Source organism: Anoplopoma fimbria, chromosome 2 (assembly GCF_027596085.1).
Source record: "Anoplopoma fimbria isolate UVic2021 breed Golden Eagle Sablefish chromosome 2, Afim_UVic_2022, whole genome shotgun sequence".
Classification (NCBI taxonomy): domain Eukaryota; kingdom Metazoa; phylum Chordata; class Actinopteri; order Perciformes; family Anoplopomatidae; genus Anoplopoma; species Anoplopoma fimbria.
In genome coordinates this window covers 31,616,900-31,761,078 of record NC_072450.1, presented here as the reverse complement: position 1 = coordinate 31,761,078, position 144,179 = coordinate 31,616,900, and the positions used below count along the sequence as shown (strand labels likewise).

Genomic DNA, 144,179 nt, shown 5'->3' with positions numbered 1-144,179 from the left:
GGTGGAGGAAGGATTTGGTTCATTTTGACCTGAAAAGATGCTCAACTTTTATACTCGTGCACCTGCAGAGCTGTAGATGGGCTTTTTGGAGAAGTTGCAATGGCTTTTGTGCCAGAGGCCTCATATGGGACTACCCGGCGATAGAATAGACTTCAGCTCAACAGGGATCTGTGGCTGCAAAATCATTACAGCTACAATCCAGTTGCGACTATGCAATCCAGCTCTTACACCTTAGAAATCCTGTTTTGGTTTTTTTTCTCATTTTTGTTTGCCCATTATCAATACATGCAAAGTAGTTGCAAAGAAACAAGGTCTGAAAAACCATCTGCTCAAAGGGCCGAATAGATCTGAAGGCATTTGAAAATCCAAAACCCAAACTTTATTCAAATGATTTTACATTCTATTCTTCTCTGACTATGTGATTAAAATGGTCTTTAATGCTAAAATCACCATGATTTGCTTTTCTGAAGAAAGAAAGAATAACTTCCAGGCATGTTATTCAGTTTTGTTGTTTTTATAATGAACTAGTATTCAAGGTTTTATGATCCTGTTTTAAATCAATACAGGGCTTGGCCCTAGTTTATCTGTTGCAAAGCTTTTCACTCCCTGTACACCAACCCGACCACAGACGCATTCTTTGATGTACAACTAGAAGTCTTTTCTCTGTTCCAGTTCACATCTCTTGAGTCTTAAGTCAAAATCTACAATAGTTTTATCTCCTTAAAGATGTGACTAAAGGCCAATTTTTATACACTTCCATAAGGAAGTGATATTTTTCCAGTGTGTGTTTAAAAACCCGGATTGGTAAACAGTTCTGATTTACTTTAATGAGCCATTAAGAGTAAATGGATCAACTTAACTGACTGGCACTTAAGTGCGGCTGATTGTTGGAAATTTAGTGTCGGTCATTTACTTTTACACCCCTTTAATTTTCCGTATAATACAGTCTACGGTCATATGATTTCATATTAGAATAAAATATTGCAGCCATTTACGACAATAAGATCTAATTATATGCAATATGCATTTTCAAGCCTATAAGAACTCTGTTGTAGCATTATTATTCACTGATTCGTATGGATCAGTGGAACTTCTTCCTCAGTAACATTCCAAACACATCAATGTATCACTGTCAAATTAGGCTGCTTGTTATACCTTGGCATAATAGCTGTAAACAAATGAGTCTACGGTTGACTGGAGGCTTCGATCTCACACTGGTAGTTTTCCAAAATGATTCCCATTAACACTTGTTTTTGTGTTTCATATGCTATGTGATTTAAATCTTTTTGTTATATTTCTAAAATATATTAAAATGAATTATGTCTCCTAGGAATGACTTCACTCAAACATTTACAGTAAATATGTGTCATAGGACTCCACATTCTGCCCAGATTTAACTTAGTATGAGATTGGTGATGAAACAGTCCTAATTTAATACTCATGCCTCTATATGACCAACAAAAGTAAACGAGACCATTTGCTATGATTGGCAATTTTATTCTTAATGCTTGTCATCGGTACCAACGGGTTAAATCCTGCACAAAATCATGCAGGTTCTTCAGAAACTACTCCATTTCAGACTCCAGCTGGGCTTCCAGCAGCCGACAAAACCCACATCCAGCTGCTCCTTAGACCAGGACCAGAGGTTCCCCTCGCTGGGAGCTAACAACAACACCTGCTGGAGAACCAGGCAGTATTGCTGGGCCCATTGGAGAGAATGGAGGTACGGTAGAACCAGAACCAGGACTGAGCAGGGTCAGTTTATTAGCCATTAAAACACATACTTAAGTGTGGTTCACTTCGAACATGTAATCATGTCCCAGTCTAATTACACTGTTATCTAGAATGTAAAAGGACTATTGAAGCAATTGTTTGGAACATCCAGAACCCCGTGGCTGTGCAGCTTCTTCAGCCGTCCGCTCATTATGTTCATTTAAACCAAATGTGGGGCTATTTTTCTTTTACCTGATTGCCTTTTAATAGCTATAAAAGCAGATATGTCAGCCAAGGTTGTTTTTGCCAAGCTCACATCTCACTTGCCACTGCTCAGGATTACTACCCCTCCAAAGACTATGACATTGATAAACTTAAAAGCTGAAAAAATATAACATATACTTGTAATAGTTACACCAGTCATTACAATTGTCTTTTAGTTCTTCAATAAATGAGAATGAATTATACATTTACATATGGAATCTTTCCTCAGGCTCAGTAGGCAGATCTTGAGTTTATTTGACAATTTTGATCGAAGCCTGGGGCAAATAATTTTTCCCAGGCAGGTATAATACATGCAGATATGCAGACATTACTGAAGACCTTCACATCAACTATCAAAGGCTTTGCAATCCCTTGTCTATATTAATGTTTAAGATGCTGTAGATACAGTGTTAGTTTGTGTAGGTCAGGCAGCTACATACAGATAAGAACGTTACATTTACATCAGAGCAAAACCATTCATACGTGCTTATATAGATCAAAATATATTTACCCATAGGTGGGAGATCGGCACTGAGCAGATTCAACATGACTGTAATAAAATGGAGCTTGGGAGTATTGGTGCAGTACAATTTTACTCCATACAGCTGCACAAATAAGCACAAGCCCAACCTGAAAATACCCCTTGAGAGTCGTTGATGAATTGTTTCTTGGTGTTTATGCTGTGCCTATTCACACACCGCTCCCTGATAGCATGAACCGTATTTTTAGGTCACATGTGGTGGTTAACTGGCACAGTTAAGATACTGTATAGCTCAACACATTTTGGCCAGATTTTCCACTGACTACTGTGTGTTTCAACACCTAGTGCTCACAACTGGAGGCAGTTTTTTTTCTCCTGGTGCAAGACTGATACTGGAGTCAATGGCTCAGAAAAAACAACAAGCCGAGGAGCAGATTTTCTTTGACATTTTGGATAATATTTGGTTGACGCTTGGGGAACCACATTAGATTCATCAAACTAGAGTATGGCAAGTATTTTGTCAGTGCATGCCTCAACCTACTCAATAATAATCCTTTTTTCTTCTTGGACCTCCTTGATTTTTTGTTTATTTGTCTGTTTCTATGTATTAGTGAGCGCAAGAAACCGGAGAAAAATTTCATGTATGCGTATGTATGTATGGCCAATAAAGACACCATTAGTTGTTTTGTTTGACATTATTCTACCAGTTTCCATCATGTTTCCATTTCCAGTAGCTTTGCTGATAGACTTTACCAATAGTTCTTATTCACAAATTATGTCCATCTGGTTCGATGCATTCTCATACAACAGTTTGTATATCTTACGAAAAGTTTTTCCTCCTTTCTTATGCATCTATGTCCACCAACATGAGCAATCAGTGCGCCTGCGTAAGCCCCGGCAGGGCGGAACCTTTTAAGGCAACAAAACTACTCGGTTGGCTTTAGGAAAAGATCATGGTTTAGGTTAAAATAAGTAGGTTTGTTACATAACTTACCTTGGTGACGTTACTTAAGCATGGAAGTTACGTAGCAAAAGATTGTACACGAACAGCAGTCTCCTTGGTGAAAGTCCACCTGACCTTCTCCCGATGTGGACTTTGTCGCCCTCTATACCGCTTCACCTGAGTTCCTTGGCAGCTTACAATTAGGTGGGTTGCATAAGAATGAATAATTTGTAGGTATTAGTAAGAACAATAAATGAGAACAGCCTTTGTAGTTATTGTGTATGTGTCTAAATAGGCAAAAAAATGGATTTGCTTAATTGTATAATTGAAAGAAATGAAAGTCCTAGGGTTTTAATTTGTATCTTGATCTTGGGCGGATCTCAGTTATCTTCTAATTGTGTTTTTGTTTATAGTCCATTGCTTGTTTAATTTATGGTATAAAACATGTATCCTTTCTGGATACTGACTAAAACTTACATTTTACATGGTAAAACGGAGACATGACTGGCACACTTTAAACTTGAAATCTGCCAAACCGTAGTAATTGAATACATAGTTCTTCATCCTGAGGCAAAGACACAACACTTGAGACAATGACAATGCTATTTAACATTAATACAGTATCTCAAAAATGCTATTATAAAAAAATAAAACAGAAGTAAAAGGGATGAATACATTCGAATTGACCTCTCTGTACTCAGGAGCAAAGCATATGCATTTCTTCCACTTTGACCTGGGAATGCACACTATGAGACCCTGTTAGAATATGACTAAGGGACAGCAAGGCCTTATCATGGAGATCATTACAGTCATCATGCGTATGCTAATGCCCTTGTATTTGCTGTGTTAGGCCATGGTCTGCTACACACCCTGGGTAGGACAAGAGCCATTCATAATTGATGCCCAACGTTTACTGCAAGCCCAGGTGTGTTGCAGGAAATAACCACTGACCCAATTACAGTTTGCATCCAGCATGCTTTGGTTAATTTGTGTAAAAGCCATAATTGCTCTTGGTTTTATAATTCATGAACAAGGGCGAGCGGCACTGGCAGAGCACCAGCAGCATCTATTACTCAACCACCCATGAGTGCATCCTCACACTTTCTGTACACAGACAAATAGTAAACATGTGTGTGTAAGTGCATTTGTTTGTGTGTGTGTGTGTGTGTGTGGTTGTATGCGTGCGTGCGCGCTCTCACGCAAATGCACGCGGGCTAAATGGCTGCAGATGTTAATATTATGAGTGACAAAGATTATGAACTTGACCTCTGGTGAGTTGCCACTGGGAGATACTAATGTGTTTTGACTGTGTTTTTTTTCCTACAGGTGCCGCTGCCATCCGAAAAAGATTTGCAGCTGGTGGGGGTCAACATGCCCATTGTTAACAGTGCAGCCCATAAAGAAGAGCTGCACTACACGCTGGAGGCTGTTTGTGTTCCTTCTCCTGCTGAGCCACATTCCTCTTCTTCTTGATTTACTAATGCACTTAATATTTAGGAGCTCATTTGTGTGGTTCGATGGTATTTGAGTCTTGTCATCACATAGACATTGTTATGTCACATTTCAGCTATTTTTAACTACAACAGTGGTGTCCAACAGTTTGGAAGCACTGCTCTGTAATATCAACTGTGAAAGGTCAGCTTTCAGTGTCAAGACGCCACATCCAGGCTGCATTTCACCAGCCATCACTGTTGGACAGTCAATACAAGGAAAGACACAAGAGATGCTAATTTCTACAGTAGCCACAAGAGACGATAAAGCATTTTGGTAATTTGAACTGGGCACAAAGCCATGGCCTTGTTTTCTGTCCATGCTCATATTTTCTTAATGAGCTGTGATTATAACATCGTCTAGCTCAACCCACAGTTGAAAACGAGATGTTAAACCGTTAAGCGTTAAGGAGGTTATGAGGGTGTAGGTCCTCCAATAGAAACTATAATTGTGCTGTATTGAGGTCAGAAAGGTACCCAACAGACCTGTGTCTGAGCCTTTACAATTCTAAAGATGTTGTATTAACACTAACATCTTAACAACTGAGCCACCTGCAGGCGGAACATTTTGGCTTTGTTATTCGTACGGTTTTCTTTGCTTGTTTCAGAGATTTAAGGCCTCCGCTCACCAAGTACGTATTGTTTGCATGTGTTTTTTCAATTCATCATCTTATAAAAATACTTGCACACAGAATCCTTGCACACTGAGTCTGATTAGTTTTATTACTTCACTTGTTGCCAAAATTTGCTATGCCTGAATGCATTATGTGGTTACAATGGATAGCTTAGCACTGGTCCCAAACTGGGCTAATGAGTGATTGGCGTTAGCAAGAAGCTAGCCTTAGCTGCCGAAACCACAATTCTTTTTATACGTACTTTGTTTTGTGATCGTCCCTGATTCCAAGTAGTTAGGCAATCATCGGTGACAATGAATCTTTAGATTCCTCATCTCTGTTTTTCTTTACTTTTTTTGACATTAAGTACTTTGTGCTGGGAGACAAAGCCAATGTTTATCAGAGACCATTTTGGATGATCACTTTTTGCAGAGATAGTGGCTCTGAGAGGTCAAATAACCCTCTATTGGCTTCTGAAGGATGGACAAAAAACTGTTGAAAGTCAAACCTGCTCTGATTCTTGTTGGTCTTCCCTAAGATTTCAGTCCTGGTTGATTTAGAATTTCTATTGGAAGGAAAACAATGGATTAGTGCTTAGAGTTCAGCAGTCTGTAATCCTGTTGTTGATACATGAGCTTCAAGTTTCAGAATTGTATGCATAGTTACATTTTATTTGTGTTTACAATGAAGTATAATACCGCAAACATATAAATATTGTAATGCTGAGCCATGGGCTCAATTTCCATTGTGTTATCTCCTTCAGCGAAAGTGATTTAACAAAGATTTTAAGATTAAGATTACCAGTTTAAATTCAGATAGAACAGAATTTCAGAAAGCAATCTACATAACTCGCTTTCTTGTATTGTTTTGTCCCTTTTGGTCTCTGAGAAAGAGATTGAAAGATAGTTTTTATGAAACAAAATAACCAGAAGGGCAATCTGAAAGGATAGATGACACAGAGTACTACAAGCAGAGAATTGTCTTTTTTGAAGGTTTAACATTTAACATATAAAACCATAAACATAAGCAGATGCTATAAAATATATTAATTGCCTGTCCATGCTGCACACCAGCAGGTCTACATCTGTAGTTCAAACCTGCAGCTGCTGCTACTTTTGTTTCTAGTAGGTGGCACAGTTTGAAAAGAAGGACAGTAACAACTGTAGACCGTCCTCACAAGAAAGCATAGGTCGTTTCAACCATAACTGCTCAATAAAGTCATTGGTACGCTCCTTTGTGTCTTGTCAAACCAGAGACACAAGCACTTGTCGACATTGTACTGGCGTAAATGTCAACTTTAACAACCCACCTTGGCGGTGTACAAAATACTGGACTTACATCGTAGGGCTTATATTTGAATGCAATGTTTTTAGTTCTTTCTTTTTCTGTACACAAACACAATGACCATAAAGTGCATGCCAAAATCATATTGTGACTGTGTCACTGACTATTTGGGTTCGTCAGTGCTATTGTTCTTTCTTTCCTCTTCTGGTTGCTCTGCAAGTTTGCAGTTTTCTGTAATCTGCAGGTTTATAATGGTCCATGTCAGACTGGATCTGTAGCCCTTGCAGACTGTGACTTTGCCGGGATATTTTGGACAGAATGGGCAATCACTACTCGCATGGTTTTAGCTCAGCCGGGGGATGATTACATACAGTATATCACAATAAAAGAGCACGCACGAGAAAATGATGAGGACAATAGTGAGGGAAAGGGGTTGGGGTGTCTGGGTGGGGAGGAGTGGAGGGTGGGGTGGATGGATGGAGAAATGTAGAGGAAAACGTATAAAGGATTTTAAAGACTCATTTGTCTGGCTCCTTAATGAGAGGAAGCGGAACAAAGACCCTGGCTAATATTCCGAGGGGTCTAATTAAAATTAGGTGTGATCCGATGGAGGAAGGAGCCACAGAGGTGATTTTAGTCACAGCCCAAAAGAGACCAGCTAATTAGGGAGAGTGATGGCCTTTACTGAGAATCCACTGGAGAGTCGCAGGGCACACACATTGTCCACGTCCCTCTGGTCGGGCGCAGAGATTGCTGCCATACTCTCTGCTACAACCGGGCCAGAGGAAGAAGACACTACAGGGGAATGACACGGGAACACCGGGCGACAACAGGGTCGGTGCAGAAGGAGGGAAGGCTGTGGACTTTGATAGGACAACAAGAGAGAAGACGGATTCAAACCCAGACATTTCTCATTATCACTCTCAACCGGCTGCTCTTTTTCTGTTTGCCTTGTCAATGTTTTTCCATTTTTTTTTTTAAACCGTTGGATGGAGAGAAATTATGAAGAAGTCCAAGATTTCATACTCACACCCATTGCGTCCAGAAAATAACCCTGACGCCTGAATTAAATTAATTTGATTCATCCTTGACAAATTTCAGAATAATTTCATTTCAGTGCTCAATCGGGATCCCCTCCAAGCCGTTTGAGCCGTGTCACTCTCATTGATGAAGAAACATCAATAGCTATTTGTCAATGTGAACATTATGTATATGAGCTATCAGGTTTTCTTTGATTTTTCCCAACGGCTTGTGCGTGTTCATCTTACCTTTGACATTGAGGGAATGCCGACTTGTTGTTCTTTATGGGACTGTGATAGCACATGCCCTAATCTTAATTGATGGCGCTGTGGCTCATCTGCTAAAAGCAGCCTATATTTATCTGCTGGGACTATATATGTGCACTAATAGCAATTGCTTTTTCTGCTGCCCGTCCTTGGGAAGCTGCCAGGAAGACTGCGAGAGGGCAAGAAGTATCATCCTGACGTCTGAGCGTCGTGGCGCACTAAATCATTCTGGTCATAATAAAGGCACATACCAAGACTGTGCTGTTGTGAGAATAACAGCCAGTCTGGTCATTTTGGCAGTAGGTTTTATTCAAAAGAGAAGAGCTTTAAATATCTATTCCTCCGGTAATGAATCAGAGACTGAGATGATGCGAATGAGAGAAAAAGGCCTTCTCTAAGATATGACCAATTACTTTTCACACCACAGGCATGGACTTGTCAAATGAAGCGGCTGAAATGCTCGTTTGTCTGAAAATAGACTCCCTGGCTCGGTCCAAGCTATTTGCAGGAGGATGAGTTGGAGAGCTCAATCTTAACGGGACGAAGCACAGCCTGGTTTGTGTTCATTTTGCGTCCATCAACATTTTCAGAACAGAGTTTGACATTTAAAATGTCATAATTAGATGCCATTATGAAGTAAGGTAGTGGTAGAAGACAAGGGAGTCACAACAGTTTCTCCTGTTCATTCATTTCTGGGAAAGGATTGACTGTTTGGTTTTGTGGAGACTGTCCTCCCAAGAAGAATGACAGCATCAGTCATTTCAACAAGTGCCACAAAGTCCTGTAAATTTCCCCATTGCGGGACTAATAAAGGATTATCTTATTTTATCTTATCTTATCTTAAAGAAATATGTTAACAATCAAGCAACAAAGTCCTAGTGGGCCGAGTAATTATGATGGGAGTAAAGTTAATGTAAAGGATGGACATTTATTTTGAAAAGCCACTGCTAAGCGTTCATATTTGACGAGTTAGGAGTCGGAATGTGCTGCTACAAGGCCCGGGGAAACAGTATGCACTTTGTAGTTTAATTTGGTGAATTTGTGACATCAGCTTCATTGAAAATCACAGCAGCCAGCAGCCTGTTACAGCATGTGTTGCTTTTTGCAAGACCTGTGACCGGCTATGAGGGCCCACCGTGTTGATTTTAGAATGCGCAGCAACTTTATTGGTTTCAAAGGGATTTGAATGCAAATCGTCTACCACGGACCAAAAAGTAATCCTCTGCAAAATATGCAGAGTGGTGGTTGATTCAATGGAAGGTAACACTAGAAGTGTATTTCATCACTAAAGACAGAAGTACCTGTCTAAGCTCGAGGAGCATCTCTGAAGTATGTCAGCAGTCTAAGAGTCCAGCTTCGTCCAGGGCTTTGCATAAACCTGCGAGTGAGTAACAACACCAAAGACAGGCGAAATCCAATAGCTAACAAAACCATCATCTATAATCCTAATCTTAATTTTGATGTGCAACTAATGTAAAAAGAATATTTAAATAAAAAATAATTAGTTTTGGAGGTAAACAAAAAAAAACAGAAAGAAGTTATTAAGTGTAATTTTTAGTTTTACAGCATTGACCAATGTTTTCGTTTATTCTCCTAACCTCAATATTACATAATTAAATATGAAAAAAAACACGTTGGTTGTTAAAAAGTACCCCTGACTTTTTGCAGAATTGTCCAATATCAATTGGACAATTGGATTCTGGTGATATAGGCTTGTAATTCAGAGTAGTCAGGATAAATTAATCACATAAATAATCTTATTACTGTCTGATCTGTAACACTTCAGTATTGTGTTTTTGCCAGGCAGTAGTTGATACTGAAAAATGTCACTATATTCCTTAATGATGTTTTTTGAACTTTTAATGCAAAAGTGTTTCTGATGTAATAATTGTGCTTTATGCGTTGCATAATTTCCATTACAGACATGCCACTTACAGAAACTGGACAGATCCAGTCTTTTATATAACTCCTGACATAATTGTATTCAATTTCCATTTAGTTTAGCAGTTTCACCTCACATCCTCTGTAAACTATACTGCCAGTGGCAAAAGCAATAATTTTAATGTATATGTATATATTAAATATCTGTCTGGAGAAATTGGCTGAACAATTCATATTTAGCTTGATTGTTCCCTTTATGTTAAAATATATATATTGCAACAGTGCAGACTTTTCGACAGACGATCACCATGACGTACAATATTGCATGTCATTTGTTAATTGTCAATCAAACCTGCAGGAGTGTGGTCTTTGTTTTAAAGGCTCACTGTACTGCGTCACGCTCTGAAGCCACTCACGGGGGACGCCATGTGCCCGGTGGCTGGATCTGACAGGCCACGGGTGCCACGGCAGGTTTACAGAGACCTCCAATGAGAAATTGATCTGACAACCATTCAAGGGTAAATCATTTCCACAAGTTAATTACTTTGGAAGAAGAAGAAGAAGAAGAAGAAGAAGAAGAAGAAAAAAAAAAAAAAAAAGAAAAAAGGGAACAGGGCTGAAACTCTGAGGCATCTGTGCGGAGCACGAGAGCCAGGTCTGTACCCAGGGAACACTTACCGACTGATGGATCACACAAACCGCTCAGCGTTCGCTGCTGTTCATGGATTAGTCGAAAAACTCCAACACCACTGCGATCAGAGAAATGTTTTATTCTTATAATGAATTATTAAAACTCAAAAATCCAATTGTGTTATTTGATTCCCCCCTGCGTTTTATTCATGAATGCCTCTGATTGACAGCCACAATGAAACAAAATAAATATATATTTCTTTTTTCATCCCGTTTTACACCATGTAACATCTCTGCCTTTTAGCCAGGCAATTTACACATCGTCTCTGATTAGATTTGTGCATTTTAATAAAACCGTGGGTGAACTCCAATCTCCTCTAAGTGACTTTAATCTGCTCAGATTAGTCGATTTGTGCCACGCTTGAGTATAATTCAGTGAGAAGGGATGCATTTTTATGGATAAGTAGTCAATAACATCAGCATGTTACTGCCATAGTGCTCCTTGGCTGGGATCCAACCTGTTAATACCATTACAACAATACTGGTAAAAGGCCCGTTGGCTTTGCAAATTGAGCCACTGTAGGCTTGCCGGGATCTGATTGGATTTCCTTCCACTCCTGCGGCTGGCAACATGTGTTCCTGCGATCCCCAGTGCGGCTGTCAGGTTTTTTTATTTATTCATTTTTTTTACGTCTGCGTTTCTCTACACCGGGTTGGAAGGACAGAGCGGAGAGAGACGGGGTGGAGACAGGCGAGAGACGGAGACGGAGAGAAGCACCCGTGGCTATTTACAAAACATTCATTGTTTTATCCGCACATGCAGTCAGAGGCCTCCCCAGTCCTCTCTACCTCTCATTAATCAGTGACAAATCCTTATTTAAGTGCTTGTTGTCCTGACCTATTCATGACTGACGTTGGCATTTAAGAAATACCAGCGAAGAGCGCTGCGCTATCGGCATGGTAGGGGTGGGTGGGGGTGGGTGGGGGGGGGGGGTGATGGGGGCCCCGCGCGTAGCATTTTAGTTTCGGAAGCGGAGCCATTAATACGTTTCTCCTCCTCAGAAGGAGCTGTCAGCCCCGGCGACAGCCCCCTTTCTTCGGACTCATCAGTCAGCGGGTGAGGAGGAGTTCACTCCGGGTTGATGAGCTCAATGGGTTGATCACCTTTTCGTAATGAGAAACGGGCCGAGAGGCGGCAAAGGAGAGCGTTGCAGAGATGGGGAGAGACGGGGTGATTCACCTGTTTTCTGATAGATAAAAAAGAAGGAATAGAGGGGGTGGGGGGGCTTTAAAAGGAGAGTGGAGGAGAATGAGTCATCTGTTTCAGAGGAGCAAGCAGGAAGGGGAAGAAGAGAAAGCTGAGAAGAACGAAGAATCAGAGGCCATCACTACTGTAGGCGGGACGGTGTTAGGTTGATATTCAAGAAGGCCAACATGTGGAGGCCCGCAATGCATTTGGCTGACAAAGGTCAACCTCCCCCGACTTCCCCATCATGACTGAGGCACATCAGTCAACGTGGCTTCATCATTAACACGTTCTCCGTCAAGGCTTTATCACGGGTCAAGTTCAATGGTGCTCCGAGGAAAAATAAAAGCACTTCATAACTCAGCCCGCTTTATAAGCAGGACCGGGTGATTGACAGAGACATAAGTGATGAAGCCATGGCAGAGATGAATGGATGGGAAGAGTAGAGATGAGTGGGGGAGGGAGGCAAATAGGCAGATAGACCACACTGATATTTATCTTTTGAAATTACAACAATTTGAAATGGCACGTTACAGTGGTGCTTTTCTGTCTCCTTTTTCTCTTGACTGCGGGGACCATTCTGCGCTGCTGTTGTCACTCTCTCCACCTACAGCAAGCCCTTTGCTGAGAGCTTGTCAAGAACACATTTCTGGGGAAAGTACATTTTCACTAACTGAAGTAGAGGATGAGGGGGAAGTACAACAAATGCCCTTTGTATCAATACTTAGTCCAGAGTAATTGTTTCCAGGGTAGAGCGGATTTAAAATGTTTTTACTCCTCGTTGACGTATTGCATATTTGCATTAAACTAACTCAATTTGATAATAAGTTGCTCTCTCTTTTTCTTTTTTTTATCAAAAAGTGCAAAAAGAATTGAAATAAATGAGATATAAAATCTGAGAAAGGAGCGACCACATTTAAAAAAAAGAAGATTCCAGTGACAGAATATTATATGTAGAAGTGTGCTACCCTTTAACTTATTTATTCTTCATTATCTTGTTCAATTAATCAAATTGGCTACAATGTAAACAGACCCAATGTAGTAGAATCCTCAGTAGAATGGAAAGGTCTTCACTCCACAGTCATTAAATATTTTTTCATTTTCAGTTTCATTGCATCTGACATGCTAGATTCTAAGCATGTTTCACTACTGTTCGGGGAGTACCTAACACTTTGTGAACTTCCGGTAGCTCAGTGTTGGAGGAGAGAAAAAGTTAGGACAAGAACATTTTCATGCACAGAGTTAGAACGTTAGAATAAACTTTATGGACACATTTCAAAGCTTACGTTTTGAATAGTAATGTTAAAACATGAAATGGATTGTTAAATTATATTTAAAGCCCCTATAATCAATATCTATATGTAAATAATGGATCACATGTTTAATGTCATCATGGACCCGGTGGTCAACATATTTTTTTGCTAAGGAGTTGGTGGAGATGAAATTACATCACATCGTACATCAAGTGCAAATCAGAGCACTTACATTAACAGATATTGGTTTTTGATGAACAATACTTTTGATTGATATCTTATAGGTTTAGATGAATTCCATAACCTTCACTTGATATAAAATATTATGTTTCAAGTGGCTAGTGGAGAAAAAAAATTCCCAATGCTGTAAAACTGTTCGGGAATACACTAATTATGATTATGTTAACTACTCGCAGAGCTGTCTTTTGAAATCTGAAGTGGTCTTGACTGAATCACAGATGGGACTTCAAGTGGAATGATGATTTCCTGTTTTGGGCTCCCATTCATCCAAATGAACAGAGTCCTCCATCATTTTAGACTCTCACAGCAATTCAAACATCAGAGGTCTCGCACAATGTCGAACAGCCTTCTAGTGGAAAACAGTTGATGGTCACCACGTGAAAAGCAAGCCAATGAATGGAACCCCGCTCTAATAGATACAGAGCTCCTTTCAAAAATCCAGTCCAAATTACTATTGGCCTCTCCATTGAAATTCTAGAATTCTAAATTTGTTTCGCTATTTGTAGGTAAGGTTGTCTAAATCTGCTGTTGATGTTAATGATAAGAAACAAGCGGTCTACTTACAGTACAACCACAGCAGCCTCATCTGAAACACCAGCGCCGTAATGCACCTTAGCTGCCGCCCCCCCCCCCTTTTCGACCAACCCCACCGCATCCCACCCCCTCCTAAACCCCCACTGTTTCCCTCCTAAACCAATAATCCAGCCCCCCCCCGCTCCCTGTTGGGTCCACACTCCCTCCTTTTTTTTTTTTTTTTTTTCCCACGGATTGCTACATCCCACATGTTGGTGTTTGGAAACCCATGCTTGTCATCTAAGACCTATCAGAGCAAGGCCAGTCTTCCTGCCAGAAGTGATTATGAAAGGGGGGAGATGGGGAGGAGTGAGGGAAGTGGGGTGGGGTGGGGGGGTGGGGGGCCGAAGGGCGCAATGAGAAAGACATGGGTTGGTGTGAGAGAGAGAGAGAGAGAGAGAGAGGGGGAGAGAGGCCCGCTAGTGTCAAGCAGGGCCGAGTCTCCCGATTCAAAGAGGGATTTTCACATTATGATTCTGCAACAGTGTATTGCATACTTCAAAGACCTTATTACAACGGCCTATTAGCATTCATGCTGCCATTCACACCGCGGGTCCAACACCTGCATGGGAAACAGGGGCAGGATTTGCAGTGAGGAGAACTAGCCGAGGATCACAACGCTGGGGCAGATAACTTGGTGAGGGGGGGAACTTTTCAGAGTGAGGAGTCACAGGACCTGAATCTTAATTAACACCACTGTCTAAATGCTGCAATGGCGACGGAGGAGAAGGCAGCAAATTCATAAGAACCTCGGTGCCTCTTTGTTTCTCTGCTCTCCTGAAGTTCCGTAAATTGAACGCTTCTTAATGTCTGCTGTTGTTCTTTATTTTTCTTTATAAATAATCCAAAAGCCAACCAACAGTCTGCTTAAAAGTACACAGCAAATTCCCTCCTGTCTGGGGCACTCAACCATAAGCCCACTCTTCCTACTGAGGATACGAGGCTTTAAAAATGGGTCATAAATATATATTTTTTCAAATTTGAAAAAAACGGCTTTGTCATTTTCAAAAACAGATGGGGACTGTAATTTTGAGCAAACAATACTCAAACAGGAGTAAATAGAGCATTTGCCGAGGACTATTTTCTCAAGATGATTGATTCAGATTTGGTGCTTATTTCCGGCAGCAGGGCGGTGGATGTGAAGCCGACTCCACAATAAACAACAATACACTGCAGCGCCAGTCCAACAGCATGGCCCTTATTTATGTTTTTATCAGAGACGCCTGATACTGACCAATACCCAGACATGATCAAACAACATTAAACGAGGAAGAGTTTCTGTTCTGCATACGTTCCTTTGCTGCTGTGAGCTACTTCTAGAGTATTTTCTCCTAATATTCCTGCTTGTGCTTCACTATAAAAGTCATTTTGATGTGAAGGCAGTAGGCCTTTAGTGCACAACAAGAAGTATTGACAACATTTCACGCGGTTTGTTAGCTAAATTCACCAGACCATTTTTCTAAATGTACATTTTGGGTCCTGTTTCTCAGGAACTAAGTTTCAAACATTACACAGATGACATATTGTGAGATTTCATCACATGGTTAACAAAGCTTGAGAAAAGAGAATGGCTCAGAAAAACAAGGACTGGCACATTTTTATTAACAACTGACAAAAAAAACAAACACTACGGAGGTTTTTAGTTTGTGAGAAAAAAACAAGAAAAAGACAGGTGACTTGAAACATGTAATGAAGCTGAAGAACACCTCATTAGCTATCCTGTAGACCCACAGAGGACAGCGAATGCAGCAACAGCTCTAATCACCATCAACTAACAGCATCTCAGCGCTGTTAGCGGTTACCAGGGAACGTATGATTTGAACCTCATGTTATCTTGCACATAAATGAACTCAATGATTTCAGTATGGATTTTAAATATGAAAAAGAAAACATCACAGGTATTGGTGGAAGATATTACTAAATGCTACTTGTTATTTGCATACTTTTACTGTTGATTTCTTTCTTTTCATGCAATTTCATTGATTGGCAGGGTGGATGGGGTCTTAGGTTGTTTTTTTTTGACTCGAAGAAAATATTTATACTACGATTGAAGCAATGTTATTTATTAGATTTGTCCAACGTTTTATATTATCAACTGAAGTCGTATTACTTACTCTGAAAAAGCAATGAACAGCAAAGTCGCCGTGCGAGTCATTTCGAGTGGAATCTTCCTTATGTGTGACGTCTATTGTTCAGCACTGTCTTCCACTTCTCCCACTTTGGGTTGTATACATGTCAATGGATTATGTCTATTTCTCCAGCAGCCTCAGGATAGAGTTTATTCACTTAAGCATGCTCAAGCTGCCGATGAAGGGCTTTTGATGCAACCGCTCTCCTTCTCTCTCTCTCGCTACACCCCACAAGCTGTTTGCTACGGTTCATTAGCTTTCTGTTGAGTTGACTGCTAACACTTGATATTGTTGCAGGCTGTTCATTCCACACATTTTTTTTCCCAAGTGCTGCCCACTAGCAGAGCACTATTGGAGGTAGAGAGTGCCTGCCGTTATAATGGGACAAATGTTGTGTTCGCAGAGTGCCAATGGAGACAACCTCTCATCATGTGCACTGTGATAAAGGTGGTGTGTTTTTGTTTTTGTTTGGTTGAGACATTTTTGAAAAACAACTATGTTCTTTTCAAGCTGCATGAAAAGAAAAAGCATTACCAAATATGTGTGACAGTAATAAAGTGGCAGAATAATAAAACATTTAAAGCAAACTGTGTAAAGTTGACAGAAGAGCAGCGGCTGTGGTCGTACATTGTAATTTATTTACAGTTTTATGGCAGAATCTCCAGATTCTCTTGAGTCTCTAATATTAATGACATCATCTTAGCTGGCTATATATGCTGTATTAAATAGACCACATTTAGGAGAGGGCTGGGTGGGAAAAACGTGTCAACAAACTGGCGGCAAAATGGTTGCAAAACCAGCATAGCTGCCATTACAAGGTTAGCAAAGGGGTAAACCATCTTTAAATGGATTTTCAGCAGCTGATGATACAACAGCTTTGTTTAAAACAATGTGAGCAAATGAGAAATGTTGAGCTTTCCTCCACATTGTCAGCATCCAAAGTCCCCGTTTCATTAACCAGCAAACGTTTGTTTAAACTACAGATTTTACCTCAGCATTTTAAACTACAGATTGTACTTCCTCACTGCTCAAAACCCAAACAACTACTGGAATGGCCTGGCAGGAGGCAACGTTCCTGTAGATATGGAAGAAAGCGATTTAATATCGTAGTGCTGGAAACTCATTCACGGCCACTTACGCCATATAGGCCACAATACAGTGCGGAGAAATAATCGCGTATGCAGGAGGAAGAGGCTGCCACCGCTGAGAGTCACGCTTCACCAGCCGTTGAATGTGCACCAATGGAAACAGAAGTGGAGTCGCTGTGCTGCCGTACATTTCCCAGTTAAAGCCAGTTTCTTAACAGACAATTTAACTTTACAGAGAAAGGGGCACAAGCATGTGTAACGTTAGTCCCAAGCTGTGTACCACGTGTGGACATTGGAGCAGTGGAGACGTAATTCAGGATCCAGAAAATAAACTTTAAAAAAAGTCAACGAAGAAAGAGGGGCAATTTCGGCAGTCGGAAGGCAGAGTAAGTGCAATAACAGCAGTGTGTGTTCCTTTTCTGAAAGGTCACTGTGAAACTGTCGGTGTTTTATCACTAAAAATAGTATTGGAACTTGTCTACTCAGTGGTGACAACAAGCAAAGTGCATTCTGGTTATTGTATGATTTCTACCACAGCCTCTTTTCTCTATTTTCTCCCGGGTCATCTAGCATCAATTAGTGGCTTTTTGTACTGCAGAGACAGCCTCATTTTATTAAATGAACCTCTTTCAAGCGGTGAAATACTTTTACCATCCTGTTAACATTGTGTCACACACCGGGTCAGGCAGTGGCAAAATAAAGGGAGTCCACACATGAAATAAAGAGAAACTAATTTATTAGTAACTCGTTTTTACTGGTTAAAGTAAACATAAGTAATTATACTTAAACAAAAGAGATTATACTTAAGACCACATGGCGGGTGGAAGACGGAGCCCAAAGCTCAGCCTAGAAGCAGCCAAGAGAGCTTGAACACATGGCTACCCAGCCCTTAAATCTCTGGATCCCTATACCCCCACAGGTGTGGCCAATTGGCCTGACGCCCTTTCCCAATCTCCACCCACAACCAATAGGCAGAGAGAGGGGCAGGGCGTCACAATTGCTTGAATGCAGCATGAGATTTGTAACCATGAAAGAAGGAATGAACAAACTGTGGCCTCGATAGTGAAGTATGGTGTGTTTACTTCTTTACTTGTTCTGAACACTTAGCAGATTGCTAGCTCACATCATTTAAAAAATTAGCATTAACATTAGTTCATGTAAGCCAAAATAATTAAAAGCTGTATTTTAAAGCTTCAGCAACACATCTTTGCAAAAACAATACCCTGATTTCAAAGAATAATCCATACAACTTGTTGGGACTATACAGACTCTTTATTTGGTAAAAAGGTATTTTCAGTGAAATCTGTCAGCAGGGAGGTATGCTGACATTATTTCTGGAAAGACACACTGCTGTTGATTTTTTTCAAATGTCAACTTTCAAAGATTTGAGCACTGCAAAAAAAATTGCTTTCACCTTCATTTTATTAGGGTAACAGCAGACATTTTGCAGGTGGATGCATATCTCAAAACTGTGCGACATAAAAGCAAAACTGCATCACTAGATACCATAAAGGGCGGTTAGAGACGTTGATAGAGTCTGGCGAAGCCACCCTTTATGGCCCGAACTAGGACAACATTACCTTGTGAACAGTGATCAGCAGGCACCAGGAGCAGATACCCGACCTGGCACCAGACGTAAACTCACACACACAGAGGGAGGACAGTTGGGCCGATCAATACGGCTGCTCGGAATAAGAAGGACTGGGCTTTTAATACAGATTGCTCTCGAAAATGGATGCGAATGTCTGCAGACAAACATCCCTTAGCTTAGTTGGAATCAGAGTCAACAATTTTCCCGTCTTCATCTTTCACTCATATTAACCGTGATGTCCCTCGGGTGCATTAATATTTGGGCTGCGACAGACAAAATTAGCTCTGTTTACTAACGTTATGCCAAATTAATTGAATAAACTCAGCCAAAAGGCAAAACTGGGAATGCGTGCTAAATGATTGAAACATATTAAAACACAGATAATCCACTTACGTTTCTGCCTACACGTTTAACTCAGCTGGAGCTCGGCTGTTGATGATGGGAGCGAGGGGAGGATCATACTATCGCTATAGATCTCTGTGATCAGCCTCTCCGTAATCGAGCACTCGACTCAACGAGAGAAAAGGCGGCTGTGGCGTAGTGGAGAGCAAGGTAGTTCTCCAATCAGAGGGTCGGTGGTTCGATACCCAGCCTCGGCAGTCGATGTGTCCTTGGGCAAGACGCTTAACCCCAAGTTGCTCCCGAAGGCTTGCCATCGGTTGCATGAATGTTAGTTAGAGTCTGATGGTGGCACCTTGCATGGTAGCCTGTCATCAGTGTGTGAATGGGTGAATGATATGTAATATACTACTGACTGTAAGTCGCTTTGGATAAAAGCGTCTGCTAAATGACTGTAATGTAATGTAATGTAATATAAAAGACAAACAACGATCAAAGTAGAGTGAAAAGTGAGAGAGGGAGAGGAAAAAAAAAACAACAACCTGAAAGTTAACACAGGATGTATTGCAAACGTTTTAATGAGTCCACTCTTAATTAGTGCCACAGGAAATCGATGGCTACCCCCAAATGCTTGTCATTAACAAACGAGCAGACAGCCAACCCGTGGGACCTGTGCTGAATAACTGCTTTTTCCGTCACGTGCCGCAGCAGAGGACCAGGAGGAATGGGAAATTGTGCGGTATCGTTGCGTGCCCACGTTTGTGTGTTTGGGCGGGCCGGCTGAGCAAAGCGGAGCACTGACATTTGTCTTGGCTGGAGGTAAGAAGAGAATAGTTAATGTATCTGAGGCGTAGGAGGGCAAAGATCTATAACACCATGTATTTTACCTTGACTCATCATTTCTGTTGCAAACACACATTTATTTGTGTCTCTGAATAAAAAAACAACAACAACAGAACAACAATTTATCTCGCAAGAAAGACAGATGAATCCTTTACTTTTTTTTCCTGCATGCTATTTCAAATGAAACCTCCTCTTAAAGTCCAGTGAAGTTTATTTATCTGCTTGTTCAAGGAAGAGAACAACATTCCAAGGCATTCTGTATATTCAAGGAGACTTACTCCAAAATAAAGGACAGACGTTTAGTAGTTTAGTACCACTCGGGCTGGTTCAAAGTTAAGCAGAGTTCATTCTGGGCCATTGAGGAAATACTTATTTAAGATTCATCAAGTATCAGGTTGTGATTTGTTCCTCTCTCATTCGTTTAATAATGCTCATGATTAAAACTACCATATTGTAAAGTGTCACCAATGAAATCATTTGGGGGTAGGCAAACAAAGAAAATAAACATTAAATCTGTAAACGCCTTTTGTATCGTCTTTATGAAGTGTAATTGGCAGTCAAATCAAAGTCGCAGTTTGATTGGTGTCTGAAATAAGGAAATTAACAAAATTTACATAAGACGTTTTTTTTTTCACTGATTTTGAAAGTTAAGAAAATTGTATGTATATATATTTAACCCACAGTTTTGGGATGCTCTGACTACCAACTATTATGTTTAACAATCAGACTCCGTGACAAAGAAAGACATTTGTATGTCCTCCATCCAAACTCTTGAGGGTGTAAAAAGCATCTTAACATTATTTATTTTTATTTTGGGGATATTAAACCAGCAAAGAAAACTGCATTAACTTATAGGAGAGCTTTGAAGATTAACGTTTACTGTCGTCTCATTCCACATTACAGTAGGTACTTTCATGCTCGGAGACGGCATAATTCATTTCCAACGGGATCCGTCAGCAGCGGGTACAGGCGGAGTGTGGCCCCTGTTTGCGATGGCTTTGACTCGCCGAGAGCTTGATTGGAACACACACGTTTTAAAAAGGGGGACAAGCCCTCTGACTTTGATGGATTTCCGGGCAATATTAGTCAGCGAGCATGTATCCCCCTAAGCTGTGGTGGAACTGATCGAGGCTGACCAAATAATCTGCCAATTCCCTCCCAAGAAATGCAGAGACGACAAAAAAACGTCTAAGTCTCTCAAGCCCTCATCCCCGAGAGCTGGATCAGCAGTTGTGTCAAAAAAAAAAAAAAAAAAACTCCCGTTAAGAGCACAAGATTTCAACTTTAGAGAAGGTGGTGGGAGGACTCGCAATTTCATGGCTTCACTTTTTATTCATGGTAAATCACACAATCGTTTATGGGATCACAGAGCGAGTGTGACAATGTCATTGAAAGAAACGCGGACAAACGTCACAGCGTTGGTATTGTTATGCAGCCCGAAATTAAAACCCTTCACTTATTACTAATGAGTCAATACGCGAGGACACATCAATGTTTGTCTGATTGTCAGTCGTGTCAAGGGCCGGCCTTGAAACTCCCAGCGCTCTCTCATTCATCTCACTTCATAAAGCCTCAGGCTTCCGAGCCCCATAAGTGCTGGAATAGATTGTGTCAGTGTTATTTTTTTTTTTCGTTTTTTTTTTTTTTTTTTTCAGGCAATATAGTCAATATGGTTTATGAAGTTGAGGTCTCCCCAGGTCACATGAGAGCAGGACATGAAAGCTGAGCACTCGGCCTCCACTTCACAAACAAGCTGTCCCTACTTCAAACGGGTGGCAAAGCTGCCCCACATTTTCTTCTCTTTTCACTTCCAATAGCCAACATCGCTAATGGCCGCCGGCTCTCTCCATCTCCCCTCTCCACCTGGCGTCAGGAGTGCGCTGGCAGCCGCGGCCAAAGGTAGCCCGAACTGTAACTGTACACGGCACAGCACCGAGCTTTTGAACATGCCATCATCCATTTAGAAACCAATCATTCTGATTCTGTTGCAATATCCACTGAAATATAATTAATCTTTTGACAGAATCAGTTTTTAGAGTTAAATTACAGCATTTTCACTGCAAAATGCTATGTTTTAAATGTGACTTTCCTGACAGTTTTCTGTACTCAAATGAACTGTTGCATACAGATTTAATTAATGAGTCATACGTGTTATAAAAGCATAAAAAAAATATCGCATTTGTGGAAAAATTCAAGGACAAAAAAGCAACATATGCAAACAGTTTCAAAACATTGTTATAAAACTATGCAGAACGGTGTTGTGGGTAACTGTAGGTTGCGAAGCCTTGCAGGATAGTTGACTTGCACACTTCCTGAATCTGTGAAGTGGACCTGACCGTACAGCTTCAGTTGTTCTAGCATCATATTCGTGCATTTTCTGTATTCTCTCAGTTTGGGCAAACATTTTAACTTCGTTCTGCCATGAGTGATTGTCTAGCAAAGCATAAGAAACTAAATTCCCCTCCATTTACGGTGATAAAAGAAAAGATGAAAAGCGTTTCGTGGATGTAGAGGTTTGTTTACCATGTCACTGCTGATGAAGTCTTTTCCTGATGTCTTCTTGATGATTCTGAAATAAATACACAGATAGGTACGCTTTTTTCATTCCCACAGAAGCAAAAACTACAATACAGAATATTTGTTTGGCTACTCTCCTAAGTCTTTAGTCCTTCATTGTACCCTATTCTATTTCACACAGGTTGAATAGTGTGGGGTTGGTGGATTATGGTGGGTAAACCCATATTTATTCTTTCTTGGCTGAAGTATAGAATCCTAGAAGGACCAACAATGTGGCTCTGGACTGTGAGAACCACAGAACTGTCTCTAGAAGCTGATGTTGGACCCTTCTTCCCTGTGTTTTTGTATAGGAAAGTTATGTTTAGGATAACATATGCCACTGTCCAACATGTGACCCTCTCTTGTTCAGCATGTTTACACCCAAAAATGTTTCATCATACCAACTTCAGCTCGTCATTTGATTAATCAGAATCATCTCATCAGACCATTCAACATGTGAAAAGGTTTAATATGCAAAACTGGATGTTGTGAAGGTCAAAAATAATGTGCCAGACCTGGAAATTAATGTATATTTTCTTTCATATCCTTGACTATTTTCAGGTCTATAGCTTCCTTCCTCACCCTCTGATATTGGACTGTGCTGGTGCCCACGTGTGTGTGTGTGTGTGTGTGTGTGTGTGTGTGTGTGTGTGTGTGTGTGTGTGTGTGTGTGTGTGTGTGTGTGTGTGTGTGTGTGTGTGTGTGTGTGTGTGTACGCATGTATGTATGCAAATAGATTTTTCATTCCTTTCTGCTCATTTGCCAGAGGAGCACACGGGCTGTCAGCCACTGGCCTCCTCCACCCAAGTTCCCCACTTCAGACCAGCGTGTCATGCCCCCCCCCCCTCCCTCCCCTCACCGTGCCGCCAATTTGACTGGAACAGCGAGTGCAGGCCGGGCAGCCTTCCAGGAGCCTTTCTAAAGCAGCTGAATATTCATCTTCATTAGGGGTATCACCACCCCCGCTCCGTCCAGGGCCGGGTCCTTTTAACAAGGAGCAAGTGATCCAAATGGGAAGGGGGGGTCAGACTCCAAGGGGTTTGTGGGAGGTGAAGCGTTTTGTTTCCTTCGTATTCTTCTTCGTTCTTTTTTTTTTGGTCCAGAGGCTGTGTAGGCAGTCTGCCCTTGTCAACATATTTTTAGTATTTTCCTGGTCTTGTTGTTTTGACACAGTAGGAAGAAGACCTGGGCAAAGATGGCTGCAAATAGTTCCGGAGGCGATGCCATTGATTTGCCTGTTGAACACTAACAACATGAGCAGAACACTAAAATGTCATGAGCTGACAAACCCTGTTCCACATATTTCACTTGACTGGCAATTAAATGTTACCTGTCACTGTTGCTGAATTCCAATTCCAGACAATTAAAGCTTGCTTTGCGTAAAAAGTAGAATGTTTATCATTTAGTTTGGAACGTAGCACACGTTTGTCAGTGTGGGTGGTTTGAGCTTCATAGCTTGGAGGGGCTCCTGACTACAGATGGACATGAACATGTAGGTCAAAAGGTCAACGCACATTTGAATAGTTGTACTACTCCACTCTGTAATATCTGATGCATAAGATGCACTGACTACCTGAACTAAGAAAAGGTCAATATTTTTCCCTTACTGCAATGACATAATGCAGCTATAAACTTAACCCATTATTTACCAATTTTATCATCTTTCCAAAACCAAAAAATGCACAAACAGAAGTGTAAGGAATGGCTTGAACAGAGTGTTCATCTTCTCTAAAATGAGCTGCTAATGTTAGCATGCTTACTTGCTCACTACCCACAGTGAGTAACAGGCATTAGTTCCAAAGTCAAGGACCACATCATTTGTAGGGTTAGAGGTTATGATAGAAAAAAAAAAGCCGATCCAGGCGGCTACCTCTGAGTCTAAAAAATGAAGCCAACGCACAAGTGTCTTAAACTGGCATTCTTTCTACTGGCCATCAGTGGGCGATTCTTCTTCTCAGTCGATTTATTACCTCAGTAAACATTATGAACATACGTTTATGGTCTCAATCGCTAGTTAGTAAATTATGGTCCATTTAGAGTCAAATAGACCATAAATCAGAGCATGCTTTAGGGCGGGGCTACCTTGTGATTGACAGGTCACTACCACCGCGTTGTCCACTCTGGGAGTTGTCAATGTTTTTTCGTCTAGAACTTTAATCCTTTCACAGTGTGTGTTCAGTTCTTGAAAGTTATTTTTAACATCATCTTAATCAGGGTTTGATAGTACTTAGCTCCACCCTCTTGTGTCACTTGTGGTTGCAAAAAAAGCAAGATGATGACATCCAAAAATCAAGATGATGATGGCCAAAATGCGGAACTCGAGGCTTTAAAATTGGATGTCCAAAAACCAATGGGTGAGGTCACGGTGACTATGTCTACTTTTATAAACAGTCTGTGGGGGAGACACATCCACTGTGTTGTCTCTGGTCCTGGATGACACCATATTACATAGTTGAAGGCAATATATTCAGCTCTGCCTTTCTCTTTTTTGGATTTGGGTAGTTTACACGGCTGCTAAACTCCTTATGGAGGTAACATTATATTTACACAAATTCACTGGTTACTCCTCATATTCAAAGTTAATATTGTTTGAAAATATTAACAATGAAGAATAAATCAAACCACTTTTTTGTCCACGTATGTTTTTTTTTTCTGTAGTACGCAACAGAACAATGCTATTTAATAATTTCATTTAACATTTAATTGTGATACTGGGCCGTTATGCTGGGACAGAGTGGCTACCCTATATATATATATTTATATATATATATATATTATGCTGCTCTGTCTTTTACAAAATTACAGTAAACTGCATATGTGGTGACTGTATTAGCTCGAAAGAAAAAAATCAAGCTTGAGCCCAAAAGTAAGACTCACAAGCAGACAGTTTGAGATAAAAGTTATTGTTAACTTGAAAAGAAAGACAGGCATGACAGTAGAGCAGGAGGATATGGCAGCCAGGTGACCAGGATGAGGAGAGTCAGAGGGCTTCTGCTGGACAGGTGGAGGATGTCAGTGAAGGTTAATAGAGTTGCAGGCACTTGGAGAAGTGGGAATGTGGCTACTCTTCTGTTTGTGAAGCATCAAACTTTTTCCAGCGTTTCTCCTGCTTACAATCAGAAGAAAACATCTCCCTCTGTTTTCTCACGACGTGACAAGAAGAAAAAATAATGACAGTATGGGGTGCTCCTCCAGTGGGAGCGCATCCAGAGTCGGATCAGCTTTGAGAATACCAGGCGCTTCCTCAAAACTGCCAGAAGCAGGTAAAGGCGAGTTGTCTGTAGCGCAGAACCGGCACGCTAAGCTTCTAACTCATTAAATCCAATTACAAGAAAAATGCAGCTTAAAACGTCTCTGGTGTGATCACGTCAGACCCTGTCAAATAATGCCACGTATAGCATATACAATACGTTCTGAGCTGCCAAAGCAGAGAAGAAAATGTGTGTTTTGCTACTGAGCTGGCAGGCAAAAAGAGTTGGAAAGCATGGGAGCAGAGTAGGTGTCTTGTGTATGCTAGATCTCCAGGCGTCTCGTGGTCCTGAGGGCAGAGAGCTTCACGAACAGAGCAGAGCTCCACGCAACGTTCCCAGAGTCGGAGCTATTTCGTAATTATTGCAGTATGTGTGTAAATCATACTGCCTCTGTCAGAACAAATGGAGAACTTCTGCAAAACACAATGCTCCAGACACGAGACATTTTTCTGCCAATTACATCAGTTTTTTGTTTTTTTTCCAGTTCTGAGTCTAAAAGGGATTTTGGGTTGATATTCCCTGATGCCTGTCAGATAGCGCATGGAGTCTCTGAATAAACTTTCGCAACAGAGCTCTGAAATATCCATTACAGCCGTGTTTGGCATTTGTTTTACCTCCCTGGCAATCAAGCACATGATGCGTCTAGCCACAACGTTTTATTGATACGACTGCCAGGCTTGATTCCACTCTGAATATGTATCACAAACAAAAAAATGATCTAGACTGACGTGCAGTTGATGATATATGCCATAGGTTACTTTATATAATCCAGGACACTGTCCTTGTAGGAGGAATCACCCACAAAGGCATAAATCTAGAGCTGTAAAGGAATATAAACTAGGTTAGAGTGGCTGCGGGTCATCGTGCTGCTCTCTTACCACAACACTTGCAATCATTCGCTTGGAGTCAAAGTGGTTACCTGAAAGCTTCAGAGACTTTTGGCAACATTGGAATACTGATGCCTTTTTACAATTACTTGCCAAAATATATCACCATTTGGTGTGCTCAATTCACTTCCAACTAAGACTTTGCCTCCTCAAAGGGAATTTTCTACTCCTCGGTGAACAGCCCTTTTTCTATAAAAGTATGATTGAAATTGTCTGTGACAACCGCCACTCAAACTGAGCGGCCCATAACGACAAGAGAGCCAAGAACAGGCTTAATACTATTTATAAATCTCTGAAATGGCAGGGTTTGCAGGAAAGTGTGAAGGAATAAGGGATGGAGGGTAGGAGGTGGTATGTGTTTTTTTTTTCTCACCCCAAAGCTTCTTATGACCTTAGTGTTCCTCCGTTCTAAACATAGCACCACTGCAAATAAAAATGGGCCCTTCCAAACCAGCCCATCCCACCAAACAAGCGTGTATTTTAATCGCTGTCACGAGGCAACGCTGCCGTTTGTGATAAATTGGAACTTTGATAAAAGCAACAATTTAATCAGTCATAGAGTTGATATTGTGCTCATCATCTGCAAGCATAAAAGTTTTCTCCACTTCTGTCGAGCATGTTCATTAATTTTCCAAATGAAATGATCCTAATCCCAAAAATAGTTTTATCCCTCACACCATGGTTTCAACTCTTGACTTTAAGGCTCCCTACTTTTCCAAGAGCACAGCAAGTGTTCAGTTCTACGACACCCAGTTCTAAGAAGTCCCAAAGGATTAGCCAGATTATTGAATCACGGCTTTAGATAATACCATCAGTTACAGTTTACTTCTGAGAACAGATGCAAAAAAAGGGGGCAATATGGCAATGTTGTGAATGTGCTAATGATAGCGGCAGACTTTTCCTCCAAATAAGCAGATGCGGTGAAGTTTGAACAGCTGTCAAACGTGATGAGCGTGACACAAGCGCCTGCAGTGGAAACTGTGGGACTTTTCTTATGATATAGCGGCCCACGCAGCGACACAACGCACCAGATGACGGATCGCACTATCTGTGAAACACCTGGCGCTTCTCTTTGAGAGACCATTCAGGGTGCAGAGGAATTATGCTTAAATCGCATGCAGCATATGCAGGTAAAGTACTATAAGTGAAACAACTCAAAGATTAATAAAAGATGATGATAACAAAGCAATCACACATGCAGCTTTATGCCAGTTTATACAGTAGACTATATGCTGTAATATCTCAGAATGATGATCATACAGCTCCTGTATATGAGGCAGTGATGGCACCATCAAATGTTACTAACTCAATTCTTATTATTGCTTTTAAGATGTTAATTTAAAAGGTGCAGATGTGGCATGACAGCGCTGTCTCTTTAAAGGGTCACTTCACCCAAGCAGATTTTATCACTTACCTTCAGCGGCACATGTAGCCAGCCATGCAGATAATTTGGGGTTCGTGCGCTGAGATTTTGTTTCTGAGATTTATTCCTCCAACCCAAAGCGATGGAGCTGAGTGGGGTTTTGTTTGTGGTGCTCAACGCATCGGAAAATTACAGATGAAAGACTCAACAACAGTATAACCTTCTTGAAACAATGTTCCAGTTACTCTGGGTGATCCACAGAGGACGCGGTGGACAGTTTTAGTTGGTGCTTCTTTTCCCTTGAGTCTTTTAAACTATGTTTGTCTCCAACAATTTTGCATTAGTGAATTATCTTCATTGGTTACATGAAGCACATACTATACATACAGCACATTGTACATACTATAAGAGTATCAACTGCTTACTAATCATTATAGTATTCTACTTTTACAATGGGTTTACATAAAATCAACGTACTTTTACCTGACAGCAAAGACACGGGCTAGATGTCAAACTGTAAATTTAGAATGACGCTGCCAATTCAATTTAAAAAAAAAAAAAAAAAAAACTTTTAACTGGTTATGAAACAGTCTATAATAGTATATGAACTACATTAGTAAATGAGAACCATCAACGAGTAGCTATTTCTGTAAAGTGTAACTGGGTCCGATTCTTTGTTGCCACCTTGGACCTGCAGGCGTAGTTCTGTTGGGAGGTGGAGAGCTCGGCAGCGGCGGCTCATCCTCCAGCCAAGAAGGGCGGTTTGACTTGCTGCTCCACCGGTCTCCACTGGGAGCCAATACCAACACAACGCTGCTGGAGGGCCAGGACCTATTTTGGGGCATGCTGGAGGAAAGGAGGCACAAGGGAACCAGAACTACGTGTGTCAAACTGCCGGACCCCTTCTGCAGTTAAGTCAGAGGTTTTCTAAAAGGAATCTGGTGCTCAGAAAAACTACTGATTTTAGTCCACAAGGACCGTCAACTAAATGAAAACAAAATGAAAGTAGCTCGTAGTAGCTTTAAAATTCACACAGAGTGTATAAGTCTATCAAAATGTTATTCTTTCTTTGGTTTGTTTTCCAAAATCTGTCTTTATCTGTCTTTATTTTAAATCAATTCAGCTGTGAGAAGCTTGTGCCTTGCTCTTTGAGACAAACCAGCACATTTAAGAATCAAATGTTTTAGTATGAATTACTTTTTTGGGGGGGGCAACCTGATGACAAGTAGCTTTATATAAACTAAATAGGGGAGTTAAACCAAAGCATAACTATTATATAAAAATCTAAATAAATGGAAAATATTTGTTGGCTCCATCGTGTGTGGATACACGGTAGTATCACTAGTTTATAACTCTACAGTTAGAATAACTGGCTGATAATGGCATTATTAATTAATTTTATTACAATAAAAAAAGAAAATCAACTGAATAATTGAAAATGAAAAAAATATTATTAGTGGTAAGCAGCCCATCGATGCATTAAAAGAATAACGTGTATAAACCTGAGCTCCTGTCATGTCATATGTTGTCCACATATTTAATGTCATATTCAGCTCCATAAAACTTAAAAAAAAAACAGGACTGATGACAAAAACGTCTCTAAAAAGATCAGCAGCTTTGGCAGTCAGTCTGTATGATGACTGGATCTCCTTCACCTCACATCACCACTTGACAAGCTGCCACCGCTGCCTCCTCTGTGTTCTGTTACAATTACAAGATTAATGGACAAGGTGGATTTTGGTTCACAGGAATTAATTGTGGCTCATTTTACTCCCGTGCCCCGACAGATGAAACAATCAGGCCAGTAAATCTGGTGGTGATTCTTGTCAACACGAGTGCACATGCAAATTAATAGATGCTCAACAGGCCATAACTTCCCAGAGCAGTCTGGGCCGGTTCAGGATATATGGTGGATACTCACAAAGCCCTGTTAGCGAAGCCGCACTAAAACTGTTTTTGTGTTGGTTTTCTCTTTCGCTTGCCCTCGCAGTTAGAGTCAAAGTGTTGTGTACAGCAAAGGCATCAGCTAAATGTCCCTACATATACTGTAGGGACATATACTGTCCCTACATGTACTGTAACAACTCACTTTGAGACACTTCATTGACAACAGTGAATACCATCGCAAAAACAAAGCCATTTCTCGCCAACCATATCGTACGTTAGCCTTGCAGATACAGTCCCCTTCCCAAAACAGGCACAGCAGTGTTGGTTAAGCTAGCTAAACACACCACATGCTGAGTGCTGAATTCAAGTGTCAGCACAGAAATACAGCTCTGCAGTCCCAATGAGCTTGATGGTGAGGGCTGCATAATTGAGTTAACGAGACATTGGTGGTGTGGCGCTACTTTGGCTATTTATGGCCAGGAAGAGGACCCTATTTAAAGCCATGAAGGGGATCAGAGACAGAGGGCAGGGGTACTTGAAGCTGCTATAATCAATATTTTTTTATATTAATAACGGGTCAAATAACCAGAGGGGACAAACCGACGGATAATTATCAGAAGACTCTGCGGTTCCTTTTAGCTATAGATGGGTTTAGTTTGAGCTAATTGTGGTTCCCAACTTTACTGTTTTGTTTCACTCTCACCAACCTTGGCATCTTTATTTTAGTGGTAAAGGTCCCAAACTTTACACACTGTACTCTACCTGCACAGCACCAAATGGCAGCCTGAAAGTGTTTGTTTGTGAACATGGTGGAGCATTTAGCAGCTAAACTGACAGATATTTTGCTCTGTAGTTGGTGCTGGTCTCTACCAATTACAGAGATATCTGTCAGTTTAGCTGCTAAAATAACTCTGTGTGGGCACGTTTTCGGTGCGATGCTGGCGCACATTGAAGTGAATATATAATAAATATAAGAAAAACAATTAAACAAGTAAATATGCTTTCCTCAATGCCACAAGACTCCAGTCAGGCAACAGTAAATTTAACTTGCTGATCATCAAAAACAAACTTCATTAAAACTCCACAGAACCTAAATAGAAAACATCAAAATCATCTTTGTTCGTCTTTCAACTGTTCCAACATCACCACCTCTGATTTGAGATTTTGAAAAAAGGGACTGAATAAGTAACCGATTTAATAAAATAAGTTAACATTTGATAACACCTGATTCTGGTGCCGGCCCAAGCATCTGTGACGCAATACTTGACTCAGCAGAAAAGGATAGTGCAACAGTGCCGCATACTCACAATGGGGAAGGCGGCTGCTGGGGAGGTTTCTTGGTTAAACAAACACAGGACTTTCAACCAGGAGATCATTTTGCTTGTCCTTCCTCTGTGTTCACAATGTTAAGCTTACTTTCACTTTACAAACATAGAATTTTTATTCCAAAGCCACAATTTTATTTTCCTGTACCTAACTAAGTAGTTTTGTTGCCTAAACCTAATCAAGTATTTTCCTCCTGAACTACCAATGTCACCGACGTGTTTACTGCAATCATAGTTTGACGGACTGGAAAACCGAGTACTTTAGAAAATGACGCCAAGAGGTCGAACCGAGTGTCGGAATGTGACTAGTTGGCATCAGAACGGGTTGATAAAAAACACACAGTACTAGTGTACCACCAGCAACACATAAGATATGCTGTTGCTTTTTTTTGATTGCAAAAGGCAGATTGATTTGCATCATTGAAAATGTAAACTGATAAAAGTAATGATAACAAAGATATGAGATTCTTGCTGCAAACATTTCACAATGTGGGGTTTCTAATGGATTGTTCTGAGACTGTTTTTTTTTTTTTTTAACAATAAGGGTACTTAAAATAATTATGGTGATGATAATTAACATTGCAGCTCATACAACTTTTGATCATAATAAAAGTTCTGAATTTACTACAATGTATCCCAACAGGAATAAATGAGTTTATTTATATCACAATAATTGTCTGTGTAATAATATATATATATATATATATACACACACACACACACATAGTGATTAAATATTATCACCCAGCCCTAGTGGATGGATAAAAAAGAAGATGTAGCCTGTATTGATATCTAATGGACACTAGCCTTGTTTTTGTGGAGTCTGAACCAATCCCTCTACACACAGAGAATCTCCTAACCTGCACTGCCTCTGCAGTGTTGGGGAATGTCAAGGATCCTTTGAGCCATTTTGAGTTTCCAGTGATGGATATTGGCAAACAGCTTGCCTCTGTGAGTAAGGATAACCTTCCATTTGATCAATCTTGCACCCGTCTCCAAGACTATACCCTCCAATAAATCAATAGCCTAGATGTGTTTGTCCTGGTGCTTTCCATTCTCCTCGAGCCCTTTCCATACTCTCCGTCCTGAAGTACCTTTCTTTCCTTTTGCTGCCCTCGACACGTCAGCTTTGATATCTGTATCCCTTTGTTCTTCTTTAACGTCTTATTTTTAGGCCTATTTGTCAGGCATGATCTTAAAGCTGTTGCAGATCGCATCGTCTCCTAATTTGTCATGATACCGTATTTCCCGGTGTTTGTCATCAAACAGCAGTTCACACTTGGCTGTCTGGTGTTTGGTCAATTTTCTAGAGAACAAAGGAAACTTTCTGTATGCAGCGCCAAGGGAGAAGCCTTTTTGGACCGTGAAAGCTGCAAGATATGGAAAACTGAACACAGAGAGAATTTGATTGAGAGTCAGGACAAGTGGCAATTCATCATCAAACAATGAGGTAAAGCACTGAGAACAACAGGACTTAGGATGTAAGCATTTTCCATTAAGATTATTCCAGCCTAGAGAAAAAACAAAACATTTTTGCTTTTAATTTCATGTTAGAACAGAGTCATTATTTTGTAATACTCATAGGAACAAGTTTGTGGATGCCGCAATTAAATTTCATGTACAAAACACTTTTGGTGAGGCGGTACAATCCCTGCAGGACTGCTAGTCGCCTTCTTTCTCTCCTAAGATTCAGTGGAAGGGGGTGTTTTCTAATGACTTCAAATAATCTCACAGAGCGTCAGCCACATACACCAATTATTAATTAGAAACTGGAATTCCCTCTGAGATGTCGTCTTGGTGCAAGAGAAAAAAAAGGAATTAGGTAGTCCCATTAGTTGCGAAGCTCTGAGCTATTTCAAGTTCATCTTCAAATGTAGGGTGTACTGCCAAGTATCCAAGAGATGTATGGATAGATCATCAAAACATGGAATTATATAGTGAATATATACACACTGACACAGTTACATGAGCTGTTTGTTCTGGCTTTGTAGTTACACATTAGCCCACTGTTCAACTGCTTGATACTGCAACAACTGAGATATTTAAAATTCTCAAAAAAAGGAGGAAACTGAAATTATTTCTCTCTATTATTTTATTTTTTGGACACTTTGGGGCAGCAAAAAAACAAGATGTGAAAACAACACTGACATATCATCACCTTTAATGTTGCTATGGAGAACTTGAGAGCAAACAGATTATTTGCACATGCGGCACTCTTTTGGAATCATGCTTCCTTCCTCATCTGCCTCCAGTATTCACCCTGTAGCTCTTTTTTAGGTCTTCACCAACTGGTCTAGCTTCAACTATGACGCTCTTTGTACACCTCTGGCGCCAGTTTGGGTGGTGTCAGCAACTTTTTATCCGTTTCCACTTGTTATATGCAAACAGTGTCTTTTCAAAATAAACTTCAAATCTAGGTTCATTTAGTTTAAAGCTTTACTTTGCTAGGTCAAGGCAACAAAGATCATAGTTTGGGTTAAAATAGTTTTGTATGTTTGTTACGTTAAATAAATACCCTTGTTACGTAACTTGTACACAGTGTTTGGTACGTAAGTTACGTGGGTTAGGTAAAACAAGTCAACGTTGACTTGGTTTCACATGGGACATCAACAGCGATCTCCTGCGAGAAACTTTCTCAATCTATTTACTGTTTCATTTGCTCTGACTGTCTATCACTGGGTTTACATTAGAGTTGGTTGAAAGTGAGCCTTGATGCGTCTGTAACAGAGGCTGAGGGCCACTGACCATGTGTCTGTATTTGAAGAGTCCGGAGTGAGAACAGGTTGTAAATGGTAAAAGGTATTTACTATATAGCTCTTTCTTAGTCTTCCGACCACTCAAGGCGCTGCACACTACGTGTCAGCATTCACCCGTTTGACACAAACATGCATACACTGATGGCAGAGGCTAGCATGCAAGGTGCCAATTGCTCATCAGGATTGAACAAATTTCACATTCACACCCATTATTCTGAAAGGGGAGTTGATTGGAGATGAAGACAAAATTGCACAGGTCCAGGTGTGAAGTGAGACAAACACTGGAAAAACCTTTCAACCACATTCAGACCATGTGTGATGGCAGAGGCTATGCAAGGTGCCATGCCCAGGATTGAACAAAATTCACATTCACACCCATTGTTGTTTCAACCACAAGACCAGTGTTCGACATCAGTTGTTTTTTTCTTAAACCTTACTAAGTGGTTTTAATGCCTAAACCTAAAGATGGTTGTGTTACCTAAACCTACAGTAACTTTGGTTTTGTAGCATAATGTCGTTCCGAAAAAGACAATTCTGCACAATTCTTGTCCCTTGCCACGCAACCGATGGATTGCATTTACTGACTATTTCACCAACTGCCTTGAGACTGTGTTAGATCATCACACACCACATGAAACTTCAGTGTCTGCATTTTCCGATACAGCACTGGAATCTGACAACCATCTGACACCTTCATTGTTTCTTTTGAGTAACATGGCACATTAACTCAAAAATGATTTGTAATAATACAGCATAAAATCACAAGAATCCTGTGGTCCATCACGGCTTCAGGATCATTTAAATTTAAGTGAACTCAGAACTGCATAATTTTGTTCTGTCATATCGAAAGTTTTCAGTTTTGCTGCTAACATGCGCCTGTAAACATTGTACGGGAGCATCATTCTTAATCAGGGAAGCATGTTCATGCTGTATGACTCTTTGTGTATTTGTATGTGAACACAGCTGATATGGAATGTCAGGAACAGAGGTTATTGCAGGTCAGGAAGGAGTGGCAGGCTCTGAAACGACAGGAGAGTTAGTATGCTAGTTAAACAACAGGCTGCAAGAGGAATACGGCAAGAATTAGGCTGATATAGGGACAATTTGTGTTTTGTGCAAAAGCAACTCAGCCTTAATGTGCCTTTATTGCATACAACCAAGACTTTAAAGGGTACCATCAACTTTCAAATGTGACCTTATTAAAATGTTGAGTTGTGCAAAGGACAACCTCGCTGATAGTCGTAGAGATGAAAAAGTGAAACCATTGTGCCGCAGCCTCTTTTAGAGCTGGCATAGAGTTTAGTTGGTTAGTTTCTCATGCTGGACAGGTTGTCCCATACCCCACCGTAAATGAAACAATTTGTTCTGGGTTGGGAAGCACTTTTGCTTATTATTTATGGTTTGGAGTTACAAATGGTGGTTATTTATTTGTATTGGCTGCCAGCTCACACTTACTCAACACTGCCAAACTACTGCACAAGCACTTACGTACACTCTCACATTCCCATACATCTAATACTATTGACCTATAGAGTATTCAAATTTATCTAAACCACTGTCTACACGATATATATCTGACCTATAGTGTATACACCACAGTCACATCATACTTCCAGCTGTTTATTATGTCTATAAAGTCTTGCTATTATCATTTATTGTTCTCACACCAGTACTATATATATATATCTTTTTTAATTATACTTAAACCTGCAATGGCTACTTTGACTCCTGTGCATGTTTAGACTGTACATACTCTATCTATTGCATTGCCACATGTTCTCATTTAGGCAGAGCTTTGTTTTACAAATGCCCCCCTCCCCCTTCAAACTTTCAGTGTGTGCCTCAGTCTGAACCCCCCGTTAAACATTTACTGGACCTGCTCCTGGTTTGCACTTGTCTGGGTCCTTCCAGGGTTCTATAATTCATAAGACCCTTCCTCTGTCCGTGTCCTGACGACAGCTCATCTCTCATCCTCGTCAACCAAGTGGCTAGTCTTCTTAATGAGCACTATTAAAGGTAAAGTGTCATCATCTCAGCACGCTCTCTATTCATTACAGCCATCAAGGTCTATTGATGTCTGTCTTCATGTCATCATAGAACTCTTGCACCAGCACTTGTCTTCATCTATAACCTCCCACTCACATTACGACCGATTAAGGTCTAATTACTTCCTTTTTGCCACATTCAGTTTTGCTATTGTATCCCAATGCTCACACAGCATGACGACCGTCAGAGAGGCTGACATAGATGGAGAGATGTTAAAGAATAGAGCTGGGTCACGTAAAGACATAATGTAACTTTCTCCTTGAGTGTGATTTTCCATAAGGAACTACCTTAAAAAGCTCAATGCAGTTTAGTGAAACAAACGCACCTTTGATCAAATACAAATGGCTAAGTCAATTTAAACCTACAGGTGCTGCGAGATATATTCTAAAAATCTTGCGTTGGCTACTTGAGGCATGTAATTCTAAAGTTGACTGAACATATAATAAAACCAAACATTCACCATCATAGGCGTCATGGCAACTGTGAGCCTCGATGGTGGCAATCATACTTTGGGATGACCATATCAGAGAAAAGGCTAATGTCCAATGAAGATAAATAGAGGATTGGAGACTTTAACTTTGAGCCAAACTGTGTCCATTACTGTGTTTGGAAAAACAGAAAGGTATGAGAACACCCTTATAGATCTCTTGCCATTCCAGCGGCTCTAGGGATGGCAATGTTGATAGTTGGTCTAAACTGAAATATCCCAACTACCAACAGATGGGGAGCTTAGAATTTTTCCAATGACAAATCTCATCTGTACCTTGTGTATATGCTATTTTCTTTTGCCAACATAATGTTATGTCGCATCAAAATGTGTTGCAACAGGTTCTCTTTTCCAACTCTTCAAATAATGGACTCTACTTGTATAGCGCTTCACTAGTGTTCCGACCACTCAAAGTGCTTTAACACTACATGTCATCATTCACCCATTCACACCCATTCATACACTGATGGCAGGGGCTACCATGCAAGGTGCCACCTGTCCATCAGGACTATCTAACCATTCATACACATTCATACACCGCTGGCACCGGCTGCACATACGTAGCTATTTGGGTTTAAGTGTCTATTTGTATGATGACGTATCCCTCTAGCGTTGGTCTTGGATGTGTCAGGGACATCGAGTTTAAGCTTGTTACATGCATAATGCGTTTCAAAATAAATAGATTTTTAGGTGTACTTTGTCAGGTGATGAGGCAATAAGGCAAAAAAAAAGTTAGTTGTTAAGGTTTAGGAAGCCAAAATACTTGGTTGGGTTTTGGAAAAAGTTGTGATTTGGGTCAAAATAAGTACGCTTGAAATGTAACTTACCTACACAGGTAAGTACGTAAGTTGCATGAGGAAAGAAAGGTTCAATAAGTCAACGTTTAAACAGGACATGGACAGCTGTCTCGTGGGTGAAAGTGTGTGTTTGTTTGACCCAACCGTCCACCCAGGACTCCTCCCTGAGCCGACTTTCTCACCCGTTCTTCTGACGGCCTTATACCGACGGGATTGGTTGTGGTTGAAGTTATATGAAAGCCTGTTGCGTCTCATGCAGACCCTAGAGGGGGCCTCAGTGTGTCTGTACCAGACACCAAAGAGGCACTGAGCAAGCGTTGGTATTTGAGTAGGGAATAAGAACTTGTCATATCTTCATGTGAAGTGGGTCCTTTTCACGGGGTCCAACGTGTTGCACCTTCATTTTTCTACAGCAGAGACTTGTGTGCTTTATAAGTTACCTAAAGGCCACTGCAGTGAGTTGCAGAGTGCAAAACCATTGTACTGCTAGCCGCTGTCAACTTCATAAGTTTTGTTATTGTCGTAAGGATGGCCTCTGAGCAAGAGGAAGGCGTTACCACAGTTCCATGGTCCTCAGTCTTGGAAAGGGAGCAGTATTCAATTGGTTTCAATCTTCAACCACACGGCTAGATGCCACCAAGTCCTACACACTGTCCCTTTAAATAAGTTCACAACGTGGATTCATTACCCACATTTTTACAAAGGTTGAATCATTTAGGATGTTACGAAGGCACGGTGCTGTTATAAAGAAAGCTTAGGTGAATTGTCTGATCAAAATATATCTTACAGCAATGCTCAAAGTAAAATTCCAATGTGTATTAAGGAAGTCTAATGCTCATTTCTGATGCTCTGGATTCTTGTTGCAGCAGCTCTCCAACCTTGGATACTCATTTGTCCCTCCATCCCCTGAGCGTCCTATTACATGCATCCCCTAATGAAGCAGGAATGGAATCACTGTTTGTTATATCAGCAGGGGTCTGAGGACTGTCCTGCATAATTGGGAAGTAAGTGGAATAGATATGTGAAAGTGAATAAATAAGCCCAATGTAATTAATGAGGACCAATGATTCGACCGATGATAATTAAATCTGCCGTGTTTTTTAATTTGCATGATTAAGATGTTAGTTAACGTTATGTTGTACCCATGCGTTACAGGTTGTTCATTCTTAAAATGTCAACATATCAGAATTCTCAACACTGCACTTAATTATCTTCAGGAGCTTTAAAACTATCAGCTAAATCAATTAACTTTAATCTGCAACCAATTAAAGTGTGACTTTTAGGAATGCTAATGTGCCACATGCTGTACTTATATCTCGGCCCTGCTCAAACACAGACGTGAACCAAAAATCTCCCAGCGGCTCCAAGCGTGGGGGAATCGGTTGTGCACTTTGCATCTTGTATGAGCAGGAATCCTCCATGTTTAACCCGTTATCCTACCAGCATATTCAACATGCAAGTCTGCTGACTCTTTTGTTCTCCAAACATTATTAGTTATAGAATTAGTGTGATTAATGCCTTGATAATGTGTGATACTTTTAATTAGGACTAATTTTATCCATCTTTTTCTATCTATAAAAACAGCATAGGCTGCAATTGAACTTCACTAAGCTCCGCCTCCAGCTGCAGCTCTGTCAAGCTGTTAAAGCTACCATGGAGCTCACATTGTCACTAACTGCACTCCCTGAATAGATACATTTTAAATGATATAAAGATTCTCTGAAAAACCAAAAAATGGATTTCAGATAGAAGTAGACAGTGGGCTCTAAAATATGCATTAGAAGGGTTTGTCCAGAACTTCTGATTCAGCAGCAAAAACCGGTTGAAAATATGTGAAAGTGTCAAAAATGTAGGACTGTAACAATCAACAAAAAGCAAAAACTGTTTGTTTTATAACAGTGTTTATAATCACCGTACCTTTAGTAGCTAGCGTAGCGTAGAAGTGCCAAAACGTGTTGTTTATGTGCTAACGTACTCTGCTAATGCTAGCTCCATTTTTTTTTTATTGTATATTTCCTTCCAACCTCTCCGGTCAACGAGTATCACTATTACACTGTTTATCCCAACGTTTTACCACGAATAGCTCCAATCCACAAAACCACCATGTAAATGACAAAAATGTGAAACCATTGCATGAGAGTTTACTGAGCAGAGACATAGAGTTGTTAGTCCCTGGTGCGATCTGGCTGATGCTAAGCTAGGATTGGCCAGTCTGCGTTGAAATAGTGGGACTTAACGAAAGATCAATTGGGTTTCCTTTGACTTTTGACCCCAATACATTGGTATTTAAATGTATGAATTAAAAAGCACTAATGAAACAGAAAGAGACAACAATGATATTAAGTCATTAGGAACAAACAGTTTGACTAAAGTCATGGATAGTTGGTAACTAAGCACCTGGACATACAGCAAAAAAGTAAACCTCTGGGGTTCCCAGTTGGTGGGATTAGGTTTAAGCAGTTGGGATATTTTATTTCATATTCTCCTTTTACTCAACTGGAATAAAAGTTTGATTTAATTCAGCATTGTATGATTCAAAAAGAGGTCAGGGCTAATTTGCATATTTTGACATTTTAAACAATTCACAGCTCCAAAAATATTATTTTAAAAAGCTGCCTGAAATCAACCATGGCGGTTTTGAAGGAGCCAAATGGAAGGAACCAGTCTGGGCCTCTCAATTGTGCTGTTCATATTATACTGTCAAATGGAGAGGGCCGCACTTGACAATGAAGAACAATGAGCATTTCCAAGCCTTTCATGTCCACCAGCAACATGCCTATTGAGTTGAGCACTTTTACTGATATTGTATTGTAATGTTTTAATGACCAAAGAAGCAGGGACAAGGTGAAGAGGAGAAAGAAGAAGAATACGACAATTTCATCAGTGTAGACACGGAGTCATTCCCCCCTAACACGTGAACTGCATAGTAACTCACTGACATCATCACTGTAACCTTGCTTTTGCCCCAATGATTGTGGCAGAACCCCAAACATTAATGAGACAAGTTGGCGATCATGAGTAGTTTCAAGCTCATGATCACCTGTGAATTCATGGGAGGAGGAAGTGAATGAGCATCGGTCCCAATGGTACCACTTCTTTTAAAGCTGCAATGTGACATTTTTTTAAACAATAAAGTGGTACCAGACGAGTGAGATGTGATATGACACAGCTCCGGTGTCAATGTGTCCATGTGTGCTTATGCCTCAATAACTGGAGAAAAAAGTGCAACAAAATGGGTCTTTAGCCTTCCAAACCATGGTTGTCAAAAACAAGTTTCATAATAGTGTTTTCTGGCTTAAGGTTGTTAAGTTTAGGCATCAAAAATGAATTGAGGTCAGAGAAGATTGTGGCCATGGTTAGGCTGCACAGAATTATTGATTTTTTATTTTTTTTAGTCAATTGACCACAGTGATGCAGGAATACTGTGGAGCTGTAGCTGAACTACTTGTGGACGTGCTACGCCTTCTTGCCTTAAATAAGAGCACACCGCATTACAATAGTCCAGATGTGAGGAGGAGATGGATCATTTGAGCTGGATGACAAGGGGTGTAGATTTGGAGAACACATTCTCACTTCTAATACTGACGCTTGTTCAATTGCCCTAAGCTTTAAACCATGACGCTCTCGGTACCCCTCTCGTGTCAGTTTATGACATGTCACGGAAGGCGTGTCAGTTTTACTCTCGCTACATGCATAGTATAATTTAATAATTCACTTCTGACACAGGTTTACGAGATCTTCGTGGTTATGGTTTAAATAACTATGTTTTTTACGTAATTGGCAATCGTTAAGTACTTCATTTATGAAACAAATCTACGATAACATAAATTAACATCACAAAAATAGAATGGTATGGAATGAACATAGTTACCGTGGTGTTAACAGCTGGTTTTTGACAACAGTTTTGAAGCCTTGAGTTTCTTGTCGGCAACCACAATGTTACAATTACCTTACATGAACTGCAAACACATTATGAAAGGGTTAAAGTGTTAAAACAATACATCTCATCAACTCCCAGATGGGACAACGCTCAGGGATCAACCTGTCAATCACAAAGTAGCCTCTCCCTAAAGCATACCCTGCTTTATGGTCTGTTTGACTCTAAATGGGACCATAACATATGTATGTTGTGTTTCATACAGATGTTAAAGGGTGTCTCTGTTTGTCAGTATCCCATCCCAAGTGGCACTGAACAAGAATTGGTATTAACCAATGGGGAGTAAGAAATATTTGCTTTGGAATATTCTTAAATTGAAAAAAGCAGGGCTGAATAACTGAAAGACAATTTTTTTTTTTTTAACTGGGAACCAAAAATGTCCTCCGGGTATTTGAGAACAGTCATTATTGGCATGACCACAAGGGGTCACTGGTCAGAAAAATACGTAAACATTGAGTTTTTTTTTCTTATTATGACAAGAAAAACAACTCCAAAGAGGAAAATACTGTGCAGCGGTTGCCATGGATGAGCCCTGCCAGTCGTAGCTGTGGAGATGAGGGTTGTGGTGACACCCCGGGGGGTGGGGGGTGTCCTTTAACGAGGAGCCTTGAGGGGAAAGTAAAGCAAAGTTAAGAAGGAACATAAAGCTAAAAGCATAGTTTGCCATTGCTGGTTATCTCAACCTTCGGCTGGACGCTGTTTCAGTGAAGACTCATCAAATTGAGTGATGGGTGTTGAGTCAGAAACTTGGCCGGCCTTGGTGACGAAAATGTGTCTTTGAGGACATTTACACCTCTATTTTAACAGGCTCGTATACTTACAACTGAGAATACCTTGGTGTGACCAAGCATACGAGTGGGCAAGCTCGTGCTCTAAGTGATTGGTCACTGAATAAATAACATAAAAGACAATCTGAATCAAAACAACAACGTCACATTATGGTAACGACGACCATTCTGGTGGTGACTCGCTGTGCGGAGCTTCAGATTGTGGAAGTCAGCCGGGCACACACTGCAACGGCTCTGTGATTAATACCGCTGACAAAGCAGTGACTAATGATCGATTGAGGATGCTTGGATTCTAAAAGACCATTTCCCCTCCACTTACTTTGCCTTTTTTCACAGCCATCTGATATTTTGATCACTGGCAGGGGCCATGCAAGTGGAATTAATCACTAATTTCAAGCTGGAACCGTCTCATTTGCAGGACTTTGAATGATAGTTTCAGATTCACCTGATGTCAAAGGAGGCCTCTACCTGATCTTAATTGAAGTCCTGGGAGGAGGAAGTGAGTGAGCATTGGTCCCAGCGGGTCCTACTTCTTTTAAAGCTGCATTGTGAGATTTTCTTTAACAAAAAAAAAAATGGTACCAGACGAGTTGGATATATGAAACAGCTTCAGTACTGTGGATCAGGCCCAGGCTGTCATGATTGTTCGAAGCTATATCTATGGAAAAGTAATGCTCTGTCATTCGTATAAATCCTGTGGTATCAATACATTTGTAATTCATGTTAGATAAAGAGAGGAAAAGCAAATGGGTTGGTCAACAGCAGCAGACCTCACCCAGGAGACCGGTGTTAGTGTCCCTAGTGAAATTAGAGTAACAGTAACTTATTTCTCACGTCATTTAATTGCCAAAGTAACCACTTCCAAAATCTTTTTCCTAAATTTACCAAGTATTTTGCTTAATGCAACCAAAACAAATTAGGGACAGCAAGTAACAAGTAAAAAGGTTTTCAACCTACGTGTTCAAGAGCATGCCATCAGTGACATTAATTCTTATTGTTGTATTAAGCATAAATTAGGGCTGGTGCTTTTACTGTGTTGTGTTAGGCACTGCATATGTGTGTGACACAGAAAGAGAGAGGGCGTGATTAGACTGCATCATAAAAGTAATAACATCAACACAACAGGTTAAGCTACTCCCATGGCTGTTTATTAACTCAAACATGAACACTGATTTTAGACCAGCAGCCCCCTGCAGCAGTCCTTTTTATAAATACATTTGACTCTATCTACACACGCGCACACACACACACACACACACACACACACACACACACACACACACACACACACACGCGATACGTGTCCGTCAATGAAATCTTCACTCATATCGAGCAAGAGAAACATGGCTCAACATTTACAGCCTAATGCATTATGCAGCAGAAGCTTTTAAAAAGAGATGATTGGAGAATTCCCATCTGAAACGCAGCTGCAACATCAAAGTGTGAGTAGGAAGGAAATTAAACGGTACAGAAATAAATAATGGTAGACTTGATGTCTTTGCTAATTGGGTTCTCTGGCACTTGGGTCAAAAAAGGGCCTCCGCCAGGCGAGGCCAAAGAGGAGCTGCTCCGTTTGTGTTAAAGGTGCTTTACGGCACCTCATACCAAAATAACGACTTTTTTTTTACTCTTTTGACTCACTGAATATGCATGCATGCATGAGCTGAAGCACTAAGGTGTGTGTGTGTGTGTGTGTGTGTGTGTGTGTGTGTGTGTGTGTGTGTGTGTGTGTGTGTGTGTGTGACAGTACCGTCCTGTACTAATCAAGGCTGCTCCCCCCCCCCCCCCTCCCCAAGGCCTGCTGCCAAGTAGTCGGACAAACACTAGAGGGCTCTCTCTGGTGGACCGAAGCGTGCACACACACACACACACACACACACACACACACACACACCCCCCCCCCCCCCGCCCCCTCTTTGCTGTCACTCAAACAAACACTCACATCCAGCAATGCAATGACAAGCATGACCTTTTCACTAACTTGTCTTAATAAGAACCCCGTGTAACACTCTCTGCCTGCTCCTTGTCTTTTTCTTTTTTTTTTTTTAATGTAGGATTTAGTTTTTTTCATGCACAGACACGTTCATGTCTACAGAATACAAATAAAACTACAAGTACACAGAAGTGTCACTTTAAAGACTTAGTAGTTTCACTTTCTGTTGCGCCAACAGGGGCCACAATGCGCGCCTTTCCACTCTGTCCAATGCGTAACCCTATGGAGTGAGCAGCTCGGTTTTACTCATCGACTGGCCCTATTTTACTCCGCTAATAACCGAGAGAAGAGAGGGCAACTCGTTGTGTTGTGTGTGGAGTGAAGAGAATACAGAAGGGAAGAGGACTTTTACCTGCACACACACACACACACACACACACACGCACCTATGTGATGTCTACGGCAACGTGAGACGATAACCTTTTTTTTTTGCGCGTCGGCGGCGGCAGAGCGGCAGAGCGGCAGAGCGGCAGAGCGGCAGAGCGGCAGGCGTTCATTGCGCGCCTGTTGACCCGGCTCCTCATCAGCCCAATGAGCGCCGCGGAGGAGGGAGGCTCTCTTCGTCTCTCCTCCATCTCCTTCCTCACTTTTCCAGTCGGCCGGCGAGCCTGTCGGAGCTCCCAACTTACACACACACACACACACACACACACACACACACACACACACACACCCACACAGCCAACACTGTCACTCCGCGGGACGGATTTCTAGCCTTTTTTTTGTATTCGTTTCTCCCTCCGCCTCGAGTGAGACGCATTGGACTTTCTTTTCTTTTTTTTGCCGTATATTTCTGAAGGAACGGTGAAGCGATGCAGATGCAGCAGCAGCAGCAGCAGCAGCAGCAGCACCGGGGAAGGATGCAAGTCTCACCGGTGAGTACACCCGGCACCGTGATGGGGCTGTGTTCACCTAACAGGTATTACCGAGAGAGCAAGTCCACAGGAAGGTCTGCAACTTGGGTTAAAAAGTAGTGCTCCTCTGTGGATGGAGCACCTTGGACAGCTCCTCCGCCGCCGCCGCTCTGTTCGCTGCCGCTCTGTTCGCGGCTGTCTGACGCGGCGGCTCTCCGGCGGGGAGCTGTCCTCACCCCCGTGGTGCTGAAACACCGCTCTGCTCAGTCACCCGACAATAGTGGCTTAAAATGCAGGAGGAGGAGAAAAAAAAATCAGCTATTTTCATGGTTAAATTGAATATGGTTTATTATTTAGTATTCTCAAATGGTTTTATTATCTTTTATATTTATCCACCTTATTTTTTCTAAAAAAATTAAAAAAAAAAAAAAAGAATCAAAATCATCTTTCGGTCTCCGGGTGAGTTGGAGGACGTCACGGTAACTCGGATCACTCCACACTTCGTGATATTGCAGTTCAGGCTTCAGAACGGAATACGTTACAGCTTATTGTCCTTGAAAATGCATCCGTGGAGCCACGCAGCATTATGATTACACTGCGCGTACTAAAAAGTTACCAGAACTAACCAAGACACAGCTGACATAGCCATAGCATGTCCACCTGGACAACTCAAAGCCAACCCTGTGTGGTTTATTATGGGTTTTTTTTTTTTGTATTTCTCCTCCTCTGGTTTTGCATTCTGGTGAACAATGCGCATCAGTGTGCTGTAAACTGAAGCGACTGAGCTGTTTGAATGGACGTTGAAGATAAAACAGTTTTTGATTAAAGGTCAAAATTTACATTACATCCTTTTTTTCCTCATTGCACGGTTTGTATTCAATTTGACTGTTTTGCATTTTATTTCAGTCTTGCTGTGTTAAAAAAAAAAAAAAAAGTAAATGCAATGTTGATTAGAAAAATGCAGTTCCACTGTCATATCACATATTTGATTCAATGATTAAACACTTCCTCTAAATACCCTCACGATGATCTCATCTGGATTACTATGATATCAGTAAACTGCAGCGCTGTTGACATTGTATCGCCTCACCTGCAGACACCCACTGTATGTGGAGCTCACACTATTGCCTGCATGCAGCGGCGTTTAAAGGAATCTGATTGCAGCCCATGACACGTTTCAAGCAAAATGTGTTGTGAAAGCATTAATCATAAGAAACATGTAATTGCTCAAAATCTTTTCAAGGATAATCCCCAGAACAACAGATTAAAAGCAAGGCAATCTGATGTTGTGGGCTGGATAGCCTCAGAGTACAGACATACCCATTTGTTGTTCGCTTGTAGCGGCATAATATGACAACAAGATTGGAATAAAGGGTCAGGTCTGCTACAGAAAGATCATTTGTAATAATGAAGTGACATTTTGACTTCTTCTACAAAAATGAGATTTTTCTTTCTGCTTTTTAAATCCTTATACTTGCATTCCCAAGCATATTTTCTTCTCTCTTTCTCATCTGATTTCTTCAAATATCTCTACTTCTTATGCATATCTCCCCCTTTCTTCTCCACGTCCTCCAAACAACACCTCACAAGACTAAAAAAACAGGCTAACAATTGACTGTGATTGCTCCCTCATAGGTCTCCCTCTCGGAATAAAGCCAAATGGATGCTGCGCTGCGCTCCTCAACCCCTCACCAACTGCTATGGAGGCATGCCAAGCCATGCGAGTGACCTTTATCACACCATGAATGCAAGCTCCGCCGTTCAAAGAGGACACAAGTAACCTTTCCCTTGTTATCCAAGAAGGAGCTGTTGATCTGAAGAGAGGGGCTGGAAACCAGAGGCCGAGAGAGAGAGAGAGAGAGAGAGAGAGAGAGAGAGAGAGGAGTCTCGTCAAACGAACAAACAAACAAACAAACAAACAAACAAACAAAACACACAACGACAGGATGCCAAAGCGGTCCGAGGAGATGCTGGTGGATCTGTGGATGTCCTTGCTGCTGGTGTGGATTACTTGTGTTCCTTGTGTGTCCATGACTCCCATCATAGGCCAGTCCAAAAGTACACAAACCGGCGGGTCTGCAGCGGAGCCGAGCGGTCCTGGCGAAGGACAAAGATTACTGAGCCGCGCCAAGAGAGGATGGGTTTGGAATCAAATGTTTGTGCTGGAGGAATTCTCTGGACCCGATCCAATTCTGGTTGGCAGGGTGAGTGCTGTGATTGTCAGCGTTATATTAAGCTCGCTTATCGTGTGGAAACATTAATTCGGCCAGTTGAATGCTCCCTCGTTTTTTTTTTTTACTTCCCATGGGCAGTGTGAGGTTTATGGTTGTCGAGGGGGAAGCAGAGATATGGGGACAAGAGAGAGGGACGTCTGAGGGGAGGGGAGAGCTCTAAAAATGCTTTTGGAAATAATTAAACTCTCATCAAATAATCAAACAAAATGTTCTGCTGTGTTGGATTGTCCTTGAAATGCAAGAAACTATGTAGCAGTCACACAGAATGTTACTTTTCTTTACCTCAATGTCCATCTTCTACACAAAATATGCATGAATGAAAAAAGTCTCTTTTTCTTTTATTTCAATCCATCATTTTCTGCCAGGTCATTTCTTTCTATGTAAGGGCATGGTTTTATTTGAAATGTGCATATAATAAGAGAGGTTTACTTTAGCTATAGATGTGAGGTTTGTTCTAGCTATGGTGGCTTTTTTGTTTTTACCATTGCAGCTCTATGACCAGCAGAACTGCGGGCTAATCCCGCGGCTAAGGGCCACCTGCTCCCTGGCCTGTGTGGAAGTGTCAGGCAGGTGGAGGGGAAGGCTGCTGGCCAGCGCGGCCAAAGCAGCTTGTTCACAGCTCATTGCTGGGACTCACCTGGGGAGAGTCAGCCTGGCTGCCACGCTCGCTTCCCTCCCCCAGAATATATATATCGACCGTGCGTCTCTGGCATGGGTGGGAATGCGGGGCCATCGAGCATATTTGATCTCGTTCAGTAATAGCTTTTGCAAACAGTGTCGTGGTGCCTAATTGGTGGGCCTTTCTTGTTTATGACACATTGCCATTGTAGTGCATTGTACAATATTTTTTTTTGCAACCCCCTCAGATATGGCAGCTGAAAGCAATGTAACAAAAAGCTTCAGTTGTACGAGAAAAATAAGTCACTCGGTCCACGTAAATACTTTAAATTTCACTTCCTTTTTTCACTTTGTTTTTTCTTCTTCTATCCCCAGCATTGTCATATGGCTTCATCAATTAAACATTTGTCACCATGTGGGATTTGCACCTGTGTTCTCTAAATACCATATGAACACAAAAATGCTGTTAAGTGATGCATTAATTTTTCAGTCGAGTCAATTAGGGAGCCTCTGCTGGATTCGACGAGGGCTGCTCATCAGAACGCTGGAACAAACAAGCACTCACCGGTGACCAAACGTACGAGAGCTCGGAATTTAAAGGTCGGGTCTAAGCTGGGAGATATCAACTTGGTTATATAATGATGGATATTTTACCTGAAAACGTTTCTTGAAAAAGAAAAAAAGAAAGCCACAAAAGAATTAGATGGATAAAGGAGTTGTGATTCATGAGCTCACACACTTTGAATATTACGCTGCGTGCGCCTGTGGCCCGAGTGTGAAATGCTCCTCGGGTTGTCAGCAGAGGATTGGTGGCACAGAATCGAGTGTGCATGAAGGATGCTTCCTCTCAAGGCCTCGTCTAATGCCACGCAACAAACTTGACTGTAGGACGGGTTAGTCACAGGTATGAGCATCCCTCCTGTCGAAGGACATCCGTGGATCGGGCGCAGGCAGGGCAGGGTAGGGGAGCGGGGCTCAGGATGAAGAAGATATCGACATTGCCTTTTTGCGAGGTGATGATGATGATGATGATGATGGGTTGCGTTCACTGCAAGGTTAAGTGCTCATGACTATGCCTGGCAGAGCTGAGATAAGTCCTACGTTGAACCAAGATGGCACGGTATTGGTTTAAGACTATAAATCTCTCTCTCGCTCTCAGTCCCTTTTCTTCCCCTTTTCTCACGCTTAATTAAAAAATGAATGAAATGGTTGGGAAGGTGTGATTCAAATTGCTCATACAGCTCTCTGTGTATTTTGCAGAGGTTTCCTCGCCGCATGTGTGATTGTGGGCCTATTATCGAGGAAGTCCAGGCCACGATTGGTCTCTTTCCACCCCGTAGGTTTTTTTTATGGCAGCTGCACTCTGAGGTTTAATTATACAGGCACGTGTCTCCCCCCCGATCTTCTTCCTGCGACCACGGCTCCCCTCAGCCACACCAACGGCGGGGAAGCGGAGTGAGAGATAGTGTTTGCGTGAGGGACAGAGAGAGAGATTGTGCGATCAATTTTTTTTTTTAACGCCGTGTCATTCTCGGTGTTCTCTCTCAGCGGAGACTATTAGCATAAATGCAGGAAAGCAGTGGGGGTGGGGGTGGGAGTGTTTAGAGGAGGAGGAGGAGGAGGCTGTGGAGGAACGAGGAAGGACGGCCACAAGGCGTGACAGCACCCCCCTTCCCATTTCGCTGTTCCCGGCGTGTCGTTTTTTTTTTTTCTCTTGACATTGTGATTCACTGAGCGGCGTGCTCCGTCAGTCCTGATGGCGTCGGTGTGTGTGTGTGTGTGTGTGTGTGTGTGTGTGTGTGTGTGTGTGTGGGGGGGGGGGCAGACATACAGTACCTGTTAAAGTGAAGCAGGGGAGACAGCTGTGAAAAGCTTGTTGCTCAGGCTGTAGCTTAAAACGAACACGGCATTGGAAGGGATTTTAAGGATTACTCACCGTGAGCTGGGGGACGGGTTCAGAAATAACCCGTCATTAAAGGTAGAAATAGGCAAATGGAGTGTTGAAGGTAGATAGGCTCCAACGTAACGGCGGGCCCTGACTGAGCGGGGGGGGTGCGTTGGCCCACTGTTGACGACGAGTGGGAGATGCCACTTGAGCGAGTAAAGACTCTCATGTAGGCCATTGGAAGGCAAGCAGCTCTTGATTTAACATTGCGAAACCATGATGGTAAAGTTTAGCTTGGGTTTTAAAATTTAAATCAGCGTCGTTAGTTTATGAGGTAGTTGTCGACTTTTTGAAGAGCTTTCTTTGTTTTTGGGCATGAGGCCTATCCACACCCGACACAATTAACGTCAGCCATGTTTTCCCCGCCATTTTTTTCCTCTTTGATCACACGCCGTTTCAATTATTCAAACCCACAAAGAAGAAGCTCATTTACAACGGGCCCATTAAAGGCACGACATTGCTCGAAACTAAAAGACAAACAAGTGAACAAATTGCTGTGTTTGCACCAAAGCGAAATCAGAATTCTTTGCTTTGTAGTGCGAGGCAGATTGATGGCAGTTAGCGCCGCCATATCTAACAGCCTCAGACGCAACTTTTAAGACGCATTTACTTGCCGGCGATCAATTAGCATATCTTGTGTGAGGATTGATAATGATGGATTCCAGCCGGCCCAATTGTAGTGCAGATGTGGTAAACTGACTGATCCCTCATCCCATTGTCCAACACTGTTATCCACCACGGCATAGTATGTGTTTTTCCACACAAAGAGAATTCATAATCAACCATTAATATTCATCAACTCAACTGAACTGCAGGACTGACAGTGATACAGAAAGGGAAGAAAAAGACTTTGATTATTGATTCAGCAAAGAAAAATGGATATGTTCGGAAGAAAGGAAATGGCTTTGTCTTTGTGTGTGCTGGGGGAGAGAAACACAGGCTTCATTCTTCCAAACAAGCAGTTTGACAGGATTCCCAACAAGAAGGGCCACAGTAGTATCAGACTGGTGGTGTAATGGAAGTCTGCCGGGCCTTCTCCTGGAGGCCGAGGGGATATTATATAATGTGAGTGATGTTTGCTGTGCTCCCCCCTCAAAATTGAAGAGCCCTTCCCAGTAGTGATTAGTCTGAAATGGTTTCCTTCTTGATCTAACTCACACAGGCTGAACCCTCTAATGGACTCTATGGGTAATCCTCTCCTCCAATCACAAGAACGCATTCGCCCTGTTAGAACATACGTAAGCGTATCATAAGAAGTGGGCCGGCTGTGGCGTTCAAGATCAGTGTGGCTGGGTCGATGTCATGTAGCGGCATGGTGTGTTTTCGTTAGGCTCCGCCCAATAGAGGTCAGTAGAGGGCAGAGCCAGTTTGAGTCAGAACAGGTTACTATATTTTAACCCTAGTTCTATAATCACAGGTGGAGCCCTCTACCAAGGGGGCTGTGCAGCTCCTAGGCTGCTACCTGCAGAGGGTGTGGGATTAGAGGCAGCGGGTGGTGCTGCCCTATGTACTGTGACGTCGACATATATTTGTGTAGGTACGTCCTGATTTGCCAGCTACGCTTATGCAAATTTTCGGTGGGCGAATGCGTGCTTGTGATAGAGGAGAGTATTATTCCCAGTATACTAGTGCGTATAGAACTAGGGTCACAATATTGTAACCTTGGCTTCTACCCCTTTACAGGTACATTCAGGTGATAAGAGACTACAGCTTGGATCCATTTGCTCAGAGTTTTCCTCGTAAAAAGCAAGTGTCCTTAATATGTATTTATTCATTTACTGAACGGTGCGATAATGTGGAATTTCCACGGCTCACAGATATTCTATGTTTACCACCTCGACTAGGACCAAATTCAATCCATAACTTTGTGTTCCTTTTGTTGCTTTGTGCACTTTGGACTGCCAGTACAAGATGTGGGACATGAGTCTATAAATACTGACGTGAGCTACTTCTGCTCGGCTGGATTCCTCTCTCGGTCTCGGTCTCTGTCCCCCACCTCCACCTCTTTCCCCCTCTCTGTGACGGGGTGATTATGGAGAGAGTGACTCTTGAGCCCGAGTAAGCTTGCCTCCAGGGCCGATGGGGTGCAGTACAATGATATTGTTCAAATTTTCTCTAAGTGTCTGGCTTCGGCAACGCGAAGGGCAGCGAGTCACAGCTAAGGAGGGATTGAGTCCTGAATGCAGCCCTGAGACTCCCCGGTGCTGCCGGAGGCCCCTGCTGATGCTGGTTTACAACGGACTGAAGGTTGATACCCCTTTTCTCAACTGCCCATCTGTCATTACCCCCTTACCACCACCACCACCACCCCCCGATTAGCGAAGGTCCCCAACCTTTATCTCCATTCCCTCTGGCTCAAACGGTTGAGCGTGAATTTGGCTCTGCCTTTGATTGATGGATGGAGGAGTGGGAGTTAACAAGAATATTATCCGAATTATTGCGAGTGATTGATAGCCATTATGACACATAAATTATAAGCGTTGGCTCGGATATAATACATTCTGAAATATAGCCCAAATTAGACACAGGTTCCGGTGCCATAGCGGGAGAGGGTTGAATCGGGGGGGAAAAAAAAGAAAGCTGTCATTAAATCCAGGATTGGAAAGCCTCGTCAATGTTTGTTGGACTTCGTTTCATGCCATTCGGTTTCTCACACCCACAACAGCTCCTGGAATACAGCTCTGTAATCTCTCTTCAGGCAGCACCACAAAGATCCGTATTGAGCTGCAGTGTACCAGCAGCTCCTCTGTCTCTCAGCTCTTAGATCTCCATCCCCTCCTCTTGTGTAATTTAGGAAAGAAAGAGAGAAAAAAAAGAAACATGCTTACAATCCCTCTACCTCCTTTCCCTCTCTGTTAACCGTGCTTCCCCTCTCTCCCCCAGGCTCACCTGTACAGTATATCACTAATGCCGGCAGGGCCATTATATCAATGGCTCCATGGTCACAGTCTCCCTCTACCTTTCCAATCTCTCCCTCTGTCTGTCCCTCCCGGTCTGTAATAAAACACTGGGCCCAGCGGTGGCTCTGATAGAGCTGTGGGATCACATTAGTGCTGCCCTCCAAGAGCTTGACAGGTTGTCTATGGCTCTGTGTTGTCGTCCTGGTCCCCATTAACAAGCTGCGTACGTGCATGTACGTGTGTGTGTGTGTGTGTGTGTGTGTGTGTGTGTGTGTGTCTCTTACAGTACTTTGTTCAGTTATTGGTGTTATGGACAAAAATGAGATAGGCTTGGATGGAGTATATTTAGACACGAGGGTTATGTGTGCACCAGTAAATACAGCGTGTCCATGAAGCTTTGTAGCCGGTGTGTCTTTGCAAACATTTGCTGGAGTGTCAGTGGAGTCATCGCCATGAAAGATTCCTCTCTATACTGCTCTCTATTTGTTTGGAGCAGAAATGGCAGTGTGAATTCTGTGGTATTTTCCACTTTGCCGGTGACCTCATCCTCACTGGCATTATTGCTTTTCGTGTCGCCGTTGCTTGTATCTTAAATGTTATTGCCAAGTCATATTACCAGCCTGTCAGTGATCATTTAATAGAAGCACTGTGGAGTACGCTCAGATCTGGCAGTCAATTTTCATTTTTTTTAAATATCACTCATTCTCTTTATGTCTTTCTGAACACACCCACGCGCACAAATACGCGCCCCCCCCCCCTAATGTCCCGCATTTCCTCTCACATGCACCCAGCGACCGCCGTGCATTAAATCACATACTGTTACTGCATTTTTTTTCCTTTCCCTGCCTATTTTCATAGGGGAGCTGAAAAATCATGTTTCAGCTGAGTGTATCGTAAGGAGGCACATGACGCGTCCCGTCCACGATCCCCGGAAGCTCTCCTGTGTACATGCATCAGCTGCAATTATAATTTAACAGGAAAGCACATCCATCGCGCGGCTTCAGAGTCCCTGAGCTAAACAACAAGCTCGCCGCTATCACTCACATCTGTGGCTCCGCGTGATTAAATCCATGTTGTACGGTGAGGAGTTCACGTGTGCGTGTGTGTGTGTGTGTGTGTGTGTGTGTGTGGGGGGGGGGGGGGGGTGCTAATTCATAGCAAACAGGCCCTTTATGGTCTCACCTTGGACCGCGCCGCCGCGATTAGCCCTCTAACGCGTCAGTGTTTTTTCAGTTAGTCAAACTCTTCCTGTGGAAATCATGAAAAAGCCCCCCCCCTCCTCTCATTAAGTCCAACACTCCCCCGCAACACCCCAGCCCCCTTTAACTGCTTTCCCTCCCCCTCTCCTCTCATCTCCTCCCTCACACTCTCAGGCTCACCGGGCCTGGCCTGTGCGGAGGTGGAGCGCTTAGCAGGCTAAATGCTCTGGCTTTCTGCCTTGAACTTTGCTCTAACTAATTTATAGGAATTAAAGCACTTCACCTCGAAAGCTTGGCTCGTGTGCCTCTTCGGCTAAGTTAGTCTGGTTCCCTTTTCGAAACCGTTGCCTTGTTTGGATTACATCTTCCTCAGAGCATCAAGAGACGCATTTGCAATCTGACGGGTTTAAGCCACTCCGGCCTTTGTCTCGTGCTGACATTTAAACAGTTGTTGATTACAAAAACACGGCGCTGTGTGTAATCATATTTTCATAACAGGCAGCAGACTAAAATAAGGCAGCGTTAAAGAGCCTGATGTTGGGACATTCTGCTTACTTATGAAGCCGAGCTGTGTTTCCCAGTCAAAACACCGGCCAGGCGTCGGTAGCAGTAAATGAGGTTACAATTATTCAAATCTGATTATTCAAATCAAAAGATTATCATTATCTAAAACCTGCTAATTGGCCCTTGCCTCTGACATCGTAGTTGTGGGCACAGCGGCGGCGGCGGCAGCTAAAGACCCCGCTCCCTGAGCCAGTGTGCTCTTATGGGCTCATTGTTTGGCTCCGCTCCCCAGGCGGCTCCTCTCCTATGGATGGAGCCCAGCGTATGTGAAATGCCGCAGGCGGCTTATCCCTGTGCCTCTGCTCCCATGCACGTCCCATCAGCCAAACTGGGACTGCGGGAGTAATCTTGTTAAGAACGGATGTTGTTATTGTGCGACTGGATGTGCGTTTTGGCTTCACGGTTAGCTGTGAGCACGTGGGCTGGAGGCCTGGGAGACAATGAGGGGGGGAGTGAGAGCCTATTTCTGGCACTTAAAAGATGACAGTCCTCAAACCGCTTCCTCCGCCTCCTTACTTCCCCCCCTACTCACTACTTCCCTAGTTCCTTCCCCAGCTCGCTCACCCGCCTCGTACAACATAATAATAATAACAACAAAGCGTCCTCGGTAAACAGTGGATGTGACATTTCCTTGAAGATCGGTGTCTTCACCTATAACAGGTATTAAAGATGATGATTATCATCACCGCTGAGTGTATGGCAGAAGGTTGCTCACCTCAATCATGGATTTGACAATAAAAAAAACACACACACACACGAGAATCAATGCTCCTCCTTTACTTTTTTTCTCTCCCTCAATGCAACCACTCCTGATTCTGGTATCTGGGTGCCGACAGACTGTGGCTTTGACCTTTCTCACAAATGAATTATTTCGGTTTAATGATCCCTTCTGCAGAAAGAACAAAAGATGAGCTGAAATAATAGCCACGGGAGGGGAGGCGTAACGTAAAAGGGCAGCGCCCACACACACACACACACACACACACCCCCCATTCTATATTCTCCAACCCGACTCCGACACTCTACCTGTGAAGACACCTGTATCCCTCCATTAATGCCTCTTCCTCGTGTTTGTGTCTCCAAGGTGCATGTGATACATCTAGCCTGAGCCTTATAAATAAACTGACTTCAAGAAAAAAAAATACCCTGGATGTAACAAGCAGGTGGTGATGATGGAAACACACACTTCTTTGCGTGTTTTTGTGAAAGTGACACTTTTCCTCCAATGTTTGATTAATTCTCCTTTTTTTTTTCCAGATCAGAAAAGAGGGGGGTGGTGGGAAGTGGATGAGGAGAGGGGTGCAGATGCATGAAAAATTCAGAACGTTATAATATAAAATCCAGATGAATCATGAATGCTTAATGGGAATCATGGCCGTGCGTGTTAGGATGTTAGGATTGTTCTCCAGGAATCCTGGTGTGTGTGCTTTTGTCCGCCGGCGGACGCCGTGCACAACGAGGGACACGGCGCGTTACGTCGGCCCCTCTCAGCTGCCACCGACTCTCTCGATGGCAACCAAATGAGGTGTTGAGGGACAGTGAATAGAGGATGCCAGAAATATGTGAAAAGCTTTTAGGGGGTAGAGGCCGTCTGTTATGGAAGTCTGGCTAATTGCCTTTATCCTGGCTGCAACTGCCCGTTGTTGTGCTTGTGGATCGGACATGCAGCGATCGTCTATCTGATGAAATATTAACTAAATCTTTGCCAGCGTCCGGTCGTCTTCTATTGTGTTTTAATGAAAGGCAGAGTTCCAAGAAAAACTTCTGCTATTATGAATAATAGAACATCCAATTAGTGTAACATCATCGCAGATGAATTTGATGAAAGACCAGACTGGTGTAATGTTGGAGCAGTGCGAGCATTTAGTTAAGTTATCACAGTGTTTGAATGTGATGGGGCTGTGTAGGTTGACTGCCTACGACTGGGTGACAGCCAGATCACACCAGATTAAACCATGTCGAGTGTTTTTTTTATTGAGAAATTACCAACAAGGAAGTTATTCTCAACAAAACTTAAAGTTGAACTGAAGTTTGAATTTCACTTTTTGTGGTATTAGCTATGATTATACTGCGGCTATTTTGCATATTTTTGTTGTGTTTTTCAAAAGAGGATGAATTTATTTTTGTACATATTTGTGGAAACAGCGCCTCAGCCTCATGCTCCCATGGCAGCAGACAAGATGTTAACTGACTGGAGAACAGCTCACTCTGCTTAAATGTTGATCCCTGTTTTCAACAAACAGTTCGTACGGTATCTAAGAAAACTGTATGTATGTATGTATGTATGTTCATTTTGAGAGGTTGATTTGATTTGATTTGTCTAACTATTCACAACCACTAGCTGTTTATCCGTGTAGCCATTTGAATAAAAGTAAAATAACAAATACGTGTTACTGCTGGCTCACACAGAAATCGCACCAATCAACTTCCAGTACTGACATTGTCAGTCGAAAGAAAAGTTTCATGCAGACTCTATGAATACATACATAATTGTACTGCCTGCTGTCACAGCAGAAGAACAGACCAAAATGTCCTCATTTTGACCAATAAATTATTGACTAGTGTACTCACTTCTTAGCAAAAATGAACTTTCATTTCAGTTACATTTTAAATAAAATAAACATAGATTGTATATATGAATTGGACGCACTCACCAGGATGTCCCCCAAGGGTCTTTGGACTTTGGTTTAGAAGCCTCAAGTTCAGTTATTTGGCTGTGGCCATCTTGGTTGTATCAGCGCTCACCATCTTGTTTTTTTTAGAACCAGAACTGACACGCAAGAGCGGAGCTAAGTATAACCGAATGCTGAATGCGAATTTGTGGCAGGAAGAAGTGTTTCAATTAACAGAAAACACACTGTAAAAGGTTTAAAGTTTAAGAAGAAAACACGGACAACTACCAATACCACTATCTTCTGTAGCGGCCTGTCAATCACAAGGTAGCCCCGCCCTAAAGCATTCCCTGCTTCATGCTCTATTTGACTCTAAATTGACCATAATTTACTAAATGAACATCATGCTGTATTGAAGAAGACTTGAAACTAGAGATTGAGACCATAAACTCATGTTTACAATGTTTACTGAGGGAATAAATCAAGAGAGAAGTAGAGTCATTTTCTCATAGACTTCTATACAACCAGAGGAGTCGCCCCCTGATGGTCATAATAAGTAATTCAAGTTTATGGCACTTCCTCATTGGCTTCACTTTTCAGAACCGGATGCTGTTTTGTTATTATAACAGAGCTATCCATCTCCTAAGCGTATCCTGCTCAGGGACACAGAGGGCTGGCAGCAGTCCCAGCATGCACTGGGCATGAGGCAGGGGTACACCCTCAAATGCTGCCAATCTATCACAGGGCTCAACAGACTTTGACACATTCACACCCACATTCACACATACAGGCAATTTAGAATGTCCAGTTCACCAGTTAACCTGCATGCAGCACCACTGTGCTGCCATTAATAATTAATGGTGTTTTTTGGTTGTTGTTTTTTTGCCAATGTACTACAAAAATAGTGCTGAAACAAAATAAAAGCTCCATTTGTTATTCACTTGTACGATTAAGAATGCCATTTGAGTCAGGCATTGAAATGAGTATCTAAAAATACAACATTGTCAACAATATTATCCTTTTGAGGAAATTCTCTTTAAGTAGTGAGCGGAGAACACAAGAAGCATACAGTTACTTTGAAATTTCACAAAAACGAGGAGCTGTGTCTTGGAGGGAACACCCTCCGAGTCTCATGAGATGACTCCTCGCCTCTAAGAGGAGGAACACTCTGCAAAATGGCACGGTGCCTTTTCATGTAGCTTTCTGTGTTTCGTCGTCGTCACGTTGCTGCCATAGATGCCGATGAAGGCTGGAAGCTGCTGCGGTGAGGCGGCGATATTTTTTCAATGGCTCCACAGATCTTTGAATGGTTTGTCATCGAAGGGGGAGAACGACCTGGGCCAACCCCAAAACCATTGTAGCCTTCCATCTGGATGGGAACAGTCACACAGCCTCCCCACCCACCCCATCTCAATCTGTGCAGCAAACAGTGTTTACAGAAGCCGGCGCCTGCTTGAATCACCACTTGCCAAGATGTGTGGCATGTTTATCAGCGTCCCTCCATGCACGCAGTAGCGCGCGGGCACATAAACACAGATGCAACTTGCAAACACACATTGTCTATGCGTCTCACTGAGTGGCCAGATAAGAAAACATGACATTATCCTTTTAGTGTGCCTGTTCTACCTGTGTGTCTATGTGTGTGTGTGTGTGTGTGTGTGTGTGTGTGTGTGTGTGTGCACCGCATGTCCGTGCCATGAGTGTGCAGTCAAAATGCTAATGTCATATCTGCCTTGATGACCTTTCCTGCTTTGTAGATGCCCGGTGTTTTTTTTATAAATACCGTGCTGATATCCTGGGATGTGTAATTACCACAGCGCAGCAACCTCTTTATTAGTTTTCTGACAACGGCCTTCCTAGTCACCGCTGAGTGCTGTTTCTGTGTGTGTGTGTGTGTGTGTGTGTGTGTGTGTTTTAATGCGTGAGAGGCTCTCCTGTTGTCCTGTTTGCACAGCTGAATCCTACAGTACACTTGTCCTCATAGTAAAGCACATGCTGCTGCTCGCGCACACCCCGCTAAAGACAATAGATCATGTGTGTGATGTCGCCGCCGTCTATACGTCAGTTTAGCTCAACAATAGTCATAATAATCCATTTATTATCCTGTTATTCAGCTGCGGAGGCTTTTGAGGAATGATCTCTGGGGATTTGTGAACAGAGCATATGCAGGTAACACGCAGATGGAAATACGGTGGAGGGGTTTAACTGAGCAGCGTGCTGTGTAACTCCAGCAAATACCAGCGCCAGATCAAGCAGATATTCAGATCAGGAATACGTGTGCGTGAACGTTTACGACGCAAAAGTAGGGGCGGGATTCCTGACTTCGTTTCATCACGGGCGTGGAGAGAAAATGCATGTGAGGAAGGTCTCTGTGCATACATAATGGGTTCCTACTCTGCGCCTGCTCAGCGTTTGTCGATAAGGATCACACTCCCCAGGTTTCGACTCCGGGGGGATTAGGGCAGAGGCCGTTTGATCTCGGGCGGTTTTTGCATGAAAATTACAAGACTCCTGAAATCCTGCGAGCAAAAAGAAAAAAAAAAGGAGCTGAGTTGGCTAATTGGGAGGTGCATGCTGGGATGGACACACTGTGGCCCTGTGTTGTGTCCTCAAGATGCCTTTGACAACGTCGCAATCACAGTGGAGTCGGAGTGCTGTGTTAATGACGCTTTCAGAGTGGAGGAGAGTAGAGGCCTGCTTTTTGAGTCAATTTAGAACATGAGCAAACACACACACACACACACACACACACGCCACACACACACACACACACCTGCATAGCGCGTAGGCTAATATCAAACTCTTTCCAATCGGAGTAGGCGACCAGACAGCTGCGGTCAGCCTCAGCCATACGAATAGAGTGTCCTGAAACCCCCCCCCGTGCTGCCTTCAGGGTCCCAACGCATTCCGCATCGGATCCCCATGCGCCTAAGCAGCCATCGCAGCATAAGCAGAGAGGGGCGGGTGGGGGTGGGGGTGGGGGGGGGGTGCCAGTTACGGAACATAATTGCTACTAATGACCATTAGGAGTTTGGTTTTCATCCTCCAGGGGCCGTAGAAAAAGGCCCTTTCGTCTTATCAGTTGATTAGAAGCAAATAGACGGGGCCGGATCCTGCATATTAAGTAAACAGGGGGCTAAAATGGTGTTGCTCTATCGGGGGGGAAGGCCTAATGGAGTGGCGGGGAGCTCATCCTCTGCTAATGCCTCAGTTCTAACAAATGGACAACTGCTCGCACACCCCTGCTGCACTTGTCAAATATTGGATGTTTTTTTTTTTGTTTTTTTCAGTTATAATTGTGTCTTTTAGAACAAACAAAAACAACAACCAAATGGTTCCATCAGCTTGGGGCTTGGACTCAGTTTACTTTGCTGCTCCATAACTGCACAATGCTGCAGACCTTTGTGCTGCTCTGGAGTAAAGGCACTTATGCCCTTCCACCATCAATGCTGGCATCCAACTGTCAGCCGTGGCAGCAAAGTTGTTGTTTTTTTGTTTTTTTCCCCCTCCTCTCCTCTCTGTGGATTCATTTGCATTATGCAAATGAACAATTGATATGGATCTTCTCCCCTCCGATGAACATTTTGCACAGCAATTTGCCAAGCAAGTAATTACTTATTGATAGAATGATATTACACAGGAAATTGTTGTGTAAAAATGGCAAACCCATCTCATTGAAATGGTGGCAAAAAATAATAAGAAGAGCAGCAATAATAAAATTAGAAATCATCAGTTAAATGGACAATGGAGTTCTGGAGGCTCGCACTCATCACAGTTGCTCTCACTGCGCTCCTCTTCGCCGCCACCTGTGGTTGCTCTCCGGGCGCGTGGCTTTGCATTTTAATTAATTCCAAACATTATTAAGGATACAAATTCACTGTCTCACTCGACTGCACCATGCAATGTAGTTGAGCTGCAGGAATATCAGCAATTATCCATACTGTGATGGAATATTTATGCTGTGTTTGTGTAACCTGCGTGTCACACTGTGTTGTGAAGAGATAAAGCTTTTTGTTTTTTCCTGGTCTCGACATGGTGAAAGTGAAGAGTTGGAGAATGAAACAAATTAATTTCTGAAATAGTTTAGTTTAATTTACAGCGGTTCATAAATCGTACCAAAGCAATATATTGCAAACAAGAAAAAGGGACTTTTCAACATCATTGTATTTAGATGGACATCAAGTTTTTAGTTCTACCCGTGTTAGGTTTTTAACAACACACCATTCACTGTGTTGAATTATAAATCAAAGGCTGGATTCAAAACCTGTGTAAATGCATTATATATATATAAATAATTTTTAAAGACAGTTTTCAACACGGTTGTAAAGCAACATCAAAGCAACCAAAAACAGGCAGTGCTTCAACACTGTGACCTCTAGTAACCTTGAGTAAAAAAAAGAAACATGAGTCACCCAAGTCAATAAAGCATTATTAATATCACTCCAGCAGGATTGGTCAATGGTCGGTCCCAGAAACATGAGACTCATTTTTAATTATCTCACTCATAATGACCCCCATCATACTATTAACACGTTCTATTTCCCTTTGTCTGTTTGCAGAAAGACATTATTTCCCAAAGCTTTGTGTTTGCTACCGCGCCATTCCAGCTCTAATATTGAGCATCTCCAGAGATTGGCACCTGGAGGAAAACAGAAAAGGGAAAAGAAGAAGAAAAAAGAGAGTGTGCAGCTGCATTTTCTTCCTCAGTAATCGAATCCCTCAAAAGGGGGTCCATTTTTCTTCATCTCCCCAGGTCCACAGGACCTTTAAACAGAGCATGGCACCCGAAAGAAGGCGCCATAGAACACAATTATAATTCCAATATAGTCTTGTAAAGAAAATGTAAACAGATAGCCGGGCTGCAAAGCTGCCCCCATTTTCCCAGAAGACTGGTAATAAAGTAGAAAAGATGTAATACTGGAAGAGGCTTTTTACCCCCTGTCCCTTTCTCACTCCAGAAATTGAAAAGTGTGGCTCTCTGCGATGACACTGGTGGAAGAAGGGAGGCTCGGAGATTTATGAGAGATTTAGAGGGGAGACAGAGGAGGGGGGGGGTTTCCAGAGACCTTAATGCGGTTTTGCAAATGAACTCTAATGCATGACTATTGATAAGAATTAATGGCAGTCCGCAGTGCTGGTAGAGCCCCTTCTTTCCAGTAAACAGTAGCGGGAGCGTGTTTTGTCGAAAAGGCTTTATTTCAGGGGACACAAACGAGCTGCCGACCCCTCCAGAAATAAGAACGGGAGCAAATTGGCTGCAAATTTTGATTTGTAAGAGCATGCTGATTTCACATTGGCAAACCTTGAATTCTCCGGGCGAGACATTTTTGTTTTTCCATCCCTCTCCATAGTTTTTCTCCCCCATCTTCAATATTCTGTTTGTTGTGTGCTGTCTTGGGGGTTAGCATTTGTTTCATGCCCAATTCAGTTTTCTTTTTTTCTCCGAGTTTATTCTCCTGTCATTGGAAGGCAGACGAAAACAGCAGTAGGCTGCTTATGATAATTTCCTGGCAGCGGTTGCAACTGTCCTAATAATGATTACTGGTGGTGGAGGAAGCTGCTTGGGCACACAGCTTAGGGGTGTGTGTGTGTGTGTGTGTGTGTGTGTGTGTGTGTGTGTGTGTGTGCATGTGTGTGTGTGTGTGTGCTGGCCGGAATGTTGCACTCAGTCACAGCAGTCATCGCTCTTCAAAATAATCTATCATTCATACTACAGAGAGAGTTGTAACAGTTATATAAGGTCAAGAGTGTCGTTTGTAAAACAGCGCTGATGGATTTCATGCTGTTCCATGTTACACTCTGTTATTGTTTAGCAATCAGCCGGTGACGAGCGACATGTGCTGCGGTTTCTTTGAGCTGTGAGGGCCTGCGTGGATGAAATCTTACGGCGTGACCTTTAGCGATGCAGCGCGAATGCAATCTGGTCCTCGCTTAGCCTTAGAGAGAGGAGGAGGTTAGCGGGATGTATGTGACATGGATCCCACCGGGTGTAAATCACAGCAAGAAAGAGTGAGGCGTGGACTTGTGGGTGAATATGTGTGTCATCCTCGTTGCCTGTGTCTGTGTCTGTGTCTGTGTGAGTGTGAGAGAATCACAGTCCGGGCCAAGAAGCAGTAAGGCCCAGCAGGCCGGGAAAGTGTGGGGGGGGGGGTTTGGGTGGTGACAGTTCAGTGTGAGAAGGGGAAATGGCATGGTGCTGGTGAAGCCAGTCATCCGTCTGCTGTGACACCCAGCGTGCATGGAAGATGTCCCCGGGACTCGGCAAAGGCGGAGAGGGAAGTGTGGCCGTGCGGAGGAGTGGGCGGCAGAGTGGAAGTGTCATCATACTCTGTAAGTGTCACTCCGTCTCTGGTTCGCTGTCTGTCTCTGCCGCACACGGACGCCGCGTCGTCGCTTTAACGCTCGCTGGGGTTTTTTTTTTCAAATGTTTTCGACCTCGCAATTTTGTTTTTTTTTAACCCATCGCACGACAAGGATGCTTTGAGAATCCTTTTTCTACAGGTTTTTTGACAATTTTTAACCGTCCGTCCAATAACTATTCGTGGCTTGACCACACACTCTACACACCCATTATACTATTCTCATAGCAACTAGTATATAGAAATATTTGGATTTCTCTTGAATCCAGCCTTGGCAACTTTTGCAAGGTTGTAGGCCTACTGTGAATAAAAGCTTGTGGGTGGCTGAACATTTTACAAGTTGTTTTTCTCCATCCTTAAAAAAGGAGGGGCATATTTATGTGATTCTATTCATCACCAGAGTTTCAGAGGACAGCTTTCTACCCCAGCATTCAAGTTTGTGATGGAGGTTTCACAGAATTTATGACTCAATGTCATAAATGGGTTTTTTCTGATTATATCAAGTTTAGATTTGTGTTTTTCTAAATAAAGTATTTCAGATTTGGGATTTTATTTCTTTCATTTCTCAGACACATTTTCAACATTCTCGTAGCACTTATTGTATTCGTATTAGTTGTTGCACGAATTGTATTCGTATTCGTTTACTGCACTTATCCTATTCGTATTAGTTTGTAGCACTTATTGTATTCGTATTAGTCTGTTGCAATTATTGTTTTCGTAGTAATTTGCTTCTGCACTATACTTTTGCTCTGGTTTATGCTTTTAGATGCTTGTTTAAGAAAGGAGATGCACTTATGACTTCTGGTGACTAGTAGTTCTCTTGAATACCTATGTTGAATACACTTCCTGTAAGTCGCTTTGGATAAAAGCGTCTGCTAAATGACTGTAATGTAATGTAATGTAAATGTAATGTAATGTAACATACAGGAATAAACCACAACAATAATCAGATATCATCAAACCACACAACAATTTGTCAAAAACACAAATTTCATTGTCACCCTCACATCATTGTCGGTATGCTCTATATTGTCACTTGTTACATCTTTGACACCAGAATGAGAGAACTTAAAAACGAGCTAAATGAGAAGAATTAACATGTTTTCCACTCGTGATGGTAGAAGTACAAATGAAACTTGACGTCTAAGTCTACTGAAGAAAAAGAGTCTCAGCCTGAACGTAGTAAGTTATTATGTCTTGTATGGATGCACATCTGCAGGTAAAAATACACCGCAGCCACTGTGGTATCCCTGCCGTGAAAACATGATCAATTCAGGGGATGAAAATCACGAACACTTGATAGAAACCGCTGATTGTGACTCATTTGCAACCGCTACCCGTCACGTCTCACGGTCCGATTCCACAAAGATAGTGCGCTAATGAAATCACAGCGCAAACTCACCAAAAGGTTTTGCCTCTGATTGGTCCGTGTAGACCAGGCTCTGGTAAGACTGGGGCTCACTCCACTTCTCTCTTTTCATCGTGCTCATACGCGTATCTGAGCCTCAGAACACACTTGAGGGTGGGTGAAAAATACATTATTTATGAGGAAAATATTAATTAAAAAGTTTCTTTTTTTCTTGAGACATTTGAGACATTTTTTTTTCAGTTTATTAAATACCTGCAGTGATCCCAGCACAGCAGGAACCGTGAGTGCATCTCTTCATCAAGAGATTTGCATTGCGGATTTACGCACGTGACACAGCAGACGTACTTCATTGATTATTTAAATCTCTCTTTTTTTCCTCTCATGTATTTTCAAAATCGACATGAAGGGGAGATTCATTTATTAACTTTTATGGCACAACGTTTTCTGCATCCCAAAATAAATTAGTGTGAGCGGGACAGCCACTTATAAATACACTTGAGCTACTACCAACTCTCTGAAGACGCTAATAAAATCACTGCATGTCACTGCATGTGACGCTTTTTGTTTGGCAGCGCAGTTCGGGGTTCATTTTACATTTTCATTTTCTGTAGCTTTGAGACTCAAACGGTGTCTTTTTTTTTTTTTTTTTTTGCACGGGTTCAGCTGCGGCAAAAGCCACATAATCATTTTGTTAATTAGCCCCTAAGTGTGCAAACCACATGAACCTTTTTTTTATTTATCCAAAGCTGTTATTCGGATTTCTGCCATTCAAAGACTTACAACACTATTTTGCTTAACATTACATTACAAAAATGTAAAAGGTTTCGAGCCCAAATTAGCTTCCTCTCTAGTACAATAAGTTGTCTGATTGTTTCGCATTCACATTTCACAAAAGCAACAGTACCTTTAATGTAATGGAGTAGAGGAGGAGTAATGTGAATAGTCGTGAGTCCCAGGGAGACAAAAAGCAATCCAACAAAACAATTCCATGAAGGCCATCCCATCTATCGGATGGATAAGATGAAGGGCGACTCTTCTAAAAACACTTTTGTAAATTAGTTTTTTAGTGTATTCATTCATTGGCAGGAGACAATGACAGAGAAAGAGTGGGATGATGTACAACAAAAGGTCAAAACATCCAACAAAGGGATAAAACTCAGGACATTGTGTTTTTGTGGCATTTAATAGACTAGTGGGAAGTTACAAGCGCAGGATGCTTTTTATGGACAAAACTATTTGGAATTGCTTTTTTGCTTGTTTTTTGTCACCAGGTTTTAAGCACACACAAATATGTTATTTTATCTTTTCTTATTTTCATTTGAGAACATGTAGGGTTTGCAAGCAGGTTTCCCATCACGCCGCGTCTGCAAACCCCACCCGAGCAACCAACATGTAGCTATTGCTGCCGTAGCAACTTGCAAATATACTTATTAACTTATGTTTTTGAGGAAGTACCCACATCCTGAAACTTAATAACAGCAGTACAAAATACAAAAAAAAACTAAAATTCACAATTATACATACTTAGAAGTAAATGTACAGAAGTACTGGCAGCAAGATGTATTTAAAGTATCAGTCGGTGCAGAGCGGCCCCTTTCAAAGTGTTATTTTGTTACATATATTATGTTATTGGAATGCACTACAGCTTAGGTGTTTATTCTTTTTTACTAGCAAGAGTATGCTAGAAAAAAACAAAAAAGCTCTAACCTAAATACCCAGCCCAATGTTGCCGAGTCTTTTACAATGAAAGAAGCTAGAAGCTCCAAAAGTCACTAAATCTAATGAGAAAGTCACAACAATGACATCCCGTCCCTACAGGCCTTCACCACAACAATCAACCCTAAGCAACCAAACAATATTCCCATGTAAATTGTTGTGAAGTACAATTGTAAATACTCAATTGAAGTGCACATATCTTAAACATATACTTTAGTGTAGTACTTGAGCAAATGTACTGAGTTAGTAGTAGTTTCAATCCAAGCAGTCAGTGTAATTCCAATAGTATTTGTGCCTCAGTCCTGCTTAACAAGCACTAGTTATTAATGCTGTTACCTTTTGGTATCAAGTCTCTCCCACCGGGTGACCCAGTTGGGAGAGGGATAAAGACAAAGAGAAACAGACAGACTGGTGGGTTGGGGGGGAGACAGAGTTGCTGGGATTTTAATGGATCCAGCTTGCCAAGTGCGGTCATGAGCCTCCGATGCACCGACGAGGCCTTAATCAAAAGCCCCACACCGTGTGAGTGACAGCATCAAAGTGCGTCTGCATACTGCGGGGAATTCTCCCAACTTCCTCCTTTCTTCACAATTACAGTGGGTATGGAATGAATGGAAACGCTCGCTGCGATGATTTCCTCCTCCTCTTATTTTTGTTCTGTCTCTCTCTCTCTCTCTCTCTGTCTCTCTCTCTCTCTCCTCTTCCCTCCCGTAAACAACATGAGCGCTTATCCCGTTCGCCTGTTATGTTTGTGTACATTATTCCCCCAAACCCTCAGGAGGCCACAGAGAGGAGGAGAGAAAGAGCAGAGGAGTGGAAATGTAGGAAAAACGACAGCAAGAGAAACACTGCAGAGAGAGAGAGTGAGTGAGAGAGAGAGAGAGAGAGAGAGAGTGAGAGGGCTGTATTTTCACACCATTACTGTTTGTTAGAGCATTTTAGCACCCTTAGTGACTACACCATGTCCCCCAAAAATAAATGAAATAATAGTGTTGTGCTGCTGCATGAAAACATCTTCCTAGAATACAGCGGAGGGACCCACGGCAGTAGTGGATGACCGACAAGCTCACAACACAACCAGAAGGATTTTGCATGCTTAAGACATCACAGTGGCTCGCGTCCGCTCAGAGGCAATTCGCTTCTCTGTATTTCCACTTTTACACATTTTGCCATAAATATTTCAAAAAAACGAAAGACTCTCTCTTTTTTCGGAGGGGTAAGAAGCAAGGGTAAGGTTTACCATCACTGTATCCATGTCCCAACCCTCCCATTAGTGGATTAGCTACTTGAGTGCTGCTTCCTATTAAGGAGAACTGTAAAAACTCTGCAATGATGAAAAGCCAGAATGATGAAAATGAATTCTCTGGCTTCTGTGGAGGCCAGGAGTGTATTTCAAATGTAACTGAGTTTGGTTGCGTTGACAAAAGGTAAACTTTTAGCGCGGCTGCATTCACATCCTTCCAAAATTCCTCCCTGGAACTGTTTGTTAATGTGATGTGATGGTTTTGTTTTGTGCCTGTGTCCTCCAGACCTTCGTCTCAATGTGACTCCCAAGCTCCTTTGTTTGGCTACGTTGTTATTAAATTAAAATACCTGGAGTAGACTGGCACATGCTTACGGCATCACACTTGGGAACACACCAAATTCAATTTCTTTTACTGCCTAATGACAGTGACGACCCTCACGGAGGGAGACGCCAAGTTAAACTTTTGTTTTTCCCAACAGCTCTTAAGAGATTATTCCCCATCCCCGCAACGTCCTTATATTTTTTTTCATCCACCCGTCCCGACGGTGCGGGTCAATAGGTTTGGCCACCCCGTTTCTGTGTGTGTAAGCATTTTTGCCAGCATCTGGACAGACTAAATGGATATTGGAAGCTGTTGCTGGAGCCGAAAGAATGTTGGACAATGTTGGAGATTGATGAGTGTTTGGGTGCTTTCCCTGTGACCCCACCGCATCTGGCAGGAACAAAGTCAGGCAGGTGTGACAGCCAGCATCCATCTACCAGTCAGCTGGAATAGGGAGGGGGCATTTGTACAGGGACACACACACACACACACACACACACACACACACACACACACACACACACACACACACACACACACATCCGCATGCTAAATGCTTGTGTTTTCAACACATTTTTGCAAGCAAGGATGTACACAAATATCTGTCACACACAAACACACACAGGCATGTAAGTGAAGTATGGATGTTCACACGCATACACACTGACTCAGGAGAAAAAAAAAAAAAAAGTCTTCCTGGCAAACTGCACTGTGTGTCTTTCCAGGAAAGGAGACGTTTCGGGATGCTGACTTCATTCAAATGTCTGCCAGCTCTCACGTCTCGTTATGGAAGACAAAAGACATGTCGCCGCGTCCCGCCGCTAGTTAGCTCCGGACATGACAACCGCAAGGAACGTGTTTCAGTTAACCGTGTCTTTATCTGCTGGCTGAACATGTGACATGTACCCACGCGTGTTGGTGGTGATTGATCAGGGTGATTTGGGGTTTGGCGTAAGTGGGAACAATCACATTCAAGAAATCATGTATCGTGTTTTTGTAGAAAACGAAAATGGATTTGGACATGCAACGAAAAGGAGAAACATAAACTTTATCATAAGGATTATCATTAAGGGTCGTCTACAGACAATGAATGGGGAAAAAAACACCTCTGGTACACAAAAACACTAACCTTCCTCTATTTTCCTGGAGGGTGAAGAACACAGACCAACCAAATTTGATGTCTTTCAAAACCTTTCTGCCCTGCCACCTGCTCTCTTTGGCCAAGCAGGGAGATCTTTGGAATAAGTGCCACTTTAACCCAGGGGGCATCAATCTCCCATCATATGGAGCCAACTGAAAAGGTATTAATCGAATGTAAAAGGTATTGTTAGCGAAGTAGAGAAACAAGTAGATATCCCCTTCTTTGGAACTTTGGAAGGAAAACTTCCGCACAGAGACATCTTAAAGGGGAAGTACACTCCTTCTTCTTAAAGGGTCGGACAGGTCAGGGAATTAAAGTGCCTGCCAAAGAAAACCTGTGAGAGCAGAAAGACTGAACTCAGGGGAAAAAGCATTTCTCGAACATTCACGGCTCATATGAATAGGGAGTGGAAAAAAAAAAGTCTCCATGTGAAATCTGGACACCCTCCTTTAAAATGATCGTTCACCCAGATAACCAAACGAACAAATGATCAAACAAAATAGCACACATCGTCGATCACTACTAATGGTATTGTGCAAATTTTAATTTATGGATTATTTCAGTGTAATGAAGATGTATTGACTTTCGTTTGTGTGTTTCACGGCATTGAGAAATTACATTAAACAAGAGCAACGTCTCCATACAAACACAGTGACCCTGTTTCTCTGCATAATCATAATGCAAAGAGCACCCTCTCAGTATTGTGGATTATTCAAGAAGAGTTTTTAAAAATGTAATTGCTTATGATGCAGCCTGTGTAATATTGTTAAAGAGCAACTTAACTTAACTTAACCCCTTCCAAATTCCTATTTGTATGTTAATTTTTTGGGGTCAAGCGGACAAGATTGCTTGATTTTGTCTGAAACAAGAAAGATTACTTCAGTTGAAATGAACACCAGGATTAATAGATGCAACAAAATACTGTTCATTGTATCTACATACTCAGAAAACGTGGAATTTTAGTGCTTACTTAAGTGAACGTGTTCCCATTTATATTATCTATCTTTATATGTATGTATATAAAAATATATATAAACCCTCTGAAAAACCATAGAGACCAACATGTAACATCAAAAATCAAGAGGGATAAGAGGGGTAACACTTTATGATCTATCTATCTATCTATCTATCTATCTATCTATCTATCTATCTATCTATATATATATATATATATATATATATATATATATATATATATATTGTTGAATGAACCAAACTGTCCCTTTTGATGTAAGATCTCGGTCTCGATGGTGTTTCAGAGTTTTTTTTTACCCTACCAATATATGAACAAAGTCTAAAATAATAGCAATTTTATGCCTTCAAAAACATCCAAAAATGCATCTATATAAATATACAGTATATTACACATACAGGCAAACATACACGCTTACAAGCACAAACTGCCTGCGCTGCTGTTCCAAAAAACACGCCGCAAAAAAAAGAGGATGGTGACATTTAAGGAGCAGTGCCTGAATGCAGTCATGCAGGTTTCTCTTTGCAGTAAAAGCATCTCTCAGCCGGGTGGTCTTTGCCACCATTGTTAGAGTGCCTTACTGCGTCAAGCCCCAGGGTACCACCTCCACCCACCCCACACAACACCATCGCCCTCCCTGCGCTGGCATGGAAAATCCCCCATGAGCCTCTTCTCTGATGTAAATCACAGGTAGGGGAAATGTGAGCCCGGCTGATGCACCGGCACTGTGCCGTGAAATCTCTGTTGACATTACCGACGGGCGATTCCAGAAAAAGACACAGAGCGAGAACGGGAGAGGGGGGAGAGTGATAAAGAGGGAAAGGGAGTGAAAGAGAGACAGATGTGAGGAGACGTGAGCGTTTCAGGGAGTCACTTTTCACTCTTATTTTGTACTTTTTTTTTTTTTTTTTTTACCCGCTGTCTCGTCTTCGTCTCCAGGACAGCGGACTGAGCTCAGTGGGACGCTTTCATCCCCGGTCTTTCATTTAGATTTGGCATGTTTCCTTTTTTTTCCTCTCTCTTTTATTGGCTGACAGAGAAACTACCTGTTTTGACTGGTCTTAAAAAAAGCACTTTTAATTTCAGCCGCTGGATCTTACAGCTTTAATACCCTCTAGGCCTAACCTGTTTTCTGACTTTTTCCTTTATGTAATCTTTTAACAGACAAAGATTGATTTTTTATTTTTTTTTTCCCTGATCTGGTAGCTTTGTTATGCAATAGCAAGAAGTGCAAAGATGAAGATAACTTGGAAATGAACTGAAGGTAACAAGGGAATGAGGGAAATGAGTTGTGAGGCAATTTCCATGCCCGCTCCCCCCCCCTTTTTTCCCCAAGCAGCGAAAGGAGGACTAAATTACTTTTACTTTTGGTGTATGAAAATATTTAGTTGCACTCCATCTCAAATGTGGCTTTCCACGAGGGGCTTTGCTATGATTCCGCTTGCTGCATCTTTTGCGCTTTTGGAGCGGTGCAGCGGGGTGTTAAAGCTGACCGTTTAGCCAGAGGATGTGATTATGTAAGCGAGAGAAGGCCTTGGAAGGCGGTCAAATGTGGCGGAGGAAGGGCCTGGTGGATTTTTTGTCACTGGTCGCCCGGTCGCTCCGCGTTGGGAGGGGGGGAGTGGACAGAAAAGGAACATGTCCATAGCTTGAAAACAACAGCGATGACTCTCCCTTCTCTTGTCCACCGTTTCCCCTCTCCTTTGTTCTCCCTGCCTCCCCTCCCCACCCCTCCGCGTTCCAGACAGAGTGTGAGCGGCGTATAGTGGCATCGTGACACGCAGAGGGGGGGGGGAGTGCTTGAGCTTGTAGCTGCCGTCCACTCCGAGGTGATCTGACATCTTAAAGCGACGCTCTGCGCAATTGCACATTCGCTCAGACAAGCGTGTTGACGTCGCTGCCTAGCCAAAGGGACCCCCCCCCCCCCCCCCCCCCCACCTTACCAGTCTGAAGCCGGCTGCCAAGTGCTTCCGCGAAGAGGACGGCTTAATTGTCTCTGCCACAGCCATGCCTCTTCTCCATTTTTCTCTCTTTCCTTCCTAATCCCAGGGACGGAGGGAAAAATGGAGCTGTTATTTGCATGTCTAATGATACTCGATATCACAGGGCCTCTCAAAGGAGAAAGGCACAGATGATTATTAATATAGCCAATGAAGCTCTCATTTACTCTGCCTTTTGTTCTCATAGGCCCGAGCAAACACTGCTTTCCAATACCTGCCTATATCAAAAGCAGTATCCCTTAGAGGGATCTGTTTTTTTGGACGTGGGAAAAACCAAAAAAAACGCAGCAGATAAATGCAACGTCCTCCGAGCGTTTGGACGCTGGAGTGAGCTACCGATGTGCAAAAAAAAAGATCCGTCAAAATAATGCAGCCGGCGTATTGATCCTACTGGAGATGAGATCAGAACTCTTTGATGTTTTACACAAACAGGTCGTGATCCCTTTATTTTGGCAGCGAATGGTCTCGCCCCATAATTTGCTCGTGGATCTGATAGCTGTCCTTACATGACGGAGCAGCTTTTGGCATTTAATGTTACGAATATTTGAGTGATCACCAGCAGTTTAGTGCCCATTAACAATTGATGTAATACAGCTCTAGCCTGCAGTGCTGTTCTGAGAGAGGGCCCACAGTGGAGGCTTGCCATAAGACAAACAAAAGTGCTTAGCAAAAGCTGTCAGAGCCCATTATTCAAGTCCCCCATACAGGAAACTTACTGGAAATGTTTTCAACGCCAGCAATGCATGCCTTTTTCCAGCAGTGGCAGTTGGAATTGAAACTGGCTATAATTTGCAAGGCTTCTCAGGTTGAGAACAATGACTTTGACAGCTCGAACAGGCACTGTGGAGCACATCTGCATTTTTCCACAGGAATAAGCCCCAAAGAAGGGCTCCGGCACTCCATGTCTTCCAATTATGGAAATATGTGCATGTCTATATATACTATATACGAAACACCTCTTGAAATACGGTAATTGCAATGCAAAAGAGAATCAAAAAGTATGACTCTGGCTCCCTGCAGGAGTCTTCACTAATTGTATTTATATATTATAATTTCTTGTCATTATGAAATATTTTAAATTCATTTAGATTCATGCAATCGTACGTTCTGTACAGTATATAGTTTAACATGCTCTCACAGTTTGGTAAGGCCAGTCTATAAAGTGTAAAGTAACTCAGTATATTGTACTTTTTTACTCCCTTTTATTAAAAGCAGTGGATAATACAAATCAACTTTCTATAAAAGAAACCAAAAAGTAGTTAAAATGACAAACATACTTATGTCTTATGTACTTATTTTGAAAAAGGGCCACCCTGCCTGATGAGTACATTTACTATCTATACTTAAAAAACATATTGTTGATGATACCGCCCTGCTTTTATTTAAACACAATTTGAAGTGCAGGACTTTTACTTGTAACGGAGCATTGTTAAACCTTATTATCTTAATGGAGATATTAATAAAACATCTGATACAACATCTGATGTCATTTATGAACCACTGCACAGCATACATGTACATACTCCAAAAGCCTGAGTACAATTCTTAGACTTCCCTACCTTTAGTCAAATAAAAAATACAATTTCTCCACCTGTTCTGACCTCCTCACCCACCTAACACCCTCCCTGATATCCTCCCTGATATGTTCTACTTGCTAAAACTCCTTTTCCGCTTTACTTTCCGAAACATGAACACCTTCCACCATGAAACTCACCATTCTGCGTGTGCTGTTTGTGACATTTAACAAGATCACAGGATCGCATGTTTGACAGATGAGCTTGTGATACTTTCTACATCTACATCCACCCTCGTTTACTCCGTGGTTAAGTTATGAACAGCGAGAGGGAGAAAAAAAGCCTGTGAAAGAAGGGAGTTGAGGGGAGACGGGTGGGGGGGGAGGTGAGTAAAACGTTGAAATATGAATTACAAACCCGAGCAGCACCATCTGGACCGAGAAAACACACATCATAGTGGAGAGCCGGCACATTGAATTAGACTTGCTACGGGATCCATCTGCACCTCGTGAAATCAATCTCATTCCCTGATTTGATTAGGTCAGCCACGCTGAAGAAAGAGAAAACTGTTGTGCTCCTTGATTAAGCTTGTTTTGCTTTGCACCCCTCCACACCCACCCGCCTCCAGCATGCTGTGTATACCGATGAGTTTCGGGCCCACAGGTAGGGTAATGACAGTAGTCGAGGTTAATGCTAAAAAATCTCCCTCTATTTAACGCTCAGCGTGTGCGCAGCAGCCTCCGCAGTCGAGCTCATTTACACTTTTTCACGCTTCTGTCTTTTTATTGTTTGGAATATTTCTTTCTCTTTTCAAATGTATTTATTGTTTTTCGCCCAAATAAAGGGCTTCATTCTGTCTGCAGAGCTCTCTTTGCAGGAACCATGCCGAGCTGCCGAGAACAGGGCAAATGCTTTACCAGAAGTTTTGTTTTCTGGCAGCGAGGGTCGGATCGGGCACACACCAATGAACAGACTGATTGTCTAATACTCTCTTGTTGTAACAACAGGCTGTAATGAGCAGGCGGTAAAAATCTATACCGAAGATTGCTTGCATATGCGATAGGTCATTCTGGAAGTGAGAGCTGCTGTAGCCGAGAGCTCGGCTGCATTATGCAGAGTTGTTTTTTTTTGTTTTTTTTTCTCTTTCCCATTCTATCTCTCTGTGGTGACAATGTACCCTGCTATGATTAAAATGCATCCTCCCATGCATCCATACTCACAAACAAAAGGCTTTTCATGGGTGGCTAAATCTAATTGTGTTGCCCCCTTGTACTCAAGGTAGCTGCTTTGACTTTGACTTATTCTCCAGAAGCAATAATGCCCCGCCGGCAGTGAATGCAACACGTGTGCCATTGCTCAAAGTGCACGGATGGACACGGAACACATTAGCCCTGATTGACCTTGGTACAGATTGCACACAAATCGGGAACACGAATTGTCGCGTGTTTTTGTCAGTCTCATTAATTTACGATTGTCCGAGAGGAAAATAAAACAGAATGAAAGTGGAAGGCGAAAACTTGCTGTTGATTCAGTCCTCTGTTCAATAAATAATAATAAAGGGCTGTGGAGGAGGTATAGCACTGGGAGTCTCTCTACTGATTGTAATTACTGTATCTTTTGTGAGTCGAGCTGGCTTCAATTACAAACTGTCACCTTTGCTGTGGGTCATGACACCATCTCATTCCCATTGTCTCAGTAAAGAAATAGTGTCTTCAGTGATTATAGATGAACAGGAAAACATGCAACGTACTCCTTACTCTTTTTGGCCTCCATGAATACCGTATTTGACCTCTCAGAAGAGCAATATTGATTATTGTAACAGATGCTCCATGACAATGGAACAACAATAGATAACCAGCCTTTCCAGAGTTACTCTCACAAAGAAAAATCTTTATTTGTTCAACAGAAGCAAAAATGTATGAATCCTATAGATATTTCAGCCTTTATGTCATACGGCCTCCTTTGTTGTGAAAAATTGAGGAGCCTACAATTACAGTAATTCTCAATGAAACTTTGGATTCGCAATGTTTCAGCACCGCGTACGTTCACTGTATGGTCTCCCTCCAGTGAAGTCTGCCGTGGTTCACACCAGAAGGGAACTTTGATAAAACGCTACGTGCCACAAGACAGACTGGAGGGAAAATGTTCCCAAGAATAGCTAAGTGTGTCATATATCATGCATTGCGCCATCTGTTCGTTACATTCAAAATGTTATTGCAATATTTAGAATTACAGATTATTCATGTAGGTGTAATTAACACGAGTCAAAAATCCGACAAATGGGAGGAAGCCACAATTCATTTCCAGACATGTTTGAGTAGAATCTATCTGGAGTAACTATTAGGCTCCAGTTGCCTTAGGGCGTACAGATGGGAGAAAAAAAGGTAGCTCTAATTTTACCATTTTGGCAATGAATTACCCCCTGTTGATCCCTCATTGCAATACGAGGCCCTGTTGAATGAATTCTTTGGATTTGTTCCGTGAGGCTGGGTCACATCGACCAGATGAGGAGAACTGGGTCATAATAAGAGACTGAACTGAATAGAAAAAAAGGTCAACATCTGGCTGTTACAAAAGGTGCTATGTAAACTAGTCCACGCAGCCTTGGGGTTCCCATACATTTTACACAACAACATGCATCTACTACATATTTAATGGGTAACATGACATTTTCCAGGGCAATCACCGGGTCTGGACATATAACCTCGGTTACACAAGTATGTCGTCTTCACGGCATCGGGGTTTCCCCAAACATGACATTCAGAGTCAACACAGTGATGCATTATACAGCACATTTTCATTCTGCTCCACGCCTTTGTCAGTTTGCATCTTTTGCTACAATAAATCACATCACGTGCTACTAAATAGTGGTGGAAAGTAACCGAAGTACTGCACTGAACTACAAATTTGTGCAATACTTGAGTATTTTCATATTATGTTATTTTACACAACTACTCCACTACAATTCTGAGGGCAACAGTGTACATTTTACTTCACCACATTTATCTGACTAGTTCAAGCTGTTCTCATTCACTGTTTGTAGCTCTACCTACAAAGCGTAATGCACTGTAACTCATATAACCTCTTGAAATCAGTTTGTATGTTATCAACATGACGTTAAACCAGAAGTATAAGAGTGACAAACTCTGTGAAATGGAGGAGGTCGATGGATTTGCGGGCCCAAAAACACCAGCCTTTCACCCAGGGGACCGCTGTTTGTGTCCCGTTTGATTATCCTTGTCACGTATATTCTGTACTTAAGTAAAGTCACTTTCGTTGTTATTTTAATCTGAATGTTGCCTTATTTGTCAAGTAACTTCTGTACAATAAAAAGCCACTTATGTATTTGCTTAAACCTAACCAAGTTCTTTACTGTTAAGAAGGACGTTTTTCATGTAACGGCCGTAAGTTGAAACATGTTCCTGGACATTGGTAGAAGAGCGCACAACAAATGAGGAATAATTTACAAAAGGTTGAATTTAATGTTTTCTTAATGACCCAAGTCTCTATCCTTTTGGACATGAGAAGGCTTACACAGAGCAGTGTGTAGGTGGGGACCCTTGTCACATGTTTCAGATGTGTATTAGTTCTTATCAGTTCCACTGAAGACATTTCCCCTCCAAACTTCTCAGATAAGGGTTTGAAGCTCAAACTACCTTAATATTTTTTTACTATATTTCACAACAAAAGCAAAGATTTTTTTTTTTCTTTTTCTTTCCAACCCCAAACATGACCTCTGATTCTTTAGATTTGAATCATGACTCTTTGTATGACCCCTTGGTCGGGACCCGCTGGACTGAACTCCCCAACTGTATCCATTAAATATTCACAACCACAAAGCTACAACTAAACCAGCTAGCAGTACAATATCACATTGTTGCATCTGATTTCCACAGTCTATTAATGCCATATATAACAACACATTAGTCGCAGGGGCATTTTTTCTTGTACTAGTAAAAATACTTTTTTCTTGTACTTTTTACTTTTGACGTGTTAAGTACATTCTGCTGATAATACTTCTGTTCCTCTGGACCATTTATTTTTTACATTGTTACTCATGTAAAGGACCTGAGTTCTATTACTGATAAATAGTATATTTTATGTGTGTAACTGTTTTATTCTCAGATTCAATTTAGCAAAAGAACCAGAAGAAGAATTTGGATAAGGCAGTCCTACGTAGGGAGTGCAGTCTGTTCCAGCAGACAGAAGCTGACAAGCAGCATCACAGTGACAGCCTCTCCTCCCCCTCACTCCCCGCTGTAGTCTCCCTCGCCTCCTGCAGTCCCACTGCTACAAACATAGGAGGAACACTTGTCCTATCTACGATTTGCCCTGACAGGGAGCAAAATCATTAGTTCCCTCTGAAGGGCTACACTAAAGTATGTGAAACCCAGGCCTGAGGCGGGGGTGGGGGGGTTAAGGCTCTTCCTCATTAGGACACAGTGATTGTTCAAGTGATTGCCTTAAAAAGCTCATCTTCATCGGGGACTGGCATATTTCCTCCTCCGCTGACAGGATAAGCAGTCCCTTGCAGCCCCTGATTGGGAGCTGTGGTTTGGCAAATGGAGGTGTGCATGAGTGTGCACGAAGCAGAGAGTCCTGTAAAGCACTGCCACAAGATCTTTTCTTCTGTCAGCCAAGGCTTTCTTCATCGCTCCGTGATCAGCTTCACAACACATATATATGGATGTCTGTCTTTTCATCAGAGTACAGCGGGTAAAGGAAAAATGGCTATAATAACTTCCACAGTCCGTATTCAAACAAATGGCATATTTCTCTTTTATGATACATTCTGTTCACATTCATACAGTGAAGCAATCATCCTGTGTCCTTTAGTAACAAGCAGAAAGAAACTGGACACATGACGTCTGGAGTGCATTGCAGTATTTTTTAAGGAATATAAAGGTTTTCTATAAATGCACAGCGCAGCCTGCTTACGCCTCTATTGCCACCGGTACTACTCAAATGCAGAGTAAACACGGACAGGGCAATGATCTATGTGTCAAAAAAGCTGAGCTCGGTATACTGTGTTGGTGTTTTGTGACTCCAGACTGCATCGTAGCACACACAAACTCATCAGTTTGCTGCTTGTTTCCCTGAATGCCAAAGTCAATGTCACTGATTCTTGGTGCTGTTTTTAGTTGCCCAGGCAACTCAGTTAATGACAGGGACCTGTGACAGACCCCCCAACCCCTTTCAGTAATTGTACTGTTTGATGACCGTTTGTGCACTCCAGTGCGAAGGCTGTCTACAAAGTGGGCGACCGAGGCGTTTTAAAAGGAGACATCAGCGTTGAGAACTGCCGCTGGTTCCAGCCGGCTCGGCTCAACTTTCAGGGAATGCAGTGTTAAAGTGGCAGTTTCTGGCAAAGCGATGATTGATTGCATGACTTTTTTTTTTTCTCAAAAGAAAGCACACAGTGTGCCATTTTTTTTTGTAAAGTAGAGGACTTAGTCATCCATCCGTAATTTTTGTTAACTTGGCTTGTGCTACCTAGACAGCTGTACAAAGTGGTAACTCAATTGAAATGTTAAATGTTGACGAATCGATCCTCTAAAATTGAAAAGTGAAGGCCGGTAAGCACGTTGTGTGGTAGATGTGTATTAGTGTTGTTTTTAATCTTGTAGCCACAGTGCTTGGCTGGTACACGACCAGGGGCGACTGGCCATTGGGGGGTTGGGGGAAGACTCCTGAAAGGTCGATTCATTCCAGGCTGAACCAGCTGGTGGTCATAGAGTTTTCATTTTTCAGTTCCTGGGCCTCAGCGATGGCTTTGGCCGGTAGCACAGTATGAAACGCTGCCTGTCAGAATGGGCCAATGTAATACTTTTAATATTGAGGAAGGGTATGAGTGGTCCCTCCAATTTGGACTTATCTTTGTTTTAGTTTAAATCTGGCTGTGGTTTGATTCAGTGCAGTGGTGACATGCTTATACATGCTACAACAAACTAAAGTTTTTGGGTTCTCGTACGCTCATTAAAGGCCTCATCATCTCAAAGTCCCAGGCTGAATTTCAGGCCCATACATCCCTGCAAATGGCCCTCCACCTTGGTGTTATAGTTGAACAAGTCACTGAGCCAATGACCAAACCATGATGTGTGGATATCAGTGGATACCAGTAACAGCTTCTCTAACCCTATCCCATGGGGAGTGGTTTTTTTCATGCTATTAATGTTGTTTTTGTCAAAAGTATAGAACGCAAATATTTCACATACAATTTTACTGAGCTTTCGCATTGTGAATAAACGGATCAACCAATCCCAATGTGCAGAACAGACTTAAACAAGGAGGCTCAAAGTTCGAACGAAGACGGCAAAGTTTATTACTTCTTTCAACCTTGACAAAGGAGGTTCATACCAGATCCACTCCTTTCACAAAAAGACATCGGTAGTTGCCATGGATAACTTTCTACTAGAGGGAACTCAAACTCAGTATTTTGCTAAAAGGAAACTCAAAAAAAAGTCAGACCGACAGACGCTGCTCTGGGTCAATAGGATCGATCAATAGAATTTGTCCTCTGCCTGCGAGAACCTATTCAAACATTTTATCGTAATATAAAACTATTGCAACTTTTGCACATTTGCATGAACAGTGTTCAAGAATAGTTTTGATGAAATATTGGCAGGCGAGTTGCATGTTGTTTAGTTGTCACATCCCTAGGCGTAAAGGCCTTAGCACCCAACCTGATTATGATGCAACAAAATAACCAAATACACATATTAATTCATACTAAAAAAAACAAAGAATTTCAACCGTGGTAAAAACATGGGCTTTTATTTAGATTATTTTTCTGCAACAAAGCCACCCCTTCAGATGCATACATCTCCATGGCCAACACATGTTAAAGATGATATCACAAACATGATGCCAAATAATCACCAAACTAACAATTCAAACCTCAATTCCATTTCATATCAAAAAGTGCACGCTCAATAGTTTAGTGTAGACGGACTCTTGAGTTAGAAAACCGCAGATGATAAAACAATGTCAAGGTCGTGTATGTCCCACGGTCAACATCAGCAGACGGAGTTTGCACAGTTGCCATGGAAGTGGAGTCGTTCAAACTTTACCTGGTTGAACTTATACTATATTTTCAAAAATGATTGTGCAAATGTTGGTATACGAGTGCCATCACAGCATTAATGTCAAGTGAAGAAATGGCGTCTAAAGTGTCAATGATACAAGCAATTAACTGTTAATGGGTCGCTAAAAATATTCAGGATATATGACGCAACCAAGAACAATATGCATTCTAAAATAGTCAATTTGCTGCCCTGTGAGGGAAAAGTGCAGCCATATATGCTGCAAGAAGTCAGACATAGGATAGGAAAAAAACCCAATGACAGACCATCATTAATTTGAGCTCATTTAAACAGTTTCTCAGTGTGCAGGATGTTGCGAAGCATTTGTGTTAATGAGCTACATCATTCATGTGAAATGATGGCACAATTAGGAAAACAAAAGTGCAAGGTGTGACAATTTAAGTGAATGTGCTTTGTCAGTGTCTGCAAACAACACCTCCGAGACAGTATATGCATAAAAGCCGGCTTATAAAAACATTGCGGGGGTGGTGGAGGAGACGGAGGGGGGGGGGGGGGGGGGTTTAGAGGTCGGGATTTTCCCCGGCAGTTTTTTACCTCGCTATTGTGCACCCTAACCACGCTCCCACAGGATCCTCTGTTGAAACGCTGTGGCAGGAAATGAAATTAAAGCTGCTGAATACAGATGTTTCGATGCGTGCCTGTGTGCTCAGTTGTGTGTGTGTGTGTGCTCAGTTGTGTGTGTGTGTGTGTGCGCAGCGGCTACTGTGTGTTTTTTGAGAAGCATGCATATTAACGAAAAACTACAAACTGAAAAGAAGAAGGCTGCCAGCCGTGTCCCAATAACACTGAAACATTGCTGGATTTGTAAAAAAAAAAAAAAAAAAAAAAGGTCTGCCCGCTGCCTCTCTCCTCCCCCCTGAAAGTCACTCACCTTGGGGATCAAGAGGCTTATTTGAAAGGTGACTTACGCTAAAAGAAGTGTTCTTTCTGTTCATGTGCATTAAAGCAAAATTCCCTGCTTCTCTCACGTCAAAGCCCCACATGGGGTTTATCTTTTTTCTCTGACCTCTTTCGTCCGACACCATTGTATCCGCTGCTCTTCAGATTCACCTTCTTTAACCTACAATCATTTTTTTCCGCCTTTTCTTCCATCCACAGATGTTTTAACCGCCTTATGTAGCATTGTCAGACTCATTAGTTATACTCAGCCCATGCAGCGATTGGGAGCCAACCACTCAGCCTAGCACGTAATGCAGCTTTGGTGAACTAATGAAACTGTAATTACAAAAGTAATGAGGAACAGGCAGCATTGTCCAGTAACTTTGGGGCTAGCTATTGGTGAGCATGAATCACCGTGTGCAGAGCTTCCCTCTTTAATCTTTTATGGATTCTGATACTTTTCTGCCCTTGCCGCGTTGTGAAATGCACATTCAAAGCACTTCTCGCTTCTTCGTTCTGTGGATTTCAGACTGCAGGGAGCAATATCCCCCTACAATGTGTGTTTGTATGATGTATTTGCGATGTATAATGAGGAACAATGTAGGCTAAGGTCCATTTCCCGTGCTACTTATAAAGTCATTGCCCCCAGCGGGCCTCATTTAGCAAAGTGTAGGCTATGTTGAGCCGCGTTTAGTATCCCTGCTGCACAAGTTGCCGCAAAAGCGGGGCAGAAAAAAAACAACACATTACAGCCATTCTGTACACTTATCTGCATTTACATGCTGAGAACGTCTAGAATCTGCTGAGCACATCAACTCACGTTCATTAAGCCCCCCTCCAAACTCTGTTTACACGGGGGGGACCAAAAGTCGGGGCTCTGCTCCACCTTTTAACTTTTCTTTTTCCTCTTAATTGCAGCTACACACAGACTTAGATGTGGGCGGCAAGAACATCAAGTACGTCCTGGCGGGCGAGGGCGCCGGCACCATCTTCGCCATCAACGAGCTGACGGGCGACATCCACGCCATGAAGAGGCTGGACCGCGAGGAGAAGGCTGAGTACACGCTGACGGCCCAGGTCGTCAACGCCGACACGGACGAGCCCCTGGAGCCGCCGTCCGAGTTCATCATCAAAGTCCAGGACATTAACGACAATCCGCCGCAGTTCAACGAGGGCCCTTACCGAGCCTCTGTTCCAGAAATGTCTGCTGTTGGTGAGTCAACAATAGACTAGCTTCTGTTCTGGTGTGCACCGCACACAGCAGCCTAATCACTGTGTGAGATTTCCAACACGGCTGATCTCTAATGGGCTGTTGCATAAAAAATAATGAGTGGACGGGAACAAGAGGGAAATGAGTATGCCTATTTACATGCCCGCTTGCTATGAGTATCTTGGCAAATGAAAATATGATAAATCACTAGTCACCCATAGCTCAGTGCTAGGCCGCCCAATGCTATTGTGTTATATCCTGTACAAAACAGCCCACTCACAAACAAGTCCGACCAGCGAAATGCAAAGATAATATATGTATACAAACTCCTACAGAAGCTGAAAAAGCACATTTCAGATTTGCCATGGATACATCAACATATGTAGACACAGCTCTTGCATTTATGGCAGGCATCAAAAAAGAAAAGCTATTCTCACTTTGCATAGGTCAAGGGCCACTCTATACTATGTGGTGCATTTGGGAAAACTTGGAATGTGTATTGCATTCTTCAACATTTTCCTGCGGCAGTCAGTTTTGTGGTATAGCATGGTGATCAGTGTGATCAAATATTTATGGAAAGCTTAGAAAGTTCAGAATGTAATATGTAAAGAAAAAATGAACTGGGAGCAGAAAGCACTGCAGTGGAGCACTTTATTTTGTATCAAAGGCTTTTCCCCCCCCACTTTCTTAGCACAGTAAAGCAGCGAGGCTTAACAAACCTCACCGTAGAAAAGTCTCTGCACGCGGATACTTTTTTAATTCAGGATTCAAGCGTTTTAGTATAATCACAGATGAAGTGGAAGAAGCAAAATAAAAGCATAAAGGCTTTGCATTTACACCCTCTCTTAGCTTGTCAACACTGACTGATGCTAATTGCCACGAGCTACCTCCCCTCAGTCCCCGACAAACTGGCACAACACCCGCAGCAAACACTTTCCATTTCGTTGTATGCTAATATATTCATATATTCACATTCTTATTCTATCCGTGCATTTAAATGACCACTGCATGATGATCACATAATTCAGATGTATAGCTCATCTAGGATTGGCAGAAGCTTGTAAGCGGATCAGTACACAGTGTTTTTTCTTGTTCTTCAGGGGAGACTCGCCGCTGACCCCAGAGCAGCAGGAGTCTTGTTTCCATCAGTAGCAGGAAGCAGATCAGAGTGTGTCTTTATGCCTGTTTTTGACATTGGAGGAGTTCAGCACAGGGGTGCCGAGGTCTGTTGTTGTGCGGGTTTGCGCTTGTTATTGTGCTTTTTTTTCCTCATCCAGCGTCCACTTGTTACCTGTCACAAAGCTGACATAACACGCTGGGGCAGATGGTGCTAGGTATGTAGGGGAATCTCTTTAGTAGATCCCATCTGTGGGTTTGCAGCCTTTACGTCGGTGCTTTTGGGCGACCGCGATTTAGCTCTCAGCTCTCAGCTCCACGTGATCGTGGCTTTTATTAGCCGCTGTTGTTGCTGCCGCCACTGCTGCTGCAAAAAGGTACAAAACATAGTGCAAAAGAATCTGTGTAAACACAGAATAACAGTGAACCGTTGTTGTCTGAACTCTGTTCCTTGATCCCCGATGCTCATTGTTTTGGATCTCGACTCTTGTAGCTCTCCAAGGGTTTTGCCGGTGCAGCTCAGGGACAGCCACGGTGACGGGTTAGAGAGGGAAGTGGTGGTTGACAGCACTCTGCGATCCGCCGGCGGGAATAATGCATAAGAAATGGAAATCGGCATCTCTTTGTTGATTGTTGTTCCCTTTTGTCACTACTGATTAATTAAACATTTGCGAAAAGAGCTCAGTTCGTTCGCTCGAAAAAGCTTTTTTTCTTTCCTGCGACAAGTTTTCCCTCTAGTTAAGTTTTCATGTGCCGCGGCATTATGGGAAGAACGTGGCGCTCCGGACGGACAAACAAAAGGTTGTTCGTCTCTCTCGCCTTCATATTCATAAATAAACCGGTTTTTTTTTCTTTACAGTGGTGTTTCATCTCTTATCGCGTTGAGATGAGGATTTGTGCAGGCCCCAGTGGATTACTGGAAGTGTGCTGTGGAGTGGATAAATAACAAAGTCCACAGGAAAAGGGAGTAGAAAATAAACCGATGTTGGGGATATCTGCTGCGTATGAGCGATCCCCCCCCAATCCCCCTCCACCACCACCACCGTGTGAAACTGGGAAGCATTACCATGTAATTATTGCACGCGCTAAGAGATGCAACACATTCCGTCTGGTCTCGAGTTTTGCTGAGTGTGCTGATGCACTTCTGCCTCGCGAGAAGCCACCTGCGTCGAAATATCTAGGAATCTAATCCAGACCATAACGGGCTGGTTCTGGTGACGATGTTATCCACTTACAGGGCTTGTCAGTTCCACTCCAGACTTCATCAATGTCTTCCCAGCTCTTGGCTTATCAGGAGTGCGTCCTCGGCATATCAGTGAGACCGGGGACAAATATCAACACCCACTTTTTATCTGCCAAGGACCACAGCAAGATAGAACCCCAGCCCTCATTTAATGTCACCATCCCCCATAGGAAGCGGTCCCAGCAGCCGGATGAGATATGTGACATGGGCCGCCGAGGTCGGCGTGTTTCCTGTGTGCGGAGGAGCATAGAGGTTAATGGGAAATGAAGGAGAAAGACCTTTTGTTCTTCCTTTAAAAGGGCTAGTCGGATAAGACGTGTGGCTTTCCGTGACTTTTCTCTGACTTTCATTTTCCTGAATGGCTGAGAATAGAGGTGACTACCGTTCTAATTGTTTGGCGGATTGTCTCTCCAATGCAGCGCAACAGCGAGAGGAGGCGGAATAGCAGAGTGTTGGTGTTTGTGCTGGGGGAGAGATGGCCAGTCACAATCCAGTTTGATTTGAGTCAGTAGAGATTCTGTGACCGATGTGCTTGGCAGGCTCTTACTTTGTGGTGCTGTTTGACAAGGAGGAAAGCAATGCATTTCCAAAATGTCAACTTTTTAGTAACAGGGGAAAACAGCCATGATTTTAAAGCTGCATTCATTGATTCTTTCAGAGCACTTTCACGGGGGCAGTCGAACAAACTGAAAACCTTTTTTTTATAACATTTGGACTTCTAGCAGTTAGGTTGACTAATAGAAGTCCAACTTTCACTCCTCTTTTAGATCTTTTTTTGAATGCTTCTTTTCATCAAACAAAAATAAGTTATTCTGCTGCTAAATGCTCCACTATGTCCGCTATCTAGCAGCTGCTGTTGTAGGCCATGTCATTTTTGTTGAACAAGTTGTGGGCTAGAAAACAGATAAAGAGAAGATAAAGTGCAGTGGCCTGGAGAGCTCCACTCACTGTAACGTTACAAAACATAAATGGCACAAAGAAGTCCGGTGCAAAGAGAGACAACAAAAGCAAAGACAGACACAAGTCTAATAGAGTACTTCATTTGATACCCATCATCGTCTGTTCGTGCATGAACACCTAGCTAACCGCTACAGCGCTCATTCGGACGTACCCGATGCTAACGCTGTCCCTCGACCCACGGTGGCGGGACCTTGTTGAAGCGGAAGCATAACGCCAAACCTTTGGTTCGCAGCGCTCTTACCATTTTTAACGCTTTTAGCAACATTAGCTGCAAGAGACATATCTCCTTGTTCACAGAGCCAATCACACGTTGCATAAAATTCAAGAACGTTGCCAGCCAAACAATACACATAGACAAATACAATATTTTTCTTTTTCTAGATGTGGGCGCTTAAAGGATCAATAGCAATAACAGGTATTGTTCTACAGGAGGAGCTTTGATACTACTTGGTACTGGGTTATTTCAGTCAATACCCTGAAGGTACTGTTTACTGATACCCATCCCTGATGAATACACTTCCAATATCATTAAAAAAATAAGCTAACTATGTTATTTTAACATTAAAGTTATTCACTATGCACTAGCACTACACTTGCACTTTGATCTGCTGTAACATCTCCAGAGATTTTTGTATACTTACCTTGTTGTGTTTAATTATTCAGAGCATTCCTTTCTCAATGCTACGTATGTGTCATACAAATGTGGAGATGTCTTAATTTGCTTGTGTTTCGTCTCTTTGCTTGTGTTCTCTCCAGTTGTGTTTAGTTCACGTCCACTGTAGTAAAGGCCCTGTACTGTAGTGCAACCCCATCTCCTAGAAATAACGCAACTAATTTGTGTCCCAATTATGTTCTTATCACTATTCATTCCACAGAGAATGTGTGGGTAGGGTTAGGTAAAAAAAATGAAAAGCTCTTTGGTTAAGGTTGGGAGAAGATTGTGGTTTCAGTTAAATGCTAATAAACACATTGTGTCTCTTGCATCAAGTCACTGCAGACATTTTGTGACCACAATCTCTCCCTTACCTCGGCAAAGTGCCGAAACATAACCATAAAAGTCTCATAAGGGTTTAGTTGGTATCTCCTAATTATATTAGTAAAAATATATTTGCTGCCTCTAATTAATAGGATATCAATGTATATCTTAGGAGACTGTTCTGTATTATTGAGAGGACCTGCAGAGTTGGATCTCTGTAGGTTCATCACTATTGCAACCCTTTCCACACACACTCTACACATACTCATTTGATCCATTGTTCACATAAAGATATTAATTAGCGCAGCTTTAACCACTTTTTTTGTGGATTATCTCATTGATTTTGTTTTATGTGCTTTACAAATCCCTGGCTTGTTTAATTTCCTGTCTTTCTACTCATCAGGCAAGTAAATTATGTGGTCTTTTCTTTTTTAATTGAAAGATAAAAAAATCAAATCAAATTAATATTTACCCTACCTCTCCATATCCCTCCTATATTCTCAGTTTCATACGTAATCGTTAGATAATTATGCCTCACTGCGACTTCAATTAAAAGTGAGTTTGTAGCTTGTTTGTGAAAGCCCGGCCCGTGATTACAATTCTAATTCATTCGCGCGGATTGCACGGATCTCACAGGATTAGTAGACCCAGTTTTCCTGTTAATGGGGGTCTTCGACTTTAAGGCCAGAACAAGCTGACGAATCCCCCCCCCCTATGTCTGTCGACCATATGCTGGAATTACAGGGCTCTGCTACCCTTCTGCAGCTAACAAGGGGGTTGTGATGTAGTTGGAAATTACAAAGTCTGCTTGAAGTGACGCTTCAGGTAATTAGGAGGAGGTCGCTGGAACCGTCCTCCAATGCGCTAAGGGGGTGGGGGTGTTGGGGGTGTGGGGGTGGGGGTTGCGATTGACAATAATTGCTACACTGCCAAACAAACTTGCCGAAAGTTGTTTTCGCCCGGTTGGAACTCGTGCGAGAGGGGCCCCCGGGAGTGTTAGGCTGCGAATGTGCTTCATTATCAAGGCCATTAATGAGCGGACGCGCGGACAGATGGCCCGTCTCCTCTTTTTCGCGCGGGGCCTCTGCTCCCCGAAACCCCGGCAAAATGAGGTACCTGCACGGAAGCACGGATCCCCGCCAAATGTGTCAAGATCTGCTAAATTGGAGCGCAGACATAAAATTGAAGTGACATTAATAGATTACCTGGGGTTGATTTGCATTTTCAGAGTTATTACGGGTGCGGCGTGTAACAGGACTAACAGGCACAGCCGACTATGTAGGGGCCTTAATGATGTTTCTGATTACGCTCTCATCACCGCCGGCAGCTGGGAAAATAAGTAAAGGCTTGTCATCCCAGATTTGGACGATAAATGAGCGGACTTGATCAAGGGAAATGAGCATGATGCAGACTTTTATCGGAGCTGATCGTCTCGCGCTCCCAACGTACAGCGGAAGAGCCGACTGTGATCGCAGATGATTTAATACCCACGCGGTTTTGGAAGTGATAACACTGATACATAATCCTGCATGAAGGATAACGTTAAATACTGCTGTATGTCGCATCAAAGGACGTGTCTCTATGTGTGCTTCTATCTATCTATCCATCCATCCATCCATCCATCCATCCATCCATCCATCTATCTATCTATCTATCTATCTATCTATCTATCTATCTATCTATCTATCTATCTATCTATCTATCTATCTATCTATCTATCTATCTATCTATCTATCTATCTATCTATCTATCTATCTATCCATCCATCCATCCATCCATCCATCCATCCATCCATCCATCCATCCATCCATCTATCTATCTATCTATCTATCTATCTATCTATCTATCTATCTATCCTCTCTATCTATCTATCTATCTATCTATCTATCTATCTATCTATCTATCTATCTATCTATCTATCTATCTATCTATCTCTTATTCTACAACAGATTTGTTTGCTGTTCACATATTTTTTTCAGATCAATACAGGGAAAGCTGAGCTATTTTCAGAGCATTTCACGCTCCACTAGGGCCAGATGTTTTATAAAAAAATCCCCTTCCTTAATACAACTAAAAATAGTATTGTGCTATGCTGATCTCGCAGTAAATCTCAAACGAATCTCGTCCTGGAAAGTCTAAGTCTGAACATGTTAAATGCAGTTTAACTTGAATAAACCCGAGCAGTATTTCAGGGTCACAGCAACCCATATAAGTGAAAAGAAGCACATTTATAGTGCATCTTTTATCTGGCATTTCTCTGTTGCTGCTTTGAGCAGAGAGTTAAGAGCGCGGGTGTCTGGTGTTTGTGTCTCTCTCCTCTCTGATCCTAGACTCCGCTCTGCAGCTTGGCAGATGGGCTGAGTGGCAGGGGGCCCCTGGCCCTTTAACATAGTGGGCAGCTGGGCAAGAGCTGGGCCAGTGCTGGGCCCGGGGCACATCTGATGAGCGGGCTCTGGGGCTGGGCAGGGACGCGGCAGTCCGGGGGGGCTGCGGCGGTGGCAGTGGTGGTGGGCGGCTCACAGGGCTGAGCTCGGGTGAGAGGGGGTCAGAGCGGCGAACCCTGGCCAAGGCTGCCACTCTCTCCCAGGCCCCTCTGTCTGCCAGGCCGGCGTGTGTGCCAGCCTGCCCTTTTTCTGTGGACGTGCTAAATGGGGATAGGGCAGGCCTCGGAGGCAGAGAGGATTAAACTGACATGCTGGTGTTTCTCTGTAAATAACCTGCTACTCCTATCTGTCTCACCTCGTTTGGCAACAGCATCTGCACTTGTGCATCAGCGTGTACGTGCATGTCAAGTGGGGTTTCTTTGTAGGCTTGTTTTTTCATTCACATCTGCTTATGTCGCCTGTCAATAACCCTGTGACTTCTTCTTTTGTATTCGCTGTGCACATCCATTCTTCCTCATGGCGGCTACACCGAGCAGCATTGCTAATTCAGCATCCCTTTGTTTCACACTTAGCCATAACATAGCTAACACAATACATTCTTCAGGGGTAAAAAAAACAACAACAGCGACACAACAAAGCGTATGCGCGCAAAGTCACCGCTGCTCAATATCACATATAAATGTGTATTACTAATTCATCAAATGTGATTTATTATCCAATGTACATCTGAATTATATATGTTACATCATCAGTCACCGGTCCAGATGCAGTAATATAAGCCCTTTAAAGCCTCCTGGGGCGTTATATTCTTTCTAGGGCGTGCGGGCACACACACAAACGGCGCCTGCGTGTCTTGTGCACACGCGCAAATCACACTTGCACATAAGCACAAATACCTCTCCTGTGTTATCAGAAGGCCGTGGAGACTTAAAGACTCTGTTGTGCAGGTATAATTTGACCCTGGCCCCCACCTCACAGGCCCGCAGAGACGGACTCTCTTTCTTTTTCATGCACATTTTTTTTTTGTCTCCCTCTCTGTACTTCTGCCTCTCTTGTGGGGGGGAACCACAAAGTAGCTGGCTTCTAGGTAATGAAGCCCTTCAATGCGATCTGCATGAGATTGCCTCCCTGGCTGGCCCCGGTCGCCTTGCCCCGATGAATAGCAAAAGACTCAATTAGACTAAGGACAAAAAGCAGCTTTCTCCTTAACAACAGTGTCGTTTCTCAAACAAAGTCGCCTCTTTTTTTTTTTTAAGCCGTGCAGATGAAGTAGGAGGCAAAAGTAGAATGTAAATAACAAACAAAGTCCATGAAAGGGAAGGTAAATGAGGGAGCGTGTGTCAGAGCGTGTGTTCAAGCTGCGATGTGCCTGCTTTTCTTCGTAATGATGAGGCGAAGGATGCGAGGAGCCGGGGCCGACATAAATGCCACCATCTGTGCTGTCGCCCTGAGTGGATGTGATTATAAATGGATTTCATGCAACAGGGTCAACAGTGGAACAATATGGAACATGAGGGAAGCAAAGGTTAGGAATTAAATTCATTGTCTGAATGTATTTTCTTTGAAATATTCATAGGGATGCAATGTTAGAATTAACAACCTCAAAAGACATACAGTATTTTTCTTTAAAAAAAACCCGAACCTGTCACGTCCCAGGTCACTGTCCGGTTTAATTAAAGTGTTTGTAATGAAAGTTCTTTGTCGCTTCAGAATGTATGGAAGATTCATTTTTCGCTGTCATACTGTCACACGCTGCTGATCATTGTATCAAGGTCAGTTAATCAATCTAAGAGTGAAAACAAGGACATAGCATCCTCCCTTCACAGTACCGCAGGGCAGCAGAGGGACTGATCCTGGTTCAGTCATGGGAAGACACGGCGATGCCTTCTAATCGAGCGGGTAACTTGTTCTCTCTCTACTGACCAGTAGGGGGCGACTCCTCCGGTTGCAAAATAAAGTCTAATTTAAAGCCTTCTTCAATACAGCATAATGTTCATTTATTAAATGATGATCCATTTTAGAGTCAAACAGACCATAAAGAGGCGTATGCTTTAGGGCTAACTATGATTGACTTCTGTGCATCGGTAAAAAAAACAACGGCGAAATCGCAGAACTCTGGGCTTCAAATTCGGCAGTCCACAAACCAATGGGTGACATCACGATGACTACGTCCACCTCTTAAATGCAGTCTTTGCTTCTAATGGCCAAGAATGTCAAAATGTGAGCAGCCTCGCAGATGTAGGATGGATTTGTGCTCTGGTAGCATTTTGGTGACGGAAGCTGAAACTTGGTTGATTACTTGATCGACATAAAATGAATAGCAGCTATTTAAGTCCTTTTTCTTTTCCCAGTTCCTGCTTCTCATTTGTAAGATGCTTTAATTTGTTTGTTTTTTTCCAACCAACAGACGAAAACACATTTTTAAAGACGTCACATTGTGTTTTAAGGAAATTGCAATGGGCATTTTTACTATTTTCTGACAATTTATTGACAAAATTAGTAATTGATGATTGGATAAAAAAAAAAAAAAAAAACTGTATTCAACAAAGCCTCTGTTGTTTTCTGTTAGCTCCTGATCAGCAACTGATGCTAGGAAGTAACAGAGACAGCTTGTGCACAATATAGAAAATAATGACGAGAACCTTTCATTTTAAATTGTAGCATTGGAACTCCATGAGGTTGGGGACTTGCAAAGAAAGATATAAAGAAAACGAAAGAAAGGAAGAAAGAATGATGAAAATCAATTCAGTGGAGATATTGCAATTTTTGGTCCCTAATTTAGTTAGCTCCAAACAAAAAAAAAAAACACAGGATTCTACAATCAGGCTTGGGGAGTAATTGAAGACATGGAACGGCACACTTCATTACAACACTTCAGGACACCAGTCTCACACAGGGGCATCTTACATTAGTAAAAAAAAAAAGAAAAATGCTTACACTTTGTGGAAATATTGCAGCTATTTCGATTTTAAAGCAGACAAAGGGAACAACATCACAGTAGGAGCAAGTTATCATAAAGCGGGATGGTTCGAACTCTCCAGCTCATCAAGATTAGTATTCTTGCCGAGAAGCATCCCAGCTTGAAAAGACGGTTTGCATGAAACGAGCGCACCGCTTTATATTTCTGGTCCAGCAAACGTAAAAAAAAAAAGGACACGTAGAATCCTTTTATTTCATTTAAATGAGTACTGCTGCTCCCAGTTAAAATCCGGTAAGACTAATGTGCCAAATGATTGGATGAAACCTTGTATGATGGCAGCGTTTTCACAGCTGGAAGGTAGAACTTTGCACAGCACTCTGATGATTTTCTCTTTTCCTGCTTTACATGCAGAATAATGGTGACACTCAGCATATTCCTTTTCTTCTCCTTTTTTTTTATTTTTATTTGCATTTTTGGTATTTAGGTAATCCAAAAGTACGGCAAGTAATCAAGTTAAGTTAATTTCATGTTGTAATACTTGGACAAAAACACTCTCAACCCTGAGTACAACTCCCATAATCCAACAGATTATCTTCTGTTAACCCTTCTGTTTATAAAAATGTAGTCCCCAAGCTTATTTCTCTTCTGCTTGACAAATCTCCCACAGAGCCTGAGTGATCTATACAATAGCTGTTTTCTACTTCTCATAATTAATAAAAAAATTCACTTAACGTAATGTTAAATTGTCCCCCTAAAATGTATCTTCAGCCCTACAGATATTGGATAGCAATTCAATGTATACCACTGTTCATATTCATAATATTCACTGTCCTCACTGCTTTATCATTAAATAAATCATCAAAACTACTAATGTTACTTTTAATCTTTAACTCAACATCTACTTACATTCAACCAATTTCACTCCATGACCTCTTTTCCTCATTTCTCATGACCTCTTTCGGGAAAAGTCTCAACATACAAACATTTGTCGCACCTGTATAAAAGTAAAACAATTTAATACATTCTCAACTTTGTGCATGTTGTGTCAATTTAGGAAAACTCCTCAAATTTCAAGCTAAAAGAATAACATCTAGGGTATTTCTACTGCCATCCCATGTGAAAACGGGTTAAATCTGACCTTAACAGGGTTCCAGGGTTAGTGATTAGAGTCGCTTTCATTTTTCACCCCTATAGCGAACCAGCTGAGGCCAAAAGAAGCGCATCCTTTTGTGTGCACTGAACACAGCTCTTACTGTACTCTATTCAGAGCCCCTCTGATGCTGCATCCGAGGCAAGAGTGGGTGTGACTGTGAATGTAAATAGAAACAGAGCAGGAACAACAAGGAGTTGTTGTTCAGGGTTCTTCTACACTTTGGTTTCACAGCTTCTAAACACGAAAAATATCACCATAACAGATGTGGTATATATACGGCGCTGATACACATCATCTGACCTTGAACTTCTGTTCCCCAGCACATCAGTAGCACATCATTTACCCCCCCAATTCTACAGATGACACACTGGGAGCTGGGATCATTCACAGCATTTTCTTTCTGCTATACATCTGACTGTGTTTACAATGTTTTTTTATTTCGTCACTGATGTATTTTTCTGTTCACTGATACCAAACACATTTAGTAAATAGATTTTTTATTTTTATTTGACACAAAAGTCCCATTCTGTAAGGATTGCGAAGGTGAACTTACTTCCCTGTGTCCGGTGTTTGTACGGTGTCCTTTTCAGCTGTGTTATAAATCAGTCACCAGTGAGGAGGGAGTGTATGAAGTCACACGGGCGAGTGGGCGGTGTCTCCTCCCTGCGTCGTCTCTGGAACAGGCAAAATGAGGAGGATCTTTAGTTCGCACCTCTGACTTGGCAAATGCTTACTCATATCTGTTAAAAAGCCGGGACGCTTTTCTCACACGCGTTCTCCCGCACACAGCCGGGGCTCACCGCATTCATTATTGAAGAAGTAGGCTTGTGGATATTTAATGTTGTGTTGTAGGGACTTTTTTTTTTTTTTTTTTTTTTTAGTGCTCTTTCCCTGCTCTGCATTCATCCCTCTTTGCTGCTCCGCGTCCCCCTCCTGCTGCATCTTGTGTTGTGCGGTGCGTCAAAGCTTTTACTTTGTGGCTTTGCAGCCAAAAGTCAACATGAATGTGTGTGTGTGTGTGTGTGTGTGTGTGTGTGTGAGATGGAGGCTGTGCTCCCTTTTCATGCTTCAGGTGATTTTACAGTGTTGAACTGCGAGAACAGGATCCCCTGTACTCTCATCCCCTCCATGTATGCATTATTAATTGTCTGAGGTACCAACCATAGCTTTTTGGACCCTGCAGGCACCCAGCACTCAGTTCCTAAAATTAAAAGCAGCAATTGCATCCCATTCAAAGACATAATTACACTCTTTAAAACTGCATTTCGCTCCCACAAAAGGACAGTGTAGACCTAATTCAACTGCAAAAACACAATTACATAAAGAGAACCAAACTATCTTTATTAGCAGTTTTTCTTTTTTTGGCATGTGATCATGTGTGTGGGTACCTCTTCAAACTTGTGCTACAGCCAAGATCCATACTGTGGCTGGTAGTGAAGGGGGGGTGGGGAGAGATTGGTCAAAGCAACATAAATGGGGGTGGAACACATTCATCAAGGTGGCAGAGATTTGAGACGAGACTGGAGAGGCCCATCCAATCACCGGCGGAGAATAAAAGGAAAGAAGCATAAAAGTCCGTGCAGCAAGGTCATTTGAAAAAAAGAAGCCGATAAGACGAAAGGATCAAATCTTCAGTACGGGCGAGGCCCCCCCTCTTCATGTCTGTCCCCATTAACTAAAGCCCTCGTCTGGCTCCGACACAGTCACTGCCACGCCTCAGCTGTCTGATACAATGAAGGGAAAGTAGAGTATGAAAGAAAAAAGACTTGTCTGCCACGTCGTGCTTTATTTTACCATCAAAATGTAGGAATCCTGCTTGTAATTTTCTTTTTTTCCCCCACTTCTTGTCAATGTGCTACTTTAAATGTTCAGTGTTTTTCTTTTTAATCATATTTTACACACAGCACAGCCATACCAAATTCAGGCCTGCTTGCTGTTTCTTTTTTCATGCGTCCGGCTGAATTGTGGCGTCACACAGCCTTCCTCTGCTCTGGCTGCTAGTGTGTGTTGGAGCATTGGCAGCTGCATTGCTCTCAACGCTGCAGTATGGATTTAGTCAGTTTGTGGTTTTACCACGGTCACAGTCTGGTGTCACACACACACACACACACACACACACACACACACACACACACACACACACACACACACACACACACACACACACACACAGTCAATCTTACAGCAGGTTTACTATGTCACACTGGGGGCTGCTGTGTAATTGGGTGAATCTGCTCTCCAGCACGCTACAGAGATAGCCCTTTAAAATTTCACTTCACTTCTGGGAGTGTAAACAAACCTTGGGATTACTAGGGGTGTAAATCCACATTCCACCCCCCCCCCCCTTATTTTGTGTTGTCCGTCTGCCACCCACTTTGAGAGTTTTTCGGGGGCAGAGTATTTTGGAGTGTGTTTGTGCCGTCCGTCTGTCTCCCTGTGTTTGATGACTGTCAGCATGTTAACAAGTGCAAGTGTGTCTGATGCACCTGCGTGCCGTTGGCGTGTATTTTTAGCATGTCTGTCTCGCGGACACTTTATGTGGCGGCATGCAGCTCTCTGTCTGTGTGTTCCCTGTGATGGATTGCTTGTCAGACGGCAGCGTAGCACCCGCTCTCACCGGCTGACGAAGACATTAAGTCGCCGGTCACGTAGACGTGGTGCGTTTCAGCATTCCTCTGGGGAAAAACGCTTTAACCCCTTTGTGGCTCCAGGACGGCTGTCAGATGACAGAGTGTATTACTTAGAAGGTGCTCGGCGCTCTCAACCCACAGTACGGCTGGATTCAGAGGAGTTCAGCGGCTTAATGCAGTTGCGTTGGAGGTGGAGGACCTCTGTCACGCGTAGCTTTGAGATGGGCCAATTGTTGGGGTTATATGGGCTGCAGACTGTGTGCCACCGCTGTGTGTTTTTTTTTTTAATTTATTATTATTATTTCACCTCTGCAGGATGTAAGAATAGACAATATGTAATAGACAGAACACAAGTTGCACTGCAGCAGCTTGGGGGAGTCGTTGCTGAGAGAGGGATGACAACTCTCCCCCCCCCTCTCCTTTGTTTTTAATGCAACGTCATCCTCAGCGCTCCTGCTGCTGCCCCCAGAATATGAAAATAGCACACTCTGAGAGAATGTGAATGTTGGAGCCAGCGCCTTTCAGATGGCTTAAAAAACGCACCTGAGTATTACACTCTGGCAATACATTAAGAAGGGACTTTGGATCCTTATTGAGTTCTTTTTCAGCAAGGTTCTTTCATTTTGCGACAAGTTGTAATGCATTTGTGTATATTAAAATGGACCTGTGTTATTTAGCCCCTTTAACACACCTTACTTTTGATTTTAGTCACATTTTTTACACACAAGTTTAAGCCATGTTACTTAAATCTGAAATGACCTCCTAGGCCTTCATGATGTTCAACTTTTTCTCAATAGTGTTACAACCGGGCTCAAGGAGCCATTATAAAAGTGAGACACATCAATATCAAGTGTTAACCAATAAAAGTTTTATTTAACAAATCAGACCATGTTAAAACAAATGAAAGTTTTAATTTAAGTAACTAAACTCTGGGGTTTAATAGTTAGAATGGGAGAGCAAAGTCACAGTAGAGTGGAGAGCCAGTGACAAAGCTGCATTTGTGGTTTAAGTACACTGGGAACACTGGGAACACTGGGAACACTGGGCCCAGGTGTTCCGGATCAATCAGCCAATCAATCAGTAGATTAGTAACCAGTCCAACCTCCAGATGACCCCAGGGGTTATCACAATATAGCTATAAATATTCTAGTCTAAATGAGCAACAATTAAAGTTAGTTTTGAAAAAGAATAAAAATAGATTTGATGACAAAGAACCCACCAAATATTTCTGAATTCTGATTGGCACTTGACATCACTTCTTTCATACATAATGTTCACTCATACTGAAGGCCTTTACACACCTGGAAAATTACACATAAACAATAAAAAGAAATACTCGCCTCTTCATTTTTCACATCAAAACTATGTGTTCAACTAGAACCACCTCCTCCAGGGTGTACGCCTCAAGCAACCAATCACGTTGCAGTTTACATCCATGTCTGTTCGAAATCTCATCACTTCATCATTTTTTCCTCATAGATATTTTTAGTTAGTCACAATTTGATCTTTAACCTGTCCTATAATAAGTACCAGTTATGGATTAAAAATGGTTCACGGGAGGTCAAGACGATCGTGACCTTTAACCACCAAGTTAAAGACGTTTGTGCCAAATTTGATTAAATTCCCCCAGCAGTCCTGGGATGTTGTGTTTTATAATCCTATGAGTACTCTGGTGTTTGAATATGTCTGATCTGCACAACATGACGGGTTGATGCCTCTATTCGCAGAACGAGAGCTCAGAAAAATCAATATCGTTCTAGAAAAAAAAGCTGTCTTCGCTTGCGTGAAGGTACACATGACAAATACAACACACACACACACACACACAAAAAGAAAGAAGCCCATTGAGCTAATATGTAGTCAGGTTCTTCAAAATGAATCACAAGCCGGCAACAACAACTGAAAATTACTTGAACTTCCTCATTGTAGCAAGAAATACCTCTTTGTCGATTTCCTATAATTAGGTATCACTGGCTCTCCCCTCATCATGGATCGAAAAAAAAGGCCTCTTCCCTGTCTGCACAGTGCTGTCTGTCAAGTGAAGTTCACCGAGACGTCTCTTGTTCTTTTCCTCCCTACTGATGTGGCCTAATGGTTTTGCTGGGGGATTTGATACTGATGACATTTGCTGCTAACTTGCTCTGAGAATCTTGATCGAGCAGCGGCAAGCTACACAGCTTGTAGTTAAACAAGAACACTCCAGCAGCTAGTTCAAGCAGGCAGGACGTGGATATCTCTCCCGATTCCCTCTTTGTATATAAGCATGAGTGTTATTTTATTACTTCAGTCTAGTTGGGTCATCGGTTGCTCTCGGGTCACACAGAAATACACAAGCACACACACACACACACACACACACACTGGGAGTTGTACACTGTTGGCCACCGAGCAGTTCGGCTGGAACGGTGTTGGGCTACACGCCTCGTTAGGGGCATTTTGGCAACAGTGTATACATAAGTAATTCATTTCTGGTTTTAAGTAATAACTTTGATCTCTGGTTTACCACTCTCAGGGGCTGGTGCTGATGTGGTGCGGCACAAAAAAAATATTAACCGCAAGTTAAATTCCCGCCACGGTTTTTGCATTATGCTGAAACTTGTTTTTTTTTTTTTTTTTTTTTCCATTGAGGAAGCATAATTCACATTAAACACTCTGGCCCCCGTGGCAGAGTTCTCAAATTAAGCAACATTTTGTTCATTTACCCGTGATAAAGTTGTTCATTAGGAAATATACTTTGCCTTATTCTTTGTTATTACCGCGCCATTGTAAATGCCTTGGGAGCAATTAAACATGTGAAGTGGCCAATTTTCCGTCCTCCACTTACAGTGCCGAACTCTATCTGCGTGTTGCACACACATTTCCCATGAACTAATTAAAGTGAATCAATGACACAACCTTTTCAAATGGCGTGCGTATGTCATGGCCATCGGTGGGGAACAAAGGACCCTCTTAATTATTTTGTTCCTGCCGCTGCCGTAAACGCCTTGTCAAGGCTGAAGACTCGGTAGCCGACTACTTCATGTCTTGTACACACACACACACACACACACACACACACACACACACATGCATAGACAATGACACACCTTCCCCAGCTCCTCTGTGACGGCTCCCTCTCTGTCTTATAAAAGACTAGTAATTGTATACAACAATGACAATGTAAGTGCTTAAGTGTGATGATCCCCTTACTCTTCAAAAGCTCAGCATCCCTTATCCATCACCGGCTCTTGGGACCAGCGTCTTGAATGCTGACAACCATATCTTATCTTCAAGATATGTTTGTTTTTTTTGTTCCCGGTGTAAGCCTTCCTATCTGGCCCTAGTTGTTTTTGGTCGAGTCTAATTTTGAAAAGTGTGTTTCGGCCTGATAGAGGCACATATATCCTGATATTTTCAGCATCCGCAGGGTGTTCTCTCATTCATTTGCCCTGGTTCCTTAGCTGCTGAAACATGCACTTTAGCATGAGTATGCATTAGTCCCGTTATGAAGACTAATGGGCGGAGAGAGGCCATGTTTTTCCCTGCCTTGCAATTATTTACTGTGCCTCCCCCGTATTCCGAAAACTTACGTCTTTCGGATATAGATATAAAACATCGTGGCAGTGGAGAGCGGCCACTTTTAGTCAGGCTGTAGATCATGGGAGTGTTGGTGTAAAATGGTGACAAATGAGGAGTGGGGTCGGGGTTTGAGGCTGCGTTGGAAAATGCAGAAGGAAGTGCCAGTTGTTTGGGAGCGTGTTTATTTATTTAAGGGTTTCCCTCAATGCCCATCTGCAGTGTTGCCGTAAATGTCCGTCTGTGGTGCAGGAAATCCAAAAAAATTGGCTCTGACTACTGTAGAAAAATTCAACTGGCCGTGCTCCAAGTATGTCATCTCCTCCTCTGAGAGAGAATAGACGGACAGGGATGGATGGATGGATGAAAGGATGCCTTGAAACGCTTGTTTTCTCCACCTCGTTACAACCGTTTCTGTGTTGTCGAGAGCTTTGGCCCGCCGCACTACAGCGAGGCGCCGCACACTTTTGTATTTGACGATACTCTGCCTCGCGGAGCTAATCGCCTCTTAATTCTTGCGTCGTCCGTGCACAAGCATTCCATTCGAATAGGTTGGCACCGTCCAAAAATAGTGCTGGCGGCACGGCCTGGAGAGATGGCCTGTCAGTCCCTCTGTCTGATCATGAGCTAGTATCCTCTCTGCCCACAGACAGGAGAGAGAGCAACACCGGTGTCTATGTGATCCTGATCAATACATAATCACTTTCCTGTCACCGCCATGGCGCTATCGGGGGGGACGGACCAGCTCGGCACGCCAGCCATTTTAGAAAAAAAGGGGGGTTTTGGCACGCCGTAATTCTGACCTATAAAAGCTGGGCAGGGTGGCTGGGGTTGGGGGGTGGGGGGTGGGGGGAGCAGTCACTAAGTGAAGGCTGGACTCATTTAAACAGTCATTGCCGTGGGATGCATTATTACATTTTCACTATGCTTGGGTTCATTACATTAGTCTGCAATGTGCGTCTGTGAGGGGAGCAGAGAGATATTTACTGACCGACAGACGGACTGACTCTGTGACGCAGTTAACACCATTTATTACACGGCGCTGTCAAACAATTGCCTAACTTGCATACAGGTTCGAGATTTCTGAAATAATAAATGGCTTTTTTCATATTTAATCACTTCGCAGTCAAAGAAATTCGTTTTTTTGATTCATGGTAATCAAATTATTGCTGGAAGCAAGCGGGGGGAAGAAAATGTAATTGACTGTGAGTTCTTTTCATTTTTTTTTCAACATTCTAATGCCAGTTAGAGGCTCAGCAGTCTTTCTGCTTTTCAGACAGCTTACGCGAAGCAGATTTTTGAAATGTTGGGTTCAGGGCCAAGACAGCTTCACAGAATTGTGTGGAATACACAGAACATTTAGAAAACCAAGTCAGAGTATACATGGAAAAGATAATTGTTCAATAGCAGTAACGCTGCATCATTAACCTCACGTTGGACTCTGGATTTTTTTGTGTTGTTTTGTATCCAGGTATTCCTAGTTTGTCCATTGTCATGGCAATGGTACAGTACCTAGGACTGTTACTTGACCTTTTGTGAACAAATGGGTTAAAAAAAAAGAATCAGTCAATTTTTGTAATCAGGATGAAACACTGTTCAAACAAAGCTTGGAAGATTATTCAAAATGTCTGTCATGTTAACACATACATACTTATTGATAGATGGTGTGTGTTTTCTCTTTAAACCTACATGTAGTGACTTCTGTGACCACAGAGTAACAAGCTCTGAACGATATGTTGACAAAGCCTTCTGGGTAATCAAGCAAAGCAGACAATGTTAACATAAAGACACGAGGTCACTTCCTGTCTGGCGTCTGTTTCATCAGCTTCTATTTCTCGGTGCGTGTCTTTGATGGGTCTTCTGAGAAAAAAAGAATGAAGCATGCTCCTGGTTTGCTGCCTGTATTCCTGTACTGTGTTCACACTGTGAACGACAAAGCAACAGGCTACAAGTTGTTTTTAATGGAGGACAGTGGCATGTGGCTGCAAACTGACGCTGTAGACTTGTTGCTGCGTGACGGGCGTGTTTTGAGCTGGCCTCAACTTCTCTCAGCACACCACAATTCTGCTGTGTTACGGCTAAACAAATGGAAAAAAACTGCCTGTGGGCCAGTTCCCAGTGCTACTTAACGCTGTCAATGAGCGCCAGAGCAACACTTCAGTGGAAACTCTGCAGCAAAATAGCTGGCTAAGATTGGCCGTTTTGTTGCTTTTGTAACAATGATTACTTCGTGAGCACTAAAGCGAAGTTTTAACTGCCGTCTAAAACATGTCCACTCTGTCCCGCTATTATCGGCTCACCAATGGACTCTCTCCTTTTGTTGAGCTGTGACGTTTAGCCAGCGAACGGTTGATGAGAAATAGTTCTCTTTAAAGGCAAATAAACAATTTATTCGATCATCTTGTATAATGATGGGTCAAACCAACACAGAACATCGGCCAAGAAACCGCTGTTAGTGTGCCGTGCATAAAATAAGAGTAAACTTTGTTTGTTTGTTTTTCGTTAGTGACGAAAGTTCTTGAGAATCGTTAGTGTTAAACAGAGCTTGACTGCTAGATATACCTACGAAACGTTCTATCAACTTGGGAGGACAAATAACACAACTGCATTCAAGTTCTGAGAAAACACACACTCAATTTATTTTGTGCAGGTGCATCAGCTTATATAGGCAGTCACATGACACACACACCTGAAATGAATCATCAAGAATTGGGAGCACAATCAGTTGGCAATTCATCAATTAACAGTTAGTCATGTGAGTCATGAGAATTCTTTGTCACTCACTGACAAGTGAAGCCAATGTGGAAGTGCCTTAAATTTGCATTATTTCTACTGACCAGCAGGGGGCGACTCCTCCGGTTGCAGAAAGAAGTCTAATTGTATAGAATTCTATGAGAAAATGACTCTACTTTTCTCTTAATTTATTCCCTCAGTAAACATTGTAAACATGAGTTTATGGTCTCAATGTCTAGTTTCAAGTCTTCTTCAATACAGAATGATGTTCATTTAGTAAATTATGGTCCATTTAGAGTCAAATAGACCATAAAGGTTGCAAAAAAAGCCAAGATGGCTATAGCCAAAACGCCAAATTCCAGGCTTCATAACAGCAGTCCACAAACCAATGGGTGACATCACAGTAACTACATCCACTTCTTATATACAGTCTATGCTAGTGAGTCATTGTGACTTGAACCGTAAGTCTATCAACCTAACGTCACCATCGCTCTTTTACTTAACCTAAAAGATTCTGTTGCCGAAATCAAACTTCCTGTGATGAGGATAGTTTATTTTGAAAGGAATCTACGCAGGTAACGAGTATATATTGACAAGTTGTCCCTGCCCCTTCATTCTAACAATAGAGGGGGTACTCAAAGCGTTCTCTGGCCTCTCTGATCCCAGGGGCCACTGACCGTGTGGCGGTATTTGATGAGTCGGGAGTGAGAATGTGTTGACTAAAGAAACATGTTTTAATATCTAATATTTGCTTTGCTTCATACCTTATATATTACCAATAAACTGCCAGGAATTCTGTGCTGTCATGCACGCCACTGCCCCTCTCTCCGTTTCACCCTGTGTTTCTCCCTGTCTGTCATCTCCCGCAGCGTAAAGCCAGTCAGACATAAACAGTATTGTTTTACCCGGGTAGGGCTCACAGCAGGGCACTGTTAGCCCCACGCAGCCCACAGCTCTCCCCATGCCTCAGTGATATCCCTCCTCTATGGCTCAGTGCCCGCATACATATGAATGCCCCCTGTCTTCTACCCTTCACGCTTCTGAGCCGGTCCAAGCTGAGCGGCAAGCTGAGATGTTACACGGCTGCCATGCTCGTTGGGCGGAGGGGTAGCGAGGAGAAGCCTAGCATTCCAGCGATAGTAAATTAACTGTAATGACACATTCTTTTGAGTGATTATAGGTATGATGGTACTTGAGCTGAAGGTGCTTCCCTGTGGTGTGGTTTGCTGAGTTGTGCTAAGCATGCTGAGGGGGAAATCTAGGCGATGGGGTGGAAAAGCAGCTCATGTTAGATCACCTGGAAAATACAGCCTCTGTGTATGTAAACATTATGATGAAGACTTTGTAATAGATTAGTGCAATGGAGTGTCTAGCACTTTGCAGAATATCTCACAAAGTGAACCATATCTTTGCAGATATTATTTGGGGTTTTTTCACAGTACTTTTTCAATTACACTTTAGGCTTTCACATGAAGAATGCGAAATACTTGCCAATGAAAAATGTTATGTCTAAGGCTTTTATTTTGTAAGATAAAAGAGTAAAAGTAGATCTGGTATGTGCTGCCTCTGTTAATGTTGAAAGGATTTATAAAGTTTGCTGTCTCGGAGGCTCCGTATTGTCGTTAATAATTTGTAGTCGGCCCGTTCAGCTCAACGTAATTGTTTGATGATCAGAAATATTATTGTTTTTTTCCATCCCAAAAATATTTTGACCTGCTTAAAAAAACTTTAATTTGTACAGAAGCCCATTATACAAAAGTTTACAAAAAGGTTACAAAAAAGTTATTTTATTGTCATTGTACAATGAAATGCAGATTGCAGTCCCTTTTTGCTACACAACACAACACAAAAACAAAAGTACAAAACAATGCTATTAAATTGCCAGAATAAAGAAAAAGAGAAAAAAAGAAAAATAATTATTCCTCAATTTTCCTTTCATCCTTTTAAAGTAGCTGGGGCAAATGAGCATCTTTAGTTTTAACAGAAAATGACGCAGAATCAATTTGTATACAGGGCGTGCATAAAGGAGATAAAATATGCCAATAGATATTTGTTGAGTTTACAGTTAATCGCATTTCTTCCGTTGAGGAGAGCGGTTTACGGCTTTTTGGCTGTAAAACTCATTGACTTCTTGCTTCTTCAGTCTATCGTGTTTGCATTCCCTCTCGTTTTGGAGAATAACGCACCGAACAGCCCGTCGAGCTCTTTTTGCGTGCACATAGCTCACGTTCAATCTGTGGAGGCTATATAGTACAAACGAAGCTTTAATCGTGCTCATTCAAATGTGTGGCTAAAGCTGTAGATGAAGTGCAGTGTTTCATTTCCAAATGCATTTCCTTGTCCTGCAGCCCTACAGAGTACAGTAAGTGCCAGAAAATGAGAACCCCCGTGATGGCTCACAGCTACATCTTTTGATTAGGAGTGCGATACTTCTGAAGGAAATAAGCAGGCTATACAGATGAAGCGGTGCTGTGGGATGATGTGTAACTGGAATAAGCTGCAACGTCCTTCCACAGCCATTGTGTGTCACAACGCGCTGCATCCCCCAATTTATCCCCTCTCTGGTTCAAGGAAGATTCCTATTGATTTCCTATCACAGATACAGTGCACATAGTAAATAGGAAATGTGTGTCCTATAATTTCTACCTACTGATAAAACAGGAGGCCAGACACCCCCCCCCACACACACACACACACACACACACACACACACACCCCAAATGTCTTTGTTCCGGGGCCCCTTTAGAAACAGAACAACAACGGCTGTAAATTTCATGTGAATGCCTCGAATACGGTAATGACATCCTTTGAAAATGATGTGTGTTTGAACTAATGGTGTGGCATTGAATCCTGGGAATTTCCGGACGTGATTAATGAGATTACACTTAGTGTGGGAGAACAAGCGTAACTTCAGGCCATGTTTTTGATACATGGTTAATGCGTGTCACTCCGCGGGCCACTGCCCAAACCAACAGAGGGAGATTTGCTTTCCCCGGGAACATTCACATGTAATCTCTCAGTGTCCAGCATTCGCTCGACGGCGTGGGGGGGGAAAAGTGAGACAAATCCATTTAGACAGGAAGTAGCATGTGTGCAACTATTTCCACTAACAGGTTTGACCAAGAAGGGTGTGTAAGTAACACTTTTTCAGGTAGCGAAAAAAAGGGAATGATGCGAGAGCAGTGGAGCGTACAGGACATCGGTCGCATTCTGAGTGAACATTTTCAACCGTTTTTCTTTTTTTTTTTAGAAAACCTAATTTCTGCCTGCACCTTTTTTTGGAGGGGGGGTTTAGCAGACATTCATATATATATATATATATTTTTTTTTGTCATCCCTGGAAGTTTAGATGTGTTGTGTTGCTATTTTTGTAATCGCTACAACGCTACAGGCTTCAAATAAAAGCCAGAGACAATACTCCTCCTACAATCGAGTTTCTGTGCCCGTTGCCTGGCCCTACAGCTGCATCCATTTCTGCAGTGTCCCTGAAATTTCTGAGCATTATCAAGGGGAAGGACGAGCTAATCTGCACTGATTTGAAACAGGACCAAAACACTGGCTTTCCTAATCCCTCATTTTTTTTTTTTTTTTATTATCGGGGCTGGTGAGGAGCATTTACCCCTGTGGGAGGGAAAGAAAGAGGGAGCTATTTCATGCTTCACCGGTTCCACTGTTTTTATGAAGATTTTTTTTTTTTTCCTTACCCTCTGCCCCCCCCTTCAATACGCAGTGTAACTGAAGTTATGAAGCCTGTTTGCAATAGTCAAACACCTTTGAGAAGTACGAAGGTAATTTTCATAATTAGCAGTGTGTAGATGGCCGCCTTCTCCCTCTGTAGTAGTAGTAATTTAACTTTAAGGCAGATAAGGCTGTGTACCTCTGGACAAAAAAAAAAAGGAGGAGCAATTTCTTTAGCTGTCTCTCAATTTATTTCATTTGACAATTGGCAAACAGCTATGGCACACGGGATATAATTTGCTTTTGCATGAGCACACCGATTTGGATTATTGTACACATCTTTGGGATGCGATTGTGACGTGTCCTCACATTCTGTAAACCAATTAATTTGATATTTTATTGACTTATCTAATACGTTTGTGGAAACTCCCACAGAATGGCAGTTTGTTTGATATCTGTAGATGGCAGACCTTGATAAACTCATACTGAGACATAGCTTTTAAAGTAAATCGAGAGTGAGTAGATTCATAGAGAGAAAATTCCAAGTCTATCAGCAGCTGACATCAAGTTATAACATGCTGTTTTTTTTTTCTTCACGGGGAAGAAAGAGAGCGCATTGATCTGCTGTGATCTTGACGCTGCAAAAGGCATGGGGTGTAACAAGTAGAATGGAATTTACAAGGTAAGCTTCAGCAACACAACAGTATAGGTCATCATAAGACTATGAATTACTGGAACACCTCTGTCTCAGAGGACCACTTGAGGCTCGCTCACTGTGAAATAATTGGGTTGCAACAGAGAAACTGCTACTCCAGTTAGAGTGCAAAGGTGGCTTTTGCTTTGTTTTGCTGTTACAAGACCACAGACGGCGGCAGTGACTATTAATCAATAACTGACTTGTGTAGCTGACGTCATAAATAGGTAGAAAACTGCCCGGATCTGAGAAACATCTTTGATTGCAGGGTTTTTTGTGAAAGGCCCTTGTACTGAATTGGTTAACCCATGGGATAAAAAAATGTATTCCCATGAGTTTGTTTTGAAGTTCTTATAGATTGAATGTATTTTACAGAAGTATTTCACTGGATATATGATTTCTTTCATAAAAAGGAAGCTGTGTATGCTGTGAAAACAAGTACTTTTATTTGATAATGGTGCTTCATGACCAGAGTAAACAGAGAAATGGGTTTGTGTATTCCCTTTGGCTAAAAAGGTAGAAAAACTACAACAACCAGAATGCATTGGGCTTGTTGCTGCCCAGCTTGGGTGTAACTTTACACATACATGTTCCCCTTTCTCTTTAAAGTAGGATGCAGCAACTTCATCCAAAATAATCTTGCATCTGCACAGCAACTCCACTTAAGTTTCCATCCGTGCACATTCATCGGGTGGTGTTTGGCTTGACTCTCGGCTGTGGCAGCTTCTTTCTCCTTCATGCGTCGTAATTCCTCCGCAATGTATTCAGGGTCACTCGGCCTCAGTGACCCCGGATGTCAGATTTGATTGCGGAGCGGTTTGAAGTACAATCTGTAGTTTGAACCAACTGCCCTAGAGCCGGCAAACTTTAGCTGGTAAATGAGTGAGGGGCCTTTGGGTGCTGGCAAAATTTAGATGAACTTCAACATTGTTCATTTGCATATACTGGGGCGGCTGTGGCGTAGTGGAGAGCAAGGTAGTTCTCCAATCAGAGGGTCGGTGGTTCGATACCCGGCTTCGGCAGTCGATGTGTCCTTGGGCAAGACACTTAACCCCAAGTTGCTCCTGAAGGCTTGCCATCGGTGTGGACTGGATGTTGCATGAATGTTAGTTAGAGTCTGATGGTGGCACCTTGCATGGTAGCCTGTCATCAGTGTGTGAATGGGTGAATGATATGTAATATACTACTGACTGTAAGTCGCTTTGGATAAAAGCGTCTGCTAAATGACTGTAATGTAATGTAATGTAATATACTTACCAATATGCAGCGATACAAAGCTGGTTGGAAAATTCCAAGTCATCACTGTGCTGCACATTGGTCAACAGGTCACATGGAGGTTGTCTCAGAGCTTGTAGAGGCAACAGAAGATGGTAAGCAGCCAGTGAGCATGCAGATGTCCGGGGTGTGCAGGGATTGTGTTTCACATCTGGCGTTTTTTTTTGTTTTTTTTCATGTTTTTAATTTACCACTGAAACCTCCGAATTACAATGTCGGAGCCAAAAACTCGGCGGAAGGTCTTTGCTACAAGCCTTTTCATCTGCAGCGGACAGACGCCGGCGCCCGTGGCAGGACCTGTGCCGTCTGCGGCGAGGGACGCCTCCCTTTGTTGTCAGAGCACCTTTAAACATCTCTCACAGAAAACAATTAGCATACCATCTGTAGCTTCCTGCCAGCATGTTGCTCGCTGTCAGCTTGTCAGCTTCTTTCCTCTCCTCCTTCTTTCTCTCTCCCCCTCACACACTCAATCACACTGAGACTGATGAGGAGCTAGGTCAGTGTGTATTAAAATGAAAGAGTTTAATTGCGTTAATAGTCTCTTTATATTCAGTTTTTCAATGCATTTTTTTTCCCTGATACCTTTTAATGGGGCCGTGAATAGTGGATTGATTTGTCACTAATCTGTTTCTGTGATTCGCCTTGAGCGTTTGGCAGAGCTGGTGTATTGATGAAGGTCCTTGCGCACATTTCCTGCAAAGCTCATAGAGCCGGTCAGATAAAGGACACCACTTCTGCAACATTGAGTATTGTCGCTGTGAAGGTGACGGCTAATTGCTCCAGTGTTAAAGGAATAATGATACCCGATAAACATTTTAAGAGTACATTCGTCAACAGTTTATATTCATTACATCAACGGAGCTGTACTTTAATCGGAGGAACTCTTTTCAGAAGTGTTTTCTTTGTGCGTTACCGCTTAAAGTGAGAGGGCTCAAGTACCTCTTTTTACTTATCTAATGACCTTCAACAACAATAAAACCTTTTAGTGTGTAGGCTCTACACTTCCCGGAAAACATGGCCATCAGTTGATTCACTTTCCTTGCAGTGCTGCAATAAGCACGTGACAAATCCATTGCTCTCGTAGTTTATTTTGCACACTAGCTAACATGTCCAGCAGAAGCTAGGGTTACAAGAGGCTAGTTGACTGACCAACACTTTACTGACAGGTTTGCTTAGCTAGGCAGAACACCATTTGACCACATTACTTTTGAAATCACGTCACATTCGCCCTAAATAATGACACTTTGACGCCAGAACTGTACTCAAATTAAAAGGGGATGAAAAGGGAACATTTTCAGATGTAGTTTGCTAACGGACACATGTGTTTGTTCAAATATCATGTTGTTTTTAACTAAGACAGTGTGGTATATTTTCAGGTCTTGCGCAATACAGCGAAGGCCCCAAGTGTCTTTGTCCTTATATGGGAAGAAGATGTGCAGGATACCAGGGGCTGTAGGGTAGATGTTTAGATTGACGGGGCCCCATACATGGTCTGGACTTCAGCCCAAATGTGAATAACATGTACCCTATATAAGGAGGTTTGAGAGCCCGAAAGGGAGGATTTCTCACATTCGACTCGAGACCTCCGGGCGCTCTAGGCGTCCGTCATGACATGTGTTGCTTGTTTGTAATAAACTTTATTATACCAGCAAGAACAGTGTCCGCGGAGCATCCTTCCTCATCACTTCAACAGCACTGTCGCATGAAAGATACGACAACAGCATGCAGAGCACAGAGGCTGGGTTGGAGATACTGAAGTGAACCAAGTCAATGTGAAGATCATTTGAGTTGAAGACAACTACGCTCCTTACTGTCAGCGCAATAAAACACCAAACAAGTAAAAGCTCATGTTTTATCGTAACATCTGTTTAACAAGCATGAACATGTAAACGAAAGTGAAACCTATAATTCAATCGGCTCAGTTCGCAGTCTCTCATCCACAGCCTCTATGTTTACACAACTGTGGCTCACTGTGGCCTCGGTGTTGGAGCAGGTCGTCCTTCAATCAGAGGATTGGCGGTTGGATCCCAGGCTCCGCTAGTCCATGTCAATGTGCAAGACACTTAACAACCCAAATTGCTAATTTACCAGCAATCTGTGGTGTGCGAATAGTTAGATAGCTCTGATGTACAGTAGCACCTTGTGTTGTGGCCCCTGCCATTAGTGTTTGAATGAGTGTGAATGGGTGAACATATAGTTTCAAAGTGCTTTATGTCGGCGTAGGACTAGAAAAAGCATATACAAGTACAAGTTAATTTACCATTTACAAGCACAGCACGCACGTTCATATACTTTTTTTTTACAAACAAATTAAACAGAAGCTGTCTTCATGTAGTCTAACTGTTAAGCTTAATTTGTTCTTGTAAATTTCTCTGATGGCTGAAACAAAGCAGCCCACCTCCTTCTACCAATGGTACCTGCAGGCAGCCAATCAGCAGAGAGCAGGACAGGAGGAATGACTGATACTGACTGATGTCTTTGTTCTTCATTCTTCTTTCACTCAGGAATATGATTCATTTTATTGTCATTTTAGATTTATTTCTAGTGAGATATCATTTTCTTTATATAGGCACTTAGTTACAGTTGCTGCTTTAGAAACGATAATTAATGTATTTGTTTGAAAAATTCTATACGTGTTTTTAAAAGCAATCATTTAGTCCTGAAAAAAAAATAGCTTCTATTATTTGAATCCTAAAGATACCTGTCCCTACCGGAAGGCCAATGTAATTCTCCGACAGGATTGTAAAGGAAGGGGTGAGCACATTGTTCCTTTAAAATAATAGTGTCACAAAACGTAATGTGACATAGAAAACTAAGCTTTTACTTTTGGTGTCTCACAGGACATTAAATAGGATCTCTGGGTAAAAGTATTTGTTTGCCCCTCCCCACTCTTTTTGGACTTCATAGTTCTTCATACTCGTGATTATACCAATTAACTTTCAATAACTGTTGCTCAATGTGCTATGTCACTTGCTTTGCACGTTGCCTTTTTTATTATACACTTGATCTGCCAGAGTGTTAAAAATGAGTCCACGTTAAGAAAGAAAAAACTACATAAATGTACAATCCCAACATTTTTTTATTTTTTAATAAACCACAGTATTTAGCTACCCTCTCTTTCCCAATAGATATCATACTGTCCCTTACACACTATATTGAAAAATGTATAGAAAGAAATGCTCAGATTTCATACACACTGCTGGTATTCCAGAGCAGGACTATTGGCGTTGCTTTGTAAAATGTGAAGCATGTCTGATGCAGATGGGACTGGATATCTTTTTTTTTTGAAGAAATCAACCCCACAGAGGGTTGAGTAGTCTCAACTTGATTGGCACAGCGATGTAGAGATGATTGCCTATAGAGTTATAGTTCCTCACTCTGTCTTTCTGCCCCACAGGTACCCCGGTTACCCGGGTAACAGCAACAGATGCCGATGATCCGGTGTACGGGAACAGCGCTAAACTGGTCTACAGCATACTGGAGGGACAACCATATTTCTCCGTAGACCCCAACTCTGGTGAGTGCAGTGCCGTGTGCTTGTTGCTGTTTCAGAATTATAATGATTCTGTTCCTCTATAGCAGTGGTTCTCAACCTTTTTTCAGTGATGTACCCCCCCCTGTGAAATATTTTTTTCAGCCAAGTACCCCCTAACCAGCGCAAAGCATTTTAGGTTGAAAAAAAGATGTAATACACAGCGCTCTGCCATCAGTGTCTGATTTATTAAACACTGACGATTGGATTGTTGCATTGAATTCAGTTGATGAACTTACACTTATATTGTATTGAATATTTATTAAATAACTATTTTTAAAGGATTTTTGAAAGGATGCTAATTTTAAATATATTTTTTAAAAATCTCACGTACCCCCTGGAGTGCCTTCACGTACCCCCATTTGAGAACCACTGCTCTAGAAGACCAAGCAGCACAATCATTTTGGAGCAAGCTGGATTCATCAGTCACCTGTTCGGGATGGCCATATCAAGTTACCTACTGCAACCAGTTTAGGTATAACACTATACATAGCATGCTGAATACTACAAGCAATAATACAGAGGTCCAGTGTGATCGCTAAGACTTCAAGAAAAAGGAGAGACAAAAGGAGGACACCTCTGTGGGACAGGCAAAGCTCTTTGTGCCGTTACTCATTGTTTGCCCGACAAAGCCTGACGAAGATCTCTGCGCGATCCAAACGTTGCTTCATTAAATTTAATGGGAGCTATTAATACAGCATGCACATCCTTTGTCTGTTTCCAACCAATGGAGAGCATAATGTATTACAGAATGTAATGAATGAACGGCACGCCCACAACGGGACAAAAAGGAGAAGAAATAGGCTTAACAGAGAGAGACAGTGATTACATCTAAGGATTATTTCAGTGCTGTCTTTCTTCTCGGCGAGGCCAAAACCTCTCAGTATTTAAACATTGTCCTTTTTCATTACCTGCTTCGACTTAGATAAATGAGCTTACAAAGTCACCTCAGGTCAAGCGGTGGACTAACAGGGGTTTTTTTTTTTTGGTTTTTTTTGAAAGTACAGAAAGTCATTACCGTTCGATTGTGACCAATCCATGACGGGATAATTAATTATCTTAATTAACAAAGTTACCTCTGCTGTGGAGAAGGTTAGGGTTAGGGTTCCTGCTGCTGGGTGATGGCTATCAAGGAAGCAAGTATGAATGAAGGTATTTATTGGTTTAAGGAAAGGTCTCATGTGAGGTTTGTGTGTGTATACACCTCCAGCAACTCAAGCCAGGCAAACTGTTTGTATTTGCCTCGTAGTTGTTACGTGTAAAGTAGAGACTTACATTCTTACTTAATTTGTGCGCAGGCAGCAGTTTAACTTTGTGGCGTTGTTTGTGGTATTGTTTAAAAACAATACCAAATCATACCTAGAAAAAAAAAAAGACAGAGATTGAGCGATATGTAGCTGTTACTGTGTAAACTGTGACCTCTAAAAAATGAGATGAAACAGCAACAAGACATTTACATCACATGAATAAACATGCACTTTCTGCTGTATAGCAGCAGAAGCTTCTCGGGGTCGTCCTTGTGCAGTTTCACGGATGTAAGGGAGTAGAAAAGGCCTAAACAAAAACATTATTGCAATTCATTAATAGATGAGAAATATTTCTATTTCTATTACAAATCAGTGCGGGTGCATTTGCAATGTTGCCTGGGTATTTGGCGGCGGAGCTCTCTTTGCTGCGGGGATCTAAATAAAAAAAGAAAGACAGATGTGACAGAGGGAGGGTGCTTTTAATGTACATGAGAGCCGCCCAGAGGTGCAACAGGTTGTACAGGTTGTAAAGATTCCAGCAGGGGGAGATGCAACAGCTTGGCCCTCCAGCGGTGACCTCACTCTGTCGCCGTGCATTCATCTAAAATGCATACATTTTCTGAGAGGACAATATTGGGAATTATAGTTTAAAAAGATTAAAATACAACATTTACAAAAAAGACCACATGGCAACTATGTTAACCGGTGTGTTGTTCACCACCGTGTATACGTCTGCATCACCTGGAAAGCCCTTCAGGGACAGAAAATGCACGCTAAAAGAGAGCTGACAATGTTGGTTACTGCTGAAAGAAGTTGTGTAACAGCAACCACGGGTCCAGAGGTAACGCAGCCCATCTGTTTATGTGAAGCGCTCGTAGATTACGGCTGTGCGAGGCTGCTGTTAACTCAGGCTCCCCGGGGCCCCCGCATCCTCTTTCTCTGCAGACGCACCCTCTTCAGCTGCACACTTATTGTTTCCAAACATGACTGGTACGTCTGGGGGTAAAATGTGGATCACCGGTACTATTAGTAAAAGGAGGAACATGGAAATGACGCAGGGAAAGAATGCACCCACACAGCTGATGTGAAACAGAAATAAGACCCCATAATGTGAACACGGCTCCCAATAAATTTAATGTGGTAATGTTTTGATCTTGCCGAGATCTTCGTCAGGCTTCTCAGACAGCAATTACTGTCATCACTGATGGAAAGCATTATATACACACGCAATATTACTCACACGTCATATCGATCTGGATAATACAATCCCTTTGGGCCTGCTGAAGAAGACTGATGCCCGTGCAGCCTTTCACAGGAAGTAAAGGCCACGCGTTGTAGGCGGGGGAGGACAAAAGTACGGCTTTATCAGCGGGACACATCCAGACAAATACAATAGCTCCTCCATTATGCGTTTCCTGGAATGGCCAGGTCAACTGATCTTCGGTTGCATGAAATACATTATTAAAAAACCTTAAATTATAAGATTCATACAGGCATCACTGGGTTGCATGATTCCATTAGCTGATTGGTCGCCCTAAATGCTAAATGGGCCAGTACTCACATGCTGTAACATCGTTGCATGATGAATTCAAAATAATAATGATAATAATGACTTCTTCCTTTCACGAGGCAGACTCCTCAGCAGCGTCATCATGCATAAAGTTATCTCAAAGCAGTTTCCAGATTGGATCTTTAATTGCTTTTCCAGCTGACTTTTTAACATGTGTCTGTAAGCAATATGATTAAATAATGGTGAAATGACATTAATAAGAAATGAGATGGAAATCGACTGCTCACAATTTTTTTGGGGGGAAACGGCGTACAATAAACAAGCTCCAAGAAAAGGGGCTCTCCAAATTTATGTGCATAATCAGAGCGAACACTCACGCAGAGATCGGGCTCGTCCTCGCCGCAATCCAGAACGCATCTGCAGCCGGGACGCGGCTTTGGAAAACTAGCACTGAACGGACAATTTGAAGGATTAGCATTCATGCTCTGTGTGATTGCGCAGCACGTGCAGATGGCTCATTCAAGTGAGCCAGATGTTTTAATGAATGTTAATGAAAAATAAAAGGTAAGGGGAAAACAACCATTAGAATGCGTTTGACACTTACAACGCCACATTGGAAATGAAAAGCATTCAATAAATAAATAAACACCGTGCCCCGATTCATCACTTGGTTAATGGTCGGTGAAGAAAGAAAGAAAGAAAGAAAGAAAGAAAGAAAGAAAGAAAAAAAAAGTTGAGGCAAATATCTATGGAAATGAGTGTTTGTCTATCCTCCCTTTTCAGTGATTAGGAATTAATTTGAATAATTAACGATGATCAACAGAGATGAGAGTGTTGCTTCTAGCTTGATGAGTGAAGTGTGTGTGTGTGTGTGTGTGTGTGTGTGTGTGTGTGTGTGTGTGTGTGTGTGTGTGTGTGTGGTGGAGGAGCTCGAGTGACTTGTTTGTGTTGGTCTTTTTATTTATGGGTGCATTTATTAGGAGAGGTGGGCCTACCTCGTTGGTGCCAGTGGAAGCTCGTTTTTACTGCTCAGTCCAGTGACAGGACACAGTGTGTGGGGTTTAAACGTTGCACACAAAGCATGCGCCCATATAGCTTCGACTGTTTCCATACAAAGAGCAAACACCAGAACAAGGTGGGAGGAAAAAATAGGGCAATTTAAGGGTTAAAAATTGTAATTGTTTAAAATGGTGACCGATTTCTTCTGCTGAGGACAAATTTATATTCACCCTTCAGGTGCCTTTGTGTGCGTCCTGTGCACATTTACAAGGACAAGCGAGATGATACATTTTATACTGTGCATCGTGGGTTTCAGATTCAGTGCTTAAAAAAAAGTAAATACATCCTCCAGGTTCTCTGGATTTACTGCATTGGAAACTGAGCACTTGCCCCACTGCCTATTGCATCTCTACTAAATGATATCATTATGGTTATTATGATTATTGTTTTATTTTTGGTAGTAGCAGTAGTAGCAGTGTAATAAAACTGTCCTTGAGTAAACCCTCTATTTGAGGACATTCATTTAGTCATTCTTTGGAATAAAAAGAATGTGTTGTTGAGTCATTTATCTATACATTTATTAATTATCTTTAACCATATGTGGTTTAAGATTAAAGATGTAATAACAGTACATTTATAAGAGGCCTGACAGGAAGTTAGACCTCTCAGGGGTCTAATTTTCCTGGAACATACAGTGTGTAACATGTAACATTATATATATATATATATAAATGATTAACACTATACTTTTCTACACAATGGGGTCTAATAAGTTCAAATAAAACAACACAAGACAAATAAACAAAAAACAAGGGTGAAAATCAAGACATCTTTGAGTCGTTGTCTATGGCAACAATGTTGTGCAACTGGTCCAATTCGATTGCTTTGCTGAACCCCTGGTCATCAAATGCACCATGTTATGTCAAGAAAGTTGCTCGTTCGGGTCATTACCGTGAAGCTGTTAACAATTGATGGAGCTACGGGAATGATGATAATGGCAGCATGTAATGCTTGAGGTGGAGGTTTTGAAATTTCACATTACAGAAGTGGAAACAGCAGAACGCGCTAAAAGGCTTACGCTCGCTTGAGGTGGTTTTTGCCTTTCAATAGATAAATAATTACTAAATGGGTTACTAAAAATGCCTACCTACACGATTAATAAGCTTTTTCTGCTGTCTGCTGTATTCTTCTTGTCTCCGGACAGCCTGAAACATGACCAGTACTAGATGACATAGAAGAACCAAACAAAACTTGCCCAATTGAAACAAATTCCTGAAGACATTTTATCATCATGAATGGGTTTGATGGCCACTCTAGTTCTTCTTCATGGATTACAGCCTTGCGTAATCCAGTACAGGAGATGGAAGTGTGCCTAATCCGCATTTCGTTTTTGCGATTTTGTTTAAAAGTAGACAATTGCATCGAAACACTACTAATGTACTTTACTGTATTTAAATGATCCCTATTTGTATACAAGGTTAGTGCTCCTTCCTGCCTCCGACATTTGAATCAGTCAAGATATCAGATATATTTTGTTTGAAATACCCTCCCTTTGTTTCGATCATCAGTGCTGTGTGTGACCTCCAAAAGCAAAAAACGCCCCTGAATTTGTGCAACATCCTCTAAGAAAATCTATCACAAGAATTAAAAAATGCGGGCACAGACAGCATCCTTACCCCCTCCCACATTTTTCATCACAGCTAAGCATATTCTCATTGTCTGAGGCAGTTCAGGACCGAGGCAGGGTGTCATGCCAAAGCCTGGCTTTTATGAGGGGTTTTATATTCATTTGATGATCCTGCGGGCCTCTGTTTCCTGAGTGGATTATCCGTATACGCCGCCACTGAGCCCTTTTTATATTCAGTGCCGTGGCAGAGTCAATAAGGTCCGTTCTGCATACAATATTCAAGATTATACAAGACAGACAGCATAATTCACACTCGATCAGAATACAAATGACTGCAGTCGGCAGAACAACACATTGGAAGACAAACAGCTGATTCTCAGTGCCGGGACTGGTTCAGTCATGACCACCTTGCAGTGCTAACACAGACTGTGAATAAACCTGCAGGGATTGTTACTTTTTCTTTACGTCTGCCTCATATGGAGTCCTGGTTTTGTAATGTCATAGTCTAAAGAAATGCAACCTCCAAACCGAGGAGGAAGGTGGGCGTGAAGGTCGCAGCGTGCCTGGCTTTTTTTTTTTTTTCTCATGCGTGCTTGTGCATGCTCACATGAGCATCATTAAAATGATGTGCAGAGTATATCAGTCATATTTATAATTGCATTTGTGTGTTCCCACCTCCAGCGACCATAAAAATTGCTCTCCATGGGATGGATCGGGAGATGAGGGAGGAGTACCTGGTGGTCATTCAGGCTAAGGACATGGGAGGACACATGGGCGGCCTGTCCGGGACCACCACTGTCACCGTCACGCTGACGGACATCAACGACAATCCACCCAAGTTCTCTAAAAGTACGTAATCTCACAACCCAAATCAAATTAGCAGGAGAAAGAAATGACTGCTGCTCTAAATGAGTATTTTTCTATTTGGTCATAATTGGGGAAAATGAATGCTATTTTGTAAATTTCATTAAACAGGCTCCTCAGAAACTTTATCTTACTGCCGTAAAGTCTAATGATGATGCAGTGCTGTAATATGCTTCCGTGATTTTGTTTAATTCGTTCAGCGTTTATCGAAACTTTATCGAGCTTTGTCTGTTCCTCCCCAGGTTTGTATGAGTTTGTGATCCCAGAAGATCTACCGATAGGGAAAATGGGCGGCAAGGTAAAAGCGAATGACAGGGACATCGGCGATAATTCCAAATCAACGTATAGCATCATCGAGGGAGATGACCACGGCATGTTTGAGATTGCCACGGACACGCAGACACAAGAGGGGATCCTTCGACTGAAGAAGGTAAGACAGTGAAATGGACTGAGGACTGCTAGGTCGACTTCTTATGTCAAACACAACAGGGCCGTGGACTGTGTAACACAGCCGCTGTGAGCTAACAGTAACACTTGCTAATGTTAGCCAGAAATGTAGTTAGTTTGAGACATGGCCGTCCTTGTGTGGTATTTTTGGGAGTAAAATCAGTCTCGGGAACAGCTTGTTTTAAATGGAATCGCTGGAGCAGAGTGCAATGGGAATGGAAGACAGGCCCCTCCCCCTCCCCATACAGACATTTTGCTCAGCCCCCGTCACGGATATTGGGAGGTCGGTTCCTAGTTGCAGAGCTAGGCCGCTACGCTGAAGCAATCACAGTATACACAACGCGCGACAGCTACGTTAATGCAGCACTATGTTAAAAAAGCACTCACTCAAATTGCCGACTTCGCCCTATTATTACAGTGTGCAGCACTTGTTATACGTGCGCATCATTTTTTATAATGTGCACACTGATTATAATTAAAAAGTGAATCCTGGACATTACAAATAAAGCTGAACGGCGTCACCCAGTTTTTTTTAATTCAAATACCCTTTGTTTATCGGCTCTTATCTCACATAGTGGACAGAATATTTGTATAAAACTGGATGAAGCATTTAGTTATCTAGTTTGTTTCCATTCACAAACATGAGTGGGGAAGAATATTATTAACACATTTGAATATAATGCAGTCCAGTACAACACCACAATACGACATCCTTAATAAACATAGAGCTGAATGAACTCCTCTTTGAAATGTTAACAACAGGTACCATTCTAATCTTTCTGCAAACCTTGGATACACAGTATCTCCACATCTATGAAACATTAATATGTTTCATATTAACATTTCTACCGACATTTAAATCAATTTTAAAGTGTTTTGACTGCTCATGGTACTTTTGCTGGTTCAAAACAGCATTCTCAATGATGATGATGAGGTTTAGGAAAAAGAGCTGCTTGGTTCGGTGAAGTCAAAGCTTTGGTTTGAGTTAAAATAAATATGTTACTTTCGGATTTAAACGGGACACATGCACCTGTCTCCTGGGTGAAAGTCCCGTGTGTGACCTAACCCTCCACCCCATCCTCCTCTCTACACATACTTTGTTAGAAACATAATAACACGTCCCGAAACACGTCCCATTGAAAAGTAATTGACAATGCAGGTTCTTGGAATGGGAATATCATTTCTGAGACGAGGCTGTGGATTGCATTTACTTAAAAAAAAAGATAATAATAAAGACAAAAATAGTCATCATTTATTCATAGAGCAGTGATTTATAATGCGATAATTATCGATGCATGAGCCCAGATTAATTCAAAGATTCCAGGGTTAAGCCCCTGCTGCTACAGCTAATTTCTTAAAGACATAAGCAAAAGCTGTATAAAAATGTGTGTTCTTAATTCTAACTGATGAGCTTACATAAGGCCTGAGCGCTCTTCTTCTTCTGTACCACTCCTGGGGAAACTTTGTGCCTTCATTTGTGAGGGAAGACTTTGCAAAAAAAATTAACATTACATGTTAAGACAATATAGAACAAAAACTCCCGCACACTGTCTTCTTTAGTCACGACGTTTCGGTGCGTAGACCTTCATCAGGTTATTTGACTTATTATTTGTAAAATAACCTGATGAATGTCTACGCACCGAAACGTCGTGACTAAAATACATTTATACTCAAGTGAAGAACACAGTGTGTGGGAGTTTTTGTTCTATATTGTCTACCTAAGGTATTCTCCTACACACCTGTCATCCTACTGGAGTGCAAAAGTTTTGCTCTTTTTAACATTACATATTAAGACACAAGTGCCTGCAAGTTCATAATCTTGAAGGGTAAAGTGTGCATTTTGCTTATTTTTTACTCTCCGTAAAAAAAAAAAGAATAGAAATGTTTCTTTGGCCTGAGGTAAAGTATGAGTTTTCATGCTGGACTTTCTGTCTGTATGGACATCTAAGCAAATACAGTAAATCTGTGAAAGCTAAGAGGTCCTGATAAGTTAATCTAATTTTCACATTACAGTCTCGCCCGTTTAGCTGTAGCTTTCTCAGCTGAAGGCAAATTGTTACATATTGTAAATTGGTTAAGCCCTCGTTGTACCATTTGTTAAATCCAGTTTTCTCTGACAACCACATTACCATCACCATTAGGAGTAGATGGACTACACCTGAAGTTGCCTTTTTTTTTTGTGATGCTAACACATCCACATGTGAGAGCTGCACTCTTCTACCACTGGCCCCGAAAGCAATGTCAGTGAAACAGTTGCTGGTTAATTGCCTTGCTTACAGGCAAGGCAATTAACCAGAAAATACAAAGCTCATTAAATTTGTTCAAGACATTCCCCCTTGTGTTTTGTCCTGAGGAAAACAAGCTAGCGACATATGTCACAAAACCTGAATCTCTAACCTTGAGGTAAAAACAACGTTATTGATTATTGCATCAATAACGTTGTATTCATCAGCTAATTTTGAAGTGTGGCCGAAAAACATGCTTTGCTGCTGATGGAATACGAATCCGAGGATCTTAGTTTGACACAATTGCATGAGTTTCTAGATGTGCAGCACAAATGATGCATATTTCCTCCAGGATAAAGCCGTATAGGTTTGACTCTGGATATCATTGTTTGCCTGTAGACATTCCAAGCACACAATCATACATTTTCTCTCAATACCAAAGGAAGTATGTGTAATTTACATTTGAAAACTGCAAGGCGTCTAAATAGCACTGTGACCTGCATGCCAGTTAAAACACAGCTGTATCTCAAGGACATCTGTGGAAATCAAACGGAGGTTTGAACATGTGGTATCAAAGAAACCAACGCTGTTCATATATTTATGCATTCTATATTCTAAGTCTATAGGTGCCCAGCTCGGTAGAGGATTTCTTTCATATATTGAAACACATGTGATTGATGGATGGGCGTTCTTAAGTCTTGAGCCATGCTTGGTTCTGTGTGTGGAGGGAAAAGCTATGCTATCACTCAAAATGTGGAATGCCATTGTGTTGTGATGTAAAAGGACATTACCCCAAGGCCATGTGGTGTGACTTTGTCAGAGTGTGAACAATGAACTGTGTGGGAGGCGGAATGTAAAGGAAGCTAAGGCGATCGGCAGGGACCGCAATCCACCGCCACTCAAGAAAAGATCAGCGCCGGAGAACAAACTGGACACAAAGTCATAAAATACCCAACTGTTAACAACACAAATGTCAAACGTGTTAGACTTTTAGCCAACCTCCACTTCCATGTCCCGCGAAGGGAGGCCCCCCTCGCTCCTCCCCCCTCGCTCCTCCCGTGTCTTCTCAGCTCTGCCTCTTTGGTGACGTGTTGGGGAAAGTAGCAAGACATTACCACACTAACTGTTTTCACAGCGTCTCAAACTGGGATTAGCTCAAAGAAGCAGCTTTTGTTCTATGTCCTTACTGGTGATTTCCTCCAACCGGGGTCACAGGAGAAAAAAAGATTTCAGTGTAACTCTTTCCCCGTCGACAGATGTACCAGTCTATAGACGGAACTCAAATTATTAAAGATACTTCACGGCAAGGTTAAAACATATTGATCTAACCCAGGATGGAGAGGCACGGAGCAGGCGAGAGATTCGTCTGCTGTTTGGGATTTTAAGCTTTTTTTATCTGCCAGCCCCCAGGCCTGTCGAGGGATGTTAGTGGGGATGCTGAGCTTTCACCCCTGCAGCCAACGCTGAACTTTGAAGTCTCCAAATGGCTTGTGTGTACACACTGATTTGATGCTGAGGCGCGGCAGTGAGGGGTTGTTAACACGGGAGAAATTACGAGGTGTCTTTATTGAGTGTAAGTCTGCTGTCCCCCCTGTTTAGAAATGTAGCCTCATTCAGTTAAGCCACGTCGGTTACCGGGAACATGTAAGAATTTGAAACCGGCCGTGCAACCTTGACTTCAAAATGTCTGGTATGTAGCTCTACTGTCTTCTTTTTTGCGCTCATGAAATTCTTAATAGAAAACAGCGCCACTATGCATACTAATACAAATCAAAGTGTCTTTCCCTGGATTACTCATTCATAGCGGCGGGTGCGTTTATTGAATTCATTTTTTGAACGGGTCAAAATACGAGTTGTGTTGTGATTCCATGGGTAGGATATCATACAATATTTAAAAGAGCAGTCTTTTTTTCATATCGTAATTGGTGTTGAAAATAATTAATCAAACTTAACTAAGCTAATCAGAGAAACTGTTTTTTTTTGGCCCATGCAAGTGTATTTAGTGTTATTAAATATGCCGGCAACAGTGTGACTCCCCCTCTCCCCTCTCCCCTCTCTGTTAGGACACTGGAAACAAAATGAATGAGATGCTTCTACATGATATCAAGTGGGAATAAATATTTTCATAAGGGAGAAGTCAATTTCCCCTTGAATTTAATGTGGAATAGTTTGCTAAATTATATAAATGTAAAAAAGCAGCTCTCAAAGAATACTCTCAAAACTGTATATTGTTATATAAACAATCAATTCAATGATTATGTGTAATAATAGACTGTATAGAAGAAGCGGACGTAGTTCCCCATGACGTCACCCGCTTGGTTTGAGGACTGCCGTTATGAAGCCTTGAGTCCAGCTTTTTGACCATCGCCATCTTGGTCTTTGGTCGTCGCCATCTTGTTTCTTTGTGACGCAGAAGAAGTGCCTCAAGAAGGCGGAGCTAAGTACAACCAAAAGCACTTAAATGTTACAATTAACTTTCATGAATTGAAAACACTATGATACAGTTAAAGTTCTAAGACAAAAACACAGACAACTGCCAGACCGGAGAACGCTGTGGTAGCAACCTGCCAATCCCAAGGTAGCCAAGCCCTACCTACTACTCCCGTCTATTTGACTCTAAAGGGACCATAACTTACTAAATGAACATCATGCTGTATTGAAGAAATCTTGATACTAGAGATTGAGACCATAAACTCATGTTTACAATGTTAACTGAGGGAATTAATCAAGTGAAAAGTAGAGTCATTTTCCCATAGACTTCTATACAATTGGACTTCCTTTTCTGACAGGAGCCTTCGCCCCCCTGCTGGATATTAGACATAGTGCAAATTTAAGACGTTTCGGCATTTGGCTTCACTTTTCAGAACAGGAGATAGTGTGTGATGTGAAAGTAGTCACTTGTATTGACAAACCCACAGCATTCAATTCTAAATTTCCCCTCTGCTGTTTTTTTAGCTTATGGTTTTATGGCCAACAGCCTGTCATTCGGCTGCTAGAGGGACAGATCTTTTATTTTTTTTTTTTTTTTGAACAGAGCTAACAGAAGAGTGGCTTACAATCCTTAGGTGGCCACAATACAATTCCAAACGGATGCTGATGTTGTTCTGCTGGATGTATATGCAACTGTTTGCCAACACATTCAGTATTTCATTGTTTATTCTGCTGCCTGAGAAAAGATGACAACACTGAGATGATTTAACTCTATCTTTTCAAAATGGATCACCTTTTTGTATATTTTGTTCAATTTCCATTATCCAATGCCCTGTGTTGCTTTGGCATACAGCAGTTGCATGAAAATCAAATTTGAGATTACACAAAGGGCCAGTTAGCTTCACCTCTGCTGGAGACCAAGCGGTTAAACCGATGTTTGAACCAAATAATAACACAAATTATTCTCCTTTATCTCTCAATTTCCATGTAAGCATTTTGACCATCCAGCCACGAATCTCATGAAGGCTCATACTCTCCGCTACACCACAGAATTTAAGTGTTATCCATTGGCTCGAGGTCTAGCGACACCATGTACTCTCTCAGCACAGATGGCAGGATCAGAGAGAGAGAAAAAAGGATGGGGGGAGGAGGTGTGGGTGGGGTTGTCAGGAACGAGCAGGAGAAGAAGGGGAGGTTAATAATGAAAGTGTTGCGAATAGCTTCTTCGACCGTGGAGGAGTGGGGCTTGGAGTGGCTTCGGGGGCTTGGTCTGACTGCCAGCGTGGAAGTCAAACCGCCACCGTCTCACACAGCTGGACCCCCAGGCACCAGTCCACCCACCTGCCCCCATCCGCCGTCTGACCGCAGGGACAGTTCCTCTTGCCCCCCCCCTTCTTTCTTGAACTGAACACATTTACCGTTTTGTTCATCTCCCTCTCTTAGTCCTCCTCTCGCTCCCCAAGCCAGCTCCCATCCCCTCAAGCGGCAAGGCCCAGTTCTGATTTCCCTATAAATCCCGGTTATGGAGCGTGGAAGTGACTTGATCCCATTATTGTCGTAGCATGAGAGCGACCGGAGGTGATTGTGAATGAAATTGTGACAGTCTGGGGGTGTCCTTGGAGATGCCAAAAGACTAAAAATTGTGACTCTCCTCTTTCTCTAAATATTAATGATGAGCCATCTGTAAAGGAAATACTGCATAGCGCTTGGAAAACAGTGATTAAATAGATATGTCAGTCACAGAACGACATGCACCTGTTCTCCCTCATTTAACGTGAGCTGGTTGTGATAGGTAGGATACAAACTCTAATAATCTGCTGCCACTGACAGCATTAACAGGGAGATTTGTGTTCTTTCGGGCCGATAAAGGTCAATATTTTTAAGTTGTGCAACTCTGATATTTGCATTTATTGCGCCTGTTTGATTTAAATCAAAATGATGATCAAATAAATTCTCAGTGCTTCAATAGACGTTATCCCAGTCACTCTCAAACTCCCTCTCTTCAGATTAAAGCCCCCTGTATGTAATTACAGCTTCCAATCAACAATTATGATTAATACTTTTTGTAGAAAACTGAGACATTTGTTTACAGTCTGCATGCTCACTAAGCTTAGCTCAGGGAATCAGGGAATCAGAATGCATTGCTGTCTGCCACAGTTTCTTTTGGGATGCTAACGATGGGCCATTTTCAAATCTGACACATAGTGGCTTCAATTTGAAATTGGAGGCGATCTCATAATCAATTCTCATTAATGTCAATGGTATCTTCTTAGATCAGCATCTTTGAGGGCATGAATCTAAAAAAACATTTTCTTTTTATGACTGATGATGTTTAAATTATTGAAACGTAGCAATGAATTTTAAAAGCCATGAAAGAAATACAAAAAAAGTAGCAATTCCAGAAGAAAAGTAGTTACTGATGAAGAATATTTTGCATGTAAACATTTTTTTTAAAGTATAGCTGTCAGATCAATGGTTAGATGTACAAGCACAAATTATTGAGTCGAAGTATAAAGAAGCAAAATGTGAAAACACCTCTACGCTACAGGAACCTAGTTATTGTACTTAAGTACTTTAATAAAAGTACTTTTCACCACTGGATTGTACATGTGTGATTTAGACCTGTCAGGAAGTAGTATAACACTTCATCTCTCCTCTCTTTGTTCTCCCCCGCAGCCTATAGACTACGAGAGCAAGAGAGCCTACACCCTGAAGGTGGAAGCCACCAACGTCCAATCGGAGCCCAGCAGTGGTGTGCCCTTCAAGGACACGGCTACGGTTAAGGTCGTGGTGGAGGACTCCGACGAACCTCCGGTTTTCTTCAAACCCGTGTACCTGCTGGAAGTGAACGAAAACGCCCCCGTCAACACCGTCATAGGGACGGTCACGGCCAGGGATCCAGACTCTATGGGGAGCCTCGTCAGGTAAGAGGGTGGATGCAGTTTAACCGTTCGGTGTTGGCTGACCAGAGCGATACAGGACCAAAAGAAAAAACTTGAGAGCGAGAAAAATGCCTTCAGAGTGTAGGTTAACAGTGGGTCCTTTCAGACTATAATGAGTTGTTTTAATAAAAGGGGTTGACACCGAGGCATGCAATTAAATCTCTTCATGCCCGTGACCTCTGGAGACTATGGGGGTGTCTTCGGCAGCAAGGAAGCTACCCATTGATTGCTCTCATTTCAACAGATGTATTAAAAGAAAAAAGAAAGGAGATTATGAGTTCAAGGCAGCGCAACTTTTCTCTTTCATTCCTGCTATGTTCTCCTCTTGCGTGACTTATTCTTGGAAATACCACAAGGGCACCTTGAGGATAGGTTATAAAGGCAATTTCTCTCCCTCCATCTTGGCATTTCATTAATTCTCCAGCGACTTGCTGACCGCATTCCCTGGGACAACACTCAACAGGTTGTGTGTAATTGCATGGCGAGCAGGGAGCAGGCTGGGTTTGGTAGATTGGCCGAGGCTATAGAACATGGCTGGTTTATTCTACTTTTTCTTTTTTCTTTTTTTTCCCCCTCCTATTCTGGTGGCATCCTCATGTTTAGTGATGAGGTTGCCAGGAGGAATTGAGCCCTGAGGTTGCATGATGTCCCTCCCTTGATAAAAAGAGAAATACATTTCACGTGTAATGACATCTTTTGCCTCTCTCTGTCCTTTTTTTTCGTCTCACAGGGTCCCTGTTTGTTGAGCAGGTCTGTGTTTGTTAGAGGGAGATACAGAGCCCGGTTGGTTTTAGTTTCATTACGTTAGTAAATGTTAAAGTAAAAAGTAGGTTAAATGATTAATACATTCTTAAAATAGCTAATGATCGACTATTTAATTAATCAACTAAGTTCTAAATGCATGGTCTTTATTTAGATGAGGTAACAAAAATGATGAAAAAAACAGACAGGGCTTTTTTTTAAATATAAATGAGTGGATTCTTTTTACATATCACATGTATGAAAGTCCAGAAATATCAAAAAAAGTATTCTTCTGATTTATGTGCAGATGGCATCTTCAAATATCTTGTTTTGTTCAACAAACAGTCCAAAGCCCAAAGCTATTCCGTTAATGGCAGTACATATTCACAATGCAGAAGCCTGAACCAGAGAATTATTCTGGTTTATGTTGGAAAAATGACTTAAAGATAAACCAGCTGAATAACCGATGGATTAACCAACTGATCGATGCAGCTCCATACGTGAATGTAGTCCAGTCACCAGACAAAATGTTGACGTGTTCGTTTGTGTACACCACGGATACGCTGAATGCTGACGTTTCTGAATCAAACATTTCATAAAAAGGTTTCATATCAGCCTCCTATCACTTTTTTTTAGAAACAGTGCCACGTGGTTAACATTGTGAAAACACTGGTTAGATCTTGGCAACAAAATTACTAAAGGTTAGAAAAAAGATAATGGTTTGTGTTAAAATAATATCACAGTTACAACCATAACAACACCATTAGCATTCTTAAGTACTGTCAACTAACAAGCACGATAATGTTATGTAACAAAGCATAACTCACTTTTACTTTTGGTTTCACTTTGGTGGACACAAACAGCGGTCTCCTGGGTGAAAGTCCAGTGTTTATTTGACCCTGACGTCCACCCTAAGTAGACTGTCTCACTCTTCATACTAATAGTAATTATACTACATAACTGAAAGAAAAGCTGCTCCACATGCTACCTCTCTTGTTCTGCCTGAATGCAAAAAATCTTCCACAGAATTATACAATCCCAACCTTTTTCCTGGTGACTGGGCTGGACACAGAGGCGTACAGGGCTGTTATTGTAAAAAAAAAAAAATGTTCAAATGTTACATTACATTACAGTCATTTAGCAGACGCTTTCATCCAAAGCGACTTACAGGAAGTGTATTCAACATAGGTATTCAAGAGAACTACTAGTCACCAGAAGTCATAAGTGCATCTCCTTTCTTAAACAAGCATCTAAAAGCATAAACCAGAGCAAAAGTATAGTGCAGAAGCAAATTACTACGAATACAATAAGTGCTAAGTGGAAGGCTCAGGGTAGTACTTCTTGTACTAGTACTTCAAATGTTACATCTTAAGTGTATAAAGTGTATCATTGTCTTTAATAATCTCACGGTGCGCTGTATTACGTCTACTACGTCTGCCGACATTCTAGTTATTCTCCTTCTTCTGTGCATCATTATTGAAAGAAAATGTCACTAAATTATGAATGAGTGTGCTCGCAGATGAAAGCACCCTGCTGACATTTGTTACTATGACACTGTCCAGATATTAACATCCTGTCTCGGCACTTAGCTGTCAGACGCTTTGAGCGTGATACTTGATGCGGACTGAAGACTAAGTCATAGGCCGCTTATCTTTACGCACTAGGTCGCCCACCTTTTGGCAGTCTATTTCTCTCTCTCTTTCTTTTTCATTTGTCCCGAGGTCATTCTCTAACACTCACAGTGTTCATTATGCTTTTAATCACCAATTTTACAATTCTGTGGAGATGTCAGGACAATGGATCGTTGCTTAAGGGCTTTGTGTGACTGTTGGAGCTCCAAATAAAAAGTACAGCCTTTTAATGAAGTGCTCAAGAGCGGTTATATTATTTTAATACATTCATTCTAAAACTTTCATTTCTATTTTCTGAGAGACAGAAGAGGAAGTTGTAAGTGGCCAGTGAAATGCGGAATTAATCATCTGCCAACTGATCAGCGTGGGGAAATAACTGCTCAAGGATTAAACAGGCACAAGCCAGACATTTTCCTGCCAGTTTGCATTTTGTCACACCACGTCGCTTTGCCTCAACATGTGATATTCTTTGAAGTCCAAATGCACAATCCCCCCCCCCCCCCCCCCCCCACCCCCTCCTGCTAATCTTCAAGATGAGCGTGATCTATCGCAGATGTCAAGTGTTTTCTTTGTGGTAGATGAGATGAGGCAAACTATTGTTATGGAGGGCTTTTGTATGATGCATCACCCTCACCAAAGACCATTTGATTTCACGTAGCATTGTACTCGCCTGTAACTCGGAGCTTTGGGATGATAAAATGATTACAGTGTAGGAGATTTTAATCCTTCCAGATCTACTGGCTAACATAAGGCTGTAGCCTCAGTAATGCCTCTTACATGGTCAGAAGGATCTTCTAAATAATGCAAAATCTGGACTAAAGCCTCACCAGACGATAAACCAAATAATTAGACTCCCAAACTTAGTTGGTTCGCAGTGCAGGCAGGGCTGCAATTATCTTCATTAGAATGATTATTCCTGTTTTACTGATTGATCATTTGGTCTTTAAAACATCATAAAACCGTGAAAGCTTGCGTCTTTAACTTGTCTTGTTTTGTACCACAAGTACAAAGCTCAAAGATGTTTTAGTATGCAGTGGTATGAAACAGAGAAAATCTGTAAATCATCACACTGGAGAGGCTTTTTGATTTAATGATTAACCAGTTGTCAAAATAGCTGTTGATTTTGTTTCTGCTGAACAACTTATTGATTTTGGTCTTTTATTAGGTGAAGTAATAAATAACAGTGAAGGAAACAGACATGGAAAGGGCTGTTTTTGTAGAAAGACATCGTTTTTTTGTATGCTGTGAAACTGATTTAAAATCCAGTATTTAATGAACTGTAACCCTTTTGTATATATTTCAAGATTTGTCCAGAAAACTGGTGAGAAGGAAAATATTCTTGAGAACTATAGCGAATTGTTCAGTCATCATATGAAGCTTGTTGATCTTTACTCTTGAATTTCCAGTAAATTATACTCTTTTTTTATTTTATTTATACGCCTTTGATTTTCCACCTCCCTCCTGTCTCTTTTTCTCTTCCTCTCTGGTTTATACTTTTAACGCTTTCTGTTTCAATGATCGGTAAGAGACAGAGCTCCTAAAAACAAGACATCAGTAGTCAGTGAATGTGGATCTATAGTGGAGTAGTGGCAGTAATAATAGCAGCATGTGTGTGGACTTTCCAACATCTGAACGAGCTCTACAGTCGACCCCCCCTCTGATTAGAATCGCTCCCCATCTCGATCCCCCCCTCCAGCTGGACCAGACTGAACCAGTCTGAGTCGAAAGCACTCGGGGCGAGAGCTCTGGTGAGCTGCCATGTCCTCTGCACTCAGGAGACAAACAGCCCCTTAGCTGTACTTAATGCATCCAACCAACAACATTTCAGGTGCACTCCATGAAATGCTCCCTCAGTATTGCTCCTCTCTGGAGCCGGTGCTCTGTCGTTTTCTACCTGACTGATCACAAATAAAAAGCAATGTGACATCTGGCAGTCACTGCGGCTGTCTGACACAAACTGCTACTTCATAGAAGAAAATACAGCTACTGTGTTTTAGCCCAGAATATTGATACAGCGACAAGCAGAGCCAAAACTCTGAGTTCGTTTTCACCCCATGCCTTCTCTTCTTCGTTTTTTTGTTTTTGTTAAGGGAAATTGAAATGGAATTCCTTAAAGCTTGTTTCTTACTGCAGGCGCCCTTATGTTGTCTTAGCACAGCTGTCAGCTAACACACTGCATATGGTAATACAAACTGTCATGTAAAGGAGGTGGTTCTGCAAAATGAATGTCAAGAAGGCCCGTTCTGCAGGTCTTTTGATATTTTCTTATTTATGACTCTCGAGAAAAATCACCTTCCTGGTGAAACGGCCAGCCTGAATAAAATGTAATGTCAAAACACGACTGGTCAGCATTCAGCGGACTGCAGAAATTAGTTGTGCATCTGCGGCCGTCCCGGCGGGGTTACTGACCTAATAACAAGCGGGAATGTCACGGAGCTTTTTGTTCTCTGCGGAGAAAAAACTAAATGTCTGTTATCCATCGTTTCACCTCTTCTCCCTTCAGCTTGTACAGGTACTCAGTCACTCACACAAGTTCACACTGTAACTGTGCAAACACACACACACACACACACACACACTCACATAGGTGTGAATAAGCAAAATGGACACACTACGGCAGAAACCTTTCCCTGGCTGCTTAACCTTTAGGCCTTTATTTTGGTGATGATGCATTCCTTGTTGAGGGTCTAACTAGAGCCCAACGGTTGCACATTAGTGTGACATTACACGTTGGCTACTAAAGTACGACAATAACAAAAAAAATGAGCCCAGTTTTTGTTAACTGTATAAACTATAATCACTCAGATGGTCTCAATTCTTTAAAAAGGTTATCTAAATTGAATCTTTGAAAGAGAAAATGCATTCATCCTCGCACGAATTCAATTCTTCATCCATAAGATATAAAACACACCGTTGATTAACTCAGTAGTTTTGCTAATACTGCCTCACTTGTTCTGTACGGGTCTCTGTATTACCATTAGCTTATGGTGGCTAATGTTGGCAAATGTTACTCTAAATTTTTAAAAAGACATTGCTACTCCAGTGATTTAGTTTTTACACTTTCATAAAGTTTGTAACTCATAAAAAAATATTTTATACTTGACTTTTATACCCTTTCAATGACAAATAATTGGGAAAAACACTGGATGCTATATTTCCCATAATGCAACTTGATAGCATTTTTTTCATGATAACCCTGATGATTATTCCTCATGAATAACAAACTGAACTTTGAGTGTAAAATCTGCAGAGTGCCCCTTTAATCTGCCAGACACTGTTATACAGTATATGCGATGGCAATCAGACAATGAGGAACCTAAGTGTCTCTTACTGACATGAATCCCAACAAATAGTCTCTTTTTTCACAAGAAACAGCTAAATCACATCTTCATTTTTACATTGCAATCAAGATTAAAGATTATTTCCTAATAATATACATTTGTGTTGCAAGTATGTCATAGTGTTTGTGTGCAGAAACATCGAGTTGATGACACGCTTTCACGCTTAGTGCTCTGTGTCTGTTACATCGTTCCTAGAGAAAACGCAGCGTGATGTGATGAAGAAGACACATCACTGTGTAGTTAGCCTGAGCAATGATAGCCACCGGGGCTGAAGAGACAAAAGATCGCCACCCACAGAAACTCAAACGGAGAAGACGTCCTGGCCTCACCGTTTGATTGACAGGTGATCGGTGAGAGACGCAGCAGTGCAGGGACGCCGAATCGACGCAGCGAAGGACCCCAAATGAATAATGATCCCACAGATTACAGCTCATGGTTATGCACGGAACATCCTCTGTCTCACTGATGCATTTTGATGAGCGCACTATTGAGGTTGAATATATATTCCCAAGTCTGTTGAGTCAGTTTTGAGAACGCTTTCACTGCTTTCTAATATTTTTGGCACAAGCGTCCCGGATGTTTAACCGTTAGTCTGAAGTCAGCCCGGTGACTTTTTAAAGGCCTGTGAAGAGCGCGGCGATGCTGGAACAAGAGGACGCGCACACACACACATTTGCACACATGCCCACATCTCACTCAGGAAAACCACGCACGTATAACGCTGGATATCATTTTTCTTCTTTTTTTTTTTGTTGCTTTTAATTCTTTTCACATCACGTTGTCAGTTTGATTGACAGGTGGCAGAACATTTCAGGGTCTGTCTCCCCGCTTCCACGTGAGGCTGTCAGGAGCTTGACTGGGATCCACTCAGTCTGCAGGAGAGAGGCTGCTCCCAGGTGGTTTGCTGCTGTCTGCCTGTCTTGAAAGTGCTGTGCGTCTGCAGGGCAAAGAGAGAGAGAGAGAGAGAGAGAGAAAGAGAGAGGATGGTGGTGTGGGGGTGGGGGATGGGGGAGGGATGGGTCCTCATGGACCTCTCCCAGCCTGGCGTCTAGAGGATTTTACACCATTTCATCTCAAAAATGGAAATGTCACGGCTCGGTACATCTCCCCAACAATTGGAATCTGGGCCAGTGGTTTATTTATTTCATTTCCTATAGTTCTTGTATAAGCAGCACTCTCCTTCATGTAAAAAGTGTTGTTATTGTGACTTTGTCTTTTGCTCTCTTTTTTCTCTTTCCGTTCCTCCCTCCCCCTTTCCTCCCCCTCTCTTCTCTCTCTCTCTCTCTCTCTCTCTCTCTCTCTCTCATAGAAAAGCGGTAGGGTTCCTGCCAACAGGTCTGCACCGATAGGGTTGAGCAGTTCCGCTGTGAGACGGTACAGGACCCAGGGTTAGGGAGGAAGGGAGAGCGGGGTGAGCAAGGGGGTTGCCTGGTGGCGAAGTGGGGAGTGGAGTGGTCTGCATGGGATTGGATGAGAAAGAGACCCAGCTGGATGGAAAAGAAAAAGACAAAAAGTTTCTGACGGTTGGCGTTGGGGTTAGAGGGGGAATAGATTGCGAGGGGAAGATGTGGGAGCAAGACAGAGAGAGGGAGAAAAAGGAAGAGAAACAGTTTGTCCTGGAGGAATGGAAACACTTGTGCAGTACTCGGGGGGGTAATGAGCTGACTTTGGCCCAGTGTTTTAGGTGAGTGGGATGTTTGTGACAGTCACGCATCGTGGCGAGTTAAACGCGTGAAAGCAAAGATGACCCGTAATGACAGATTTCTTTTTTTAGTCAGTCTTGTGTGGGCTCGTCCCAAGAATTGGCGCTGCGCCTGCCGCAACATGAAAGAGCAATTTCACAGCTTCGGAATATTCTCTTTTATGTGCATTCCAATTTCATACCCGCTGCTGGAGTTTCATTTATTTATTTATTATTTTAAGAATGTCTTGCCGCTGTATACGTAACACTGGACAAGTCTCAAACACTCAGTGGCGTGTCCCAATGCGTGGACAGGGGGGAGGAAAGCAGGTTTCACCAATGTGAATGTGTCCTTCACAACAGCGTTTGATACATTTTTAAAAGTGTGCTGCTTTATTGACGAGGACCCAAAAGTCCCCCAGTGGTTTGAAAAAGCAAACAAAATCATTTAGCCTAAGATCAGACAAGGTCACACACAACAGGCCGGTCATTGGTTCATCCCCGTCACATCCATTATCCCCTCCCACCCTCTGTTGTTCCAGCTCCTGTGTGACACAGCGCTGTCCTAACTCATTAATGCAAAGCCTTTGGGGGCCATTGAGTGTTGACAGATCCCAAACGGGGTTAACAACACCCAATCCCTTACCCTGAAATGACACCTCCTAATGGTGTTTCTTTCTGCAGAAGCCGTGATCTTCTCAGGTCTTATGAGGCTTTAATGGCCACCCTGCTACTCGTGTGAAGGCTGTAGTTATTCCATAGATGATTATTGATTTCATACAGATTTAACTGTGCATTAATCAACAGGTCTCTCTTCACAGCTCAATGAGATCGCAAGATCTTAAAAAAAGATTGCAAAAGTCGCTGCAGTGTTCGGTCGCCGAAGAGGTTTGGCTCAATTTTTTCTGACGATAGATTTTCTTCACAGATACTTCATCGACCGGCACACGGACCTGGAGAGGCAGTTCAACATCAACGTGGACGACGGGAAGATCACACTGGCCAAACCGCTGGACCGGGAGACGGACATGTGGCACAACATCACGGTGACCGCCACAGAAGTCAGTAAGTGACCTCTCCTGACTCTGCTCTCCCCGGCCGCGAGCACGGCTCCTCGTGAATCCTAATGTCTTGGTTTTAAAAAATCAACACACTATTAGGCATTCATTGGAATTGCAGGTTTTTTTTAAAAAACGCGGGAGTCGCATGGAGTCACGTACGAAGTCTCCTCCTTCTAAACGACTTCACGGGTCGGCTCAGTCAAAAAAGAGTCACTGACCTGCTACGCACGATCCTCTGTTCAACAGAATGGCGCTTTTGTAAACCGCCCCGCTTTTAATCGCTCTGAGAGCATGGCACAAAACAATTAGCGTCGGAATCCACGGAGGCATTAAATACGTTAATTTGCTGAGTTTTGATTGAATTAAACAGCTCAGTAGTCAATTTGTGGAAGTGCGAGAACATTAAGACGTATCAAATAAACAGTTTTAAAGACATGCTCCAGAGTGGATTGCTCCAACGCCAGCATCCATTACAGATTAAAGAACATCTGCGAACCGCAAAACTCACTGACTACGTAGAAAATGTTGCCGGCAGAGCTGCAAACAGCTCAAACCATATGTAAGGCTCTATTTGCATACAGATTGTTTCAGGGGGGCTGTATGTTGTGATAAAGCTTAATGTACCCCTTAAAGCTATTGGAATAGAAATTTACACAGCTTGTAACTTGTATCCCCCCCCCCCACCTCCCCGTCCTCTTCCTCTCCCCATCCCGCTCTCTTTCTCCCTCCATGTCTCATCTCACATTCGTCCCTTTCTCTCCTTAATCAAAGGAAACACACATTAATTGTCGGAGTAAATGAAAGCCCAGGCGCTTGTCATAATGTTTTGGCCGTGCAGCACAGACAAATCCCGCCATCGTAGCAGCCCGGCGGAGGAATTGAATGTGTCTCATTTGATAAGCCGGTTGCCTTGTCATTCCCCTTGCACCCGAACATTTAAAGCGTGTTCATGCCTCTTGGCAAAGTAACTGTGGCTCGAGATAGTGGCATCTCTGAGAACACCTAATAGGAATTTGCCAAAATAAATATGGCATTTTTCTTCTTTTTTTTTTTTTTTTTTTTTTTTGCTACTCTCCACGGATGGGAGGGGAAGCCGGTGTGTGCTCTGGCGTGAAGAGGAATAGATGTGTTCCCACTTCTATCCTGATGCCATTTGCCACCCAAACGGAGGCGCGTTCTGCCGCCTCGCACCAGTTGACATCTGACTAATCAGACTCTATTCCCTGTCTGCTGCTGGGGGAAAGTCACTTTTGAGGGTGGGGGTGGGGGGGGGGTTTCTGTCTACGTCTCTCCCTCTGCCCCTAATCCATCTATTCTATCTCCTTCTATCTTACCGTCAATTTTCTCTCCTCACATCTTACCTCTTTTTACCTCTCTCATCTTCCCAACCAGTCTGGAGCCCTTGATTTTCTTGGGCATTCTGCCCTCTGATCTGTGTGGAGGTTTCATTTAAGATTAATAAGAACAAAATCCCCCCCCCCCCCCCCCCCAAAAGTACCAGTAAAAGTTTAATTCATAGGCAATAAGGTTCATTTCATTACACTCAGGATTTTTGCTGCTACATCTTCACGTGCAGCCCAGTCGCCAGGAAACAAAAAAAAAAAAACATGAATATGTTGAATGAGGAAGTCTTTGCAAGAACACACAGAGCAGGAGAGGTAGTATATAAAGCGACCGTTATTGAAAGGTACTTGGTATAATAATGAGTGTGATGTGTGAGACAGCCCCTTTGAGGTTGGGTGATGATGGGAGAAACAAACACAGGACTTACACCCAGCAGGCCGCTGCCCGAGTCCCGTGTGAGAAACCTTGACACTCTGCTTTTTAATTAACGTCCTCATAGGGCAGTTGTTCTTTATTCTTCATAGTAGCGTTGCTACGGTTGTTACATAACATTTCTACATTATTATTATTTTACCACAAAGCAGGATTTTTTTTTCTAACCTTATCCAAGTAGTTTTGCTTCCTAAATCTAACCAATAGTTTCACATTACCCACGTGGCATTGTGCATTTCTGCAAGCGTGACACAAGGCTGATATGAAATGTATTTTTGGAAACTTGTTTTTTATTCATAAACTTCGACATTCAACTTATCCCATAGTTTGCAGAAACATACTCTACTAAACTACTCTTTAACAACAGTTTAAAACCGAACATTTTAACAGTATCTATGATTGAAAAATCCCCTTGATTAAATGTCAAAACTCTAAGAGTCTTCACTTGCTATTGCCCATTCATTCTAATTATAAGGTGACAGTTGGAAAAAGCGTCACAAAGTCAAATAATTAAATGAATCAATAGAATAGAAAAACAAAAACACACCGGTGTCATTGGCCCTGCTGACACTGGGGCCACATTAATACATAATTGCTTTAAAAGTTGGCATTTGCACTACTGATTAATAAATACAACCGTCTGCGTGGACACTCGAAAGGGACTGTCAATTACCAGTGATGAATAATTCCAATCAAAATCTAATCTAATTAAACTGCCTTTTATTGTCTTTTTAGACTTCAGTTACCAATGACTCATTAATATGCATGTTTTAACCCTCATGTTTTAAACATTACAGTGTACAGGGGATTTTCAAAAGCACTTTGAATGGGATTTCTTTTTCTTTTTTTTTCTCCTCTGTTGCCTAGAATCCTGTTTTGCATCACTGATACCAGCTGAAATGTAGATTGATGTGGCTTATCATCTGTCCTCCCATCGGCTCAGGAAATGAAGGGAGAAATAAAGATTGAAAATAAAGGAAATTAAAACTAGGTCACAGTATTTACCTGGGATTTCATCTGTAACCTTTTTCTAGTTTATATTTTGCTTATTGTCTTTTTTATCTATCTATCTATCTATCTATCTATCTATCTATCTATCTATCTATCTATCTATCTATCTATCTATCTATCTATCTATCTATCTATCTATCTATCTATCTATCTATCTCACACTAGGAAACCACAGTCAGATATCGAGAGCAATTGTGGCCATCAGAGTGATGGACATTAATGACAATGCCCCTGAATTTGCCACCGAATATGAGGCCTTTCTGTGTGAAAATGGAAAACCTGGACAGGTAAGGAAAGAATTTTACATTCATCAAACCAGTGATTTCTCTCTCTTTCTCTCTCTCTCTCTCTCTCTCTCTCTCTCTCTCTCACTCCTTTTCTTCCTGTCTCTCACTCTTACCCTGTAATGATTGGCCACAGTGAATGATAGCTTATTTATTTCACTGGGAAACCACAGAGGTGGGAGTACAGTCCTCTTTTTCACCCTGCAACAGTCCTCCCTTGACACAGTGTGTGTGTGTGTGTGTGTGTGTGTGTGTGTGTGTGTGTGTGTGTGTGTGTGTGTGTGTGTGTGTGTGTGTGTGTGTGTGTGTGTGTGTGTGTGTGTGTGTGTGTGTGTGGAGCAGAGGGGAAATGAGAGCAGTCAGGATTGATCAGAGTGGATCATAATTCAAGACTGTCTTTCATGTCCTCCTCCAGATGGCTCAATGCATCCCCAAGCCAACATTTCTGGACAAGTACTTAGCATTCTCCTTCTCATCAATCGACCTCATTCAGGGGACCTGTGTACGTACAATAGGGGGCTCTATTGAAAGGGAAAAAAAAAGTGAAACTGTCCTGCAGGGCCAGAATTCTAATTTCTATTCAATCATAAAGACGTACGGCACGATAAGACCTATGATGACAGATTAACAGATAGAGCCAGGAGCCTGAAAGTGTGCCAGACTAGACAGGACCTCATTGATAATAATCTCAAACTCCAGGAATGAATAGGGCATATATTTCATCAGGCGTGATCCAGCCAGCATTAGACTGGTAATGAATAGGCTGCCTCCTCTAATGACTTTGAGCCCTCCTCTGTATATCTTCTCGTCCCTCAATGCAGGTGATCCAGACTGTCAGCGCGGTGGACAAAGACGACCCGATCCAGGGACACTACTTCGACTATCGTCTAGTCCCAGAGATGCTCAACAACCCCAATTTCACCATCAAGAACAACCAAGGTTGGTAACAAAAGGAATAGCAGAGAAGTAATTCTTTTTTTTGGCAGAATGACTGAAGTTTCTGTAAATTTCTCCAATGGCTTTCCAGTCCAATCTCTAACCCGCAACGTGTTAGCCGTGCTCGAGATGAAATCTGGGGGATCAGTGTAGCTCACAATTAGCAGATGTGAAATTGTGTGGACACCAGCTTCTTTTTTTACTCCCCAGTGCGTTTTGAGGGAAACTAAATGAATGGGATCCAAATGGCTTTTCCCTGGTAGTCTTGTAGCTCAATGTAGGGTGACGTCCTAGGAGCTGCGTTGCAGCACGGCAGATGGTGCTGAATTTATTTGCTAAATACTCAAATTTGTTTATTTGCCCGTTTGTCTTCATTCCATTCCCCCTTCTCCTGCTTCTCCTCCATAACCGGCTCTGAACAGGCTGTGTTCATGATGACATTGTGTAATGTTTTCGGCTCAGGGCAAATAATCTTCATATGGTACGAGCCTTCTGTTTCCTCGCTGAGGCTGTAGGCTAACTTACTGCAAGAGTCCATAAAAATCAGGTCATCAGATTTGACAAACATACAAAAAAAACGTTACTTCTTAAATAGGTACGTTAGCAGGCAGGAAGTGTAACAATCACAGGCAATGGCACATTTAGCAGTAACCAAAGTAAAATGAATCATGTTTTTTTTTTCTGTCGCACAAGCGCAATAACCCTGGAAAGGTCAAAATGAAGGGCTGTTTACCAGGCACAGGCTTGCTGCAAAGTACTCAGTATTAACAGCGGATCAACCACAAAGTGTATTCAACTTTCAGGTTCCTGAACTTTGCCCTCTTGTTAAGAAGAGATTTAATAGTTTCTTAAGATGATTTAACAGATAAAAACCCTGCTAGAAAATGTTTTACCACTCAGAGCAAAAAAATACCTCATTTGCCTGAAACCACAGTGAACATATGTTGTGGTTTCGGCTCTCTATAAAATACCACTTGTCTATGGTATTGCTAATTCCGAACAGAGAAGAGAAGCCCATTGCTCCGTATCCCACAGCACTTCAGTGACTATTTCTATCTGAATCGGCAGCTGTGGGAGACACTTGAGTGTAAAGCGTCAGGCCCCCGCGAGCCTCTGTGGCTTGCTTTTGTTTGCGGTGATGGGTCTAATTGTAGGGATCGCACAGTGAAGAGGTTAAGGGCTGCCGACACCGAGGAAGATGGCCGAGGTTCTGACCGGCTGTACGCAAGATATCGAGCACTCTGACAAACTCTGAGTTCAGCAGGCGGGGTTGCAGCAGAGCAGAGCAGCCCAGAATCAGTATTTGAGACATTACATTACATTACATTCATTTAGCAGATGCTTTTATCCAAAGCGACTTACAGGAAGTGTATTCAACATAGGTATTCAAGAGAACTACTAGTCACCAGAAGTGCATCTCCTTTCTTAAACAAGCATCTAAAAGCATAAACCAGAGCAAAAGTATAGTGCAGAGGCAGATTACTACAAAAACAATAAGTGCAACAGACTAATACGAATACAATAAGTGCAACAAACTAATACGAATAGGATAAGTGCAGTAAACGAATACGAATACAATAAGTGCAACGAACTGATACGAATACAAATGTACTGTATGAGACAACATACAGTACATTCACCACGCTGCCAAGAATGAAATTCTGCTGATAGAAACTCTTTTTTAGGGCTGAAGACATTAAACGTTCTTCTTTCTGAAGTCAAACTTGTGAGCAACAACATGCAGATGCAGTCTAACTTGGTCTGGACCTTGCTGTGGTTAATGTTGGCAAATTATTTTTTTTCAGAACTGACATTATCGTGTCAGTTCAATGACTTTATCACTCCTTTCAATTGAGGTTAATGTTTTAGCCTTTAAGCATCACTTGTTAGCAGAGTGTCTGCTGTTTAGTACAAGTTACATTGACATATTTTAAGGTCCAACTGAAAGAAAAGATATATAATGAAATAAAAATGCATGTATTCTTTTTTCCAGATAGCTGGTGTACCTATCTTTTTTTTTTATTTTTACAGTAGGATAAGGCATTACTTGTCATTGTTCAATCACTGAATGCCAGCGACTCTTATTAATAGCCCCAGTCAACAGACGTGACAAAACAAAAAAAGCCCAAACCAGCTGTAGCTTTGTAGCTAATGTCCCCTTCAATCATGGAGACGTGTCTTGTGATGGAGCTACCAGGAAAACATCCACCTAGGGAAAGGTGCTTGCTAATGATTGCTGATTGTGCAAACTAATTAGCTAGCAAGCTAAAGCATCTGAACAGCGTTAAAAAAAACAAAAAACGTTCTTGCCAAATGTCGGCATCCCTCTGTTTAATTGTTAATTGTTGTTCTTTAATACTGCTACCAAGACAACTATGTTTTTAGCAAGTGTGCTACACATTTAAGTGCAGCTTTGCTTTTATTCTGTCAGAACCTCTGCTGGACCATTTGAAAGCTAAAGGAGCATTTCTCTAGAATGTTTTTTTTTTTTCCCCCATTACAGTTGAAAATAAATAGTATCATTTTGACAATCATTTTTGACTGCTCTAAATGCTATTGTATTAGTGAACACGATTTAGTGGGTTGAATTTAATCTAAATAACTAAAGTAGCAACCAATTATTTGATGTTGGTGTGAAGAAATCAGAAAGGTTAGTGTGGTAAAGTTTGTTTATCAGTAGGACCACATCATAGCTTGTTCCAACCCTTTTCTATTATATGAAGATGAAGCATTTAAGTCCTACTGAAGAGACTTCAGAAGTGCGGAATGCTCTTCAGACTGTTGTTGTCACTTCTTCTGTCACTGCTGGCATCTGGAAACCTCCCACATGTTAAGTTATTTATAGCAAAAAAAAATTGTATTTGAATAAGCTTTTGCTTTTGTTATGGTGATGATTAATATTTCAATGTACACAGTTTTTTTTTTTTATCTGAATCTATCAGACGCTAGATGAAACACTTTTAATGTGTATGTCTATGTATAAAGCAGCGAGGTCATCAGAACAGCTGCTGTTCTCTTTGAGTAGCAGCCTTTTTGTCTGTTGATGAAATGACGGGCAGGAAATGTTTGATTCTATTTTTAACATCAATAGTCACCGCAAAAATTGAAGTGACCTGTATACTAGGATAAGCCCTAATGGATTATTACAGTATAGTAGAAACTTGCATACTCGCTATGAACTGCTGAGTGATCCAAATGAAACAGGACGTGCTGGTGCTCACAAAGCAGAGCGTACCACTTTGTGGCAGCACTCGTAAGAAAGATAAATCTGAGCATATGCTCACATGAATTACAGATTGTGCAAAGCAAACACTTCCATCTTGAAGCATCCCATCCCTTGATTAAGCTTGCTCTGTCAACGCGATCCCCGTCTCTCTGTATCGCCACATCTATTTCTTTCCCCCTCCCTCCTCAGTGCACCCTCAAGCAGAGGCAAAGGTTAGACCATCGGGAGTCTTGTACGTTTTCCACGGGATCAGCGGGAGTAGATCCTTATGTGGAATGCAAGTGTTTGATAATGTGAGCGGGGTAAGGAGAGCCAGCTAATGAGCAGACAGCTTCACAGAAGTGTCATCAAAGAGCAGCTGGCACCTTTCTGGGTCGACATGTGCCATCTTCTAAGTCAGTGTCGCCTGCCGCGGTCCCCCTTCATTTCCTTGGCTTTTCAAAGGGGGGGGCAGCCGACTGGGCCTCGCCTTCCTTCAGAATTCCCAAATTGGACTGTCGAGAGAAAAAAAAAAAAAGAAAAGAAAAAAGGGAAGGTGGCTGAAATCCATCTACGGCACTGGAATGTGAGAATGCTAGAGAAGCTAGTGACGATTGATGTGAAATTAGTTTACCCTCACGCTTCACACGATTTAATAATAGAACTTCAGTCTGTTGCTACCATGAATAATAAAGGCATTCTCGCAAACACAAATTCATCTCTGACTTTACCTCTCTCTCTCTCTCTCTCTCTCTCTCTCTCTCTCTCTCTCTCCGACAGACAATTCAATCAGTGTTGTGACCAAGCACGATACCTTCAGGCGACAGAAGCAGGAGATGTACTTCCTGCCAATCATTGTGACGGACAACGGGAGCCCGCCGATGAGCAGCACCAACACCTTGACCATCCGAGTGTGCGGGTGCAGTAAGGACGGCATTGTCCAGTCCTGCAACGTGGAGGCCTACGTCTTACCCATCGGCCTTAGCATGGGAGCTCTCATTGCCATCCTGGCCTGCATTATACTGCTGTTAGGTGAGGTATTTCTTTTTTGCATTGGGAATTGGTTTTCAGAGATGTTCATGAATCCGTCCTTTTCGTAATCTGACCTGGATTAATGATCTGCTTGTACTCACAGAAAAACCTTCTTGTCAAAAGCTTGACCTAGATTTCTTCTTCTTCCCTTTTTCTTTCTATCTGTCTTTCTGACAGTAATAGTAGTACTTTTTGTGACCCTGAGGAGACACAAGAATGAGCCTCTGATTATTAAGGATGACGAGGATGTGAGGGAAAATATTATCCGCTACGATGACGAAGGAGGCGGCGAGGAGGACACAGAGGCCTTCGACATTGCGACGCTGCAGAACCCGGACGGCATCAACGGTTACCTGCCGCGCAAGGACATCAAGCCCGACCTGCAGTTCATGCCGCGGGCGGGCCAGCACTCCGGCCCGAACGGCGTGGACGTGGACGAATTCATCAACGTGCGGCTTCACGAGGCAGACAATGATCCCACGGCGCCGCCTTACGACTCCATCCAGATCTATGGATACGAGGGTCGGGGGTCCATTGCCGGCTCCCTCAGCTCGCTGGAGACGGCGTCGTCGGACTCGGACCAGAACTATGACTATCTCAGAGAGTGGGGGCCGCGCTTCAGAAGACTTGGGGAGCTCTACTCTGTGGGCGAGAGCGACCGCGAGACCTGACCTTTGGTTTGTTAGAAAAAAAAGACCTTTCCGATTTCTTTTCTCTCCACATACTTGTGTATTAAACGCTAGGGGGTTTGCTGGCTTTTAGAAACAGGTGTTAAAAAAGTTAATAAAAAAACAGTTAATAACAAGGGAGGCCACCTTTTTGTATTCTTGTTAGAGTGAGGTATAGCAGTCGTCATCCACTACGTCAAGCGCATTGTAATTGTTGAGCCAAACAATGTCTTTCTTAGGAGATCTATGATTCTTGTGGAGTGTATCTTAGATTCCGTTGTGGAGTGTCTAGCAGTATTTTGGGTGTTAGTCATTTGCTGTGACTGCCAGTAGCAGAAAAACCCTGGGATCACTGGTGGTTGCCCTATGAAAGGAACTCGCGGATAAGGTTGGGTTCTCTGAAGCTTGAGCGGACACTCCATGATCCATGGACAGCAAGCTGGACCTCAGAAGCTGCAGAGGGACTCTTGTTTCACATCTCCTTAAGCCAACCAGGTGATCGGTGATCCAAGACGAAATGACAATGAAAAAGCAATATATGGTCTACATTACAATGATGAATGTATGTGTGATTTGAAAAAAAAAAAGAAAAGCAAAAAGACAAACCAGTATTGGCTTTAAGGTGGATTTGTTAGCATTTGATATGTTCTCCGGTGGCCACATTTATAAACTATCTAAAGCCCAGAGAGGCTTGCTTTATACAACTCTTTGTATTTACACGCTACAGGTGTGGGTCGCGAGTGTTACTAGCCTATAAAAGACTGACGTGAAGACAAAAAAGAGAAATGTAGAAACTGAGGCCTTCTTTTTACAGAAGCAAAGTTAAATAAAATTGTAATCTACTGTTTTTTTTTTTTTTTTTAAAGATGTGTTAAATCTTCATTATTGTTGTATGAGATTTTTGTATTTCTGTTCTTAAATCTTTTTTTTCTTTTTCTGTGCTGACAATTTGA

The 144,179-nt window shown here is 42.1% G+C and overlaps 1 protein-coding gene across 2 annotated transcripts; it reads left to right on the top strand.

The window, feature by feature from the left end:
• The first annotated feature begins 46,761 nt into the window (after positions 1 to 46,761).
• cdh8 (cadherin 8) lies at positions 46,762 to 143,229 on the top strand. Of its 2 annotated transcripts, none has more exons than XM_054609317.1 (11): positions 46,762 to 47,019; positions 82,428 to 82,722; positions 111,434 to 111,553; positions 117,633 to 117,800; positions 118,058 to 118,245; positions 125,594 to 125,841; positions 134,182 to 134,318; positions 137,267 to 137,388; positions 138,207 to 138,324; positions 142,307 to 142,558; positions 142,742 to 143,229. In XM_054609317.1, exons 1-11 carry the CDS (start codon positions 46,762 to 46,764, stop codon positions 143,227 to 143,229), a joined length of 2,394 nt encoding a protein of 797 aa, XP_054465292.1. The 2 variants fall into 2 exon arrangements, with proteins under 2 accessions (XP_054465292.1, XP_054465283.1); XM_054609308.1 differs by having other exon boundaries at positions 142,736 to 143,229.
• Positions 143,230 to 144,179: the final 950 nt, after the last annotated feature.

Excerpts from the sequence above, each read along its gene's own strand:
- cdh8 (XM_054609308.1), top strand. The coding sequence starts at position 46,762 with ATGCCAAAGCGGTCCGAGGAGATGCTGGTGGATCTGTGGATGTCCTTG. Across the intron at positions 118,246-125,593 it reads GGATCCTTCGACTGAAGAAG|CCTATAGACTACGAGAGCAA; the intron begins GTAAGACAGTGA and ends TCTCCCCCGCAG. Across the intron at positions 142,559-142,735 it reads CTGCATTATACTGCTGTTAG|TAATAGTAGTACTTTTTGTG; the intron begins GTGAGGTATTTC and ends TCTTTCTGACAG.